General features: G+C 39.9%; 5 protein-coding genes and 1 long non-coding RNA gene across 9 annotated transcripts in view; 4 read left to right on the top strand and 2 right to left on the bottom strand.

Moving 5' to 3' along the window:
- Positions 1-977, top strand: part of LOC113006876 (uncharacterized) — a 3241-nt gene extending 2264 nt beyond the window's left edge. The window contains exon 3 of the long non-coding RNA XR_003269818.1: positions 67-977. This is a non-coding gene — a long non-coding RNA (uncharacterized LOC113006876). The remainder of the gene's footprint in view (positions 1-66) is intronic.
- A 26520-nt stretch (positions 978-27497) lies between these two features.
- On the top strand, positions 27498-32655 carry LOC113006349 (bifunctional protein GlmU-like). Its single transcript, XM_026142267.1, has 3 exons — positions 27498-27610; positions 31546-31737; positions 31826-32655. Exons 1-3 carry the CDS (start codon positions 27608-27610, stop codon positions 32084-32086), a joined length of 456 nt encoding a protein of 151 aa, XP_025998052.1. The 5' UTR covers positions 27498-27607; the 3' UTR covers positions 32087-32655.
- Positions 32656-48872: 16217 nt separating this feature from the next.
- On the top strand, positions 48873-92988 carry xrn2 (5'-3' exoribonuclease 2). Its single transcript, XM_026143308.1, has 31 exons — positions 48873-48966; positions 49594-49721; positions 49971-50082; positions 50227-50338; positions 50971-51029; positions 51137-51226; positions 51388-51460; positions 52187-52237; positions 52401-52558; positions 53156-53230; positions 53752-53885; positions 55041-55098; positions 55314-55421; positions 55550-55594; positions 56168-56299; positions 56924-56968; positions 58774-58868; positions 61695-61830; positions 67426-67533; positions 68225-68314; positions 68428-68500; positions 68878-68961; positions 69495-69592; positions 71624-71703; positions 71833-71889; positions 73229-73297; positions 74408-74536; positions 77310-77428; positions 88165-88225; positions 90828-91035; positions 92610-92988. The coding sequence occupies exons 1-31, from the start codon at positions 48892-48894 to the stop codon at positions 92670-92672; spliced, it is 2925 nt and encodes a 974-aa protein (XP_025999093.1). The 5' UTR covers positions 48873-48891; the 3' UTR covers positions 92673-92988.
- Positions 92989-93048: 60 nt separating this feature from the next.
- Positions 93049-95613, bottom strand: nkx2.4b (NK2 homeobox 4b). The gene is made up of 2 exons (XM_026143291.1): positions 94921-95613; positions 93049-94423 (listed from the first exon to the last, which is right to left on the bottom strand). The coding sequence occupies exons 1-2, from the start codon at positions 95417-95419 to the stop codon at positions 93762-93764; spliced, it is 1161 nt and encodes a 386-aa protein (XP_025999076.1). The 5' UTR covers positions 95420-95613; the 3' UTR covers positions 93049-93761.
- Positions 95614-111215: 15602 nt separating this feature from the next.
- Positions 111216-138338, top strand: pax1b (paired box 1b). 4 transcript variants are annotated; one of them, XM_026143301.1, is made up of 7 exons: positions 111228-111278; positions 127670-127752; positions 127994-128267; positions 129934-130518; positions 134181-134329; positions 135480-135747; positions 137979-138338. In XM_026143301.1, exons 3-7 carry the CDS (start codon positions 128264-128266, stop codon positions 138041-138043), a joined length of 1071 nt encoding a protein of 356 aa, XP_025999086.1. In that variant the 5' UTR covers positions 111228-111278; positions 127670-127752; positions 127994-128263; the 3' UTR covers positions 138044-138338. The 4 variants fall into 4 exon arrangements, with proteins under 4 accessions (XP_025999087.1, XP_025999084.1, XP_025999086.1 ...); XM_026143300.1 differs by having other exon boundaries at positions 111244-111278; positions 127667-127752; XM_026143302.1 differs by lacking the exon at positions 127670-127752 and having other exon boundaries at positions 111216-111278; positions 127991-128267.
- Positions 116675-118526, bottom strand: nkx2.2b (NK2 homeobox 2b). The gene is made up of 2 exons (XM_026143303.1): positions 118110-118526; positions 116675-117668 (listed from the first exon to the last, which is right to left on the bottom strand). Exons 1-2 carry the CDS (start codon positions 118324-118326, stop codon positions 117121-117123), a joined length of 765 nt encoding a protein of 254 aa, XP_025999088.1. The 5' UTR covers positions 118327-118526; the 3' UTR covers positions 116675-117120.
- Positions 138339-144179: the final 5841 nt, after the last annotated feature.

Genomic DNA, 144179 nt, shown 5'->3' with positions numbered 1-144179 from the left:
TGGTTTTGCTTATTCAGTTGTAAATGTGACACTGTAGTTTCTTTTCAAAGTCTGTGCTTCCTGCAGAGCACTGATCAGCCTCCACCTTGCCTGGGCATGCCAGCACCCGGGCATCTAGTTAGGCGCTCAGGTGGGAACGGCAGGAACAGTGCGTGCCGAGGCGACATGAAGATGCAGAGGTGCCTGACGAGACCGTCCCCGCAGTATTAACAATCCACATAACGGCACACGGCGGCACCTCCGAGTTCTGAGAAAGCTTTTGGTGTGATCATTAGAGAGTGGAGGGGAGAGAAAGGCATCTCCCTGAGGTTTGCCACAATACAACAACCACACCGGGTCTGTGGAAGGAGTGTCTGCTCCAGCAGGCAGCTAATGAAGGCTGAGAGGACCTGTGGCAGCTCGGTAATTGAACCTTTGGGACATTCTCTCACTCTTCATCAGCATTCTGCTCTCCTGAAGTTACACTCAGTTTCATGCTGCTGCTGCTTGGGGACTGTTTAATGTGGCATTGTGTTGTTGTTTTTTTTTCGGGGGGATGGGATCATCTTGATTTTGTTGACTGAATTTGAAGTGTAGTCAGACCGGTGATCATCAGCTCGATACCATCTGTGACGGGAGTAGTGGTCACTTCACTTTGTCGGTATTTCTCTGCTAATGAAACCCTGACTGAGCAGCAGGTTGGCTCTAAAAATGCCCGTTTATCACAGAAATAATATATCCACTCTTAGTAATGAAATAATTATATCATTTACAAACCCACATTTTCATATTTGTTTTATACTTTTCAATCCCATATCTCATTAGTGTGTAAAATGCTAGTCTTTTATTCTGTTATTTATTGAGTTTACATTTGTTTAAAGTGTCCACATGCAGCACACAATAAAGCTGCAGAAAGAAGGATGAAGTAAAGGAACACTAAAGACTATTTTTTCCCAGTTTAATGTGAAGCCAACTGCAAGCAATAGCTTCACACTCACCATACCAACATGCTTCCTACTGTAAAACATACATCCTCTTTAAATTGTAAGGTTTTATGATTGAAAATTACCAGGTGATCTGATCAGAAGGTCTGAAAATGTAGATGAGCTACAAACCACAGCATGTTACACTGCGTTATTTTTTATTTAAGCAAAACTATTCCAAAATGCAGAAACTGTGAAAAAAAGAAGTTCCTTCTTTCTGCATCCATTGGAATTAAGAGGGAAAGCAGCAACCAGGTGCTGCCAGTCAGATGCACTTGATTAACTGATCATCAGGTCGTGTGAGCACCTCTATGAACATTTTTCCAGTTTGCACATCTGGAGCTTTCAAGTGTGTTAACAGAATACTGTGGAGGAAAGACAGAAAGAACCAAATGTTGCTGCCCGTGAATCTGGCTAGGGTTATTCTCATTCTACAGTGAAAACTGAGAGATTATTCACACATGGGAAACATTCAAGGCAGTGGACATCCGACCAAAATAAGGACATGGTCAGACCATGTAATGCTCAGAGAAACTTCAGAAAACCAAAAAGGACTTCTCAGCATCTACAGGCTTCAGTTATCATAATAAATAATAATAAAAAAAGTTCATTGCAGCAAATGAGAAAAATACTGATCGATTATGGCTTGTTTGGAAGGGTTGCCAGAAGAAGGCATTTTCTCTCAAATAAGTACCTGGTTGTATGTTGTATGTGAACAAAGCACCAGACTTCAGCACAAATACCCCATAAAATCTGTCAGCACGGTGGTGGAAGTGTGATGATTTGGCTTTGTTCTGCAACCACAGGACCTGGGCATCCTGCATTTATAAATTTGACCATGAACAACTCTGTACACTTAAGTATTCTAGAGTCAAACATGAGGCTGTCTGTTGGACAGCTGAAGCTTGGTTGAAACTGGGTCATGCAGCAGCACAGTGATCCCAATCACTGCAGCAAATCTAGCTGCAATGATCCTGTTACGGTCCAGACCTCAATCCTACTGAAATGCTGTGGTGGGACCTTCAGAGAGCTGTGCATGAATGAGTGAGCCAACATTCCTCCTCAGCGATGTGAGAGGTTCTGTCATTTTTTTAAATGTACCAATTTCATGACTGTGGGCTCTGATCTATGGGTCTGATTTTGGGGGGATTAATGTATTGCGACATGTAAAGATGGACTTTTTCACCATGAATAGGTGTGAACAAACGTGTGACTAAACGTGGATCCGGTTGAGATGAAATCAGCCACAGTGCCGTGACTTTCTGGCATCATTCGAGACAGAAACAGACAAGCTGGGCGACGTCTACCATGTCTGTCCCACAGATGGCCCGGCCCCGCTCTCCCTCTGTCTGCAGGGCTGGACCGGCGCTCTGCTGGACGCCGTGACTGTGCCAAATCATCTCAAGAAAAAAAAAAACCTTTTCCTCCAGCAACTCCCTGGCAAAAACCCTCGCCTCGCTCATCTCATCTGACTGCTTCTGTAAATAAATAACAACAACAAAATAGCAACAAGAGGGTGACACCCGGCAGAACTCGTTTCGCCATATGGGACCTGCTAGTTGTCAGCGTTTGGCGAGGTGCAGGGGTCACAGATGGCTGCACAGCCCCCGCACCCTTCCACATTTTTCCAGGCTGCTGTGCTTTTAGGTCGTCCTCGATCATCAAACCGGCCTTTTTTCCCCAACTAATTTTTTGATTGTTGACACAGGCTCAGATGGGTAAAACACAATAGCAAACAATTACCAAAGGGAGCTGAATTAAAGGGGGACGTATTATGAGACGGGTGGCGGATGACTCACTTTGCATTAGGCTTTGAAGACGGTCCCTCGCGGCCTGCGTCGAGCGCGCCGGCATTAAAAGCCTGTGCATCTTGGCACCTTGCTCAATAGAAAAGCAGGCGGTTGATCTGGGCTGCATTAGTGCTGGGCCTTTGTTCTCCCGAAGGGCTGTCAAATGGAGAGACGGCTCCCTGAGACATTTTATAGATACATTCCCCTCAAAGGCAGCTGAGCACCGGCAGGATGAAGCAGGCTCAGAGTATTAAGGCTGCAAATATTCCATTTGTTCATTTGTAAACGATGAATGAAAATATGACTGACAGACAGCCCAGAGGTCATCGGAGAGGATTTGAAGTTCAGTTTCATTTTTATTATTGAGCTTCGTTGTTATTTTTTGTTGCCACTTTTTCTGATTAAATGCTTTCATGTGTGTCGTTCGAGGATCCAGCAGGCGAGCAAATTAATTTCTTATTACACCCCGAGCAACATGACAGAAGTGCTTTGGAGAGCTCTAAAAATTTCATCAGATTCAAGTTTTAGCTCAACAAATGTTTTGTTTTTTGTTATTATTTTTTTAGAAGTGAGCTGCTCTGAAAATCTCTGAAATATATATTTTTAGTGATCAGTCAATATCGCTCAGCATGTGCACACTCATCTCAACTTAAATATGTTTATTTTAAATTCACACACACAAATAAGTTGATAAATGTATAAGTCCTGTTGATTGATTTAAGTCGTGTTAACATGTGAACCAGACAAACAGGCCTCATTGTGTGTTTCCCAAGTGCTGTTACACAGAGCAAGGAATTTTAACATAGGTTTTCCAAATATTTGGGTTTTATTTTATTTTGCATACAGAAACACAAAAACTTAGAGGGTTCAAATTAATCTTTTATCCATTTTTTCCATTTATCTTGTTTTCGTTCTTCTGGCAGATGGCCGCCCCTTCCTGAGCCTGGTTCTGCTGGAGGTTTCTTCCTGTTAAAAGGGAGTTTTTCCTTCCCACTGTCACCAAAGTGCTTAAAGGGTCATATGATTGTTGGGTTTTTCTCTGTATATATTATTGCAGGGTCTACCTTACAATATAAAGCGCCTTGAGACGACTGTTGTTGTGATTTGGCGCCGGATAAATAAAATTGAGTTGAATCTTGTTGGATAACAGCCTGCAGTCTCACACGTGTCTCCTGAGCAATTCCAGCCCATTCTTCTTCTGAGAATCACTCGTGCTCCTTCAGATTTGATGGTCTTCTAGCATGGACCATGGTGTTCAGCTCACCCCACAGATTTTCAGTGGGATTGACGTCAGGGCTTTCTGCGGTCCAGTCAAGTGAGACGTGTGTTTTGGATCATTGTCGTGTTGGAAGACAAAGCACTAATTCAGATCCAATTTTGCTGCTGACTGCTCTGCACTGTTTTCTTTTAAAATCTTCACATATCCTTCTTTTGTCATGATTCCTTCCACCTTGACGAGATTCTCACTTCCAGATGCAATGAAGCATCCACACAGGATAATGCTCCCACTGCCGTGTTTCACTGTTCTTGGGTTTGTACATCTCTCCATTGTTTCTCCAAACATTAGCAGCTGCTTTGTAGACGCATCTCTATAGCTTTACTTCCAGAGTCCTCCTGCCTCTGCCAGACTTCTTCTGAACTGTTGTGGCTTTCTTTGAATTTCTTGATAATACTTCTCAGTCCATTTCCTGACACTTAGAAATGCTCTGATGATTTGGTATATCGATTTCCTGCTTTGTGAACAAGCCTGAACTGATTTCTTTTGTTTTAGTTTTCTCAAATGAAAGCTCAAACCTTTGATGAAGTTTTTATATTCTCTGTAAATATGAAGATAATCCTCAGATTTAACTTCATTTTAAAGCTTTGAGCATCACAGTGAAGTAAGTGTATTTTCAGATAGTTTTTTGTACTATTGGTTCTGTATCACGGCGAGGAGATGTCCCTAATATTGTAATCAGAGGATCTGTTTCATCACCCACCTGCTTTTCAAATTTTACAAGGAGCAGCTAATTAGAAGAAATTGTTTTAAAGGGGGAGGAGCTAAAACAGCTTGCCTCAGACAGAAGATGAACTAAGAAGATGCACCAACACTGCTCATTAATTTGGTTTTTGGGATATTCCTGAGAGCTTGAGGAAAAAATGCTCTAAACAGTCAGCTTTTAGATGGCTTTTTGATCTCAAACATAATGAACATCATTAAAATGGTCAGCCTAGACATAAAACTCTAGCCCCACCCACCTGCTAGTCAAACTTGGGTGGCAGCCAATCACAGAATGCCAATCAAGAAAGTTCAGAAGAATGACAAGAATAAGGATAAACTGATTAAAAAGATGATTTTGAACTGTAAATCATGTAAAACTGGTCTGGGAGACTTCAAGAATACAAGAATGAGCAGAATAGAGCAAATGTTGAGACAACAAAGTGCCTGTAATGAAGCCGGAGGAGTAGCAGCAGGTTAAGTCAGCTTGTGTAGTTTCACACCTTTTGTAGATCATACTGCCTTAATTGTTCCCAGCTGTTTTGCTGTCACTCACCTCTGAGTGTGTGTACAGTGACAGAGCTACTGCTTCTTGTCCTGTTTCCATTGTCTGTTTTGCCGTTGTACTTTATTTGGACATATAGATAATAAATCAAACCTTCATTTTTTTCTATTTAGTGCTTCACATGTACATTTGGGTTCTTTGTTTAAGGTCATTTGGTTTATCCACATTTAGGAGTGTTTGTTTATGCCAACTTTTGTCTTTTTTCCATAAAAAGGATAATCAATCTCTGGCTTCAGGTCCTTGATGCATACTGAACTATGTTAACCTTTGTAATATTTATCACACCTGGATTTTAAAAAGCAAAAAACTGACATCATTTACTGTTTTTACTTATAAGACTGCAGCATCTCTCCAGAACTGTTGTTCTGTAAGTAGAATAATCCTGCTGCTGCTGCTGAAGTCCCAACCGGGCTCCTGCTGCCGCCCTCGAGCCCCGGAGAAGATCAGGTGGTCAGGCCCTGTGGACGGTTACCTGGCAGCCGGCGCAGCGGGGGAGGCTGAAGGTCCCCAAACACAGCAGCACTCAGCCTCCTCCCACTGATCCTCCTCGCTGCATCAGCTCCATCTGCGGCCACAGTCGCACTCAAGGAGATTATGTTTCATCTACAGACTGTCGGAGCACTTTGCTTCACACATGAACACAATAATAAATTAAATAGTAAATTCAGAGCATGCCAGATGTGGTGAGAAAACATGCATCTTTATATTTTTACCTGGAATAGGAGTATGATAAGAGTGTGGGTAATGCAGGATTACTTAGTAGTGATTTGATGTCAATAATGATAAGTGATTGGTCTGGGTGAAAGAGTTGGGTGAAGACCGAGAACTTTTTTCAGGAAATTTAAATTAAGTTTGTTATTGTTCTTTTATCTTTCTTGGCACTTTACAGTCACTAAACTACTTTGCTTTTATAGGAAGACTAACTACAATGCAGCAAGGTGGTTTGAGATAGCGACCTGCTATAAGGTCTACTCTAAAATTAAACAAAGCTGTTATTTTTATACTGTCAATTGCAGAAATGATGTAAAACATTTGTCTTATAAATGTCAGCTTATTTATTTGTTCCATCTTTATGAAGGCTGAAGTGTCTTTTAGCTGCTTGAAAAGTTACCAGATATTAACTTGAGACAGTGATTGTTGCAGAGCAGCTGAATTTCACACCAAAACCAGAAGTAGCCGTGAAGAAGCGATCTGACAATCACCGCAATCGGTATCACTTTGCCCTGTATGCATTTTAGCTGGATGACTGTTTTGCATCTGCAGAACGTGAAACAAACTGTAACACAAGTTGTAACTATTCCAGCCTCAACAGTGAGCTTTTTCTAAACCATACTTTTATTGTTTAAAGATACGGTCACACTGGGAAAAACAGCGATTGGAGACCTCTGCATGACAAAAGTTGCTGCAACCTCATTGCCTTTAAAATAGCTGCTTCGAAGTATCAGGTTTGTTTCGAGACAGCAATAAAACACCAAGAAGAGGGATTCAGACTCTATCAGGTTGTGATTGAATGACGTCAGACTCCTAATTACAGGCAATCTGTTTATGATAATATATATGTTATGCACAAAAATACAGATTGACTGCTTACATTCAGAGTCCAGGCAGAACCTTACAGATGTGAAACAGAAATTCCTCCACAAATAGCAATGTAGTTGCTGCAGGATGGCGATTTAGCTTGGAAACGACACGTACTCTCAACATCCTTGCTTTTACATAGGAGTATAACCAGAATGCAACCAGCTGAGGCGTGTCTCCTCCTGCAAACTTACTCATCTGCACACTCTGTCAGATTAGAGGGTGATTATTTGCAATTGTTCCCCAATCTGTCTGAGAGTGATTGCAGTTATCCAGAGTCAGACTACGACTGTTTGGAGACAGGTTGCTTCCCATCGGGTGAAAAAGGTCACCCAGAAGTAGTTAAGGGTGCTGCTCCACGCTTCACCTCAGGGCGACCAGTTAACTTCTGCAACTACGTGCAATCAGCCACTGATTGTGGAAAAATTTCGTGCAATCACCAAGAAGCCACCAATTATTCCAATTTTAACTTAAGTGAGACTGAGCCAGTCACTACAGATGCGTCAGTGCATCTGGAATTGGAATCTTAACAAGGTGGTAGGAATCATGAGGAAAGATAGATATGTGAAGACATTTTGCCCAATACCCTTCCAGACTCTAAACCCCCTAAAATTAGACATTCTTCAATTAATGTGCAGGGATATAAATCAGAGACCAGTGTGTTGAAAAACTCCTACACAGGAACACAAACCTATACTTTAAAAGTTGTCTCTATTTCATAAAGAGCTATAAGACTGTGTTGGGTGATGCCTTCAGGGAATAAGTGGTTTTTCTGCTTGTTTGTTGTACAAAAGTACAGTGTCGAAGGCTGTGAAAGTTATCATTAGTTTCCCTTTCTAGATGAAGTAGTGCAAAGAACAACATGGCTACAGCCTCAGTGGTTCAGCCCACTGCTGCCTCTGAGGATTCAGGAGTCAGATTTGCTCGTGGCTGATATTTTGCTCCATCCAGCAGCTTTTAAGCCCTGCTGTCATCCAGGAGCAGATAGAGACGCCTCCAAACCCCCGGACGCTGCGACTGTTCACCTCCGATAGCCTCCTCGAGCCACATAACTAAATAAAAACAGCACTCCTCTCCTTCTTTTACCCCCTCCTCCCTGAGTCCCTTCCCTTTTCTTTCATTTCAACTGAAGCAGTGTCTGTCTGTCATTTGGGGTGGGGGGCCAAAAGAAAATGGACTTCTGTGTGCTTGCTAGCAGCAACAGCTTTTTTTTTTTTAATCCTAGCCCCAAGCCGTACTGTGCACTGAAGCAAGCTATTACATGGCAACAATTAAGAGGCTGGAGCGCAGCACCTGGTCCTCCCCATTCGCTGGCCTTCAGTGGCAGCTGACTATACAGTTCCCCCTGCCAGGTGGTTCCACTCCAATCACATTAGCTAGTCACTGTAGGGTTAATAAAGAGCCTGCTAGCCCTCCCTCCACCCTCTCTGCTTCTTTTCTGCAGCGAATCTGGAGACGGAGCATTTTAAAACTCGTTAGAATTAAGATCCCTCCACAAGCGCTGGATAATTAAAGCAAAGGCAGGACGAGCTCCTTGGAATCCAGGGCTAATGTTTCAGGAGGGTGGGGAGCAGGAGGGGGGTGGCAGGGGTCCCCTATCCGCTTAGTAGTCCATTTGTACAAAGAGCAGAGGATCATAATAGACCTTTTCATGGATAGACAAAACAGATGGAGGCCAATTGAAATGAGACAGGCAGGGAGACTGTACGTATCTGCCCGGATACTGGAGATGTGGAGGGATTCAACAAAACAAGCGGTGAGCCAGCAGCAGCGGCGAGCGGCAGCTTTTGTTCGTCCCCGCCGTCAGAAGCGTTATCACAGTAAAAACAGCCTGAAAACCAAAACCTGCAAATAAAAGGAGTTTGGGCCAAATGTGTCAGGCTCGCAATCAATAGTCATTTGTAAGCGCAGAAAGCAGATGTATGCAGTGACATTTAATGCAGCTCGGCCTCCTTTCAGCAGGATGTTAATGGTGCTTCTCTCTGCTGACCTCCTGTTGCTTTGTTGTTCTTCTAGATTTTGTTATTTTGGGGGGAAAAAAGTTTTATCCCATGAAATTCATCTTGTGCACTCGAGGATGTCTCCATTAAAAGAAAAAGAAATAAAGGCTTAAGTAACAAGTGGAAAACTGTTGTCATTTTAGCTCAAATTACCATCTACTTAAAATATCTTGGAGTGTTTTTAACAATTTCATATGCAACATAAAGTAATTTTAGCCTTAAGTCAGCCAATGTGAAATATTTAAACCCAAAATGAAAAAGCAGCAACAGAAAATCTCCCAGCATCATTTACAGCAAGCAGGGTTACTGCATAATTGTCAAATCAGCTTTTTTATTGATTAATATTAAGATATTAAAAAATGCAGTAATAAAAAGCATACAATGTTGACTAGATGCAGAAATATGTTGACACACATTTAAAATTTGCAAGTAAACACATTTTATGACCTATTTTTTAATCCAATGAACTTCTTAAAACAACATTTTCTTTTCTTTTAAAGGTCCACTAATCAACATCACTGTTACTTCTGTCAGTGTTTGCTCATTTTTAATGCTTATCACTTGGAAAGCTGCTGATTTTTCTGTATAAAATTAATAAAAGTAATCAATTTTTAAAAAAAATCAATCACGACAAATGTAATCCAGCAAGACAGAAGTAAGCAACACGTGTAAAGTTCTTATTTGAACTTGTAACACCACCATTATATTATAAAGTATAAATGTAAAGCCTAATCTGACAAACACAAATGAACATATAGCAATAAGGTGTGATGGCAGGTATTTTTTTTTTAATCAAGGTTTTATTATTACATGCGTTAATATTAAAAATCACATATTGTATATTTAATGGAAATGCCCTTATTGTGACGGGACTCATGTACAAACAGTGCCCTTCTCCTTTGGACACTGGAGCTTTCCTTTATTCTGCAGCTTTTCAGAATAAAGGAAAACTCTGATTGATCTTAGTTATTATTATCATCTAGTCTGTGTATTTTTTTCATATATTAAAAGAGTTTTGTGAAATTTAATAGGTACGAAACTGTAAATCGGCAGTATGTGACAGCTGGACTTTGTCATGTGTGAAAGTCTCTTAGCACAGAAATAAGTTTTGCCATTTCGTGTTTGGATTTAAAGCTTTAAAACATATTTATAACATATTTCAGCATATTTTTTATCTGATATGTAAAAAGCGCAGAGGGTAATTTAAAAAGCAGTCACTCAGATTCTGCAGTGTTCAAAATAAGAAATGATCGGTAAAAGCGCCCATTTCTACCGGCTGCAGAGTTCCATTTGTTTTTTGTTTGCTTCTGTTTCATCGACAGAATAAAAACCCTCTTTAGAAACCCTGATGCTACATGTCTGAGTCCTCTCTGAATGTAACTCTGCTGTATTTCATGTCTGCCTCCCTCAGAGGCATCACTAGACACATCAAAGCCCCGAGGCTGAACTGGAGATGGAAGGAGGCGAGGAAGGGGGGAGGAGGAGGGAGGGAGGGAAGCAGTGCAGGATGCCCACACTTTAATCTTCTTTATCCGCTGATGTGAAGACAGACCGTCCCAAATTCCATTTATAAGAGAAATACTGATGCAAAAAGGCTGAGCGTGTCTTTATACCAGAGTGAACAAATTGGGATGCAAATGCGCAGCCTTTGAACTGTGTAAAGTGGCATAATGGGATGATCCATAAATTATTAATCAGTGTTGGTTTAGAGCTGAGCCCAGAGGATGGCTGACATCACCGCTGCACAAACCCAACAAAGATTATGAAATAAAATAAGTAAAACCTCTGGTGTAGACTATGAAAAAAGGTTGCTTAAAATATTGTTGTGTCCTTATCTTTCAAAGTAAGGCGCCTTGAGGCAGCTGTTGTTGTGAGTTGGCGCTATATAAATTAAGCAGAATTACACTGAACTGAAGATGGACAGATTAAAAAAAGACTTATCTTTAACACGTCTTTTCTTTACTGATTTATGCGTAAAGTTAATGTTTAAGGGTTTGGTGAAACGGTTTTTATTTGAAGGAGTTGCTCATTAATACAAATCTCTAATCTGCCAATCACATGGCAGCAACTCATTTAGGCATGTAGACATGGTGAAGATGACGTGCTGAAGTTCAAAAGGAATAGCAGGGGAAAAGGGTGATTTAAGAACGTGGTGTGGTTGTTGTTGCCAGACAGGCTGCGCTCGTCTACCAGAGTTTTCCCGGATAACCATCTCTAGGGTGTAACTCCATCTCTCTGAGAAATGTTGATGTCAGAGGTCAGAGGAGATGGGCCAGACTATTTCAAGCTGATAGGAAGGCAACCTTAGCTCGAATAAACACTCGTTACAACCAAGGTGTGAAGAAGAGCATCTTTGAATGCACAACACATGGAGCCCCGAAGCTTCTTAGCTAAGAGGGTGCCACTCCTGTCAGCTAAGAACAGGAAACTGAGGCTAGAATTCCCAAGAGAATAAGACTGGAAAAACATTGCTGGGTCTGAAGAGTCTTGATTTCTGGTGCAACCTTCAGATGGTAGAATCAGAATCTGGCATAGACAACATGAAAGGGTTGATCCATCCTGCCTTGCATCACCGGTTCAGGCTGGTGGTGTAATGGTGTGGGGAGAGCCCTTAGTATCATCTGAGCATTGTTTACTTGATCAATAAGGAGTGAAATCTCTGAGCAATGTTTCCAGCACTTTGATGAATCTGTGCCATGAAGAATTAAAGCAGGTCTGAAGACAAAAAGGGAGGGTCCATCCCAAGATGTACCTAATAAAGGAAGGCACAGGAATTCTACTAGTTGACCTTGACATGAGTGAATTTGTGAATCACAATGAATCACATTTCAGTTTATTGCCCTTTTGAGTTGCAAACATATGTTACAGCCCAACTCTGCAGGTGGCTGGATGTATGTGGAGGAGTGTCAAGCTGTGATGCGTCCCGAGTGTGGGAAAGTGTGGACGCTGCTATTTAGTTGGCTTTATGCCAAGTAGTGTTGCTTTAGTTGGCAAAGAGGAACTGCTGTCAACAAGATCAAAGTGGATTATCTTTGACAGCACAAATCTGAAAGCCTGAATTTAGAGGAAAAGGTTTCAATTAGACTCTTTGGTATCCAGGAGCACTGAAATATTTTTTTAAACTAAAACGTTTGCTGAAAATAATCTGAATAAAATTAACATTTTTGGCTCTGTATCATTTTGAGAGGATGGTAAAGAACAGACTTCCTGAGAGAATTATCATCATGAAAGTGGAAAAAGATCCAGATAATTCAGTCACATTTAGCTTCTCAGAGAATAGGGCTTCCGAACTTTATGCTGACCTTAGAGGATAGGTATGGTGTCAGTCTGTCAGTCAGTATGCTGTCCTTTTATTGTGTACCTAAAATAGTTCCTGTATATAGATGTGTCTGTTTAATTAAACTGAAATCAGAAATCCCAATTGTCTCATAAAACTGCCACTTAGGATGATTGCTTGCTAAAACAGATGCATTTCCTGCCCGTCAGCCTTAACACAAAGAAACTGTCTCCAGGTTTCAATAATCTGCTTCTACCTGCCTTCAGAGCACACGGGCCTCTCACATTGTTTGGGAAGCTGGATTAGCAACGCTCTGAGTGACTCTGCATTATTGTGTTGCGTTGTGGAACTCCAACACCGCCTTTCCATGGGGGATCCACGCCACATGCTGTCCAGGCTAGCACGCTAGCTAGCGGGCAGGAGAGCCAGTGTCAAGGCTGATAGGCTGGCAGGCTGCTGGGTCTCAGAGCCAAAGCACACTGCAAAAAATCACCCAGGACTTTAGCAGGATTACATCCAAGCAGTCGCATAATTCTCACTGATGTTTCAGTAAGAAGGCAAAGTTTATTCATATAGCACTTTTCAAGAACAAAAGCTACAAAGGGTATTACAACGTTTTTTCTTCCACTACTGTGATAATTTCCACACACACCAACTCAGCCATTAATCTTAAAAACTTTCTTTTTCCAGGCAGTGGCCCTAAGCCACCTGTGGCAGAGCTGAAGAATTTACTTAGGAGTGACCAGGATTACTAATGTTAGAAATGAATAAATCAGAAGGACAGCTCAGACTGAGATGGTTTGGAGATATGCAGAGGAGGGATAATTAATATACTGAACAACTGATGTTGAATATGGAGCTGCCCGGCAGGAGGAAAAAAGGAAGACTGCAGGGGAGGTTCAGGGATGCAGTAAAAGAGGATATGCAGAGGGTTGGTGTGACCAAGGAGGATGCTAAGAGGGTGAGATGGAGGCAGATGATACGCTGTGATGACCCCTAAAATGAGCATCTAAAAGAAGAAGAGTTAAAAAAAAAACAGTGCTTAAATGTCTTTTCGTGTACACTGATTTCAGGTTTGTTTTCATAAGACCAGACCCATTTGGTGTTTTTATTTTGAAGGAATTTTACTGGTAATAGAGAAAAGACCTCAGATAAACAAAGGAAAGCAAATAGTTTTTGTTTGCTTATTTAGTATTGTTCCCGTTGGTGATATTGTGAAACATCATAAAGTTGCTTTTTATAGTTTATGTTTTCAGTTAATAGCCCAGCTCATAAGCTGTCAATATAAAGATATGAATATACTTCTCACATTATAAAACTGAAGCTGAAGTAGACTATATGGACACGAACAGCAGGCCACCTTCATATTACACCTACAGGAGTTCCTTGGCCAAGGAAACCCATGAAATGAAGCTCCCGGCTGAGAGTTTTCCTGCTGATTTTAATGCCAGAGGAGGTTTGGAGCTCTGCGGATTTTTAAACACTTCGGGCCTCAGCACAGCCCCACTCTGTAACTTTATGTGGTCTGCCATTTTGGGACTGTTGCTGTGGTTCCTAAACGATACCACTGTGCAGTAATATCCCTTACAGCTGATCATGGACTATCTAAACAGGATGAAATTTCATGAACTGAATTGCTGCAATGGTAGCGACCTTTTGAAACACCATACTCATTTTTTGTCATGCTTAACAAGCAGTAATATGCTTTTATAATAATATTATTTTTTTTAAAATTGCAACTAAAAGTAAATGTTTAATTTTTATAGCGTACTAAAAGCCAAATCACTTTAAAAATAAAATAAATTAAAAAGGGGTTCCTAAAACTTCACATGCTTGCACTTTTTAGATAAACTGTAAAAAGCACAACAACAACCTGCTCTCCAACCACAGCTTCAGAGATCGAGGTCTTCCACAAGCTTGAGAAAAAGGAATGTTTTCAGCTCAGATTTAAAGACACTCACAGCTGATGCTTGTCTGAGGTCTCTTGAGGGATCAATCCAGAATCTTGTTGAAACAACAGCAAAGAGGGAGTGTATGGATGCAGTATATCTGCCACATATGAAGGTGGGAGACCGTTTAAGGCTTTAAACAGAAAAAGTGGCATTTTATCCCAGATTCTGTAATGCACAGAGAGCCAATGCAGATTAATGGGGGCGATTGTGGCTCAAGAGTTGGGAGTTCACCTTGTAATCGGAAGGTTGCCGGTTCGAGCCCCGGCTTGGACAGTCTCGGTCGTTGTGTCCTTGGGCAAGACACTTCACCCGTTGCCTACTGGTGGTGGTCTGAGGGCCCGGTGGCGCCAGTGTCCGGCAGCCTCGCCTCTGTCAGTTCGCCCCAGGGTGGCTGTGGCTACAATGTAGCTTGCCATCACCAGTGTGTGGATGACTGAATGTAGTGTAAAGCGCTTTGGGGTCCATAGGGACTAAGTAAAGCGCTATACAAATACAGGCCATTTACCATTAATGTAATCTCTGTTTTTTGTCACAGTCTGTAATCTGGCTGCAGCATTTTGGACTGACTGTAACAAACAACAGATGACTGACTAACTCCAGCATGCAGTGCATTACAGTAGTCTGGCTTAGATGTAACAAATGCATGCATAACCTTTTCCAGATCTGATGGTGTAAAACAGATTTTAGTCTGGAGATTGTTAAACCACAGTGTTGATTTGTTTGTTGAGTTTCAGAATTGTTTTATAGATTATCCAAAGGCTTTAAAACCTCTGTTTCAATAAAAGGAGTTAAAGAGCCCAAGTTATCCTTCAGCCTCTCAGTGGACAGCCAAACAATATGACCTTCTTACAGTTAAAGGAGTGCAAAAAGGACTCCTTTAACTGTAATATTTTATTTGTTGGCACCTTTCTCAAGGTCAGCTTAGAACACAAATTCACAACCAGAACTGTATTTAAAGAGGTTTGAAATCTAGGAATAATATGATTGTAAAACCTATAAAACAAACAGAGTGTAGGGAAAGCTCACCCCTGGGGTGTAAGGATAGGTCTGAAAGATATGGGAGTGCCAAGTTACTGAAGCTGGATGAGAATGGGTATAACATGGTCAGCAGATCCAGGAGGGTTCTGTATCATTTGGCGTCATTTAAGGGGTTCTTTTGAGCCTGTTACAAGTTCAAACAGGAGGTGATGTGCTGTGATGCATAGGTGGAAGTTGGATGAATATGAAATATTTTTTATGTGGAAGATAAAAGAAAGAGCACTGACCAAGGTGACTTCCAAAACATCCGGTTTTCATATCCAAAATGTTGTTCCTTAAGCATGCTCATTGTGGAACAGTGATTTCCAATATTCAAAGGTCCATACAGTTGTAAATCATCTGCATAGCAGCAAAAAGACGTGTTATATTGATGAATAATTTGACCCAAAAGGACCATGAAAAAGAAACAAAAAATAACAGGCCCCAAAATAGACCCCTGTGGAACTCCAGGTTTCATACCTGCATTAATGTGAGGCATTAGCAATCAGAGTTTGTACCACAGGGTTGTCTTTCCTTTCTGAGATATTTCCTTTCCACAGACTAACTTTGAGGTTTCCTTTTCCTTCAAGCAAACACTTTTCTTCTCATCTTCTGGAGCTCAGTACTCAGTTCAGTGCCATTTTCTGATTCTTCACACAGCTTTATGGCTGATGGCGTGACTTTAGCTGTCCAACATTTTTTGCAGTGTGTGTTGTGGTGGCCAGACTCGGAGCAGCTGGTCAGTTAGCAGGCCACATCAGCGTCAGGCCGCCTCACTGATAATGGGATTAGCTTAAGCCAGGCAGCAGGGAAAGCAGAGAAGGATGGAGGGGGGGGGGGGCTCGGATGGAGGACAATCGACAATTTCAAATCGTCTGTTTGTGCGCTTTGAAATTCATTGTCACTTTTAAAAATGTATCTTTTTTCTTCTTTTCTTTTATATGGTCTTAGTTGCTAATCTCAAGCCTTATTGAATACATGATGTTTATTTTGTATATTATGGTCCCAATTAGTGTCATAATGCAGGATAAAGCAGGGTATGCATACAGTGTCTTTACCTTTCTAAGTTACTCCTGACTTGCTACATAAGGTTTCATAGCACTCGTCTTGAGGCTTTGAAACCACACTGTGATATCATGGTGTTACATTGAAGGTTTAGAACATAACCTTGTTCATCCTCTTTTTCAGTGTAAATGGGACGATCTTTTGCAAAATTAACATCCTGTTATATTAAATCACCCTGAAACCTTCAAACGGAGACCATTAACTCATCGTTGAGTGTGAATCAAGTAAAGAGAAGAGACTTTTCTCATTGACTTCTATGCAGTCTGACTTTTTTTTGCAACCATAGGAGTCATACCAGTCTTATTTTTTCCTGTTAAAACAAATTTCTTCAGTTAATCTGTCTTGAACAGGGAGTTAAAACAAACAAACAAACAAACTTGTAGCATCCAGCAGTTAATTTTTTTTAAAAGTCATAACCTTTCCATGTTCTCTATAATCGTTCTCTCTGCACTTGGCTAATGAACATATACAATCTGGCAGAAACATGTTAAAAGCAACACTTTGTCTCTCAAGTCAAGCCAGTATGAGCTTCTGAGAGGGATATTTTTTGCAGTGCTTGCTCTCTGCCCTTCAGCTCACCTGCAGTGGAGGGCGGTTGAACCACACTGGGCTCTAATAGGCTCACAGCAGCTCCATTATCATAGTCAATCTTGTGCTGTGCTGGCCACAAGCTTTAATGGCTTGGGCCTTTGCCGAGGATAGCGTTAATAGTAGCATCAATACGAAGAGCAATTTTGGTGTGATAGAAAGCCCTGAAGTCGGCGTATTACTTCCTCCCGAACCACCACCGCTACTACCACCAGCAGCAAGAAGCACTACCACATAATTTCACCCTAAAAGCCCCCAGTGCTCCTGCTGAGGGCTGGAGAGGATTGTAGAGGGATTGATCTGTGAGAGTAGATGGATGTGTGAAAGCCTACAGAGGCGTCTATTGATTTCAGGAGGCGTGGAGGATGAATCCAATGATAACAAAAGGTCACCGCTCCTTAATCTCGGTCTTTAATCAGAACAGAGGTCCGTCCAGCAGCTACTGGTCCTCTTCAAAAGAATGTGGAACCTCCTGAAAAATGGGGGTTGGGAGGTTGGGGAATGATTTTTCAGAGGTGTGAGGCCAATAAATTCACAAGGATGGGGGAGAAAGCTGCACACTCGAAATGACAAAGACAGTGCAGATATCAAGTGGAAGAAAGGAAACTGCAGTTTCCATCCTTTTTAAGTAAACAAAAAAGTTATTGCATGGTCAAAAATGCTGTCATCATCAAAAGTAGGGTCTAAATCAATGTTTTACTAATGGTCCATCTTTTAAGAATTGTGTCCATGTGCTTTGGACTTCATATCTAAGGTTTGTTTTTCTTTTACTGTCTATAAATGTCATCAAACTCCAAAAGATTGCAGATAAAAATCAGCCTGTATGTGACATGATGGATACTTTGACATGGGTGACCAGAAGTTCCACAATAATGGTATCTCTGCCCCAGCCTCAAAGTGGTTTGATTGAAATCTGGTGCTTTTTATGTCACATTTTTGGAGCCCTTATAAAAGGGTGTTTTTTTGGGGTTTTGTTTTTTTAAAGGCCAGGCCTTAATATTAAAAAGTACAATTTCAACAGCACATCTCAGTTTTTCAACTTGATTAAGAAATTCTGTTGTAGTAAATGAAAGAAATCTGTCAGAATATCTTTGTTCTTCAATTGTACGAAATAAATGTGTAAAATCAGAAGGTGGTAAAAAAAAAACAGGAACGTTTCTGTCATTTAATTGTTTCTTTTTTACTGAATTGCTTTGGTGTAGCATAAAAGGCCATGGGAAAGGTCAGTGGGAAAAATGATAAAACTGATGAATAGACAGAGAAGTTAAATGTTCAAAAGTTCGGATCGGATCGACTCGACATGGTTATATATTTGCTTCGATGTCCACCTTTGTTGTAGCGTTCATGTCTCATACGCCGTGGGCAACCCGTTCTCACTCCCAAAGCGTAACATTTTACGCTAGGTGACAAATCGTCACCATATTACGTTTTCGGCTACCCACCACGTTCCTAAATGACGACCTCGGAAAAAAGAGGAAATATGAGAACCGTCTGGACTGAACCTACACATGTTCGCTCTTATTCTTCAAATCGCTTAGAAACACGCTATTTAACATCATTAAAGTCCTGGTTAAGGTCAGGAATAAGGTTATGGTCAGGGCTAGGGATAAGGTTAGGTTTAGGGCTGGAATACAGGGCTGGAACGTCTACTCCCGCGGGAGCGTCATTGCACTGGATTCCAGCCATAACCCGCCGCGTACCATAAGAACGCCGAAGGTCTCCTTTCGCGTTCCTCAGGAACGCCGCGGGACGTGACAAAACGTCGACATGTTACGCCTCGGGAGTGAGAACGCTCTGCCGTGGGACGCACAGACATATTGCTATGACGACAAGCACGCAAACAAAGTACTACTGAGTTGTTCAGTCAATCCTAGTCGTGTCAATCCGTGGCGAGTCGACCTGAGTAGGTACTATTGGAAAAGCAGCTAAAGATTATGTCTTCCTTCACATTTTTCCAGTGCCATCCAGTGGGCCAGATTGGAGCTTTGCCAGGCCTATTCTAGCCTCCAGGGCTTATGTTTGACACCCCATCCCTTATAACATCATAGACTTGAAAAACAAAGTTAAATTAGTGTTTTTTTTTTAATTCTGTGGGGCAAGATTTTCTTCTTCTATGACAAACTATGAGCACCATAAATCATACTTTGAACAGTAATACCAGTTTCATTATATATGATGCAGAGGAACAGAAACCAGCTTTGGTACCCTGGATGTTTCTTTCTATTTTCTAATATTTTACTAAAAAAAAATTAAAATAGTGTTATTTTGGCAAACTTTCTTGGTTTATATCATCATATAGGGACTCCTCAAAACAAGTTAAATATAAAAGATCTCCTTTTATCTACATTTGTCTTCTAGCCATAATTCTGTGTGTATTACAGTCATTTTCTAACACTCGGAAATTTGGAGCCCTGGGTGATTGTCTGATAATATTTACTGTGAATTAAAAAGGGGGCATATTTACATTTAACTAACTCTACAGCTTCAGAGTCTGTAAGAAGGAACAAATAGTAGTATAAAGGCTTCTTGCATGGCTTCTTTATATGTGATATTGTAGCTGATTTAAGGCTGTTCGTGTGGGAACGTTTCTCAGCCTTGACTCATTTCATAAGGAATGATCCAGCAGCTCACATAAGACCATAAAAATGGTTAGTTTCAAATAATGCCAGGCAAAAATCCCATTCACATCAAATAAAATCAACCCTGCTAACAGTTCCTTATGTTTGAGACTGTCCACACTTAAAAATATTGAAGTTTTGAAAAAGACATCACTTTGTAAATGTTCTTACTTTACAGAGTCAAATTATCTCTGTGGTCTAATGTTTAAATTGATACTGGTTTAACTTTCTGAGTCTGTGTGCGTTTAGATGTTTTTGTCTGAGCTCCCATTCAGCAGCATGTTGGAATGACATGTACGAACATGTTTGAGCTGCAGGCAGCTGTGTGTGTCAGGTATCACTTGGGAAATGTGTGTATGTGTGAAGTAATTACAGCCACTGTGCAGCACAGTGTGCTACTGACTGTGTGTGTGTTACCATGACTGAACAGCATCTGCAGACATATGTAAGTCCTTAGATATACGTGCATGTTTAAGTATGTGTGTCTCTTCTTGTATTTAAGTGTATGCACTGGGGTCTGTTTTTTATTCGTATAGCCTAATATTAAAAAACTTTAGCACAAAGAGCATTAACATCTGTTCAGACTATCAGTTCAGACAAAAAAAATAGACAGAAATGATCTTAAAAAAGGCTGAATACCAGCACAGACAGAAATATTCTCTACTAATGCTGAATTTAACATTTCCATCTGTCTGCGTTTAAGAGAAACATAAATATATCACTCTGTGTACTTACTAAGGCTACGTCCACACTAATCAGTTTTCGTTTGAAAGCGCATTGTTTTGGCCTCCCTTCCACACTGAGGCTACGTCCACAGGTACCCGGGTATTTTTGAAAACGCAGATTTTTCTATGCGTTTGCGCCTTTCGTCCACACGTAAACGGCGTTTTCGGTCACTGAAAACGGAGATTTTTAAAAACTCCTCCCAGGGTGGATATTTTTGAAAACTCAGTTTTTGCGTTTACGTGTGGACGAAAAAAATGGAGAAAACACAGCGTCAAAGGTGTGCGCCTTTTTTGACGTCACACTGTGCGCCAGGTTATTGTTTCGGTGAATGAATTTCTACAATGGCAGACTTACACAAAATACCATTACTGTTAATTTTACTCTCTGCAGTGTTTAAATGCTTACATATACACACAGTTACTGTCCCTCCACACATAGGACTCAGTTCTGCTTCTATGCGCCATCTTTGTTTACTCTTTCCCACCCAGGCTGACTTCTGATGGGCCAACATTTCTACACGGATAGGAATATCGTGCCACCTGCTGCTTTGGCATGTTCCTAGCAGCGTTTTCCTTCGTTTTTGGCTTTTACGTGTCGACTGGGTTTTTAAAAAAACGGAAAATCTCTGTTTTCAAAAATACCCGTGTACGTGTGGACGTAGCCAGAGATGGTGTTTTCCTCAAGGAAAAACGTGTTTTGAAAACGTGCTCGAAAACGCATACATTTCAAAACGAAGCCGCCCCGTCGCAGTGTCGACACTCGAAAACGTAGACTTTCTAAAACGACGACGCATTTTAGTCATGTGATGCAGTCATGTGACCAATTAAACAAAGATAGCGGTGTGCATTATACAGCAGTTGTTTTGATTGCTCTCAATTTTGACAGCCCTAAAAAAGATGAATATCAGTCTGTACATGCTCCAGATAGCTATTCTTTAAATTATTTAATTCTCACTCGCTTTTGCGTATGCGCAGGACTAGAACATAAGCGTTTTGGGCCGTTTCTATGTGGACGCACAACTCTGTGAAAACGACTGAAAACACTAGTGTACGCGGAGCATTTTCAGACAAAAACGCCATTTTCAAATCTATCCGGGCTAGTGTGGATGTAGCCTTAATGCCTCATTACTTTGCTTTTACACACACTGATGGTAAAATTCTGGTTCTTGTGAGTTGCCTTCAAGCTTAATTTTGCTTGAATATATATTCTGAAGGTTTAAGGTTGTTAAACTTGGCTTGTTGGCTAATTGCAAAGTTAAACACATCAATAAATGGTATTCATCTTTCCATATCCCAGTGCAGCCCTCAATGAATTTGACTGCTGATGTGCAGTAATATGAGTTACTTATTGTACATCTCACCTTCAGCACTGTTTTATGTAAGATGGCGACCTCTCTGACTCTGTGATAGGGTGACAGCAGAGCAGCGTTTGACCTTGAAATTATTGGACTGCTCCTTTTAATTAGAGAATTGGGATGCAATGTGACATCATGGTAAAAAGTTAACGACTGAGGACGAACTGTGCCAGTATGAGCTGAATTAACAAGAAGCAGCAGGGGGGACCAAGTGTGGCCAAAAGCTCTAATGAGCTCGTTGAATAAACTCCAACATCATTAAGGGCGTCTGCGTCTGTGTGTGTCTGTGTGTGTGTGTTTGGAGGGGAAATATGTTTCTCTGACCTTTGGAGCTTCACACATGTTCTGGCTTGGTATGATGGCAAAATGTGAAATAGTATAAGGAAGAAATGAACTTTATTTTTGTGTGATCATAGAAAGAAACTGTCCTGTTTTCTCATGACTGTCAGCGGCTTGTATGTTGTTGAGATTCTTCAAAGAGTTCTGAAAATGTGACAGCAGTTGAATTTTAACCTGATGGTCTTTACCATGATGTTGTGTTTCTGTTGATTTATTTTGTAATCTATGGTCTCTTTACACTGTGGTGACTTTTACTTCCTGTCTTGGTTCCTGTGCTGATCACATGCTTCATGCTGTGGTGTGTCACCACCAGCCAGAAGTGGGCTTCATGCTTTAACTCCATTAAATCGACACTGTTGATATGTCATAACTACAAACTCTTCTGAAACGCTACGGTGTTCTTGATTGATGACAGTGACGGGCCTGATTAGTTCCTTTGTCTGACACAGAATGCATCAAAATTAAGTTAGACATGTATAGACTGCGTTGCAGGCTCTGCATAAACCCAGAAGTCCAAATTAAACTTTTGATTGATCATAATTTTCAAATAAACATGATTTTTCCCCAATAAGACCTAACCTTAGCGACTGAACTCGTAAAATTGTCAGAAAAAGGTTGACTGAGGTCGTTATAGAGGGAAAATGTTTGCAGGCACAGTTATATCCCCCTGCTGGTCATTAGACAGAATGAAGCTTTAACCTCCTAAGACCCGAACTCTTCCATGGCATGCATTTTTAATTTCTCTTTGATATTTGGGCTGATTGGGTCCCAATGAATGTAAAAACAAAGAATTACCAGATTTTTTTTTTACCCTATTTTTGTTTTTATGAAAAACGAGAGCCACATATGAGGATATTCGTTTAAAATTTTGATAGAACAGTAGCAGTATAATGTCCTCGTAAGTGGATATCAGGCCCTTGTAGAGCAAAATTGAGTATTTTGGTCTAAATAACCCAAAATGTGATGTCCACATATGTGGACGCCAGGTCCTAGGCGGTTAAGGCACTTTTGCATTGGCTTCATTTTTCCTGATTCAGAATTATGTTCAACTTGTATACTTCCAATGGTGAAAGCAAATGACTGCGTATCCTTGAGCCTGGTTCTGTTGGAGACAACTTCCAGTTAAAAGGGAGTTTTTTATTCCCACTGTCTCCAAGTGATCCTCATAGGGGACCATCTCATTTTTGATGTTCTCTCTCTTATATATAATAATAGTGAGATAATAATAGAGAGTGTCTTGAGATGATGCTTTTTTTGAACGGTTGCTGAATATAAAATCATTTTATTGAACTGAATCAGGTTTACAGTCGATGGAATGACAGTATGATGGTATCTGGACTGAAGCACTGCACAGAACATGTTTATGATATTATGATGAACACAGAGTTTTACCTTCATTAGTAGGCTGAGCTGCAGCAGGGGCTGCTGGGAGTTTGACAGCTCTGTGGTGTGTTTGTGTGTGTGTGTGGTGGGCAAAGTGGTTAAGGCTGAGGCAGCAGGGGCTGCTGGGAGCTGCTGGTGCTGTGGAACGATGCCTGAGCCGTCAGTAGCGCTCCTCCACTTCTTCTGCATCGGACACAAGCTGACCCCCACCCCCCAGCACACACCCTCGTTACACACACACACTCTCTACATACACACACAGGCCAGGCCAGCCGTGCCTTTGTCTGCCGTGTCCACATGCATCTGTCATGCATGGCAGCGTTGTCAGTGACAGTCTGCCATTGTTGCCCTAAACCTCCTCCATTCACCCCCTCCTTCAGCAGGAGACGCAGCCTCAGTTTGGGGTAATTGCTGGTCCTAATTAGTTCACACACACGGACACACACAGACACACACATACACACTCCTGTAAACACACACATATTTGCCAAAAATACTGATTTAATGCCCAAATCCTATTAAAGGGAAGCTTCGGCAAAACAATGAAAAGGTGAGTTTTGTGAAGCTCCATTGTTGCTCTCTAAAGAGAAGGTTTATCTCTTAATTCTGTGTCTAAGAGTGCAGTTGTGAAAAGCACAAACAGCCACCGAACCGGCAGCTATTCAGACTTTTGCTCTAAAGAGGGCAGTGCATGATTCAAATAAACAAAGCAGCAGTTTGAAGGAATTTTTGCTGATCTTTTCTGAAGAAATACCAACACTGGTCTTTGTTTTAACGATAAAACCCAGTCTGTAGAGATGTTTGCAGTTTGGTTCACTAGTGCAGTTTAAAACTTTGTTATCAAAGCTGATAAAAAGGCCTGATGGGTTTAGCTACTCATACACTGCTGGGTAGCTTCAGCTATAATACCACAACATCCTGCATTTGTCAGTTTATATTATAAAATCTGCAAAATAGGAAGTACAGGTTTGATATAAGTGGTATCTATCTATCTATCTATCTATCTATCTATCTATCTATCTATCTATCTATCTATAAAGCTACTTTTGACTGATTTTGCATCATATGCTGAACAAGTGAATAAAGTAAAGGGGAGAAATGACTCCACAGATTGTCCTGCTCTGACCTCATACTCATTATGTTGCTCTGTATGCTGCAGGTTGTTGCCATGGACGCTGTAACCTGATAGTAATCACGCCCTCGCAGGGGGAATTTACATGTGAGCACCTCTACTTGAAATAATCGCCCGAGCGTGGCCTCATTGGCTCCCAGGGGTCCCGACACAGCCCTGATTTAATCTGCTCATTATTACACGGAAAATTCAGACAAAATACATCCGTGGATTTATCCCTGTGATTTGCATTCTCCCCCCCTTTTTTGAAAAATACACAGTTCGTGTGTTTGTAATCTCGTAATCACTGTGTGCAGTTTGAGAGCTAGAAAATCATTGTGGAGGTATTTCAGTTGCTATAGTTTGATCAGCTCTGGTCATCCCTGCTCAAATATTAATAAAAGTGTTTTTCACTTGTCTTCTGTTGCTCTTTTGCTCCTTTTGTGGCTTTTTAATAAAGATCAACAGAATCTGAGCTTTCTTTCGCCCCAGATTGCTCTTTTTGACACATTTCCACTAAATCAGATCCATAACACATTCAGCTGAGTCTCAAAGATCTTTTTTCAGTTCCAGTTCATATCCTTTTTTGGGGTCACTCTTTGTTTGCCCCTCGTCTCTCGCACAATGTGCCTCGTTTTGTCTGGCTGTAATTTTTGAAAGGCAACACTTCAGCTCCTAAAGTCTGGCTTTTACTGACAGCCTGTGAATAAAGCAGATCCTGGTGTCATGGCCTCGGAGGTTTTCTGTGAACGTCTTTGTGTTTCTGTTTTCTTGTTACTTCCGCCACGAGGTTGTGTTTTTTGTAGTGCTGCTTGTGTGTTGCTCTGTCTGTAAACACGATAGAAGTGTTCTGAATAAATGGGGTGTAGAAAAGGGCCACAGTAACAGTCCATGAAAATTTGCCTTACATTCACCATCTTCAAGGTCAACTTTGACTTTGATTTATTGGTAGAAAACTAGCAAAAAGCTTTATAACTCAGAAAGTGTGCTGTGCTGTGTGCTAAACAAAGTACATATGTACTATATCCACATGAATATAAATGTTGTTGTAGTGTGTAAAGTCATGAGTTCTATTTCTTGAGTATTTGATTCCTATTTTATTTTACTTTAAAGTCTATCCTAGTCACGGTGTTTTGGTTCCTGTTTAACTTTATTATTGTTCACATGATAATAAAGTTTTGTGTGTTTCCCTCGCGCACCGCTCCACACGCTGTTCTTCTGTGCTCCCCTGTGTCTTTGGTCGGTCATTTCCTCTTTTACTTAGGAAGTTTTCACTTATGTCTTAATTTGAGTTTTGCGTCCTCCGTCTCTGATTGTCTTCACTTGTGATGATTACGTGTATCCATCCGTGTCAGCGGTGTTAATTTGTGGGCTGTGTATAGTCTTGTCCTCCCTTTGTTAAGGAATACGTCCTCTAGTTGGCTTCCCGTACTTTTTGTATATACCCTTTCATACAAATTCTGGTAACCCTGAGTATAAGACACAACTTGCCTAGCACGACCAAATACAGGGACAGAATCAAAACTGTCATGAAGTTTGCACATTTTATCATTATGTGCTCCAGCAAACAGTCAGTCAGGACACACACGTTAAAATAAAATTGCATAGAGCCTAATAGGATCAGTGAGGATTAAACTCTGATCTCATTTTTCTTTAAAAAATCTGTCACCAGTTTAAATTGCCCAGCAGCATCCTTCATCCAGTCTGTTGTAGAAAGCTCAGCTAGCAGCTGCAGTTACACCTACACTGAGTATTGCCTTGAGCATCTCCACACATGCCGCTTTTATAAAGAAAAACAATATTTATGTGTGTCTTTTCAGTGCAAAGAGTTAAAGGTATTCAGATTATCCTGTGTCTGCAGCAATGTGGGAGTCTCTGTGGAGTCATTTCACAAACTCCAGCGCCATCTAGAGGTACAGACGAGAAAGTTCCACATATAAGATTTCTAAACAGAGAGAGTTCGGACATGCTCGGGTTTATGAGTGGAAAATAATAAAGTAAATAAAGGATTAAAAAAAACATACTCAAAGCAGATCATACAGCATGAAGTTAAATATATATATACTGACATATGACGCGTACAATATTTCTGTTTTATTTTTTAAATTTATTTTTTATTTTGGTCCACTCAAGATGTATAAATAGCCATGACTCTGATTCAGGTGTATTAATGTGGACAGGCTGATAACGAGACAGTGGAAAAATAAAAACAGAGTCAGAGTAATTACAGAAATATGAATATGTGGATTTTATTTTATTTTTAAAACCTGATGGGGTTTTTTTTAGTTACAATCACACACAGATGATGATGTTTTTCTGGTCTGCTTTTTAATTTTAAATTTAATAATAGTTTAATAATTAAGTTATTCTGCATATGCATGTTTATCAGGATGGCCAACGCTGGATTTTGTTTCTCCATCAAGAAAATGACACTATTAGTGCTGGGACTTTTTAATTCAGTGCAAAACACATTTATTAGACCACCTGTCATTAAAAGACAGCTTTACAAATATTTTACAGATCTGTCAAAAGCATTTTTAAAACAAGCACTCCCCCAAAACAAACCATGTGTCATTTATTAGGTAAATGAAAAATTGAAATCGTGTTTTTATACCCATATTTGAGCCACAGTCTCAGAAACCTAACATCCAACCACTAAAACTGGTTTTCTCATTAGGAATTCAAGTAATTAAATGTAATCTGGCATCTTAATGAAATAAATAATAATGTGTTTTATTTTTTTCTGCCTTTTTGTTAAACAGTAAATTTGAAAATCCATAGATAACAAAGATAATTATATTTGAGCATTAAAAATGCAATTTCGATTGCAGAGCTTTTGCGTACTGGTGAATTAACCATTAGAGAAATATAAAATCTTTTTTGGTACTTACCAATACTTTTTACAATTTAAATACAACTTAGGAAAGTTTTGGCATAGACCTCGTAATAAATTCGTTAAGCATTGCATAGCTTATATCTTATATTTTGAGTTCAGAATTGGGGTTTCTCTTTTATTGTGTGCATTTATTTATCTGTTTATTTTTGTTCTTTTAGCTTCTCTCATTTCATTTGCATCACCGTCATTATTTTCACCATGCAGAGCTTCATATTCTCCAGCAGGTGGCGGTCAAAGACAAGAAAAATAAAACCCTAACTCCACACTCAGCAGGAAGTGAGACGTTTGGAAGGTTTCTCTGGCTGCTGAGCATGCTCAGTTCAGTCCACAGCGTAATGGCCCTGCGTGTGTGTGGCTTTAAGTGTTTACCTGAACTTTAGTCCCTCAGGATCCTCAGCGCAGTGCAGAATGGTAAGTTTCTTCTACTTCATCACCTTTGGTTCCTTTTAAAACTGCAGATACATGTGAATTTCTTTAAATGTCCCCGACAGGTTTGTTTCTGTCTTCCTCCAAAAATATAAAGTTAAAAACAAAATTACACCAGCTCCTTATTTTGTAAAAGAAAAGATACTTGTCTACGTTATTTTGTGGCTCACACAGCAGCTGCAGACATTCAGCTCAGCCTAAAAACTTCTCATGACCCTCTGATGAGCCCTGCCAGCCACAGTCATAGTCCTAAGGTATAAAAACCAGACCCTGTTGGTCTTTTTTTGTTTGTGAACAACCAAGTGAAACGTTATCAGAACATACTCTGCCTCACTATTATCAAGGTATTTGATGATATTTATAACCTGGCTTTATGACTGCTGGCTCTCCTGGCTGTTTGGTACTCCTAGAAAAGATATGAGTTCAGTCAAGACCACTGTAGTCAAAAGATTTTTCTGTCTACCTGCACCAATGGAGATGCTGGGATGGCGGTGTGTTGCAAAGCGGCTTGCAAAATTGCAGCAAATGTGAGTGCGTCGCTCAACATTGTCACCATTTCAAACAAATGTAAAATTAATGTATATAAAGGATCATACTCACTATAAATCGCCTTGAGGCAATTATTCTTTTGATTTGGTGCTATATAAATACAATTTAAGTAAGTAGTAGGACATTACTATAATAGTCATTTCATTTGTTTTTATTGTGTTTTTATTTTAAGAATTTTATAACATTTATTTAAAAAATTGTTTTAAATTGTTCTAAAAGAGGCAGCTGTTCAGCTCTAAATCTGACTACGGGTAGAATTAGCTTTTTGCTTTTGTTTCTGTGAATGGAAGAAGTTTCCTCGTTTCTGTGAGGCTTTCCTCTCCTGTGCCAGAATCAGTTTATCAGCACGCTGCTGAGGCCAGTTCTGCTTTGTAGCCTTCTGAGAACTAAAGTTTTAAAACCAAATGTTACCCAGAAGTTAGAGTAATGTGTGTGAGAGGAAAATCACAACCTGTGAATCACTGGTATGTTTCTTACCCCTGTCATAGATGTCACACCGCTGACATTAGTGATTCCAAATTTAGGACCGGCAACTTGAAACCATAAAATATTAAGTCTGCGTACAGGGTCTGTTTTTTTTGTTTTGTTTTTTAACTGCTTACCACATGTAAAGATCCTGTCATTGATCTCTGCTGCAAAACCACATATAAAGTGATGCCAAAGTTTTACCGACTTTACATCAAAATGGAAGAAGCCACCGTGACGTCAGTCACCCACAGTCGTTTGTGAGCCAGAGGTGACTGAAGTAATGTGAGATGGTTGAGTGTTAAATTATCAGCTACAGTACACCCTAGCTAATTTACCATTTGGTAAGTTATCAGCTGTGTTTGTGCAGCACACATGTTCATAGGTTCTAAGTAATAAAAACTCCAATTTCAGACAGTTTCATTAAATTTGTTTTAAAAAGGCACAAAAACCACAAACATGGTGGAAAAGTCCAGTTCAGTGATACGATTAGTGAGACAGGTGAACTTTAAGCCTTGCCATTATTCGAATAAAAATAAATAAATAAACTTCCAGTAAAAAGTGTGTGAAGGAGACTTTTCATAGAGGCCAAAGTAGAATTTATATCAGGCTGTAAACATGTTTATTGCTACTGTAATGTTGGACATTTGAACATGGGAGGCTGGGATTGGCTCAGTTTTGGAGCGTCACGTAAAAATTAGATTTTTCAGTAAAAAAAAAAAAACTAAAACATTTTGTTAAAATTCAAAACAGAGGAAAAAAACAAGAGTGAAAGGTTATTCAGATAAATACACATAACAGTCTGAAAGCAGTTTATTAGAGTGTTTTTAATCTGCAGATTTGTGTTCAGGGACAGGACACATGGGCAAGCCAAGACCATAGTTTGAACGCCACATTGTAATTAATTTTTACATTTACAGTCAGAGCATGATTTCTACTCTTCTTTCAGGGTGGATTTATCTTAATTTTTACTTATTTTTGTATTCTGAAACAACCGGGGTTAAATCTCTGTGTGTGTGTGTGTGTGTGTGTGTGTGTGTGTGTGTGTGTGTGTGTGTGTGTGTGTGTGTGTGTGTGTGTGTGTGTGTGTGTGGAGATACTGGACACGAGTTATCTGAATATTTAGTGTTTTCTTTCTGGGGTAAACGGATCAGTGCACATCAACATTATATTTAGCAACATATCACATCTTTGTTTTGTTCAAAATGTATTTATGCCCACGAAACTCAAGTTTATTTATAAAGCACAAATAACCAGATAAAGTGCTGCACAAATATGTGGAAAATGTTATTACTAATAAGTCAGCCATTGTTTGCTTAAGATAAAATATGTAATTAATAAGTTTCAGCACACGCTTGATTAAAAGTCAACAGATATGTAATAGTCTATCTGTAAACTGCGATACAGCAACTCCCTGCTGGACTTTAACCTTTTATCAACCACCAGGTTACCATTGAACTGGTAGGGTTTTTGTAAGGTTCAAATCTAACCCATTCTAGCCATGCCCTTAACTTCCAAAATCCTTAAACAGTATTCTGATTGATGAGTTATTAAAAAAGAAAACCTCCCATAAAAATTTTGTGAAGGAGGAAACCATCCACAGAGGCCAAAGTAGAATTTTATAGCGTGCTGTAAACGTGTTTATTGCTACTGTAAAGTTGGACATTTTAACATGGGAGTTTGTGGGGCTTGACTCAGCTTTAGAGCATCAAGTGGACGATGATGCTCCAAAACGTAATGAAAAAAGTTTAACTAAAATTGAAAAGGCAGAAAATAAGTGGAAAAGTGATTCACGTGTATACATTTAACAATCTAATGACAGTTGATAAGAACGTTTTCCTTCCCCTGAAAGAGACGCCACAGAGACACTGAGACAACAAAGGTTAGCTTTAGGAAAATGTGCATTTAAAAAAAACCAAACATGCATATACCTGACATTTTACTCATGATTTGTTTTGTCTTTTTAATCACATATTTGTTTCTAAGTGATGTTGTTCTGTTTTCATGAATGTACATGTACAACATTTATAAAGAAACAGAACTGGTGGATGGATTGAGGCCTCTCCACATACGAGAGGTGCAGATGACAATATACATCGATTCATATGAATTCTGAAATATCTGTTTGAGAAGTATGAAGAAAACCATTTGAGAGCAGTGCCAGTGATGCAGACCCAGTTTTGTAGTCTGCTAATAAGAGTAGCATGATAAATGTTGAAAAGGCTAAAATAAATACTATAAAATGTAAAGCTGCTGTCACTCCACACATAAATACTGACATTTCAGTTGACTGAGTGGCTTCAACATTTTACAGCAGCTTGTCCTCAAACTGGAGTTTCTCCTGCTCTTAAAACAAAATCAAATCCTACCTTCTGTTAAAGCTCGAGACGGCTGCTTGTTCGCTGTCTGGCTCGTCAACATGTCGGGTAAATAAACGTAAAGTAATGTGATGTGTGCTCCACCTCCTCTGCCTGTTTTCTTAAAAAAGGCTCTTTGTAAAGCTGCTCCATTAATGTTGGCTGCACGTGACGCCCTCTTTCACCCCCGCAGAGGTCAGAGGTCAGCCTGGTGTTTGGATAAGCACACTGATCCTGTTAAAGATCTGAATGGACCACACACACACACACACACACACACACACACACACACACACACACACACACACACACACACACACACACACAGACCAACAAAAGAGATATTTTTTGTCCACTCTGGAATAACGCACAATTCTGTTGTTGTTGTTGTTTTTTAATCAATTTTTTATTCATTTATTTGAAGTCTGAGTTTGAGTTGTAGAACATAAATAAAACAGGACATGAGAAAAGACCTAATAAATTAATTCCCCTTTTTTTTAAATGAAGGAAGATGAAAACCACAGAAATAATTCTGTCTTTATCTCCCAGAGTTCAGCAGGAGCAGGATCGGCCCTCCAGGTCCATGCGATCAGGGTCCGCCCGGGTCAGGAGCTGCTGGGAACTCTGCAGGCTTTCGTGGAGGTGAAGCGTCTCCGAGCGCCGTTCATAGTCACGTGTGTTGGCAGCCTCACCAAGGCGACGCTGCGGCTGGCGAATGCCACGGCAACAAAAACAAACGAGGTAGTCGAGGCAGCGTGTTGGGTTGTATTTATAGAGCTCTGAGACACGTGGGCTCGTCATGATGTCAGCTTTTAAACTTTTCCTTCAGGTGGTGCACCTCAGTGGGCCCTTTGAGATCGTCTCCCTGGTGGGCACTCTTAACCCAGACGCCCACATTCACATCAGCCTCTCAGACTTCGAGGGCAAGACAGTGGGAGGTCATGTGCTGGGAGATCTGGAGGTGTTCACCACAGCTGAGGTGGTCATTGGTGAAGCGGTAGACCTGGAGTTCACCAGAGAGATGGATGAGCAAACGGGTTTCCCCGAGCTCGTGGTTCAACCACGACCACAGACCAACCAGTCAGCCTGAATGAAAATTACAGGAATCGTTCATCTTTACATTTAATATCTAGTCTGTGAATCTGAGAGATTAATTAAAAACTTATCAGCAATATTTGAGCCGCAGCATTTACACCTGCAGGGCAGCTAACAGAACATCGATCAGCTCCACACAACAATCGTCCCTCAAGAATCTGTCTGTACCCAACACATGACACATCGGACTTACATCATGTGCTTTTATGTAAATCCCAAAAGTTGATTCTATTCATCCGGATGTCCAGATAATTTACTTACCTGGATGATTGAGCATACATCAAGACAGGTCTTACGTAGGCTTTTCATTGTCCACAAAGCAAAACTGTGGGACTGGTGAAGCTTCATCATGAGCTATCCTTGAAGCTAACTCTGAGATTAACACTGTGCTGAGAAACTCAGTCAAAGCTTCATGTTGAACTAGAAGAATGTGACATTAACTAAACTTTCTTCCAAATCTAGCAGAAATAGTCTCAATAAATACTGACTGTTAAATTACTGCAAAGATGCAATGAGATGACTTTGTTGAAAGAGCACCATTAAAGGCTTAAATCCTGAACAATGCTTGAAAGGAATTTTTGCATTGTATATATCATTTAAGGTATTTTTGCAGGTTTTCATCTCAGTTTACTGGAGTTGATGGTGCACATATAAACAAGGTTAAAAGTTGATGTAAGTTAAACGAGTTTAAAGTTGTTGTTCTGCACAGAGATGGCTGAAGGGATCATTTGTAAAATACTCAGCAGGCATTTCAAAATTGTTTGTTTTGTGCTCAAATAATTTAAAAAAATGCAAACCCTAGCAGTTTGGTTAGCGTCGGGACAGAGGAGCGATCATTTCTCCTGCACGCTTGTGCTCTGCAGTCTTTACAGTAGCTGCTCCGCTTCCAGGAGAAAGAGGCGGGGCACATTAAAGTCGAGCTACAAAGGGTCCCCGCTGCAGCTTTGTGCTTTTGTTTGTCCGCGTCAGCGCAGCATGGTGGCCAAAAAAGCGTTGGTGGTCTGCCCCTGTGCCCCCGCCCCCAAGGGGGGCAGGGGGCCGTTTAACACATCCAACTAAAGCAGCTTTGTTTTCCTTCCTGACAAATGAGAAGGCGATGCAGGCGTGCAAAGCAGATGTTCTGGATTTAAAATATCACTTTTTGATCTCCATCCGTTCTTTCGTTGCTTGAAATCACATCTTAATGTGGCAGAGGTGATTAAACATCACCAGCGTTGTTTTATTCGCTCTCACGTACCCTCGCTGTGCGTCCACACAGAGATATGTTGCTGTTCTTCTTTAAAATGTCGCCGACTAACAAGTTTAGAAGTAAGAGTTGTTGTTTATTAATGTTTGTGTCTGGCATCCTGCTGTGAGGCACCAATTACTTTCTACTGTGAGTCTCTTGCTTGACCGAGAGATGGCTTTAATCTGTGCGCAGCTTCAGAGTTCAGGTTGCTGTGTTTGTGCCCACACTGCGGCTCGATGTGTCCCCATGCTGACCTTTTAAAAACACACAAACACGAGCATTTCAACACTGTTATTTTATGAATTCATAGTATTGAATGGGTTGCACCTGTAGAGCTTGAGTGAAGTCAATGTAAAAGATAAAGGTGCAACAATCCCTATACATATATAACTATTCATTAGGAGGGGGTGTTGAAGATGCATGGAACAGCCAGCAGGATAGGCTACTCTGTTTGAACTGTGGTTGGTTCCTTATCTGAGCTCCAGCTGTGGAGAAGACAGAAGTTTGATTATTGGAAGAAGTTCATCAACTGAAGGGAAGTCAAGTGTTAAACACAGTCCAAACTGTCCACTGTGGCCTCTGTCTGTGCTTCCTGAACTCTGTGGTAAACTGTTGCTTCACTGTCAGCATGCAGTTTGTTTCTATAGTGTCTGCATTGGCAGAATTCCCACACAAATCTCTCTTTTTGATACAGAAATTGACATCAGCATGGGAATATAAATCCCACTTCAGGCTTCAAGGTTCAAGGTTCTTTATTTGTCACATGCATAGTTATACAAGTATAACACACAGTGAAATGTAGCCTGACTATTTTACAGGATAGACAATATAAACATATTTAAAATTAAAGGAATTTGAAATGTACATTGTGCCTTGGTTTAGAGTGTTTGGAAGAGAGTCCTGTCTCAGTCAATTATAGATGATGTAAGAGGGCGGGTGTGTGTGTTTAGGGCACGGATGGCTTGGGGATAGAAGCTCCTCTTGAGTCTCTCTGTCCTTGCCTGGAAGATGCGGAACCTTCTACCAGATTGCAGAAGTTGGAACAGTTTGTTGCCAGGATGGGACGGGTCCTTCAGTATCTGCGCTGCTCTAGTCCGGCATCTCCTGGTGTAGGTGTCCTGAAGTGGGGGGAGAGCAATCCTGCAGCAGCGTTCTGCTGTACGGATCACTCTCTGGAGAGCTTTTTGGTCCTTCCTTTCAGGGAATTTGGGGAATGCTGCCAGATTTTAATCTACTGATTTGTTTTTTGATGGCTTTTGTCTTTAGACCTTGTGTCTGGGCAGTATTCTCCTAAAGTTTACAGAATGTGTTCAGATGATTGCTGTTTAGAATTTCAGTTTTAAAGACCGCCTGGCTTAACATGATTCACAATCCTTTTGTAAAAGCAAACATGTTTGGTAGCTGGTGGAAAGAATAGACTGATAGTAAAACTACCTCAGGTAACTAGTCACACACACACACCCCGCTCTACTCAGGTGAATCTCCTTGTACAGATGAAAAGCAATGCAGATGATAGTATCTGCTCTCTTTTTCTCATTAGAGGATTCTCCTCCCTGTTGCCTTTTGTCCCTCTACTTGTGTTATCCATCAGTAATGAGCCCAATAAAAACAGGGGACTCTGGTGTTGTTAAGCCGCCCCCTCTTCGCCTCACTTCTAACGAGACCAACCCTGGTCATTTGTAAGTCGGCTGCAAAACAGACTCCTGTTTGAGGAAACAAGAGAAGCCGTGGTGGCGGTCGCAGGCCTATGGCACAAGCAGACATCCCCCTCCCCGGGAAGCTGGTGCTGATCAGCCGGCTTTCGGCTTTTATGTGGCAGTCAAAGATCTTCCAGGCTAATGACACGCAGCTCTGTTTGAATGTCACAGCATGAGGCGGAGGGCTGGACAAATCCCACACACAGATCAAAACATCCGAGCTGCTGCTGTCACCGCTAAGGGAAGCTGACACAAGTTGCTAGTGTGTTTCCAATGTACAAATGTTTTGCTGTTTTTCATATTTTTGTGGCTCAGAAAGTCAAAAACAGTGTATCCAAATGAGAAAGGTTTTCTGAAGAGGTAAAAGAAGAGCACAAAACTAAGTGTCAAGAAAACAGTGCAAGGAAAACTCAATTACAGTCCTGCACGTAACAATACAATCAGTACTGAAGTGTTCTCGAGATGGAGAGATGCAGTTCAGACCTTTTGCTGGATGAAGTCTGATAAAAGCAAAACAGAAATAAAAATGGAAAGAGGAAAAAAGCAAGGATGGAGGACTAGTTCAGACTGATACATTTTTTAAGAAAATATTAAAATAATTTGGATCTAATATCTGAGTGTTTAGCTCTTCCAATGCTAAAGTACAGACATAGCTGTTGTTTTCAACCTGGACGCTGTTCAGCCTTATCAAAGCTCACAGGATGACTTTGGATGGATGTACTTGGACATTATTAAACATGCAACAAACTCTCTGAATCATTTGTGTTTTCATTTCAGTTGAGTTTTTCCTGTTTTAAAATGTTCAATTTTACTTAAGTTTTCATTAGTTTCAGTGTAAGTTTCTTTTGTTCAATTCCCCATCCTGACACTAAAACTGTTCACACAGCAAAATAAGCCCATGTGAGTGAGTGGTAGGCTCTGAGGACTCTTTGATGATGATAACTGCAGTTCATGCCCTTTTCTCTCTGCGGTCTTTAAACTTGATCAGACAGGCTTCAGTCACATCCAGGCAGCTTATTAATGAAAAACCAAATCAATAACGCCAAATCCTCCTCAGGATTTGAACCTGAGAGCTCTTAGGCCTTAGAGTTTTGGGGCATAAAACGGTGCTGTTGCAGACTTTCACCACCAGGAGGCAGCACGAGTCAAGATGAGACGCAGGTTGCAGTAGGTGCGCTCTTCAAGAGAATCTTCAGTCAGAACCATTTACAGCATGAACCAAGTAAGACCTACTGTCAGACGCCTCACTCTGGGAAGTGGCTTCAGTTTTCCAGCTTCACTGTTATAAAGTCTGCTTTTCAACAAAACACTGAGAAGTCCACAAAGCTGAGCAGATGCAGTTATGGAGCCAGAGTCCGCAAGGCTTTGACTCTTGAGAGTGATCATCTCAAGTCAGGGGTGTATATTGTATCACATTCTTTCAGTTTGAGTGTTTTTTACCTGCTCTTGGGTTAAATTGAAGCATAGCATGTACGTAATTCATGGATGGCATGTATGTAACAGGACCCACTTTCTATGGCTTAGCCACTCTTAGCTGGTGAGGAAACAAGCTCATCACTGACATATATGTTCATTTAATATTTGTGACCCAAACTTATGTCATAAAGTTATTTTTTTCTGTACTGATAATGTAGTGCACGAAACATTGTGGACAACCCAGTGAAACTGTTCTTGTGTTTTTGTTTGTTTGGTGGCACTCCTGTGGAAAACCAGACAGTTGAAAAAAACAATATAAAAAAATGCCTGTGATGTCACCCACTGATATTGTTGGTGTCATTGCTAGCATTTTGGTCCCAGCTTTTTTTAATTGTTGTTGTTTGTTCTTTTAATGACCTGCAAAAGAAGCCATATTATTTGTCAGAACACTCCTTTAAAATACTCCGAAAGGCTCCAACAGCACAAACACAACTGAAAAGTCCAGTTCGGTGATATTTAAACACATTTAATGTTTCCATTAGAGGAACTGCAGTCTAGCCTGCTCTCCAGATATACGGCTTTAGGGCTAAATCCTACCAACCTATTTGGTACAAAACAAATGAAATGACACAAATCGGCTGCTTAAAGGTTAGAAGACATGACAAGACATTTGTTAGGGCAGAACATAAAGCTCAGATCCTTCAGTGTGTGGAGATCTTCTATTTGTGCCATTTGCTTTCCTGTTGTCCACTGGGTGGTGGGCAGCATCAGTGACAGAGAGGCCAACAGGCTCAACAAACTGATCCACAATGCAGGAAAAGTAGAATAGAATAGAATAATCCTTTAATTGTCCAACTGGGAAATGTAGTTGTAACAGCAGCAAAAAAAATACAAATACAAACAGAACAGAACACAGGACAAAGAACAGAAACACACAAACTTTTTACATACTTACATCATGGACAAGTTACCAAAACAGTACTGTACAGTTATTATAACTGAAGTACAGATAAGTGGCAAACCCAGGTCATAGTGTGCAAACAGAGCAGGATACTGAAAAATGTTTTAATAGTTAAGAATATTTAGAATAACTAGAAAAGTAAGTTAGGTAAATGACATTTTGGCCTAAGTGTCCTTTACCGTTTTTGTGATACTTTACTCAGTGTTGCGTTAAATGCTGTTTTTGTAGGAGTAACAAACTGTCTCTGGCTTTGTTACTATCACCTACTATCCATCTGTGAGCATGTATGAAGGTTTTTCCACAGCTGACCAGGCAAACAAAAGAACCAGAGCCTTTACAACGTACTACTGGTAATTTTTTCTTCACAAAAAAAAGAAAGAAAATCATTCGTTTATTACAAATCAAACTAAAAATAAAGGTTGGTTCTTTGTCCTTTTCAGGAAACATGGGCTCTTCCACAGCTTTAATAAGATAAACGGGCACAATCAGCGTGAGCAGAATGGGCCCAAACGCTGGTATAAACAAATAATCAAATCATTTGATGCAGTTTATGGGAGCACTGCAGCTCAAGTGCCCTTCCTCAGACCTGTGTAGCTCTGTCTAATGGGATGTTGGTTGAATTGCTGCTAGCTCGAAATTGTCATTTTATGCCTGTTATTTCTAACAATACTAACAGATAAAGAGGAGAAAAGGACATCCATAGTGGCTGACTGTGCTGTTTTCAAGGCCAATGTGGTGAAAGTTTAAATGTCCCTGAAATAAATTTGATTTTACAATGCTAGGAAAAAAATCCCAGAAATATGAAATATGAAAACTGTCAGCTGTTTTAGATCCTGTGAGCAGCCCCAAACAAAGGGTCCCACTCAAAAGGGTTAATTCCCGTGCAATCGCACAAACCAGGTGAGCCCCGTCTCAGACACTGTAGGCTGAAAGGTTAACGCTCATGACAGCACAGCTAGAAAAAGACTGACCTAGTGTGGTGTGTCAGGAGAAAGCTTCTTCTTTCTATAAAGAGCATGACAGCATGGCTTGCTGTGTTCAGATCAGGGTCACTTGATCCAATGTTGATGATAAACTTTGCTAAAAAGGGATGTTTGTAGCTTAATTTAAAAGTATCCAAACTGGGGGCTAGTACCTCAGGAAGAGTCATTTAGGGTTAGCTGGATAAAGGCTTTGTGTATTCTTCCACCATGCTTTAAAACAACAATCAGTCAGGTGTGAACAAATCATACATGTTGGGAATGATCACAAAGCCAACCCTGCATGCATTTGCAACTAGTTTTCAAAACAGAGGACAGCTCTTCCCAAACTAGGCCAAAAACAGAGTGCTGCATTATTAAATCCCACGTGTGTTTGTATAGGTATCACGTGGACACATCTAAGACGTTAATCCTGGTACCAACACAGCCTTTATCTGGTCTTCTGCGGACCATATTTTACATGTTTCCCACGTTATCAGATTAGGATTTGGGCCTCTAAAAGAGATGGGAGATTCTCAAATAACTGAATTTATTTCTGGGCTTTATGTCATTTGCTGTGGATCCATTTGTTCTTTAAAAACTGGTGTAACTAAAAATAATAGAATTCCTTTGTTGTCACTCTCCTAAAATAAAAGTAATAAAATTAGATCTGCCGTGAAAAATAAAAAGTGTGAACATTCTTTCCACCTCAGGTGAAAAGACAACAAGAAAATGAGCCCAGAGGGCAACATCAGAGCCTTTTTGTTTGGATCCTCCAGCTGAAGTTGAACTTGTTTGTGTAACTGAAACTCAGTGAACAGATCAGCCCATCTGCAGCAGACAAGGGTTCCCTTTTGAAAATGTGCAGTGAACTTCCATTAACAATAATTGAGTCCCACTCCACTGAGTCACTAACAGAGGGAGGAGGGGGAGGAGGAGGGAGAGTGCACGTGTGTGTGTGTGTGTGTGTGTGTGTGTGTGTGTGTGTGTGTGTGTGTGTGTGTGTGTGTGTGTGTGTGTGTTGTTATTAAAATGCCTACCTCTCTAATGTGCAGGTAAGGACCCCTCACCGTTGCATCTCACCAGGCTTGCTGCCAGGGCCGTCTCTTGCTTTTAAGTGAGCGCCTTAATTGAGACAAATTTAGCTCAATTAAACCGCTTTACCTCTGCCAAGAGCGTTTCAGAGCGGCGGAGCAGCCTTTTCAATTAGCTGCCGTGAGTAAATTCACCACTGATCCTGTGACTGTTTGGGTGTGCGGACTGTGAGAGCGCTGGAGCCCGCCAGAGTCACAGACCCGCTGCTGCTGCTCCATCAACACGACCTGGGATGGCCATAATGGAGCTCAAGGACATTTTAACTCATTTAATAACACGAGTAAACAAACAGATATACAAAGGAATAAATAAACAAATACATTAGCAGATAAATGACCCAAAATTTTCAGAGTGGGGTTGTGCTGGCAGGCATTCGGAACCCCTCATTAACATGTGGGTTTTAAACCATGTTAGTGGGCTGGCGCTCACGCGGCACTGCTGCTCTGCTGACTGAAACATCTCAACTGGCATTAATTTCTTAACAGATATTAATGGTTCCCAAAGGATGAAATGCACTCACATATTCCTTTATAATAAACACTTATCAGTGTATTAAGTGGTATAATCAGACACTCAGTGGAAAGATTATGGGGCAAACCGTTAAACCACGCAGACCACCTGCACCCAAAGTCAAAATCAGGATGATGTAAGAAACTTTCAGCAGCAAGTGTCACACGACTGACTCTTGATCTTTCCCTGTGACCTTGTTTTGTCTTTCTTACAGTAAGGACATCACTCTGCAGGAGGGGGAGATATAGGAGAGGTGGAGGAAGATCTCAGCCTGGGCGTCTATTGTCTTGTGTATAGTCTGGAAGATGAGTGGATGACGGGGTGGGTGCAGTTTTCTCTGTGGTGGGGTCGGGTGGGCTGTCCCAGGTTCTGTGGGGCCAGGCGGCGCTGCCGAACTGGGCCCCAGTCCGGATGGGCCTGGGCCCCCTTTACCTGGCGGGTTGCAGAGTGTGGGGGTGCCTACTGGGGTCAGCGGGGGAGGGAGGGGTCACTTGCCCCTCCATTCCTTCCCTCCCCATCTCCAGCTGCCTCCCTCTTCCCGCTCCACCACAATCACCCACACATGCAGGGCCTTGGAGTAGGGGCCCTCCCCCCTTTGTCCCCTTCTGGCTGCCTGTGCCTGAATTTTATCCCACAACTTAGACATTCACATTACTCACACTCTCATAACACATACATACACATAGGACCTTGGGGGTGGGCACACTACACGGAATCCAATAGACCATCAGGGTGTACAACCTCACCCCTGGCGTCGTTGCCCACCTCTCAATTTTAAATACATGTAGACACTGAGGGCTATCAGGAGGGGCTATGCACTTACCTGCTGCTCTCTGGCAGGTAGCTCCATGTCCTCCTGGGTTTTAAATGCACCTTAGAACACACATGCATCAAAACTACATATGAGTGGGCGGAGGGAGGTTTGGAGTCTTCACACACCACTGTTCTCTGCAGCCTGCTGGAGCGGGGGGGCTAGGAGGAGGAGTTGGCCGTCCGATTGGGGTCTGGAATGTGGGGCCTCCCTGCTGCTGCCAAGTCAGGGCGGTCTGTGCACTGTGCACTGTCGATCTTACGTGCTGCACAATAATGTTTAATATTTAGTATTTAATGTTATATTCCCATATATCATCGTGATGTTGTTTATTGTATTGCTCTTTTTTTTCTCTTCTGCTTGTTGTCTCTTTTTTCTTTCTCAACAGGTGATCCAGGTGATTGATATATGTATTTTTTGTCTGCTTATTTTGTAGTTTTTTGTTTTTTGCCCTTTATCCCCGTCCCTCTTCCCTGCTGTTTTTCTTTCCCTCTTTCTTTCTCCCCTTTCTTTTCCCCAGTCAAATCTGTCCCGTATTTAGCAAGTGAAAATAAAATAAAATAAACAATAAAAGGTGAATCAAATAAACCATTACGGCAAGGCTGGGATGGTCCATTTGGTAAAGTAAATCCGTTGGGCACCTTTCTTCGCCTTTAGACAATAATTCTGATGGCAAAAGAGCCAAACGGGACAGGCAAAACAAAACAAAAAAACAGTAAGGACATCAGGGCGTTTTACGACGTGGACAAGTGTGACCAAACTGTGACAGAGAAACGGATTACAGGGGATACACACAGCTGGGTATCCCACAGGCCAGGGAAAGTCAGTCACAGTCAAATGCCTCCAGAGGATAAGATAGGTGCTGAGAAACCAGCTCAATGGTAGGCGTGAGATCCAGTCCACCCATAGATGGGATAATAAGCTGGCCACAGAAGGAGATAGACACTAAAGATGTCAACATTCACGACGCTGGAGGGTCACCGATTGGTTTGTGAAGTCCTGCTGTGAAGATGAAGTTCTTACCTTTCTAAAATCTGAAGTCACGAGTGTGGGGTGAATCTGACTGGCAAACCGAGGGACGCCACGCACATCAATCATGGGTTGGTAGCCAATGAATATACAGTAATTATCCTCCTCTCTGAGTCCAGTGAGCATCATGTTTTACTCTCTGTGATCTGAAACTTGTAATTTGACCCATAAACTCAGGAAATTTTTACCGAGGTCATAGAAGACTGCTTTCTATGGAAGCCTGTTTCCGCCACTTAGAAAACAGAAGAAGGATACATAACTCGAAATTTCGAATTATTTTCTCAAAATTTCGACTTATTAACTCAAAATTTTGAGAAAAGCAATTCGAAATTTCGAGTTAGCGCTGCCAATCAGTAATCTATGTGAATGATGTCATTTCCTTGTTACCCGGAAGCTGAAGCCCTCAGGTACAAATGCTACAGCTAAGCTACCGGTATTACATCCAGTCATGAATGCACGGATTGCTGAGTACTTTCAGCGTGGCTTCAAAAATGATGAAATCCTTGTGTTATTAGCTAAATCAAATGGCGTTACTATCGGCAAACGTACTCGCGAAAGCGCCAATGTGTTGCGATCCGGTTTTGAGTGCGCGTTACTCTGCGCCATATGCTTCCGGGTAACAAGAAAGTGACCTCATTCACGTAGATTACTGATTGGCAGCGCTAACTCGAAATTTCGATTTATTAACTCGAAATTATGAGAAAAGTAACTCGAAATTTCGAGTTTCGTTTTTAGAAATTTCGAGTTATGGATACTTGTTTTTTGGGGGGGGGTGGCTTGTTACGTATGTTCCCCGCATTCATTTTTCCGGCCCTCCCTTCTTCGTTTTTTAAAGTAAATACTAACCTCTAAATCTCAAATCCAGTTTCTTCCTTTTCCTGTTCAGAAACATCAGGACCAGATCATCATCGCTTCATGTCAACTTCATTTGTGTTGTTTGTTTTACAGTGTACGATGGCCCCTAATGGAACGGTTACGAGCAGGGTCTAACCTGAGGAAAGCAGGCTGTGCCTTTGTTGATGTGTTGTGAGTTCTAAATCTATTTGTGGGGCGGAGCCAAGAGGAAGCAGGCTTTAACAGAAGTTCAGATTTGTATATCTCAAAGGTAGCAGGGATGGGAATGATGTAGTCTAGCCTCTTTGATTCCTTTAAAATTCTGGTGGATGTATTTTTAAATAACTGGAGACGGACTTTTGGCTGTTTATGACAATCTTCACTATAAAAATAATGAAACCTTTCCATGCGGTACAAGAACTCAAACGTTCTTCCCACCAATGAGCGTAACAGGCAAAAAAATGAGTAAAAATTCCGCTAAAAGAGGAGGAAATAAGATGCAGAAAGCTGCCTGTGAGCGCTTCAGAGGAGAGGAACAACGGAAACCCGGCAGGTCTTTATTCCTGCAGCACAATGGGCAGAAACAGACTCAAAGAGGCTCCGATATGAAGAAGTGTGCGAGCCACGGAGGACACATCACAACCTTGGAGACACAAATTGCTCCGTTGTACGATGTGAATTCCTGCTGAGCTTTTCATGAGTAGGCTAAAGGATCAGCTAATCAAAGGCGCACTAACATGTTTAGCCAGTGTCTTTGTTAGACCAAAGCTACAGTACAAATAGACCTTCTTTTTTTTTATCGTGCCTTTATTAAGCTTCTGTTTATCAGATCATATCTCATGTGTGCAGTGCTCCCTGTGCTTGAGTGTGAAAGTGTGAATTTAACACATGAAAACACAAATCAGCTTCTGGATCAGACTCTGAAAGCAGAGGCTGAAGGAGATAAAATGACATTTGAATACGTACGTAGGACCTACAGCGACCTGGTGTGAAGTTCATGCTCAGACACTGCTGATTGTGACGTGTGCCTCAGACTCTGAGTGTGGATAGTTCCAGTCTAAACGAGCAGAGGTCTTGTGTGGTGTGATCTTTAGCTGTTTGTATTTTGTCTTTGAAGTGATTGTTCTAAAATAAAGTCTGTGCTTAAGGTGTTAACACAGCTTCAGAAATCATTTTAGGCTTTGGTAATGAACCGAGGTGCCAGCAGGGAGTTGTGGAAAAAACACCGACACCTGGTCTGAAAACCACACAAAGTACTGTGAACAGTTTTTAGTGTCTTTGTTTTTGTGTGTTCGTCTGGTTTTCTGAATCTTCTTTATCCATTTTCAACCTAAAAGTGGTTCTTCTATGATTCTGTATTTATTCTGTCTTAAAAATTACTTTTATACCTCTTTTTAACCTCCTTGTGTCTTTTTGAGATCTTGTAATAGCCCTTTGTGTTCCAATCTCTGTTTTCTTTGATTTTATTTTCATCATTTTGCATTTTCCTTTCATTCTCCATCTCCTTGAGTGATATTTTTTGCCTTTATTGGTGATTTCTTCGTATTTGTCTATTTTTAAACATGAACTATTGGATATTTGGATTCATATGTACACCTCCATCAGAAGTCCACAACTCCAGTGCTGGTGTGGAAATGATTTTGTGATCTGTTTGCATCTCTTTGCTCTTTTTGTGTCTCTTTTTAGTTACTTTGCATCTCTCTGAAGTCTTGTGTAGCTCAGGGCCCCTTTAAAGTCTCTTGTGTTTTGGTAATTTTGTAAGTAGACATCCTTTTACATCCTCTGTTTGCAGTGATTTTACATCTTTATTCCTCTATTCATCTCTTTTTAGTTGCTTTGCTTCCTGTGTTTTCTTTTTCTGTCTCTTTGAAACTGTTTGTGGTATATTTCAGTAGTTTATCTTTCCTCTTTTTGATAATTTACTTCATTTTTTAGCAAAAAATTTAAACCACCACATCTGACAGGAGCTCTGGACCTGGGGAGCTCTGGTGAGAACAGTATTTTACACCAAATACATCAATAGGGCTTGTCTAAACATATGAATGAAATTAGTCTCAAAGTTGGTTTGAATTCATCCTTCAAGTTTTTCGTGTTAGCTGCCTCTAGCCCAGTTTATATATGTACCATGTAGCATTATAATAATGTAATGTCATAGTCAAAAGTTAAAGAATGAAATTGAAACATACACAAACATATACAAACATGCGTTTGTTTGGCAAAAGGACACACATTCTTCACTCGAGTGCAGCTGCAGATACTTGTGTTGGAAAAGCTCTGAAGCACTGAAGTACTGTTCCAACTTTACCTAAATAAAACAAAAGTACAGGCTCTGAAATGTATTCAGCTTATAGAAGTAAGACGTAGCTCTTTGAAGGACATTTTACTTTTAATCATCAGCTGTTTTTGTGCAAAATTAACCGACAACTGTGATTTTCTCTCATATTTTTTGTTAAAAGTTTGTGTCTCTGTCACAAACATCTCTTTGATTTGTACTCGCGTTCCTTGCAAATGTTAAAGTGCGTCTCTTGACCTGACTTTCTCCCCTCACCCCCAGCCAGTCGCGGCCCCTCGCTGAGCCTGGTTCTCCTGGGGATTTCTTCCTGTTAAAAGGGAGTTTTTCCTTCTCACTGTCACCAAGTGCTTACTCATAGGGGATCAACTGTTTGCATTACTGTATGATGTTCACCTTACAATAACCTGCACCAAATAACAATAACTTGTTCACTGTTGTTGTGATTTGGTGCTATACAAATAAAATAAAATTGAATTAAATAGAAACACACTTGTCTGAATGAGGCTCAAACTGTCTCAGATGAGAACTGCCAAACAGGTATTTTTCCAACTTTCATTAATCTGCCATAAACTTGTTCTCACAAAGTTTTATTTAATTTCACACATTTTCTGTTCCCACTGATGAACTTCACTCATTTCAGTTCAGTCAGTTTAATAGCTGTACTGGGAAATTTAATTTGCAGATATGCTCTCATGAAATCCATCAACAATATAAAAAGAAGAAAAACATTACATAACAAATACAGAAAATTAAATCCACATCCAAAAAACTCATAAGATATAATCCTCAGTAAAATTTTAAAAAAAGGCACAGCTATCACAAATTGATTAAAAAAAAACAAAATAAAACACTATTGCATAGAAAATAAAGGAGTTTTTTGTCCTGCCACATTTTACTCTTCGTGTTCAGTATCTGCAGCCTGAAGCAAACAGTTCAAGTTCTCTGTGCAGGGGTTCGGTCTGGTTCATCACATCAGCGCCTGTCTTTTGCACCTCCTCCTGCTCATAAACAGCAGATAGTGAGATCTGTGGGGCTTTGCTCGAGTTTATCCTGTCCTCGGTTCTAGCATTTCCAAAGCAGTTGGATGGAGAATATTAAAACAGAGTGATACTTATAGCTGCCCTCTCTTTAAAACAGTATCTTGATGAGTGCCTTCACGTGACGCGTTTAGGGGACATCTGCAATCTAGCTTACACTCTTCCTGTGACAGCAATGCATAAAAGCCCATCTGGCCTCAGGTTACAGAACACACCTGCTATTTACAGCTACAACTAAAACGGATGCAGGATTGTTTTTGCTTCGTTTCTGTTGCTTAAATTAGTTGCAGCTGAGATTTTTAGAAGTGGTTCATAACATAATTTCCCACTGCCTTGTTGTTTACTCTCTTATTTACCATTTTGATTAGGTGGAAGTACAGTTGTGAATATTCAGTGGAGTTTTTCCCACTGCACTCTTGGCTTATAATAAGCTAATTTCCTTCACTGGCATCCATAAAACTGTTTTGACTGTACAGTTTTATAGCTCTTAATGACTGCATTTGGAGATGTAGAATAAGTTATACAGTAGAATTTTTTATTTTAATATGATGTAGAAAAGAAAAAAAAGATGTTGAACAAAGGTAAATAATTATATGTGGACTTTTTACCTTTCTACCTAACATGTGATCTCTCCAGCCTGGTCGCTCACCCTGGATCTCCTCCCTGTGTCTCAAAAGTTTAAATTAGTCCAGATTGGATCAGACGTTTTCGTGTCCCAGACCTCCTCTGTCAGACTCTCTGAGATTTAGCAGCAGCTGTTCCTCTAGAACAGCTGGAATAAGACAAAGTAAAGCTGAACCCTACTGTGAAGCTCCAAAAGAAAAGACTGGAAAAAATAATTATATATGCCCTTTTTAAAAAAAACATGCATTAGGATATAGAATCGGTACTGCTGAACCTGTAGTATAAACACCTTGATTAAATTTACTGTCCATGGACACATACAGGTTTTTAAATCAAGTCGAATTTCGTCTAGATGTGATATCCAGATAACCCGGGCTGGTGATGATGGTAATGATCCACCAAGTGAGGGCGCTCTCCCTCTTTCAGTCGCCTGCATGCGTGTGGAATACCAATCCAGAGAACCCCCTGAACAATCAGCTCACAGAGAGATGAGATAAAGACTGAACCTTCACGTTTCCATTTTTTCCAGCTCTTCGAATGAAACATGTTTTTTTAACTTCTGAAATGCTTAAACTAAAACTTCTGCTGTGAGATTGTTTTGATAAACCAAAATTCCCACTTTATCTCAACAGAAAAACTTTATGGAAATCAGTCAAAGCCCAGAATGAGCGACCATTTTTCCATGAATTCAGCAACTCATCGTGTGCAGGTGCCGGAATGTATTCTTGTGTCATACTCCCGAGCTGCACCTCCGTGCGCTTTCACATCTGCCATTTGCATCAGATTTCACTTTATCTTCTCCATTTCTCTCCACAAACACTAAAACGACACCTCTGTCCTATTACCTGCAGCTCCAGCGTAAATGTTTATGGAAATGGCTCGTCGGAGCAGGCCAAGTGTTTTCCATCAGCGGCTCTTTGCAGTAATAATACTGCAGTGTTGATGTCAGACCCGCCTTGCCTGAAGAGGGGAGGCTAATGGCCCCTTTCCCCTGCTGCATGAACCAGCGAAGAGAGGAGGGAGGGAAAAAAATCTAATTCACCTTAAATGTGCTGCTGCAGAGCTGGGAAGCGAGAGGGCATCTGTTCAGAGAGTCCCCATTAAAGGAACATCATGTAAGATCAACCACAACGCAATTAGGGAATATGGACACGAGTGAGAGTCTGCGAGGATCACACCTCTCACACACCTGTTGGCTTTCGGTGGTTTCTTCAAAGCACTGTTTTCATTTCAGTCCCCACTTTTAACATGAAAACTCAACTATAGAAGTGATTATTATTATTATGATGATGATTATGATGATGATGATGCTTATTATTATTATCATTATTATTATTATTATGTAATATTTTATTTAAACAAAAACACTGAGTGACAGAGCACATACCCCTGTAGTACATGTTTATAACAATATTAAAATTAAAATTCATAATATGTGTTGTTTATTTGTCATTTTCTGTGTGCTAAAAAAGTTTTAAAGTAAATTATTAATTCATTGACTGCATTAGACAACTTTAGAAAATATGAACGCCCCGTCCCTCTTCTCAGCTGTTTCTCTTTCCCTCTTTCTTTCTCCCCTTCTTTCCCCCAGTCAAGTCTGTCCCGTATTCAGTAAGTGAAAATAAAATAAACAATAAAAGGTGAATCAAATGGACCATTACGGCAAGGCTGGGATGGTCAATTTGCTAAAGTAAATCCGTTGGGCATCTTTCTTTGCCTTTAGACAATAATTCTGATGGCAAAAGAGCCAAACGGGACAGGCAAAAAAAAAAGAAAAAAAGAAAAAAAAAAAAGAAAATATGAACGCTGACAAGTTCAGAGACTTTCTCAGGAAGCAAAGATCGTTCAGCAGTTGATTTATACTCATTTATACTCATGTTAATTTAACAATACCTGCATATTAATATCCCTAATAACAAAAATAAAGTATTAAGGAGGAAATATAGATCCCAGTCAGTTTTCAACATTATATTCCGCTTACATAAGTGGTGACTATAGTCCAGAAATAAATATTTATTTTATTAATTCATTAATTTACAATCCTGGTGGATCAGTTGTTTCCATTATCAGGACCGTTGGATGCCTGCAGTACCGTCTCCGACCTATGGGGTCGCTGTGGAGTTGCGAGACACTTCAGGATGCTCCGGAAATATTCGACATAAACCGGAAAAGGTACACAATGGCTACGGCCAGCAGCATGTAGCCAACGCATCGACAGTTAAGATCTTGTTTTAATTAAGCTGTTTTAATCATTGCCTACTTGTTCGTATTTTAACCGTTGAAATAGAAACGACTGTTTACCGGAGATGGGAGTTCCGGCGTTTTTCCGTTGGCTCAGCCGAAAATATCCATCAATTATTGTGCACTGTGTTGAGGAAAAGGTGAGTGGTTAGCTTTGAAAGCTAGCAGCCTGTCCGAGGAACATTATCGGGAAGCTTTTTAACACTCTTCTCGCGCATTTGACTGCGTTTTAATCGCTGCACACAGCGGGTGAAGTTACTACGGCAATGCGAAATGTTTTGGCGAGAGTGGGGACGATAAATCAAAGCTCGTGCAGTCTGTTTACTTACACGTGACACTGTAAATAACATTGCTGCTGTGTGAATGTTTGAAACCCACGCGGAACTTTAACCTGACAGCAAACACAGAAAGTGTTTGGATTCGTTGTTTTTGTATTGTTAAAATTAACAATAGCTATAATTACTTTACTGGTCTGCTGTTAAACAGTACTGTGCAAATGTTTTGAGCCACTCCTCGTTTCTTTATGATTCACAAGAGCTATTTGCCATAAACATTGCATACAAAAGTAAAAAACTGTCTACAGCATACATATCCTGCGTAATCACAAAGCTTTCTGAAATCTGTGCTGTAACCTGACATACATGTCTGTAGAAATGTCACTAGGTTCTGTGTGAGTGCAGCTCACAACAGCTGAAGATGTATTTTTGTCCGGAGTTGCAGCTCTGATGCAAAAAAGGTTATTTTTTTGTTTCCTTTCATGTTAACAGGGGAAGGAGTGTAATGGAGTTCGTATTCCTGTTGATACAACGAAGCCAAACCCCAATGAGGTGGAATTTGACAATTTGTACTTGGACATGAATGGGATCATTCACCCCTGCACGCATCCAGAAGACAAGTAGGAACCGTTCTCAGTTTAATCTGGACATAAAAGACCGATCTTCTGTATTTACAGCTCAGTTCATTTCTGATATAACAGAAACCTACTCCCTGTGAGGTTTTTGTTTCCAGTGTGATTTATTTGGAAGTCAATAATTTCATTGAAACAGTCTTTTTCTAAATTTGAAATATTTATACAAATTTATACATATATAAAAGTTCATAAATGAAGCCATACCAAGTCTTCACTTTGTCTCTTCCTCCACAGACCGGCTCCAAAAAACGAGGATGAAATGATGGTCGCGATCTTCGAGTACATTGACCGCCTGTTTAACATCGTGCGGCCGAGGAGAGTTCTCTACATGGCCATCGACGGAGTGGTAAGCTGCTGCCGTTAACAGAAACGTGCAGTTTTTTTCACTGATGAGCATTCACAAGTGTTACTGTGTGTGAAGTAAACTTGTTTTCAGTGTTACGCCGATCTGACAGTAGCTTTGATGTAAACTAAAGTTAACTCTGCCCAGGCTCCACGTGCCAAAATGAATCAGCAGCGCTCTCGGCGGTTTCGTGCCTCCAAAGAAGGGGTCGAGTTGGTGGAGGAGAAGAGTCGCGTGAGAGAGGAGGTCATCCAGAAAGGTGTTTTATTTGCCTCTTTGACTGCTGGACTGAAAATACGGGCAATATATTTTAATGTGATATTCAAAACACTGTAATGTTAACTGCGTCAAATTTGATGCATGGAGTTTTTGAGGGCTGTGCATCATCTGTGTGTATTTTTTTTCCCAAAAAAACCTAAATTAACTGATTTTTAAACAATAAATTGCAAAAAAAAATGGCAGATGTACCAAATATGATAAAAATTAAACTTGCATATGCAAATTGATTGATTTTTTCTTTTTTTAAGTATGAAATGATTTATTAAACACTCCAGTTGAAAAATATTTTTGGACATTTATAAAACAAATGTGTATTTAATATATTCCTGGTGATTTTCTCTTGGAGGAAGATTGAAACTCTCAAAAAGAGTTTGAAGCATTACATCTGGAAAAAAAACAACATCCTGGTTTTTTGTTTGTTTGTTTTTAAACCCGATTGGATCAATTTCAGCTCAGTGTAAAAAATCTGCTGATTTTTTTTTTTTTTTTTTTTTCCCCTCTGATTCTTTCTCTGTCCAGCTTGGATAGGGAATGCAGCCACATGGGGGTAACTCCGCCCTCTAGTTTCTTCTCAGTATAATATTGAGATTTTTTTTTTTTTTCCGTCTACAGGAGGTTATCTTCCTCCGGAGGAGATTAAAGAAAGGTTTGACAGCAACTGTATCACCCCAGTAAGTTTACTCCATCCAGTGAAATCTTGCCTAACTTTTATTTACTTGTAACAACGTAGTTACAGGATTTGTACTTGAATGGATGATTCAGTGACTTTTCTCTGCAGGGAACAGAGTTCATGGACAACCTGGCACACTGTCTGCGATATTATGTGGCCGAAAGACTCACCAACGATCCAGGATGGAAGAATATTGTTGTGAGTCTAATTTATGGCCAGATGTTACCTGCCCACAACTATTTCTTTTATAAAATAAAATGACTCAGTTTAATCATCCTTACGTTCCTCTTTTTTTGTAGTTTTCAGCTCTTGGTATTTTGCATTTTCAGGCACTAATCTTCAGTTTCTCTGTTATCCAGGTCTTCCTGTCTGATGCCAGCGTCCCAGGTGAAGGTGAACACAAGATTATGGACTTCATCAGGAGACAGAGAGGTACATGCATTAACACTCAGAGCAATTCCAATGATTTAATTAAAGGGACCTTTTATGATTATTTCACCTCCATATTTTTATGGTTGGCTTTAATGAAGAAGCTTTGCAATACTTAACGTTCAAAATAATCTTCGTCTTTCACTGGGTCTTGGTGTAGTGCCTCAGTGTTTTAGGTCCTTAAGCCAACTTTGTTCTGATTGGCTGTCGCTCCCAAACTGAAGGTTTGTGCCTGAGATGACCATATTAAGTATGTCTCATCTCGTCAGCAGCAGGATAGATTGGAGCAGTCTGAAGCTGAGCTTTGACATATGTTGACCTCATTGTTTGAATCCTTGAAGCCATTTTTTATGTAAGACCGTGTTTGTGATAGAAGAAATGAAAAAAGCACAGTAATTCCCCTTGAATGCAGCTGCACTGCAGAATGGTAAATGGAAAAAACGAAAATATGGGAGGCTTCTGATGTGAAGTACTCTGAACTGTAGTGACAGATTCACAGTTCAAAGTTAAAGTGCTGTTGATTATCAGGTTGACTCTTCTATCTTGAAGTCAAATTTGATAGGTGACCTTTGATGACCAAACATCAAGTACAAGCCTTCACCCCCCCCCCCCCCCCCCCCCCCCCCACACACACACACACACACACACACACACACACACACACACACACACACACACACACTCTGTCTGATCTTCTGTTGACTCGATGTTTATGGTCGACTCTTGCAGCTCAGCCCAACCATGACCCCAACACGCATCACTGCCTGTGTGGAGCTGACGGTAAGCCTTCAGATCCGCCCTCTTAAAGTCAGGATAAGTGCTCTTAATAGAAGCCATTTACCTCCTCTGACCCAGCATATTCAAGAGATCTTGTGTTGCTGTCTGAATGACTAATTTATATTTTAACCAAGTAGTTTGACCATGTGTTTTCGTTGCATGTCAGCTGACCTGATCATGCTGGGCCTGGCCACTCACGAGCCAAACTTCACGATCATCAGAGAGGAGTTTAAACCCAACAAACCGCGACCTTGCGGTCTCTGCGGACAGACTGGCCACGAGATCAAGGACTGTCAGGGGATGCCCAGAGAGAAGCAGGGGCAGGTGAGGAACACGACTCTGAAGTTTACGTCCCTGTTAGCACTGCTGTCTGAAAAAACAAAGCTTTAAAGCGTAGTTTGAAGATCCACGATTTGAGTGAAAGTCTTTGACTGGAACATTTGTTTGTGCACATTGCAAAATGAGCTGTGAATTTTTTTTTCAGTGTAGGAGCTGTTTAAATGGGCCATGTTTGTTGTCCTACAGGAATTTTAACTGGAACCACCTCTCAACCATGTTTGTGGTGCTTTTTGGAGCATTTTAGGAAAATTACCTGATAGTTGTACTATCGCGCTGACCTAGAAGTTTGTGGTTTGGTTTTGCTGAATGAAGTTTTAACATTTTATCAATCTGTTATTATGCAATTAGCATGTTTCTGTATCTTTGTTACGCCTGCACAGTTTACAGGTGGAGCTTTCTAACCAAGCCAGCTAGTGTTACATAATAACTTAGGACTCCACCTCTTGTCTAAATATGGTCAATTCTGGCTCAAAAAATACTGCTGAAAAATAATTGATGTTTGATGTCCCATTGCTGACATTTGCCATTTAAAGTGCGCAGTATACACTCTGTCAGCGGACTGAACCTATGTCTGTTTTACAGCATGATGAGTTTGCAAACACGATGCCGTCGGCTGAGCAGGAGTTCATATTCATCAGACTGTGTGTTCTGCGGGAGGTCAGTCACTCAAACTCACTTTGATCAGCTTTCTTTCTTTTTAGTTGTTTATTTTAGGGTCAAAATCTCACCTTTTGTTCACAAACATGAAATCGATCTAGAACGATCAAATTTGTGCAATCCAACTGGAAGGGTTCAATGAGTTTTACAGAAATAAAACGCAGTGGGTTGCCTTTGTGGTGCTTAAAATGATGGTTCCTAACCTCGGGCACCTCTGAAACTATTTTGAGGAAGAGTAAGAATATGAAATAATGTTTTGAGAGTTCGTTACATGTGTTTAATATATTCTGTTCAGTGTTCAGGTCAGCTTCGCTGTAAGATTTCAGCCTTACCTTGAACATTTCCTTTGAATCATCAGCTTTTCTTTTTTTCTCAGAAGTAATCAAAGACAGACTGCAGAGGAATGTTCTGCCTCTATCTGTTATGGACAGCATTTGAACATGAAAGCAGGAGCTGAAGTGTTGCTTCAATGATAAAATGACCTTCTCAATCATCTCCATTAATTCTCATGTTTTCTTTAGTACCTGGCTAGAGAGCTGACCATGGCCAGTCTGCCTTTTCCCTTCGACTTTGAGAGGAGTGTAGATGACTGGGTCTTTATGTGTTTCTTTGTTGGAAATGACTTCCTACCACATCTTCCGTCCTTAGAAATCAGGTGAGCATCAGTTCATCGTCCTAAAACTGCTTTATACAGTCCTTTCATCAGGGACTATCAATCTGAAACACGCTGTTTAAATGTGGTGTCAATTCAGGAAGTGGTAACAGGGGTGTCTGCAGTGAAAGGTTATTCAAGAACTTATTATGAAGCGCTGTCATAAGTTTACTTTAATAATACCCAGAATGTACATACAGTTACTCACCATGATGTAAAAAGGGGAATCAGAGAAAACAGTAGGGTAATATTTAATGATTGGGTTACAAATAAGCCACAAATTCACAGAAAAATGGGGGAAAAAACACCAACAACAAAAAAATGTCCAAAAAAGAAACATAATGAACAAAACTCAAATGAAACAAAACACATAAATATAAAAAACCCCAAAATGAAGAAAATGAAAGAAAACAAAGTAAAATGCACATGTTTGAGGAGTAAAACTACTTTTCATTTGTTATTCATGGGACAAGGCCACAGCAGGTAGCTTTTCTATTTATTTATTTATTTATTTTTTAAATCTGTCCTTTCTGACTCTACCCCAAAAAGGCATTTCTGTCTCCTCCCAGACTTTACTCGGGTGAATAGATTTTTATGTATTTATTCCTGAGCTTATTAGAATCCATCCATGTTTTTTCACTTAATAAATAAATAAATAAAACATTTCAAATAAATATAAAAAATCAAGTGATTTAAATAATAGATTTGGTGAAATAAATAAAAATGTAATAATAATTACATTTAATAATAATTATTTAATAAATTTAAATATATAAATGTAAACAATTAAAATGAATATAATTAAATTTAACAAATGTCCTGGAGAGAGTATTTATGTATTTATTTTTTTATTATTGGCTCTAATTACAAAGCCACAAGTTCATCTCATAGCTAATCAACTGTCAGAAATGTTATATTAAGTGCTGTATCCACTGTAACGCTATTATTATTTTCTTTATTGTGTTTTTCACACTCGTATAGTTTTCAAGCTTTTTGTGCTGTTATTTGTTTGTGCAATATACAGAAGGTGTTTGTTTTTTTCTGTTGTATAAAAAAAGATTTGAGATTTGTATGTTCAGTCTTCCATCCCTATTAATGAAATAAAAGTTGAGGAGTTTGTTTGCATCTGTGGTTCATGGTTTTGTTTGTTTCCCCCAGAGAGGGAGCGATAGATCGACTGGTCAGGATCTACAAAGATGTTGTTCACAAAACTGGAGTGAGTGTCATCATTTATCTGAGCTCTGCAGGCAGCAGTGTCCAGGGTTTTTCTATTTGTTTGGTGTTTTTTTTTGTTTTGTTTTTTTTTTTCAAATGTTTTAACCAACGCTGGAAGAAAAATGATATCATTGTTATATATAGATATAGGTATCATTGTTTTTGAACAATTGCACTTAATGTGTAGAGTCACCCTGTGCATACGTGCTTCTGCAGGGCTACCTGACACAGAACGGATACGTCAACCTGGAGCGAGTTGAGATGATCATGCAGGCTGTGGGCGTTGCTGAGGACAACATCTTCAAGAAACGCAAAGAGGATGAGGTGATTTTCACAACTTTCTCTCCTCAGATTTAGTCTTTTAGACCTGAGATGAAGACGAGGAAATGTTCGAGTATTTCTGCTCTTTATGAATCTATTTTATCGTTCACGATGTCATCTTCTTTCTTTAGGAAAACTTTAAGAGAAGAAACAAAGAGAAAAGAAAAAGAATGAAAGTGAGTATGATGAAAATGATGCTGATATTTTGGCTTTATAGTTTAAATTTACTATATAGGATCTTTGTTGTGCCATAAAGTAAACTTTTCAGGTGTTTCTGCTGCTAAAGTTTAGCCTTTATTTTCAATGCAGAGTCACCTCCGAAGGGGCAGAAAACCTAATGTGTCATTTTCTGCCTAATCAGCAGATATCACTTAAAAATACTTTTCTAGTTCGAGTTGAACTCAGATGGAGAAGTTTATATCAGTCTCATTTTCATGGTTACTAAAGACACTATAAAGCTATAAACACAGCATGCAATTAAAATGAAGCTGATTTAATCGGTGTGATTCGACTTCACCCAAAAACAAAGCCTAGAGTAGAAGTCAAAGTGTGACAGTGTTTCTGTTTTACTTATGGCATGCCACGTTTCTGATCAGTCATCGAGAGCCTGCTGCTCTTAGCATTTCCACTCATCCTGATGTTCCCTAAAACTATTTGAAACTACACATGCTGTTTTATTTTTGAGTTCTCATAGTTGCATTCTTACAGTTATGGGCTTGAGTTGAGATATTCTGTCCATGTTTCTGCAGGCGGAGCAGCAGGGCCCGGCCTACCTGACCACGGGTCAGTTTGCCCCTCATGCCCTGGGGAGAAGAGACCGACCCGAGGCTGTCCAGAATGCTCGGCACCAGGCCTGTGACATGAGGATGCAGTCAAACATGGTAAAGCTGGGTGTTTCTATCAGATTGGTTTTGTTTTGTGTAAAATCTTTAAGTACTGATGGTCAGTTTGTCAAAACTCTTACTGATTCTTGCGTAATGTTGTCGTGATCTGTCATTCTGAGATTTTTCTCAGCAATATGAGTTACCACCGAGCTGGACCAGCAATCCATACTTGGTGTGGTCATATCCAGCATTGTGTTTTTCATAGAGGTCCGTTACACTCAGTATTGGTTTTGTTGGGCACAATCAGACCTCAGGTCTGTGCCATTTATACCAACACTGAGGGCGCGAGTACTCTTTGCATTACTCTGAGTGATGGGTGTCGCCACTCAGACCAAACCACCACATGTGTGCTCGTGTAGCAGGAGAAGAAGTCAAGACGGAAGTTTCTTCAACCCGTGCAAGGCTACAACGAGTGAGAGGTGCGCAATAGGCCAAAATAACACCAAAAATGCAGCCAGTAAATATGACGTCACTCCTGCTGTGTGGCACCATTTGCGAGGTCGAGAATTGCAGGAATAACGGACCCATAAGTCATGTGATTATTGTATCCTGTACTGTTTTGTTTGAAACCTGACATTTTATTGCAATGAGCCATGGAGTCCTTTTCCTTTCTCCCCTCAGAGTGCTGCTCAATCCTTGAAGGCCATGATGAAGAATGGAGGCAATGTAAGTTGGCAGTTGTATATCACTGTGTTAACATTGACTCGCTGCGTTAGTTTTCAGCACAATGCCTTTTGTTCTTGGACTCGAGCTGTGCAGGATTTATGCTTCCAAATAATCATTATTTCCTTTATACTGAGCCTCAGTGGAGCCCCCTCTGTTCATCCTCTTTTGAAACAATCGTCTTTGCGCTTCTCCACGCCCAACTTTCTTCTGATTGGTTGCCCCTCTTAAGTGGAATATAAGTGGGAGGTCACACTGAGAGTTGTGTGCCTAAGTTGACCACAATATGAGTTGTGATTTTTTTTTTTTTTTTTTTTTTTTTTTTTTTTTTTTTGGTGCTGGTTTTTGTGTTCAGCATCGTTTTAAAGTGTGTCAAGTCATAAATAACCAACAGGAAACCAAACCACTGACATGCGGGAGACTTTGTGTCCTCACCATTTCGATCCCCTGAATAATCTCTTAGTCTCTTCACAATCTTCTCTCCTCCTCTTCTTCTCAAGTGTGTGTCTGTTTACACCTCCAGGGGCTGGAAAACACCCAGTTAAGGACTCGGGGGATTTTAATTCTGCTGTTTAGGTTATTGGGGAAAAAGGCTTTTTTTTTTTTTTTTTTTTTTTTCCCTGTAGAGATTCTTCTATCAGCAAAATATAAAAATTAATTTGATTTAAATGCTGCTCTATCAGTCAGTTTGTGCGTTTCTTCTCTGCCATCATTTATATTTGGAGAAAATGGCAGCCTGTTTTAAAAAAAAAAACAAAAAAACAAAAACAAAAACAGAACTGAACAAAACGCCAGCGTCTGTATTCTAAAGTGTCTCCCAAGTTGGTAAATTTCCTGCCGTCGTGCAGCGTTAAATTTTATCGGCTGTCAATAGGCGACCATACATTAGCACATGAATGAAAAGAGTACAAAGGCTTCAAGGGGCAAAAAAAAGGAAAGCTTGTAGCTAAGGCAGCGGATTCAGTGTCCTTCAAACACAGACAATACACATGTATATGCAGGAGCAGCTTTACCTGACGTGAATGCATATAGTCGACTCATTGTGAGCAGAAAGGTGTTATAATGCTCAGCATTTACTATATATCTATAGATAGATAGATAGATAGATAGATAGATAGGCAGTTTTTATATACCCTTTTTTAAAACGATTAACCAATAATCACGTTTCATTTGAACTACAGGAAATATTGATCAGTTCAATCTTCTCCTTTTTAAAGATTTTGTTGCTTCTCTTGGTCGAATAATACATTTTAAAACTGATGCAAATGTACTACTATACTAGTACTTGGATAAGAGATTTTTAAAAGTATTACATTAGTGACCTGAGAATCTGTTCTCTTCAAATGAAAGAGTAATATTACCAACTTAGACCTGTGTAACTAAAACAGACATGGTCCAGGAATTATTTTTGTTTTGAGTTATATTAAAATGCAAAGCAATCACTTTAGATTGTATCAGATAACGAGAATGAACGCCGACTGCGGTGGAGCACAGCTCAGTGACCATAAAGCTTGTTCAGGAAATTTTAAAATATTCTGCTATTTCCAGCGACACACCGGTTTAATGAAACTGTTTCTTTGGGGAGAATTTAAAGATTTCCGTCTGCACAGGCAGAACTGTTAAAGCTCAATGCAAACACTACAACACTGCTGCTGTGTGAAAGGAAAGACCGCTAACCTGTTGTGTTTGAAAGTGCTTCTGCTCATGCTCAAGTAGTCCAGTCAGGGTTTTAATGTTCTGTGTGTGTGTGTGTGTGTGTGTGTGTGTGTGTTTTTGTGTGTTTTTTGGGGTTTAATCACCCTCGGTAGTCGTCTGCAGGTCCCAGTGACAGTGCAGACAGCAGGGGAGTGAAGAGGAAAGCTGATGACAGCGATAGCGAGCCGGAGCCTGAAGACAACGTCAGGTAAATCCTTACAAACTAGGTGGGTGGGCTCACAGCAAAGGGTGGGATTACTGTGTTTTAATCTAAAGTGAATACAGAATCTCCCCCAATTTCTTATATTTGCTAACCCGCATTAATTTCATTTTTAGAATTAATAAGCCTACAAATAAATTGTTCCCCTTTAAACGATTCAAGCAAACAAACTTCTCACGTGCACCATATCATCTTGTTCTCTTCTGTAACTACTTCATGTTTTCATTATATCCATAAACTCATGTTCCTGTAGTTTGTTCATCACAGGTATGCAACATGCAGAGGTGTACACTATCTTCTAGATAGACTTCTTCATCCTACCTGTATATGCAATAAACATTTACAGCAGGATGTTAGCTTGTGCATACATTATCTTCCTATAAATATCTTCGTCATCCATCATTTGATCCGAAGTCTTATTTAGTCTTAAATCTTAGTGCAGACAGATTCCAGACTGACGGTTTAATTTCAGGATATCTTTTCCCCCGTTTCTCCTCTTTGGCTCTATTAATCATGACAGCGCTCTTATGCTCTGCTCATTTTCCACATCATAAGCAAAGCATATATGAAGGAGCTGCTGGAGACCACTGCAAAGAGGACTAAAGACCACAAAATCATCTGCATACATAATGTGGTTCACTAGAAAGCTGCTATTCATCCACCCACTTTCAGCTTCTTTGATAAGTCATCAACATATAGATTAAAAAGAACCGAGGATACAGCTCCAGTAAGCCTGAACACTCGTGATGAACACTTATGGTGTATTTGGGCACCCCTCTTTTGACTCAACACACTTTTTCCCCCCTGTATTTATTTACAATTAGGAATGTGCACACAGGTCAGTGAATGTTTGGCTTTAAAGCCAAAGTGGTTGTCAGTGGAATTAATAAAGATATTTATTTAAAGCTTGGCATAATTTAAACTTCAGCTGTAGGCCTGTCAAGACTCCCTGTCTTACTGGGTTTATTCTTTTTTTATGATTAAAGAAACCCAACAGCACATAGAAATGTCATTTTAATCATTTTAATAACTCATACAACTTTGTAAGCAAGACATTTTTTAGTTTAAGTTAATTATAAGTAAAGTTAATCACAATAAATTAATTTTGGTGTGAAAACAAGGTTTCATAACACAACTTTCACTGACTTCTCAGGTACAAACTCTCAAAGTGCCCACACCAAAGAGCTATGCTTGAATTAAACCTGCTTTTACAAACCGCCACGACCCGAATAATACTCTGCAAGTAACAAAGCTGGCGTGTCAGACAAGCTGCTCATTGGCTCCTTTCTCAGCACATTTAGCGTCTCTGCTGGGCTCACACGGTGACCAGAAAATAGGCAAAACAAAATTATTTGTTTATGAGGTCAGTCATTTATTTCATCATTATTGTAAATCGGCTGTGTCTGTCGAGTTTTCTTGAAGCTGTTTATAACTGGAAGCTCCTTCATAACCACAAATAACCTGTAATTTGAATGCCCAGGGAACCGCGTGCGTGCAGTTAATAAAACACCTTAAAAATAAATCTGTGCAGATGAACTTCAGTCAGCAAAGGTCGCTTTAACAAACAGAAGAGGAGAGACGTGCTCATTAATGCCACCGAGCTGCACCACAAGCTCTTTAACTCTCTGCCATCTCCGCTGCGCGCACACACACACATATTAGTACGCACATTTGTACACACACTCCCTGCTCTGCTGAACAGCTCCCACTTCCCCTCTGCACGTGATTAATATGGAAAGCAGGAGCGTTCGAGTAAATTCCTCTGTGACGCACTCGTCAGAGCTGCTAAATCCATCGGGCTAAATTGGTATTCATGGAGGCTTTTCTCTCAGGAGTCGGCAGCTTCCCGCAGGCCGCTCCGAGGAGCCGCCGCGCAGATGCCGGACGACCCTGATTATGTGTGCAGAACGGCATCGCCGCCCCAAATCTACCGCGAAGTCATAGCCGTTGAACTGTTCCAGCTGGTTTTTCAGCCTATAGATGAGCCATTTATTTGAATATGTTGTTCAGATTTACCTAAACTGTAAAGATTTGGTCATGTCAGCCAATAATCAACAATGGATTTGCAATTCTTGGCCATTGGCAGTATTTGTACCAGTGGAGTTGATTTCCCATATTCCCATCTTTATTACTAACTGAGATATCAAGCTTTTGTGTGGTCATCAGTACAGGTGGGGGCAGTCTAAAAAAAATTAGACATTGTGAAGTTGTTGGAGGTGGTGGGGTTCAGACAGATGTTACTGATGTTGAATGAAAGCATGTTAGTGGAAGTCTGGAGCTGTGCGCAAATTAATCCACATTTTAACCCCCAAAATGTTGCATTGGGCAGAATTCCCTCAAATGAGATTTTATTTAAAGGTCAGTGTTGGGAAGGTGGGTGTTGATACCTAATTAACTACTCCAAAGGTCATCTCCTGGCCTTTTGGACAGTCCACTGGTAAATATGAAATTTGACTGGCTGTGGTAGTTGACACTGTTCTGATGTATGGAAGATGGAAGAAAAACAAGCAAAACAAAATGCAGAGCACTTACCATCAACTTCCCCGTGCCACATTTTCTGGCTGTACTACTACTAGCTAAGACTGATTTGTGCACGCACGCTGACAGAGATACTTGTTAATTATTATTCATTTGAATTCTTAAGGAGACTGATGACTAAATTACTTAATAATAACCCCACAGTGTGGTTTCCAGTAAGATGACTTAAATCTCAGTGTTTGGACCTGTGTGTAATGTCTTTCTTGGTTAGTGCTGTTGGTTAAGAAGTTAGTTCAATCTTCTGAGTGAGTGTGACCACCCCTTTGTGTCCTGCAGGTTGTGGGAGGAAGGCTGGAAGCAGAGGTACTACAAGAACAAGTTTGACGTGGACGCGACAGATGAGGATTTCAGGCGGAAGGTGGTCCAGTCGTACGTGGAGGGTCTCTGCTGGGTACTGCGCTACTATTACCAGGTAACTGAAGTCACACGGTGGGTTCAGTACTGTGTACAAACGAGCATGTCTTCAGCAGCGATGTGTTCTTTTTTTTTTCCCGTGTTTTTCTTTTCCTGCTGAGAAACATATTCTCACTGGTTTATAAAGCCTTTACTTCACCCAGATGCTAGCTTTAGAAACCGTTTAATAGTTTTCTTTGAACTTTGAACCCCGAGCTTTCATTACATACCACGATCCAAGCTAAATTTCCACCTTTACAAATGGAGAGGCAGGTGTATTTAATCGTTTTTTTTTTTTGATGAATTTATGCACAACATCAACCTTTCTGATCCTGTTCCTGAGTTACAGAATCAAATTATGTTAAGTTCCCAAATATTGCTGGTAAGGTTAAGAGTTTATTTTTCAGAGCAGTGCTTCTCTCCTTGAACTTCCACATACTCGTCTTTCAGCAGTTCTTTTTCTCTTTTTTTGTAACATTTTTTTAGTTAAGGTCTTATTTATACATGTGTAAAAAGATTAATCACATGAAGTTCTTGCTAACAAAAGTTAACGATAGCTTTCGTAAAATTAAATCAAGAGTGTGGCTGCCACAAGGTGAATTCTAACTTTTGGATATTTTAGCTTTCATGTAGACACTGAGGGGAAAAATTTAAGGTGAATGATGCACAGAGTAGAACTTTGTGCTAACAGTGCAAACAAAGACTGAGAAAATCACTAAAGTTTTTGAGGGGAAGCTAAAGGATAAGGATGCTTATTTTTCTTTTTCTTGTCATTTCGCGACCAGAACCTGTGTTTGACACAGAAACCTCACATTCTCTGTAAAGGTGAACCTGTAAGGTACATCGACTGAGTAACATGAATAAAGCCATTTATAGAATAGAATATAAAGCTTTGTCATTGTGTTCAGCATACAGTGAGAGTCTCTGTCCTGCTCGATGCATCAGGGTTAAGTATCGCTCATTAGTTTCTGAAGCATTTGATCATTCCGGATTTTGTTGCTGTTTGCTGAAACCTGAGTTACGGGAAATGGGTGGATCTGACTGAGAAGAGCACTACATGTTGATACTTGCTTTTCCTCTGCTGTATCCTCGATTTTACTTTAAATACACAAAATGAATTCACGTATACTTTAAACTAGCAGCTGAGAGCGTCAGCTAACCAGAAGGGACTTTGCTGAAGTCATAAACAAAGTGTGCAGGAGGGACACTTTCCTGTAGATCTGGATACAACAGGAGTTGTTCATGCAGTGAAAGGAGTTGCCCCCTGCTGGACATTAAAGATAAGTTGCTTTCATTTTTCACCACAAGCTTGTAGAGGTAGTGGGAGAGGCAGCCTAGTTGTGTGAAGTCTTCTCCAGGTCTATGTGGAAACGAGCTTCATGCCCTGTGAAACGTCCATTGATGGTAAAACCTGGTTGTTCAGTATATTCAGGTGTTCACATGACATAATTATTTAGGAAACTAACATTGCTAAGCCTTGATGTAAGCAACTGATAAAACTGCCTTCACTTGCTTGTATTGTTGCTGCTAGGCATGTGCTTAACTTAATTTGATGTTCTTCTCACTGTGATGTTCCTGTCACTCTAAATCCGGGTGTATCTGGGCTTATTAGACCACATGACCTGGGTTCAGTCTTTATGCTTCCTAAAAGATTTGAACCTGTTTAACAATTAGCTTCACTGATAGCTGGTTTTCTTAAGGGTACACGTGTTTAGTCCCAACACCGTGAGGCCTATTCATATTCATATGTGGAAATGCTCTTACTTTTAGTAATACAGCCGTGAGTGCTTCTGATTTATTTTTAGTCTATTTGATTTCACCAAACTGTTAAGTGATCTCTGATAACAATTTCTTTTCTAACCATGTTTCTTCCTCAAGGAAGAGCATTTGTCCTTCCAAAGTTTTAATAGTGTGTTGGAGAGCCTAAAGCTCAGTCTTCAGACTGGTCTGACTGCTCTGTTTCATTTCTTTAACTACTTGTGGTCTTGTGTGAAGTCAGAGAGAGGATATCCTTAATGTGGTTCAAACCTTTTGTTTATACGGAGCAGCCAGTGAGAAGAAGTTAGTTTAAGGGAGGGGAGGCTAAACTGATTGGAACAATAAGAATAAGGACTATTCTGAACTGTGAATTATGCAAAGCTACTCTAGTAGAGTCCAAGAATCAAAATATGGAAATGAGTAGAATCAGATCAGAACCACTTGCTTGTTGTTTTTGAAGATGATTTGCATTTGAATAGGACTCGGAGGAAAAATGTTGTGTGATGATTGAAAACATGAAAATAAAAGATCGCTACAGCTTGATCTTTAATCCTGCCTGACCACACACCTGATAGGAAGTAAACCAAAACCTTAATGAGGAGTCGGTACACTTACTGTTGCTGAACAAACATGTCTGACACAGAAATGCGAACTTTACTTCCCACAACTCACCTCTGAGGTAACAAGGTCCTCTGATAAATCCTCCTCACAAGTGAATTAACCCAGGGACTGATATGTGTTTCGTTGCATTTAGATGAAGCCTTCCGACATGAATGACTCTCACTTTTATTATTATTTACTATGTTTTTATTTTAGTTTTACTTATTTACACGAAATAAACTCGTGCTCATCTAACACTGAGATCTGCTGCTGTTGTTTGCAGTGTGATTATACACGAATCATTGTAGTGTTGTAAAATATTGATCTTTATGTTGAAATGAAATAATCAGCTGGGGTCCCTCTCCAGGAGAGCCAGGGCGCTGAGCCGGGGGGGATTTGTCCTGGCTGATTGTGCTCTCCTCGTATGCACACTCTGTCGACTCCACACGCTCGCCAATCCAAAGCCCGTCTCAGGGGGCCGCTCTGAGTGAATTCATTAGCGGGCCCTCGACGGACGGAGACGTGTCTGCTCTTCGCTGCCACACATTCACGTTTCTCCTCACCACTGACTGAGTTAAGATCACGCACACCTCACCAAGTGATCGGGGAAGACAGAGCTCAGTTTATCCCCGTTCTGTCTCTGCTTTTCATCATAAGGGCAAAAAACTAATTTTTTTTTTTCCTCCAGTAATCTGTTGGATGTACAGAAAAGGTCTCCTCTGCCAATAATTCATTTCTTTACAACCGAATGGCCGCAAATGACAGTTTTCCAACTAGCAGGCTGTTCTCTAATGGCAGTTTGAATGTTCATGCTTTGTTGACACTGGTGATTTGCCTTTTTAGTATTTTTATTGTAATTTGCGGCGGTGCATGCAGATGTTAATGGGCTCTATAGCATTACAGGACTGACAGGCAATTTTGAAGGGCAAAGTTGTCGGGGTAAAAGTCAACGGAGGGAGAAACCTGTGTCCAAAAATGTTATTTTATTTCAGGCTGAATGGAAACTGAGCTTTATTTCTTCAGTTTAAAGAAGGTTGAGCTGTTTCCTGATTTCTCTACATTTCATGGCTGATGGACCCGAGTGTTCCCAGCATTGTGACAAAAAACAAACCATATGAAAGTTATCTAATGAGCGCATATTGAAAAATAAATATAAGCAGAATGTTTGTGGTGAGCCCTGACACATTTCAAATCTCTTTAAGGATTTAATGTTGCTCATCAGTGGTGATAATTATACAGGGCGAGTTTTGTTGTTCTTATAACTTTAAATGGAGATGATCAATTTAAAATGTTTGTTTAAAAACTTTGGCAATCACTGGGGTAATATTACTGTAATCTTAAGTCATCTGTCATTTTTCTTCAGTATTTTTATTGGGTTTTGTTTAAGAAATAACAAAAAACTTGAGCAGCTGGATAGTAACTGGATCCTAAGTCAATCAATTCAGACGTACTTTCATACTCGCTTCGTTAAACATGCACAGATTATGAACCAATGAAATATCAAATTTTAAAATGGTTACATGAATAAATGTCCCACATTTTTACAGATGTCTGCTTTCCAGTTTCAGAAACAAATCATACATCGCTCAATGTGGATGTTAATAACCAGTGAACAAATGATATTTTGTGGATATTTCAGTGCCTCCCAAATAATTTTAGTGAAATGTCATAAAATAGTTTTCTTTTCAACATGTGGATTTTAAATCAGTAAATTCAGTTTATTTAAAAAAAAAGATCTGTTAATGCATTTTTGATTATTTGACTCACTAATGTGAACACAGTGTGAATAAATCACCCATTTATATATTTAAACTGAAAGGTCTGTGTATGTTGAATCTGTGGCTCCTTCATGTACTTAATAACATATTGAGGTAACAACTTTCACTCCCTGTTGTCAGGACAGTAAGTGTGTGTGTGTGTGTGTGTATGTGTGTATGTATGTGTGTATGTGTGTGTGTGTGTGTGTATGTGTGTATATGTATATATATATTTCCCCCCCCCCCCCTTGTTGCTGCAGTTCGTGATCTTTGACCCTGCCAGCCTCTGCCACAAATGAACCGAGTCCTTGAGACAAAACATTTTGCCATATTACCATAAATGATCTGTGCGATCGTCCGAATGTGGCGATCAGAGCCTCCTCTGCCTTTTATCATGGTAAAAGGACCGTATTATCATTTGAATGACCACCTTTAATAATAGAGTGCTAGGCTTTAAAGCTGAGATTGGCTGAGATGCGAGGATTGGTGGATTTACCGGAGGACCTCGTTTTCTCAAAGGTGGATTGTGGGAAGTGAAGGTTGTTCTTTGGTGCGAGGCATGTTTGCTCAGGAAGGATAAGTGGTCCAACTGCATGGTGACGACTTTTTTTTTTTCTTCCCCCAGAGCTTTTTTTCTTCTTTGTCAGCAAACATTTCTGAAACACAGAACAGAGGAAGGTGATTACATTTTAGATGCAAGAGCCTCTCAGCAGGTGTGGGAGAGATTTATTTATTTTCTTTCCCTCAGAGGCATCATGGTTTGAACTACAGTCTAGTTTTAGTTTTTTTTCCCCCTCATTCTTGTTGTTTAACCATCAAGCCAAAAAAAAAAAAAAAAAAAACTAAAAAAAAATAATCTGGCATGTCTGAAAGTGTAGAAAGTTTGAATAAAAAGCAAAAGCTGCCTAAGGATTCAGTGAAAGGTTTAAAATGTCAGCACTGCCACCTTAGACTGGTCAGATTGGATTTTAAGCTTAGTGCTGCTAAAGAAAAAGGGCAGAGAAAAGCTTTCTGCTTCCATTTCGAAGTTGCTTTTAATTTCTTTTTCCCCCTCATCTGGGTGCTTGAGTTGATATCGTGCCAAACGAGCTAATGCTGAATGAACAACAATAAACTAACACCAATGATTAAACTGAGCAGAAAATGAGTCACCAGATTTTATGAGAGTTATGCCTAATGTGAGTGACTGAAATGTGTTGATTTTTGGATTTTTTCCTGTATTTTTATTATTGTAAAGTGAACATAAAGCAAATTTATTATCCAGGTAAGGGATAAAGCCACTAAGAACTCCACTGGTGAGATGTGGATCCTTCTTCATATTTGTGAATAACTTCCATGTGTGCACCAGCATCACACTTAATTACTTTATATGTAATTACATACATTTAATTACTTTATATGCAACAAGCTTCTTTTTTCAGTCAAACATTGGCCCCATTAACTGATCTTAAGCTCAGAGCTAAGTTGTTGATTGGAATTGTTTACTCGTTGATTTGCAGGGCTGTGCTTCTTGGAAGTGGTACTTCCCGTTCCACTACGCACCGTTCGCCTCTGACTTCAAAGACATCAAAGACATGTTCTCAGACTTTGAGAAGGACACCAAACCAGTAAGAATGGATTTATTTCTCTCCTCCTCATTCTCAATCTTTCTCTCTGTGACTTTTCAGTGAGAAATGTTGTTTTTCCTGCAGTGAAATCTGAAAGTGTGTTGAATCAGTCATGTTCCTTTAAACTAAAGGCTGCTATAGCTTGTTGCTTGTAAAGCCACTGATAGCAGCTCAAGTTATTAAAGAAATTCACTAAAACACCGTAAAAGTTCACCTCAGTTGACCTGTTGGTCTTCCCTAAGTATTAAGCTGGCGTTATGAAATGAAAGTTAAAACATAACACAATGAACAACAGTAGAACAAGGAAAACACATCAAAGGTTTAAACTGAGAAAATCTATAATTATACAACCAATACCAGTTCCTTTTGAATTTGATAGGTCTTAAAAAAGTTGGGAGATGTAACAAAAGAGTGGAAAAAAAGGAAGTCGTATTAAGAAAGTGCTGGAATAATTCAATTATCTCATCATCTGCTGAATGTAATATAACGTTCACTCTGGCGGGAACTTTGTGTGGAACAGACAAGGCAAAAACAAACAAACTTAAATCCAACTTGATCAACTGATCATGTCAAAGCAATGCAAGACACACCAGCGCACAACTGTGAATCATACGGCAGCATCGCACACTACAGCGTCCGATCTTCAGGGTTTAATCAACAGACATGACTGTTTGGTGGGTGTTTTGTGCAGTTCAAGCCACTGGAGCAGCTGATGGGAGTGTTTCCTGCCGCCAGCGGTAACTTCCTGCCACCAACATGGAGGAACCTCATGAGCAGTCCGGTAAGTTTCAGGCATGAAACGGCTCAGCAGTATTGCTGCTCTCTGATCTTTTTAGTTGTGGTAGTTGTGCCAGTGTCTTTTTGAGTTTTACTAAATCGCTTCCTTTGATGCAGGATTCCTCGATCATCGACTTTTACCCCGATGACTTTGCCATTGATCTAAACGGCAAGAAATACGCCTGGCAGGGTGAGTCTGTGACATTTAAATAATGTGGACAGAGAGATTTATTACAGCTGTTTTTGTTTAATCTTTATTGTTAATAAATGGAAATATATTTTTAAGCCAACGTTTCATTCGACACACTTTTTTATTTGATATTAACTATGCGGCTCATTTTGGTATGAAGGGCTCAAATTCCCTGTGCAAACAGCAGAAACTTAAAAAATGTTTCAGTGCGGGAATATAGAGGCTTTGACTTCAGAATAAAAGTTTTAAAAAGGAGAAGATATAACCTGAGTACACATTAAAAACTGATTTAGAGAATGTAATACTGTACTATTACATGATTACACTATTTATTACTGTAAGTGCACTTGTTTTATATCATGGTGCTACTTTCATAGGTGTTGCCTTGTTGCCTTTTGTGGATGAACGTCGGCTGAGGGCGGCTTTGGCTGATGTTTACCCCGACCTCACTCCTGAGGAAAGTGAGTAAAAGCCCATTGTATCAAATGTAACATCTGGATTTCTCTTTCGGTGAACTTTACCTTCTGTGATAAAGGTGTTTGATGTAAAACTCACTTTATGTTTGTAATTCTGACATTATCACCATAATGCAGTAACAAAGCACTCCAATAGCTGGGGTTGGCTGTAGTGTCAAAATGTTAAAGGGTTGCAGTGCTGCCATCTCTGCTCCTCTCCATGTTTGGATAAAGGGTTAAAGGGTCTAAAGAACTGTGTTATAGTCAGACAGGTGCGTTTTATGTATTTGCATATATATGCAGATATTATTTTTTTCAGTCATCATCCCCACAACGTACAGTTTGCAGTAGAACCCATATTCACCTTTCTTATCATTGTTCTGACATAAATGTGGTCATTTATCTCTTTATTTTTCTGTTTTCTAATCATGGGCTTCTCTCCCGTTTACACTCAGACCTGTGTGAGCAGGGTAGCAGTTTGTGAACACTTGTTTTTTCTCTCCTTTCTGACCACACCTGCTTTCTGTGCTCTGTTTCAGAGAGGAGAAACAGCCTGGGAAGTGACGTGTTGTTTCTGGGGAAGTCTCACCCACTCTTTGACTTCATCCATGAACTGTATCGCACAGAATCTAACGAGGTAAGAAACCCGACGCCGTCAGTAAGCATTCACTTCAGTCAAATCAATCAATCAAAACTTTATTTATTTACCTCTTTTCATACAATAAAGATTCAACTCAAAGTGCTGTACACATTAAAAACGGAAAATAAACAAAAATACACACATGCATCTCCTTGACTACACCCTCTCATCACCCCTCCATCCCTGCAGCATGACCTATACATGGATATAGACACCCAGACATCATACAGAAACACTGGAGCTAAAAAAAATAAATAAATGAAAGCTAAACATAAAGGCAGGTAATGTGAAAGAATAGAGACATAATTATAATAAAAGAGGAAACGTGAACAAATAATGCAGTGAAAATGTGTCAGTAAATAAATGAAAAGTTAAATAAAATAAATTAATAAAAAACCTTAACTTTAACTTCAATTCAAAGGAAACTCTTAGCTCAGTGTTATCGTGACACACACACACACAACCCTGTTCAGCTATCTTAGTGAGGACCTTCATTGACATAATGGTTTTCCTAGCCCCTTACCCTAACCATTAAAAATGAAAATGAATGCCTAACCCTAAACCTAACCATAACCCAATTGTAACTCTGACACTAAAACCACATTTTGAGCCTCAAAGAGGCCTTTAAACTTGTGAGGACGGGTGAGTGTGTCAGTCACAGGGATCAGATACAGTATATGCGAAGAGGACCATGGAGGAAGAGGAGCAGATAAGTTCAACAGCAATTTCACGGCCCCTAGGACCGTGCAATAAAAACTTCTATGAAAGTCAACTAAATGAAACTTTTTTTTGCAGATTTCGGTCCTCACAAAGATAGCTAGACAGGAACACACACAGAGTCAGCTGGTTTGCGTCTGTAATAACAGTCTTCTTCTTCTGCGACTCAAACTTTGATATGCTGCCGCGTCACTGTGCTGCAGATGTGCGTTGAAGCTGTGCAGGTGTCGCCCGCTTTGAGTTTAGTCTCACTGATTATGCATTTGCAAACCGAAGCAATCGATGCGTAGACTTGCTGGGTAAATACTTCTTAATGAGTGCATCTGAACAGTCAAGCAAGCTTCTGTGTGCTTTGCTTTCAGCGATGAAATGAATTTGATGCGAAGGAAAATTAGTTCATCTAGAGGATTCAGAGTTTCAGAGGCCTCGCAGTCTGACTGAAAGAATAATGCAGGTTTTATTTATCGCTGCGTTCCACGAGAGAAAAGCCTTCACCTCAGAGGACCCTCTTCTCCTGCAGTTACATGAACTTGAACTTTTACGTAGCCCGTCTAGACGACAGGTACAGATTTGATAAATAAATAAAACTGTCAGATGAGGATGAGATGAACTACTGAAAAACATTTGACAAAAACCTCCTGTGCAGACATGCAGTTTATAAGGAAAAATCTTCCCACCTGACCATCGCAGTTTTGGCCACAAAAATTCCTTTTTTTTTTTCTTTTTCTTTTTCTTTTTCTTTTTTTTTTTTTTTTTTTTTTTTTTTTGAGGGTCCATTTTAAAATTCCATTATCTATAAAACTACTTCAAGTAGGTCCTTCACATTTTTAGGGTAAATTTCTGGTACTATGGCTTTGAGTGTGGACTCAAGTCAACATAGAATGTGGATATTTGGATGTGTGATCTCTAACGGCAGATTTGGAGACCCGTAGAAAGCAGTTTTTCAGGTAGAGGACTGACGTTTTATTTGCTGCTGCTCATATACAAGGCAGGTGACACTAGTTTAGAATATGTGTAATGTATTCACAGAGTCATAGTACCAGATATTTACCCTCAAGAATTTATTTGGAGCTCAAATATTTTCTAGATGATGGTATTTTAAAACAACTTCTTTAAAAAGATGCTATAGAATTTTTGCTAGCAGGACAAACACAACTTGAAGTAATTGTCTGCGCTTTAGATGGTTTAGTTTTTTTTTTTCTTCTTTTATGTCCATGACCTAAGAAGATCAGAGGAAGCATAATAATAGAGTGTTGCTGCATTAAACCATCATTTGTTTGTGGATACAAACTGCAGCTTTATCTCCATCAGGACACTGAGATCCCTGCAGAGCTGTGCCATGGAATCCAAGGTAGACTAAATCTCGATGACGACCCTATTCTACCAGATAAGTAAGGAACACCGACTTTATTTTCATTTCTCTGCCTCTTGTGCCATGTTGCCACCGCTCTAAGCCAACGGAAGACGAGCTGGGTAAATGTGACATCTGCCTCATGTATTTGTTTGTGGTTATCCTGCAGTACGGTGAGGTCGCCTGTTCCAATGCTGCGAGATATTTCACAGAACACTGCAATCGGGTAAGTCAACACAAACATTTTTTGTAGCATTGATATTTACTGTACATGTTGGGAAGACTCATTGGATTTAACTTAAAATTCCACCAACAATGACGATGATGTCAAGTATGGCTGGAGGCGAACAAAGAACAGGAAACGCCTTTACAATTGCAGTAAAATGTTCAGATTTGTGTAATTTTTTTTTTTACATATTTCTTGGTGAAAGTTCACACATGAGGTGTCTTTAATTATTCATGGTCATGTCGTTTTTTTTCCTGTTTAATCCCTTTGTATAAAAATTCCACTACTATACTTATAAAAAGCAAAAACCTTCCCTGATTTGAATTTGGCTGATGTCCGCTTCAGGCTTGTCTGCTTGTGCCCTTCTGGACTGTATCAGACATTCCTGCTGTTTTTATTTTTCTTTCTTTTCTCCACTTCCCTCTCTGAAAGTCCAATTCTGCATCTGCAGTGCATGCCGATCTTTATGGTATCAAAGCCACAACCCTTTAATTAAGTTTTACTGAAAAAAGGGAAGTCATATTGAGACAAATGGAGTAAACATGTGCAGCATAGGAATAGAGCAAATATTTGTCTATTACAATGCATTGGAATTGGGCATCCCTGATAATCTGATACGTAAAAAGGAAGGTCCTGGTCTCACTGCTGACTTTCTGACCTTATGCATTTCCTTTGGGCTTCAACACCACTGACTCGTCCACTGAAAACTGCCATTTGGAGTCAAAGTTGGAGGCCAGATTCTCATCAGCAGTGGTGAAATCTTTTGGAAACAAGAGTTGATATCTGTTGTCTACAAGTAGCCCAAATTGGATGACCTGAAAAATTTAGATGAGAAAATATTTTATTTTTTAAAAATCTGTTTTGAGTTGAATCCCAACTTTAACACAGATGTCGCACAAAAAAACATGACAAACTGTTGCATCCACTTCCAAAAATAAGCTAAAAAAGCTGATTCTGATGGACGTTATGACAGACCATCCCAGATTAGTCTTTTTTTTTCTTATCGCTTTTATTACAAGCTTCACTGACGTCGTCATGTTTCCATTGGTGCTCAAAGCTGTTTGACAGCACATAGTTTTGAGCTGTGTACGCACCATCCCCCCTTTCATTACTGTAATATGAGCCATTCTTCAAGGATGAAAAGACATTTGGGCACGTGTTGAAAATGACTGAGCGAAGGAGGTTAAGAAGAAAATGACAACATTTGAACCATCATGGTCTCAGGATCTCTGTGTTGAGGCGCAGATTTATTTTGCTTCTCTGAAATTCTTGCTTTAAAGTATGAGCTAATGGAACTCTTGTTGTGGTCAGTTGCAAATGATTTTCATTTTCTTTCCAGAGTGAAGTTCAAGGATCCCCAGTATCCAGATGGCTTTGTGTTCAAGGCAGTCCTCCTGCCTGGAGCAAAGTGAGGATTTTTCTGCATTTATCTCATGAATTCCTGGTTGAACATTAAAGGCTTTATTCATTTCAGGTGCAGAAATAGTTTTTTCATTTGCCCTTGTAATTCCTAAAGAATACAGCATTCATATATTTTTCTTATTGTAACAATTCCATGAAAAGACCAAGTACGCGTTGATTCATTTCTCAATAGGTTGTGAATGTCTGATTTGTCTCAGGCTCTCAGCATCCTTTAGGTCCGTTTGTTCCTAGAAATTATATAAATCGTTACAACATGTTGTGGCTCTGTTTGCAGAAAGGCAGTTAGTTTATGGAAAAAAGATTTCAGAGCACCGTTAATATATAACCGTAAAAAAAAACTTCCAAGTTGGGTTTATGATGTGAATCCCCAGTTTCAAGGCTTATTCAGTACAGAATTGGCCTAGTCAGTGTCTTCATATTAAAGGAAGCTCCTGGAAGAAAGCGGGCAGATGTTAACACTGCAGAAAACGATGGAGAAAAGACACAATGATGTTGCAGGACTCGACTGTGCAAGTGCTTTGAGACCTTTGACACTGGGCACCGGAGCTGATCTTGCTCAATCAGCGTATACCAGAGTGATGCAGGAAGTCAGAGTCAGGAAGAACACAGAGGCTGTTTTAAAAAGTAAAAAAAAAAAAAAAAACCTTTGCAGACTAAATCCTCCACTACTGAAGTTCTCCGGCATGACTTGAAACTGTGAAAATGAGAGAGCAACACTGTGTCACAGACACAGATTCATCCACTTTTGTCAACAAGAGCAGTAAAAAAGTGTATTTTCAGCTGTGACAGAGGCGGTAAACTCAGGTGGAGTAAAGGAGAAAAAAAATGGGTTTTTTTGTTTCTGGAAAATACAGAACTGCACTAAGATCACAATCACAAAGTTTGTGGGTAAAAATACAAGACCTTCATCAAATACGAGTCCTCCTACAATTCACTGGCAGTATTTCAGTGGTGTTGAGACCTGGATTATTATTTTTTTTCTAAAAAGGCGTCACTGATAGATTTGAGGGTTTCAGGTAAACACGATGGCACCCTTCCCCCTCTCATATATGTCAATAAAAGGAAACCTTTTTCACATCATAATACTGTCTTTCAGGATTCCCAGTAAGGTTCTGAAACCCGAGGACTGGGTGAGAGGCAATGGGCAATCTTGGAGGCCTCAGCTGGGTTTCAACCCAAACAGGCAGCAGGCTCACCTGGACCAGTCTGGCTTCAGGGCTCTGGGGTATGTTCATATTTACATTTTTAATATAATCAATGTTAAAACCAGTAAAAAAAAAAAAAAGTAGAACATTCCTGTTTTCCTGAATTTCGAGTGAAAATGGTTCAGACTCTTTCCATTCTCGCATTCACCTCAGTCAGGCAAATCAGGACTGCTGTTGGGTCGTTTGTTCACACTTCCTAACAGGCCCCGGTTAGTCCAGAAATCGGTAGGTGTGAGGACAACAGTTGTACAGTGCTGCATTCCTTATTCATATATGATGAGAATCTCAGTCAGGATAATGGAGGCCCTCTACACTCCAAGGATACATCTCCCCAGACCACAGACCCACTGCCAAACTGGTCATTCTGGGGGATGTTGCGGCTGGTATAATGTTCACAATGGCATCTCCCGGCTTTTTCACACGTGTTACGTGTGTTCATTGTGAACTTGCTCTCATTTACAAAGAGAATGGGGCAGTAGTGGTGGACCTGTCCGTTATGCTACCCTCAGGGAGTCTGTTCCTGGCCGCCATGTTGCAGGGCTCTTCCTGTTCCTCCGTACAGAGACGAGCAAGATATAGTCCTGCTCTCCTGATATTTCCTTCCCACTTTTGAGACTGTGCTGAGAGACACAGCAAACCTGGAGCTGGACTGTCTGTGCGACCTGAATGAGCCTGAATTCTCCCAGCACTGATGAGGACATTAGCAAAAAGCAAATTGGAGAAAAATGGGTCAGGAGAGATGAGGAGAGAGCAATGGTTTAGCTGGAGTTACAGGTTTTGTATTATACTGTGATGACAGGGTTTTTGTTTTGTTTTTTTACAAGCAGTGCATAACCATATCTCTGTTACAGAGTATTTTTCCATGCTTTTATTTTGAACAGCAAACAGTGATGCCTTTTTAATAGAACTTTGCATCCTGAAACTTTTTTCATGGGTCATCGGTGGTTTGATCAACTTCGGTAAATACACCTGTCTCTGAAGCTCCTCGCTCTGTGTGATGAGATCATTTTAAAGCATCCAAGTCTGTCTGCCGTGACTCAGTACAGTAGTTTTAAGTATTTTTAAAAACAAAGATGTATTTAAATGTTTACTGCCTCCCCCCCACAGTGGCCCCCATTAACCAGCCATCCTTGATTATGATCTAAGCTCTCTTCTCCACACATTGATATTATCATTAAGGAAATGTGAATAATTGAACATCTGGCACGGCCCGACTGTGGGAATTAATTATGCACAGATTTGAAGAAACATAATATATTCCTTTTTCCCCCCCCCCCTTTTTTTCCCCCTGCTAAAGTAAGTCATTAATTCAGTGATTCAGGCCGTTATGTGCCTTGATGGCACCACACGGGCAGGTGCTCACAGGATGGCGAGCAGGAAAACCTGAAGGAAATGAATTTTTTTTATTGCTTTGATTTTTAAATTGTGCAGTTATGGGTGTGTGTTCAGTTTAGGAAGAGGTCAGAGGTCATATGACATTTCTGGTAGGACACAGGCTCTTGTGTGGAAAAAGGCCGGGCAGAATAGTTCACTGAATCATTTAACCCTTATGTGTTAAGTGCTTTGGTTTGGTTTGTTTTTTGCCTTTTTGTGGATGTGCAGGGAGTAAAGATAATTTTACCACCATGAGACGACATTGTCCATCCAGCTATCAACCAGTCAATCAATCAGTCAATCCTGCTTTTAATGCCTTTCATGCTTCCTTGTGTTTTCCTTTTTCCTGTGATCCTGAAATTGTTCCCCCTCCAACATTGGGGATGATTCCTGAATCATTTTCAGGGTTTTAAGGTATCAGCTTATTACAGTATGAAGTGATGGCATGTGCCTGATTCTACATTGCCTTATTGATTAATTGATCAGTCAACTCATTTTCTTTTTTAAACAGTTAAAGGAACAGTAGGTTTGCAAAATACAACAACAACCTCACCAAATGCCACAACTGTCACACTGACTCATCAAAACTGGACAACAGAAAACTGGGGGGGGGAAAAAGTTGCCTGGTCTGATGAGTCTCGATTTCTCCTGCCACATTCAGATAGGGACATCAGAATTTGGCATAAACAGCATGAAAGCATGGGTCCATCCTGCCTGGTATCAACAGGGCAGACTGCTGCTGGTGTAATGGTATGAGGAATTTATTGGTACAGCAAAGCCGGGCCCCTTAGTACAAAAGCATTTAAATGCCCAGCCTGAATCTGTGTTGTTGCTCAGCATGTTCATCCCTTTATGACCAGATGAATGAATCGGTCACCAGATCTCAGGTCGATAGAGCACCTTTGGGATGCGTTGGAACAGCAGATTGATATCATGGATGTGCAGCCGACAGATGTTCAGTAACTGTTCGATGCTGTCATTTTAATATGGACCAAAACCTCTGAGCAACGTTTTCGGCACCTTGTTGAATCTGTGCCACAAAGAACTAAGATGGTTCTGACAGCAAAAGGGGATCCAACCTGGTACTATGAAAAGTGTGCCCAGGTAGGGTGGAAAGTTTAAAAGTAATTCAATGTTACTCTGGCATTTGCTCTTCTCTTCTATCTTCTATCCTGCATTTAAATAAAAAAACCGTGTTATCAAACATAATTGATGAGTAATGCTAAGACTAAAAAGCTGAAACCAGCAATCTTCTTCCTTTGTTTTATATTCAGCATATTCAGACCATTTTTACCCACTTCAGTCTCCAGACACTGCCCAGACATTAGGGTTAATACCGGGTGTATGTAAAGGTTACAATGGAACTTTCTTTATTTCTAAATTAGTTTTTAACATCATAGCTTCTTCTTCTCTCTTCAGCCACAATCTGAACAGAAGCCAACAAGGTGGAGGACAATACAGCAGCACTCCACCGCCAAGCAGCTACAACCAAGGAGGCTACCGACCTTCACACAGCGGTGGCCACCAGTCTTTTCAACGTAAGACACACACACAAACACACACTGATGTAATGCAAGGCCTTATTTTTGCCCTACTCAGTGTTTAACCGAACATAAAAAAAGAATCCACAATGAATTTTACAGAAACAAGGGTTGGCGCATTAGCAACCCCACCAGCAAACATCCATTTAACTTTGTCTCACAGTTTTTGTCAAAGCCTCACAAGTTTGAAAACCGCAGCCCTAACCTTAAGCCCCCTGAATCATCTTTAAAGCCCCCTCGAATGGCCACTATCTTAAAAAAAAAATATCCTCAATATGAAGATGGAACATTTCTGGTTCATAAATAGTTCACAAAATTCAGTTTGATTCAGAATGATGTATTTAAGGCTGTTTGCATCAATATAAAAGCAAATAAAATTATAGATGAACGTTTAATTAAAATTTATTCCATACCGGGGAGCCAAATAGACTCTCATTTTATAATTTAACAATCCAAGGCCTCAAAAAAGCAACTGTGTAGGCAGACGAAAGAGCCAGTCCTGCAGTAAGAGTCCTCTTTTAAGTAAAACACAGTGTGAGATGCATTACACTCAAGACTCTTAACGTGTTCATGGATTGGGGACATGCTGTTTCATAGTCCAGCACTTCTGCTTCGTCCTGTCCTATCCTGTTACCATTAATTTGATCTTCTTAAAAAAATAATAATTACAATATTTTAGACTTAGAAATAAAGACAAAAATCTTCATGGCACTTTTTTTCTTTATTAAAATTCTCGAAAAATCCAAAGCATCCTGGAAAGTTTGGTCAAATGTGACTTTACCAAAGGAATAAAGTGATTTTAGTAATTTAAAAGTGACCTTTGAGCATTTAAAAAATTTCAGTCTTTATTTTCATTTTTTAGATTAATTTTAGATTTTGGATTCATTCTGATTAAGAAAGTGCAAATATTTTTCAAATGTAGTTTTTTAAAAACGTTTCTTTATCCCTTCTCTACACAAATAAACAACAGTTTTCTAATCTAAAAATTAAAAGTATGTACATCTGAGTTTACCACACTGAGAGTAAATCTGACAACACACTCAGATCAAAGTTTGGTCAAAAGTAAGTGGACCTCATCAAACTGCTGCTGTAAGGTCACTGATGAGCGTTTGAAATTGGGTGAATTGTTGAGTTTGCTGCTGTAACCTTGAGCTCAAAAAATCGATTGAGATGTTTTGCTTTAATGCACCCCCCACCAACAGTACCTGCTCCATTAAATTCAGTAAACCTTCTTTTGGCGTTCCTCTCTGGAATGCTCTTTTTCTTTGCACATTCCGACGGCCTTGCTTTTCATGACAGAGCGTAAAGCTTTCATCACGAGGCTTTGACATTCACCTGTTATTCTAAACATTTTTATCCCTTTAGCAGAGACGAAGAAAAGCTAAAATATTCAGCAAAAGGTAAAATGCCTCTTCAGGTGGATCTCAAAGAACTGTAGTCATGTTAAAAAGGAAGTGTGACCTCTTTAAGTTGTAAGATTTTACATATCCAGTCTGTTAAATATATCATACGTCTCATCTGTAGACCTTAGATGAACAACAGCACATGACAGAAGCAGTGTGTTTGAATCTTAGCAGAGTGATCTGAACAAAAAACAAGACTTATGGTCTGTCCTTTGGCCTGCAAATACCTCACAGCAGCTGTCAGCACAGAGGTGTTGATTCGGGCACCTTGCAGTCATTGAGGCGACTTTGAACTCCTCTGTATACCAAAGTATTTTAGAGTCAAATGTGAGGCCATCTGCCTGACAGCTGAAGCTTGGTCAGAACTAGGTCGAGCACTAAGTGTTTCTACAAGCTGCTTAATCATGGGGTGGAATTCGTCTTTCACAGACTGCTTCTGCATTTTGGTTTAGTTGTTAAGTGAAAAACAGTGTTAATCTGATGATGTATTGATGATCTTTGTTATGAATTTTGATACATTAAACCATAGAAGTGGAAGAAGTTGTACTTTCTTTTTCCCATTATTATCCATTTTATGCCAGGCACGATTGGCTGTGATATTTTCTAGGTCAGCTGGTGGTTGGTTCTTTCTTTGGTTTTGAGCCTTCTTTAAGTAACTTTTTCTTCTTCAAGTAACGTCTCTGACTATCTTTGATCGCCATCATTATAAATGGTTGTCCCTCAAAGTGGATTAAATGTGTGTATGAAGCCATTTTGAATTTCTTTTTTCAACTGGCAGAAGAAGGCGGCGACTGCTGCAGTGAACCATTCATGTCACGATTATTTAAGCAATTTATTGGTTATTTGTACCAAATGGCACAAAAAGGAGGAAGATGCATCTTTTCTAGGTTGTTTTTGAGCGAATCAGCTGTGAATAAAAAAAGTAATTGATCTTAAAAATGACGTCTTAATTTTCCACCGATGGACTGATGTAGTTACTGACTAATCAGGTCACATCTGGAACGGACACCGTTGCCATTTCACTCTGAGGAAATTGGGCGCTGCAGCTGCCAAACGGAGACACAAATAATTGTGTTATATGATTATGTTCATCACATGCAGTTGAACAGCTCGTCACATATGGAGGCAGAATCCGTCTCCCAGCTCCTAATCACGGTCTGTGCTCGGCCTCGGCCCTGGCCCCACGGTCCTCTGCCAGCTCTCCTCCAGTTTGACTTTGATGTGCCAATTTGCAAGTAGATGAATAATCTCATCTGCCCACTGATGGCGTGCGGGGGAGTCTCGGCTATTCTGGTGGCACTTGATGCAAATGGGGGGCTTTTGGCTCCTCCGGATTGCGGCAGCACCTCCCTTGGCCTCTGCTGCTCGTTCTTAGTGTTAAACTTGCCAATTAGCAGCCCGGGATGTTCACCACCCCCAGCTCTATATTTGTCCTATCATTCACAGAGAAATTATTTTAATAAAAGGGAATCATTTTAAATCCTGCTCGTCCGGTTCTGGTGACACAGGATGATTTTTATTGTATCAGCTTGAAGTACCTGAAATAGAAATATGTCATTGACAAAGGTAGCATTTATATTTTATTCGATTTTCTTTTTCCTCCTGAAGTTTTAAAGCTTTTCTGTGCTCAGTTTTGATTTAATGCGGGTGTGTTAATCTCGGTTTCACTAAAGACCAATCTGCAAATGTACTGCTCATTTTAAAAAAAAAAAAGGGTGAAAAAAAGTTAATGGCACACTCAATCATGGTATCACACAGAGTCAGCTAAACTTCAGGGGGGTATCGATATGTCACGTTATGAAACACAAACCATTGTGAATTTATTTCACCTTCTTTGGCCCCATTGCAGTGAAATTCTGTGTCCTGCTCACTGCTGGTGGTGTGACACGGTATCTGCAGCCCAAGCAGGTTGCACAGGGACTCCAGCTTCTCCAGGATGGGGGTGCATCCTTAAATGCTATTTGTGAAGGTTTGCTGTGTCTGTCAGCACAGCCTCAAGAATATGAGGAGATACTAGGAAAGTGGGCATTACATGATGAGAGCTGGACAGGGCTGTAGGAGAGCATCAACCCAGCAGGAGGACCAATATCTGCTCCTTTGTGGAAGGAGGAGCAGAGGAACACTGTCAGAGCTCTACAAAATGACTTCCAGCATGTTTCTGACAAAACTGTCAGAGTCAGACTCCTTGAGTGAGGCACCAGGGCCTCACATCCTTTAGTGGGACCGACACCCGGAGCCCAGCACCGTGGAGCTCAATTGGCATTTGCTCAAGAACACCAGAAAAGGGCAGATTCACCGATGGCGCCTAGAGCCGGTTCACACCGAGCACATGTCACAAATGCCACACTGTCTGCAGACGTTTTGATATCTGTGGTAATGCGTCAGATTGACCCCGTCCCTGACCGCAGAGATCTAAGTTGCAACACCGAATTGCCAGAGTTCATTCTTGAAGGACTTTGACACGATTTCATATGTGTGCCAATGTGTAGCTGATATTCTTTGAAAACAGAGGTTGACTGACTGTGAGTGGATAGACGATCTTCTGGTTATGTTCCATTTAGATGTTTTCAGTCCCTTGCCTCAGGTGAAATTGGCTGCCTTCAGTGTTAGCTCACCTTTTGTGCTATTCTGTGTTGACTGGCTTGCTTATATCTAGACCTGCAACGTTTATTGAGCGCCTGAAGTGATTCCAGCATAAAATGTGCTCTGAGTTTCATCTCAAAATAAGATTTGTATATAAAGCGTGGATTTTTTTTTCTTTCATAAGAGGTGATTAAATTATTTGTTCATCTCTTCTGATTCTTTTTAACTTTTATGGTAAAAACTGAACATGGTCCAGTTCTAATATCAGCGACTCGTGGAATGTGATTATCCACACAAGTAGGCCTTATTCTGCAGCAGGAGGCCAGAGGCTTGCTTTTGTCCTGGTAACGCTTTCTCAGGACCAATCCTCTGCTCGCCCAGTAATCACTGCAGGCTTTGCTGGGCTTTTGTGTGGTGGCTTTGCTTGGTTGCTGATTAGTGTTGTGGGAGACCGGGGGCCGATAATGAGACTGTCGAGTGGCTCCGCTGGACACTGGCCCCCTCTGATAAAAGCATCCGGGAGGCTCCAGTGCCATTGGGTGTGTGATGCGCTCTGAAGAGGGTTGAAACCAAAGTTAACTTGCCCCTTTGACGACGTGGCTACCTCCTGTGGTGATGTGTCAACACACAGCCTCTGAAACATGCTTCTGGGCTTTGTGTGCCACAGCCAAACCAGCTGGTGTTTAATAACCAGCCAGGGGAGTCTCTGCTGGTGGCCATTATTGTCTTGACATGCAGTGACACCAAATTTTAACCAGAGCAGCAAAGTAACTGTTTGATCCAGCAGCCACAGTGGCCGATAAGCCTCCCAAAGTCCACTTCAGAGTAGCAGCTACACATAATGGCTGCTCACACAGGCTGGTGGATCGACTTTAATAACATAAAGTCATTGGATTTTATGTGGCCTCGAGTATTTTTGTTCTTTATGTTTCTCTAAAGGTTTTCGAGTTGTGGTGGAGAACATTTTTATGTAAACAAAATTATTATTATTATTATTATTATTATTATTATTATTAATGAAGATTAGCTTTATGTCCACTTTAAAGTAAACTCTGTAACCTCAGAAATGGCCCAGATGCTAAATTGTCATTAAGGTTATTGTCAGGTGAATTCTGTGGTACATGTGATAGATGGCAACTTCATACTGATGGTTTGAGACCTGATGGTAATGAAGAACTCTCTGAACTTGCATTGTTTCTAATGGCCAGCTGGGGCGACTCCTGTGGCTGGGAAAAGACTCAAGGTAGTCTATTGGGAAAATAGCCCCAGGCTTTTTTAAATCACCATTACACTTTCGATGTCTGCAAATCCACTATGGTCTGCTTGGGTCCCAGTGACGTAATTTGCCATCTGGTGGTTAGCATGAGAGTTCATCATGACGTTCATGTTCTTGCCTGTTTTTTGTGACCACATGAAGCTCCCAGGCTTCTGACTTCAAGCAGACTTTAAAGACATATAACAAGAACGACTGCTCAGCCGTCCAGAGTCAGAACCTGCCCCCCGTGATGGAAACGGCTGTTTTTCTCAAAAATACATTTACTCCTTATTGAGTAAGTTATTCCTTGTAAGCACGAACTATAATAAAAAAGAACCCACTGAGGTTGCAGAGGCTGTGTGACATAGCCAGAGCAACCGGTGGTACAATCGTGACACAAAAAGAAGGACTTAAAACAAACTAGTGAAAATCACATATCCTAAACAGACAAAATAAAAAAACAGATCATTTGAAGTTCATCTACTCATGTAGTAGTAAGCTAATGGTATGATTGCAGTTCTGGCTGGATTTTAACCAGAGCGTCACAAATCTGCTTGAAACTGTCAGTAACAAGTTTTACTCAAATTTTTCTACCAGTTATTTTGGGCTTGACAAATTAGTGCAGATTTTGGTGGATAATGTATGATTTACATATTTAAATATAACATTTTGTGGCATCTTTCCTTGACGTATTGGTGAATGTATAAATTACCAGGTCCTCGTGATTCTGCATGTATGTCTGTCCCAGTAAAATGCTCTTATTCTGATTCCAGCCATGTCGCAGTCATTTGTCTTTTTTTCTTCTGAAATTACCTCTCGGTTTGTGGAGCAGCAGCAGGAGCAGGTCGCTAAAGTTTTGTCCAACTAATAGAAAAGTTACTGTCCTCCTTCTGGGATCTGAGTCAACTAGTCGCTGAACTAATTGAAGCGGTGTGGAGAGAGACGTTTGGTTGTTTAGCGCGCTTGTAATCCCTGCATTAATACAGTGGACGCAGCGCGTTTTAAGGATTTAAAGCGTAATCCTTTGTTGGCTTTTGTCCGGCACAGACTGGAAGTCTATACACTTTCAGATCATTGTTAATTAAGGAGATTGACAGGTGTCCACTTGTAATTCTCTCTTTTGAATCATCGCTGGTGATGGGGGGGGAGGCCAGAGGGTTGTGGAGTTATAATTGGAGCCCAACTGGGTGGTCCACTTAAAGTTTGTTGGTGGAGGAGATAATCAAACATGAAAACTGAATGACAAAAACAAAATAAGAATGTGTCAGCAGCAGTCTGCCTGCTTGCTGCTAATTGTGTGTTTTACTGCTTTTTGCTGTGGTCAGCAGAGAACGGCTGCAGGATTTCCCACTTGCCTTTAGTTGATCAGGTGATTCTGATTAATTTGTTTGTTTTTTATCTGCATCAGTTGGCTGGAGATCTTATCAGCATCCCAAACTCAGGATTTCTATCTGATTGCCAGACGTCCCCCAGTATTGTCAGGCAGGTTTTATTTATTCTACTAATCCAACAGGAAGTTTTCAGTGGCCGATTATTGTCCTGTTGTGATCCTAAAGTGGGTACTAACATGTCTGGAGTTCAAATTAGTGTCATTTTAAACATTTGAGGTGCTTTGAAGTTAAAATTTAAACACAATAATTAAAACTAGCAAAAAGAGTCTGGTTTGGTGCTGCTCAGAGCTTTGCAGACCCACATCTATATGTTGGAAAAATATGTGCAGAAGATGGTAACGCCAGCTACTCGCATGTAGCTTTGCCCCAGTGCAGTGTCATAATCTTTTTTGCAATGTTTGATTTTTGAGTGTTTTCCTCTTTGTCTTTATAGAATAGAATAGAATTCAACTTTATTGTCATTGCACATGCACAGGTACAGGGCAACGAAATGCAGTTTGCATCCATCCAGAAGTGCTTTAGTGATATAGATATATTACAATATATATTAGCAATAATATAGATATGTGAGTATATTACAGAAATGGGTCTATTATGGTATGTTATAATGTACACGGTATGAAGTATGTTGTGAATATTCTATAACTATAAGTATGTACAGGCTGTAGTGAGTACAAGCTATGTACAGGATATGAACAGGATATAAATATGAAAAACTATACAGAATATGAAATAAATAACTTTACAGAATCTGGGATATACAGCTATACAGAAATGGGAACTATGCAAGTTGTAAACAGTTGTAGGATTAAAGATTATCGAATGTACAGAATGATTATTTACACAGAGCTATACAGTAGTGCAGTTAAGATAAGTGAGGGTGTAGATAGTTTCTACAGAGGCTATATAAAGTGCTAGTGGTTGTGAGTGGTGGTTCAGTCCATGTTATTATTGTGTTTGAGGGTACAGTTGTCCATTGTGGGTGTGTGTATGTTCAGTCCATGAGTTTAACGTGGGTCAGATGTCAGGAGGCAGAGTTCAGGAGTCTGACAGCTGTGGGGAAGAAGCTGTTCCGGTACCTGGTGGTCTTAGTCCGGAGGCTCCTGTGGCGCCTCTCAGAGGGCAGGAGGGTGAAGAGTCCATGTGATGGGTGACTGGGGTCTTTGATGATTTTCCCAGCCCTTTTCAGACACCGCTTCCTGTAGATGTCTTTTATGGCAGGAAGTGGTGCTCCGGCGATGCGCTGGGCAGTTTTCACGACCCTCTGCAACGCCTTCCGGTCCGAGGCAGAGCAGTTCCCGTACCAGACTGTTATACAGTTGGTCAGGATGCTCTCGATGGTGCAGCGATAGGAGTTCACCAGGATGTCTGAGGACAGGTGGTTCTTCCTCAGAGTCCTCAAGAAGAAGAGGCGCTGGTGAGCCTTCTTGACCAGCTTGGAGCAGTTGGTCGTCCAGGTGAGATCCTCGGAGATGTGGACTCCCAGGAACTTGAAGCTGCTCACACGCTCCACAGCCGTCCCCTTAATGTGGATGGGTGGATGTGGGTCAGCATTCCTCCTGTAGTCCACGATGAGCTCCTTGGTCTTCTCGGTGTTAAGCAGCAGGTTGTTTCTGTCGCACCACTCAGCCAGACGATCCACCTCCTCCCTGTAGGCGGCCTCATCGTTGTCACTGATGAGGCCAATCACCGTGGTGTCATCTGCAAACTTAATGATGGTGTTGGAACCATCAGCAGGTCTGCAGTCGTGGGTGAAGAGGGAGTAGAGGAAAGGGCTCATCACACAGCCTTGTGGTACACCGGTGTTCATTGTGATGGTAGATGAGCAGCGGTTATCCAGCCGGACATGTTGGGGGCGGTTGGTCAGGAAGTCGAGTAACCATTTGCAGATGAGGGAACTGATACCCAGGTCTGTCAGTTTCCTGATGAGTTGTGAGGGGTGGATTGTATTGAATGCTGATCTCCGCTGATTCACTTCTCCTGTATTTTTCAAGCCAACCTTTGAACCAATGACCGTGTCAATACTTTGAGGCTACATTCTCTTGGCTTTTTGAAGCCTCTCCATTGGCCTTATTCCCATAATTCCTCACTCTGTTTAGCCAAAGAGCTACAGAAACTGATGCTAATGTCCACGTAAGATTTTAAGTTAATCTCTCCATCACACTGTGATTGACTCGGCGGTGTTTTAAACTACATGCTGATGTCAGCATGTTAGTGTGGTCACAGTGACGGCACTATTGAATGCTGACATTGGCTAATTAGCATTAAAACTAAACCTATAGAAGATATTGGAGAGAATGCCTTCTGCTTATGAGACCTTATGACTGGACTTGGTCTTTCAGGTCATCTGAAAATTGAGGTCGACTTGTCATGTGGTTTGTATTGCTGAAAACTAATTTTAATAGGTTCACTTTTCCTTCATCTTTTTCGGTTGTCTTTGTTTACATCTTATATGTGTATAAAAGTGTGTTTGTTGGATGGTGTGACTCTGCGTCTGTATGCTGGAACATGTCTACTTAATGTGTGGTTTGAATCTAACTGTGAAGCCCTTTGTAAATGTGTTTACAAGTTGTTGTTGTTATGAATATTATTATTGCTATTGTTATCACTGTTATGTCGTAAACCAGAGAAACCTATTACTGTCTAGTTTGTTATATGTAACTTGTACCAAGAAGTGTAAAGAGGACTAAAGGAAAACAGTTTAAGACATAGTTGCCATCACACATTTTATTTCCTTTTAAATTAGCCTCAATAAAGCCCAAAAATGAAATGTACTGCTGTTAGGGGATAAACTGCATCACTTTCATAGCTCTGAGTGTTTCAGGGGTTCTACAGAGAAAACATGCACCAAAAATGTCAGGGTCCACCAACATCCTCCTCCAACAGATCCTCACTTTGCTCCTGGGATGTGTGAAGTATTACCAGTAGCTCAGGTTTTTGTCACCCACCAATGAGGTTTTAGCCAAATTCATATCAACAACGTTGTATCAAACCCATACGATTTTAAGTTTTAGCATCATTTATTCAAATGCAGTAGGTATTTTGTGCTGATTGCATGCTCAGAAAAACAGGAAGGCTTCTTTCAAACAAGGTTAACACAGGTTCGCCGTCTTTACGATGGAGACTGAGCATGTCAAATTATTAATGCAGGTGTTCGGTCTCATCACTGAGCCTGTTTATGAACAAATATTAATGCCCCCACTCTCATCTAATACCCACACTCTTCCACCCAGACACTCCTGCGAACTCATCCCAGTCCATAATTTTTTTTCTTTACTCCGACTTTAAAGCTTCCAGGTTTGTAAACGTGAGCCTCTGGGTCCTTTTTCACAGCACCCTTCACCCACCCCGGGGCTGAGCCACTCAGCAGGCCTGCCCCTATAAACAAACAGCCCCACGGCTCGCAGCTGGCCATCGCCTTGGCAACAGTGAATCTGGAAGAAGCCGTTCCCTTTTTTTAAATTTTTTTTTTAAAAGTGTGTCTTTGTGAAGGGCTTGCAGCGATGGAACCAGGGTACTTGAGGCGTCGACAATGCTGCCGGCTGAATGCTTATTTCATTTTCTGAACAAAAAATGCAAATGTGGTGCTCCCACTCCCTCCTCGCATGCGTCTCCCCGCTCCACTCTTCCAGAGCCCAGTGTGATTCGACGTTTGTAAAATCCTAATTTTATCATGGCAACTGATTCGTTCTGTGTGCAGGGCAGAAATGAAGGCGTTGGTGTTTTTTTTTTTTTTCTTTTTTTGGTTAAATTCTGTTTCTTTATTTTGTTTTTTTAATCTCTGGGGATTAAGCAGGCATCAGGCGGGTTAATTAGTATCCACGTTTAATGTCAAAGCCTTCTGCGTTTGGCTTTTAAACAGTCAAACTGAAGGATTCTCTCAGGTTTCATAAGAGTTTAACTCAGTGAAAGTCGCCCGTTGATGTGAATCTGACACATTTTATCATTTAAACTGAATCACAAAAGCACACCAAACACCACCTCCTCGCTGCTTAGTTGTACGTTGAGTTAAAGGCCTTCAGATGCAGCTCACTGAAGCTCCGTGCTTCTTAAAAAGATTTGAGCAGAACCACTCACAAGCACGTCTTTTGTTCCCTGCAGATTCCAGGCAGAACAGTCTGATGGGAGCGCCTCCCTCCTTCCACCAGCCCCAGTTTCCAAGGTGAGTGTGCTCTTTGTGAACCTGCATTAACTGGTTTTCGTGGGAAGTAAAGTTCACACTTAACATGCTAACTTTACCTGTGTCGATGGATACGAGCAGCTTTTTGTGGTGGTTTGTCCTGGACTTTGTCCTCCACTCGTCTCTAATGCTCCTCAGATTTGTGTGTTTTATTGGTGTGAGTCATGTGTGAATTAAACATGTCCAGGCCTGTGTGGTCTCTACATTTCCAGCCTTTCCGCTCTGCCTTCCCTCCGTTGGGGGGCTCCGTCCGAATTAAGATTTTTTTCTTGTCGCTCTAAAACAAATTTCTCTCGAGGAGGTTTGTGCAACTTAATGAGGCATCACTAATGCTGTTGGCGACCGCGGCGTTTCCCTGCGCCTCAGCCTGGCCCGCACAGACTGGCTATTGATTCTGGCTCCAGACCTCTCCAAAGTCCTAATCAGGTTCTCTCGTTCAACTTTTCAGGCCTATTGTGGCTCCGTGTCACCTCAGGTCAGTAGTTATTAGCGGCGACTGAAAACAGTTTCTTTAACTACTCAGGACAGGACCAAATGAAATGCAGGAGGAACTTGGAGAGAGGGGATTATGGATTCCAGCGCTCGGTTAAGTCCGCCGCTGGCCAGAGTGTGACATGGTTCAGTAATGAGGGATGGGGCTGCCGCTCTGTTTCTGCTCTCTTCATTGTTCGTCAGAAGAGACTTTAATATCGCCGCTGGATCGGCACATTGTCCGGTGGTCGTTTGGAGGGCCGCAGCGTACTGGCTCTGCACTCGGTCCCGCGGACGCAGCGCGGCCGCCTCAATTCAGGAGTGAGGGCGACTCGGGCCATATGGGAATATGGTTCATTTCATGTGCATCGATGCTAAGTCGTCTCTGAGGAGAGGCCGTTTTGACTCTTTGACAGCTCGATCCCTCGGTAAACTCGAGTCGATGGGGATTTTAAGGAGGCCACTTCAAAGCAGAATTGAAAACTGACTTTTTGGATCAGTCGGGTGGAAATTCTCCAAACATGAATTAATCTTAACTTCTTAAGTTTATGAAGTTGTTCAAAGCCAAATTATTTTTTTCTCCTTATTTTAATGAATAAAAGATTCAGACTGCTGCAAAGAATAAACAGGTTGTCCTTTTGTGGTTTTCATTTATTGCTTTAATCAAACAATGTGCAGATAAAACAGGTTCTCGATCAGTAAGTGAAAAATGGACTTAAATGTCCTGCTTCTCGTCTTTTTGTCTGCAGGTTCACACAAATACACGTTTACTAATAAAAGGTTTTAAACTGTTCAGAAGGTTTTGTCAGAATTTGAAGCCCACAGCGATGCTGCTTTTACTCCCTCCACACTTTTGTAAATTGTAAAGCCACTGCATCATTCAGCTATTTATGGAACAGGACGGCTCGGCGCTCTGATTCAGGAGGCCAAACCAGCAGGAAATTAGAGTCCGTGTTAACCCAGTGCACATACAGCGGTGACTGATTTTAGACTGCTGTAATTAGTGAGCGTAAGTGGACGGCTATCAGCCGAACAACTGAAAATAAGTCGTAATAATTCTGTGGATTCTTTTTTAATTTAACTCGTGATTTTAGGCTGTTTTGTTAATATGATATAAAACCCAGTGGTTGAAGCTCATGTAAAAAAAATAAAAAAAAAAAATTCTTAAAAGTACTTTAAACACAGCACATCTTGAGTGTAAATACTATAATAAAATAGTATATTTTCGTTTATGTCTATCACACAACTTTGGTCGTAAATTTAATTTAATGTGGTATTAAAGGGTATTTAAATATTACGTTTACTGCTTTTTTGTTATGTAAAAACAAAAAACATAATGTGTTTAAAAGCCCCAAGAAAGGAAAGAAAACAATGAAAATGAGTGTTTAATTCGTTATGATTGCTTATTCTTGTCTAGTTAATGAGTTCAAATTCTTTTGTGTGACTTTACTATAATATTGAAGTTTGGGCTATTTAATATACAGGAAAATGTTACAAATGTTCCGCTGAAGGTGCCGAAAAAGAACAATTTCTGCTATGAAACTTGATTAATGAAGATCTTACAAATAAGGAAGTGGAGTGTTTGTTCACTGTATTCAAAAAGTTTTAAGAAAAACTCATTATTATTATTATTGTCATTATTATTGTTGTTATTATTATATTCTTTCCTTTTTGTCCAAATTAGGAAAAAAAAACTGTCTTATTAAACAAAAATGATATAAAATGTGTTAATAGGGATACACTGATCATGATATTGGTGATTTTTAAATTGTGATTAAATGTCATCTTCTCATGCCAAACATTCTGTTTATTTTAGTTTGACTCTTCATTATAACAAAAAACTGAACAATTGAAAGTTTTCCATCTCTTTCACGTCATTTTCAAAACTTTTTAAACTTTTAAAATTCCGAATGTAATTAAACCGTCAGGTGAATATTTCTGCCTTCCAACACTGGCTAGAGGCAGATATTTGGTTTATCGGTGCATCTGTGTTTTTAAAGGAGTCCTTATTGTTACCTGTGGGAAAGTATTTCTACATTTCTAACCTCAGGTGTCTCTTACTCATTGTGTTGGAGTTTTTAAAGTTTGACGTGCAGATTTGACGTGTCTCCAGGCAGCAGCAGCAGCAGTACAGGGGCGGGGGTCACGGCTGGGATCGGGCCATGCAGACGCAGCAGTCGGCGTATCAGCAAAACTGGAACCGTGGCGGAGGCTCGGGGCCGGGCAGCTACCAGCAGCAGCAGCAGCAGCAGCAGCAGCACTACGATCGCCGTAGAGACGACTGGCACGATCGCGGAGATAACCGGGGGCAGCACCATCAGGTAAATGCGACGTTTCCACGCACACCAATTTGTTTACGACAAGTGGAGGGCAGGGCTAAAACTTCCATCTTCACTTGATTTTGGCTTGTTTTTATTTGGTAATGTTAAAGTGAGGCTTAAACTGTTTCTGGGCAGATCTGTGAAGCAGATGCAGAAGAAAGAGTCTGATTGGTTGTTGCTCAGTTGCTTCAGATTGAAATCAGGAATCTTTTTGCTGTTTGGGTCTGTTTTTTGTTTTTGTTTTTTTTGTTTTTTTTGTTTATTTTTTAAGGGTTTTTTTGTAAAATATTTAATTATAATTTGTATAACACTTTTAAGTATTTTAATTTTAATTATATATTTTTGAATTTTGAAATACTTCATATTACTGTTGGAGGTGTTTTTGTGCCTGATTCAGTGTTTTGAAAGAAAGTACTGTGTGAACTGTAAAACCCAGAAACACTCAAATATCAGCAGACAAAACATAAAAACTCAATACGAATTTATGAAAAGCTGAAACTTAAAGAATTAAGAAATTATCAAAATGCTTAATTTTATAGAGTGAAATTATTTTTTTCTAGAAATATTAATCATTCGGATTAACTGATCAGAATTTAACCAAATCAGAAATTTCAGAATTTCTGTTTTGGTAACTTTTGATTCTTATCAGACAATAAAAGTTTCTTTCTGAAGCATTTTAAGTGAACACTTAAGCAACTCTTCTCTGATTGGCCAACAGAGTTTGATAGAAATTCTAACCGGAAACTTTAAATAGTTTCAGTAAAGAGTTGTTTTTACAGTATAATAGTTTTATACATGTCAGCACGCTTTTATTCTGAAAGGAAAGCATGGAGACTGCAGAGTTTTCTGGCGTTCTTTTAAAACTAGAGCCAGAGAAAGTTCAGTGTGTAAAATTTGGAAAAGTAAAGAGAATTTTTTTGGCTCAGTTTATCTGTGGGTCTGATGTGTTAAAATATCAGATCACACACATTCCAACAAGTGTGCTGCGTTTTACTGAAAGTTATGGATTTATTTTTGTTATTTTTTTTAAACAGGAAGACTTTATTTATTTTATTTACTTTATTTATGTGTTAATCTAAATTATTTCCTCAGTTAAAAATTATTTCAGTGAGATTTCATTTGATTTTAGCGTTTAGTAAAACAAGAAAAAATGTGACAGATTGTTTAAATTCTTAAGCTTGTGGCCAAGACTTGCACTGCTCGTGCTAAATGGGTGGACTAATTAAGAATAAAACCCTCAGTGTCATCTTGTCTTTATATCAATATAACTTTAAAAAAAATCTGACCATCCACCATGTAGACTGTTTTAATACAAACAAAAAACAATTAAATTTTTACAGAGAAAATCTTTGTATTAACCAGTTTTTATGTTGTTCTATTATATGCTATACTTTTATTGTGAAGCACTTTGGGATATTTACCAGTGAAAAGTGTTCTGTGAATACATTTTACTTACTTAAATCTTTTAATACTGTTTTAATAGTGTTGTGCTTGTTAAAGTTATTCCTTTGACTTGATGCATATTTATTGTTGTAAAGCTGTAATCTTATTTTAAACCTCTGTCTCTATTTCAGGGCTACAGCTCCGGCAGAGGTTACCCTCTCCCTCCTCCATCCAGAAGATACAACTGGAACTAAACTCTTAATGATGTTGGGATTTTATGGAATGGGGAACTGTTTTTAGGGGAACAATGTCAACATCTAGCTTTTTTTTTTTTTGTCCACATTTCATATTATTGTCTTGTACAAGGATTTTTTTTCCTTTATTGTAATTCTTTGGGGGAAAAAAGTGTGTTATGTAATCTCTGATTTTTATGATGAAGCCTCTTAAACTTGTAAAATACAAGTGAGTGAAGGACAAAGTGTCCCGCTGTGATTATTTTTGAGAGGAACCTCTCCAACTTGGCTCATGTATTTCAAAAGTGAAAATAAATTCTTCTCAGTGATGTTGGTATATTTGTCTGAGCAGAAATCCCTTTTTTCACGAGTTAAAAATAATAAATAAACCCATTTAAATTTAGTTTGAATATTGAAGTCACTTATTTAAAAAAAAAAAAAAAACATAACTGACCTATGGTAGATTTTTGGTGAATATTTTGGGATATTTAAAGGTGGACATTTGATAGAAATCCGTTCCATGTCCAAGTAAATGCTGTCCTGTTGGTAATTAGAGCTGTATTGATGGAAATGCGTTAGAAAAATAAAAAGGTCCAAAATGAAAATATGATTTATTCAATACTGTAAACAAACGAAAATCAGCTTTAACAAAGGATCTCTGATGACTTGCCTCAGTTCGGTTTTTGTCTTTATGAGCTGCTTCTATTGCTCCACTTTGTTGAACCTGCAATAATTTAATTTGTTCTGGAAATGAAAAAAAAAAAAAACGTGAGAGGCGCCGGAAGCTGTGCCTCATCCTGAAGCTCCTTAAATTAAAGTTTCTCTGTGTTCAGTCTCAGTCACGTCTGGCAAATACAAAAAGAAGAGAGAGAAAAGACTTAAATGTTTCGTTTAGAAACGGGAAAAGAAAACGCGCCATCATCAAGAGTCAGCGCGAGCCCGAGGCTCGAATTTACAGTTTGAGTTGTGCACTTTTTATTGCTCAAAGCCGCCTTTGAGTCACTGCGTGTGCAGAAGGAGCCGAACCTTTACGCACGGAAGGAAAACAAAAAGATTGGCGCGTGTCCTGCAGAAAACTCCACTCGGAATGATGCCCTCCTCTCGGCATCACTACCAAGTTCTGCCGTACAGTAAGTTGGAGCCGATCATGCTGTTGGTGTACTCAATAAGCGCCGCGTCCGTCTGCGTCATGTTGATCTGCCCGTGCAGTCCCAGCGGCGGGCTGGGGGACAAATCCTCCAGCTCCTCAGTGGAGGACAGCTGGTTCACCTGCGGCTGCTGCGCGCTCTCCGCCATGGCATCCCCCACGCTGCTCTGCCTGTTCCCGCTGTGGTTCGACCCACTCGAGTCGGTCCGGCAGCCCTTAGAGTTCTTGGAGAGGACCGGGGACACAGACGAAGCCCTGCGTGTTGCTCCGCACAAGCCGCCGCCACCGCCTCCTCCACCGCCTTCCTGCTGGAGCTGTTGCGCGGCCTTGTCCTTGGCCTGCCGCTTCAGCTTATAGCGGTGGTTCTGGAACCAGATCTTCACCTGGTTCGGGGTGAGGTGGATGAGTCCGGCCAGGTGCTCTCTCTCCGGGGCAGACAGGTACTTCTGCTGCTTAAAGCGTCGCTCCAGCTCATACACCTGCGCCTGCGAGAAGAGCACGCGTCGCTTCCTGCGCGGTGCCGCGTGCAGCGTCACCATAGACTTGGCGGTGGAGTCCATCCCGGCCAGACTGCCCACCATCCCGGGCATATTCATCCCCGCGGAGGGGCCCATGAATCTGGAAACTTTGAGAAATCACAATCAGAGTTTGGCTTTAAAAACAAAGAATAATAATAATTAACTAAACTAGTTTAGAGAGGAAAAGTGAAAACGGTAGAAAAAATTTAAAATGTTAAATTACCCCAAAGTCTTCTGTAAAAATAGGAAAAGTTTGTTGTTGTTCTTCTTCTTCAATAATGAATCATATTGTAAGATTTTAATCTTTTAAACCAGACCGACAGGTGCGAGAGTCTAATAGGATAAATCAGTGAGTTAACTTTAAAAGATCAAACATGTTGACGTTAATTTAAAGACATTAAAATGCAGTTAATCCGGATTCAATTAGTTTAGGAGCAACAAACAAACGTTTCATAAAACATAAATCTTTTTAAATCCTTCATATCGTTTGGAAGAGGAAGCCGGATTATTGTAACATGTCTAATAATCATAATAAAGTGACTTAACTCTAACAATCGCTTCAGTCTAACTCAGGCTCGTCTCTCCGGGCCGGGGACGCTCTTACTTGTCGGGTATCGGGGCTCCGGGTTGCTGTACCACGCCGCCGCTGCCGCCCCTCCGCCTCTCACCGTCTCCTGGTAGGACGGCAGGTCTCCGACGTTCCCGATGCCGCCGTTGCAGAACCCTCCGACGGCTCCGGAGAACTGCGGTACCCCGTGGGGCACGTGGTAGGGCCCGCCGGGAGCCAGAGCGGCTGCTGCTGCTGCGCTGGCCGAGCCTGATGAAGAGGAGGAGGAGGAGGATGAAGAAGAGGACGAGGACAGGTGGTGGTGGTGGTGATGATGGTGATGGTGGTGGAGGTGAGGCGGCTGCTGCTGATGGTGCGCCTGCTGCTGATGCTGCATACCGGGCTGCGAGACCTGCGGCTGCCGGTAGGCTCCCAGCGGGGATCCGAGGCTCCCCGCTGCGGGGTCCATCACTCCGAACCTGCGGTAGCTGTCCTCCATCGGGCTCAAGATGTCTGTGACTGAGAAGGGAGTGGAGTGCTTTGGGCTCAAGGACATGGTGCGGCCACCCCGTGCCCTCCTGCTGTGTGCGGCTGGATGTGCTCGGTTCTCTCTGGCGGCTCTCTGCCTGCGTCCCCCTCCCTCCCACCGGCTTCTTGCTTCTTCTGTGTCGCTGGGAAAAAGTCCAGCTGATCGGCAGCAGGAGGAGACCAGTTGCCCTTATCCCGCTGGACCCACATGGAGGGGCGGAGCGACGCGGACACAGCAGCCAACAATGGTAATTGACATTAGAGGTAAGCAGAGAAAATGGTTCAGACCTGCTGCTGCTGCGGATTCTGTTTCCGAGGCTGGATAGAGTCAAAGCCCAAATTCCTCCAAACATCAAAATCATCACCTGATTTACCACGGCACATATTTACCCGGAGAAGAAGAAGAAAAAGAGCGGCCACCTGTCAGAGTTCTCACAGCGGCTTTCCTTCAGATCGCTCTTTATTGGAACTGAATTTGATGTTTTTTCATTTAAAGTGACCATAAATGTGCCCCATCCCCCACACCCCACCCCTCAACGTGTGACACCTGCAGTTCTTTCGCGGTTTTCTTCTGTTATTGCGCGCGAGCAACAGTGCGCAGGTCTATTATCTCAGTTTCATCTTCCAGTTACGCGCGAGTGGATCTGAGAGTCTGTGACACTTCCACGCGCGGTTACCGCTTCGTGTTCAAACCACAGCTTTAATCTGACTGCGAGTTTAATCTGCGGGTATTTTAATCCCGTGTATTTCCCGCTCTCTACATGAATTTTGCGCACGAGCTAATCTGCTCCCTTTGCTCACTCTGCGCGTTACAAAAGTTCACAAAAATAAACCGAGCTAAACTTTTGTTTCTGGATTATTTTTTTTTATGTGTAACTTCTCCTATAAACGAATATTAAGAAGCTATTAAATCAACCAAAATCATAATTATTCAGACTGTATTTATTGTCAAGTGTTTATGATGTAAAAATCTTTGTTTCACTGTCTTTAATCAAATAGTCTTTGCATGTAAATAATTTATCCAATTATTGTTTTATTTGCTCAATTTGCAGGTTTACTTGTTTACCCTTTTTTATGGCATAATACATCCCAATGAAAGTTTCAAAGAGTTTAAGATTAAATATTTAAGATTAGAAATATCAATGAGAGAAATGAGACTACAGAGAAGCTTTTGCCGCTTTTTGTAATTAGGAAAAACACGAACATGAAATGGAGCTACATGCGTGTGAGCCGAAGAAGAAGAAATGACCCAAATAAAAAAAAAAAAATAATATATATATATATATATATATATATATATATATATATATCCAGATTAATGCTTTGGATGATTTTCAATTCTTTTTCCAGTAGAAGTGAGACTGAAGCTGAAGCTCTGACCTTCATTTTAATTCTACTTTTTCTCGTCAGAGCTGCGAGGATATCCAGACTTTTCTCCTGATCTTAAACCTCTTTAATGTTCTCACTGACCGAAAACAATCCACCTTTAAACGTGCACCTTCGGCCATCCTGTAAACAGTCCGAGGAGCCAATCACCTGCTGACCTGCAGCACTACGTCACGCCACGTCCTCTTTGGAGTTTTCACAGATCGAGGCTTCCCCGTTGCAGGAGGGATCGGGAAACAGCCGGGCCAGGACCGAGGCCGGGATCCGGAGCTTCCTCCGGGCTCAGAACTACTGCTGGCGGTAAGTGAGGTAACCCGGCGGGTGCAGAAGCACCGGAACCACCTGAAACAAGGTTCTACTTTGAGGAGTTGGAGCTCTGCAGTGGCCTGATGGTTTCTACAGATGTTTCCAGCCCCTGTAACGTTTTATAACGAGAGACGTTATCGCTATAACTATTATTGATGAGTTATAGTGCTCTAATATGACATCACTACAGTAAAGTTATGTGTTAATGTATTTATGCATTGATACAATTGCAGGCACTTAGTGATCTAATGCCCCTTTAATGACTTTAGGGGGGGAAAAACTATCACACCATCTTAATAATAGTTAAAACTTGTCACATACAGACCTTGAGTGCTTTGGCTGGTCACATATAATTAATCTGTTTTAGGTTTTACTCACTTTATTATTTCCTAAAACAGTTTTGGTTTTTTGGTTTTTAATCTTTGGTTGTTTTTTTCATCGCTGAAGCTCTGAATATGTCTGAGACCTTTTATGATGCGTTTAAGGTCAACTTGGTACAATCAGATTCTTATGGTCCAGGCTCCTTTCCTGTCCGATATAATCACTGCAGTGTTGTAGTTTTAGTGACTCTGAGCCACTTTAATGATCTTCAAGTGAAAAAAGAGAAAAAATAAAAGGCTTTAAAATATTACATGCTAATATTTTAAAATGTTTATATCATTGCAGGTGTCTGACTTTTTTGTCTCGCTATTTACTTAATTTTACATGACCTAACATGTATTTCCTGGGATTTCACCAAAGCATTCGGGCCTCTGAGCTCTACTTATTCTACTCATAGTGTATCCCGCCTGATTTTGTGGGCATTGACTTTATGGTCTCTTCAGAGACACTTTCATTACTCCCGCATGGACTTTAATTGTGTCTGTGGCTGCTTATGATGTGTTTAAGCATGTGATACGTGTATGTCTGTTAGATATTTTAAAATCCTCCAATTACTTGTTGTTAGATATATAATCATTGCAGTATGTGCAGACTCTTGGTGAGTCTACTTTAATTACTTTATATGAAAACCTTTTCTTTTAAATACAAAATTAAATTAATAGTAATAGTTTACGCCCTATGAGTCTACATACCCCGTGATGTTGTAGTAAAATTACGAGCCTCTGGTACTGAGGTTTCTCATAATGTGTCCAATTTGGTGTTTCTTGGCTTTAATATTTCCTAAGAGGCTTTGTATAAGTATATTCCCAGAGGGACTTTTAATGTGTCCAAGGATATTTGTGATATGTTTAAGGTGAAAACATTTCATGCAAATTCCCAGAAAGGTCAGCCTCTAACATCGCCATACTCATGTTCTCTAATGTAAGATTTACAATGAGTTTATTTTTAATTCATTATGGCTCAAAAGTTTTTTCAGTCTTTAAACTGAATTCCTTTTATAGTGAGTGTTACAAGTAATTATACTGATGGGGTCATTTCCAAATAATAGGGACCATTATTTACTTGTTTAGTGATTCTATGCTATCTCAGTGACATAGCAAATTTTAAAAGCAGCGTTTCTTTAACTCTTTAGCATAAGATGGGAAGTGTGATATAATTATTATACAACAGGCCTCCGGTGCTCTTTGTATGTACAGTGGATCTATTTTATTGTTTATTGATGTAATCTTCACCCAAAAAGGCCTTTTGAAAATGTTATATGATAATATTCCCACGGGGACTTTGAATGCATCAATATAAAGCATTTAAATGCACTGAGAGGTCATCTAGTGTCACAGTACTCATGTTCTCTGCTCTATTATTTAGATTCCAGCTAATGTAGGTTTATTCCTTTAAATGAAATTCCTACAGGGACTTAAATGATGTATATATTACCAGTGATGCAGATCAGTTTATTACCAATAAAAGGGTCCCCGTGTGGCACTCTAACATTGAAATCCCTGCAGTGCTGTGCAGAGATCTATTGTATCTTTGCTGCTGTTAAGTGATTTTTATGGTGAGTTAATTAAACTGTAAGGTGTTTGTTACACGTAACTAATTAATTGGGTATTCACTTCTTTATTCTGCTAAATAATGTTTTAAACAACGATCCTATAATATTTCTTTTGGCTTTTAAAACAGCAATTTATCTGTAATAATCCACATGATTTATTATCTGTGTAGTTAAAACTAAATGTTCATTGTTTTCTCACATTCATGCTTGGAATAAAAAAATACCAGACTTTGAAAACAGATGAAATCCTGCATTAAATAAATGTAAGTCTGTGAAGGTAAAATATAAAACGTAAGAAGTGAGTTTGATTTATTATGCACAGCGTTTTGAAAGGACACAGATGAATCTGAGCGGTCGTCAGATGATTAATGCTGTAAAAAAAAAAGTGCTTCACAAATTTTGCTTCATTTTGTTGTGAAATGTGGGATAATTACAGTCATTTAAATAAAACCACAGTCGAGGTTTTCAGGGGGAAATCTCTCATCGGCGACGACAGGCCCCAGTCAGATGCCTTTTTCAGAACAATGTGTTGGGTTTTACTGTGTAAAAAATGTCACCTATTACCATAAAGTAATGTTTGAAATGTGAGATCCTGCTTAATATTAATGAACATTTTTTAATGTAAATTAAAAATATCTTTGACAAAAAAAGTAAAAATGTAAAATACAACAAATTCTTCCACACTGTGTTGTATGTATTTCATGTTTTCTTTTGTTTTGTTTTTAGAGAGGATTTCCATGAGGTTTGTGTTCTTTTAGAAGAAGTTTCCCTTTTCTTTCTTTAAACTCCTGCGATGTCATCACAGAGAACCATCTCTGTCTAAGCTCCTGATTTATAATCACTCCACAGTTATGTCACGAATGTGGTTTAATCCTTTATTTTCTGTCGTTTTTAGAGTACAGGGAGGTTTGTGGTTCTCTAAAGGACGTTAACGAGCTTTTTTAAATAAGAGTTTGTTCAAGGTCAGAAAATGTTGAAAAGTAATGAAATTCCATTTTTAGCACGCTGAAAGTCAAATACAAAGATTTTGGTTTAGTGAATGAATTCCACAAAAGCGATTGCTTTTTTAGTGTCAGTCTACTAAGTGATTAATCCAGTAATCATTAATGCTTTAGCATCCTGCTTGTTTTATGGATGCGTAATTAGATTATGAAGCTGGCAGGTGCAGTGGGGGGGGGGTGGGGGCAGCTGGGGCCCCTCAGTGATCTTACTCACAGCACGGATTCATTTATCTCCATTTAAAAAAAGTAACTGTCAGCTACTTCTCCTGTTTTGATTGATCTGCTCTTTTAATTATCATAATCATCACAAGGAATTATCATAAGGAATCATAAGGAATTTCAGAACTATGTGAATATTTAAAGCATATATTCTCTTATCTCCTGTTTTTACTTTAGTTCTAATATTTGAAATTAAAATGAATACAAACGTACATTATTTTTAATATTCCTGTTTTTGTAAAACGTTAATCTTTTGCTGTGTACCAGGAGTTAAATCATTTTTTAACTGCTTAGCACAGAGATTGTCCTCAGACATTGCATTTAACTTTCTTTTTGTTTCTCAGGTAACTGTAAAATGTCTTTACTTACTTAATTTTAAACGAGTAAATAAGGTTTACGTACCTTAGCCATGCTTTTTGTCTGCATACTGAGGAGCTGCGTGTAGTAGTGCATACTTGTTTCATTTACTAATCTGTACTTTCCTCAAACATACACCACCTGCTATGGAAAATGCAAAGACTGGTGTGAATGTTTATTTTCCAACTTTGTGAAATGGATGAACTCGATAACACAATTACAGTTAACGAAATAAATTCATATTTCTCTTTTGCAATTTTGAAAAAATATAATTTAGTAACAATTGACTTTCTTTTCAAATGTGTTTGCTAATCCAGTTTAATTACATATAAATATCTAGGAAACACAGTGGGTTTAAACATACAAAGATATGTTAACAAACTTTTAATAAACTACGAGCAACTACTTTTATTTTTATAAAAATGTAAAATAACTGATGACCCTTTTATTGTTTTTTTCTTTGATGTTTTTAAGTGAACTGTATTCATACCACGGTGGAAAGTGCTTTTAAGCCCAAATAAAATCATCATGACCTGAAATAAAGCATAATTACCGGTCCCACATTGTAACGCTTATAATTTTGCCCCCTGCTACGGGTGGTTTGCTGTTAAATGAAAGTAACTATGCACTTTATCAGCCATCGCGCTGATTGGCTGAATTCAGATTAATGTACAAAGCAGCCCGAGACACCGTCTGGTGAGCATGGCTGCAGGATTGTCTGTGTTTGAGGGTAACAGATCACTAATCACTTAAATATTTTTAATTTATTACAGCTTCTAAATGTTTTCAAAACATCACAAATGATAACCAATCTTATGTCACTCTGGTTGCAAAAAGTAAGCAGTAAAAGTGAGAACCTGACCTCTGGTTGCAATACTTTTAAGAGGTGTGTATATTCATATTTCCTCAAATTTGTTGCACAAAAGAACAAGAATGCAAAGATGTGTTGGGCTTCTTTACCAGGAAAAGGTTGATATTCAAGCATAGCACCCTATCAGTCGCAAAAACTGCAGCTTCTCTAATCTCCACTTGAGGCCGACTCCAGAAGTGAGTCAATCCACATAGATTCCTATTTTAAAATGGTATAATTTAATCCTAATTAAATTTTTCATGACATTAAAAACAAAACAAAACAAAACAAAACCCCACCACATCCATTTGGATTTTGTTAAGGCTAAAAAGTTGTAGCTGCTTTAGTCTATTTGTGTGCAAATTTTTTATTGTAGGGTCTTTACCTTACAATTTAAAACACCCTGAGACAACTGTTGTTGTGATTTGGTTCTATATAAATAAAACTGAATAAATTTGAATTGAACTGTAGTTGCTGCCACTTTCACAGTCCTAATATCCAGTACTCAGAGCCTCTGAACTCAACTGCAACTCTGTGCTGCTGGAGAATTTTACTGGAACTGGGTGACAAAGAATATGCTTATGTGTGAAGTACAGACCTCCAGTATGCTTTTGTTAATGAATCCTAAATGTATTAGTCTGTTATTTAGCACTTATTAGCAGGTATCTGTCTGTGCATGCAGCTTGCCAACCTTAGCCTGCTAGTACTAGCTGACTACTTATCACTCCACCCCTCTCGTCCAAATATGCACCTTCCAGATTCCAGAAAGCAAAACAAACAAACACACAACTGAAAAAATGTTTACAGACCCCACAAATGAATTATCTGTGTGGCCACGTTTGGCCATCTTTAATATACAGTCTGATGTTGTTGAAAAATGTGAATGGTTACTTTTTTAAAAACTTTTAACTGTTTGATAAATTTGAACTTGTCCTACAGACACCGACCTCCTCTACAGCCACTTGTACAACAGTAATGAAGCAACAGATAAACAATTAAATAGCAGAAAAAAAGTTAGATAAATAAATACATTTAAAAAGGACATTTTATATGGATTAATCAAGACTTATAACTCACGGTATAATTACAGGAAGTCTGAGCAATTAAGTACCAGAATCTTTCTGTAATTTTACACATTTATTTTAATAAATGATGATAAATAATGACAATAAAGTACTTGATTCTTCTATTCTATAATAGTCCAAAGGGACTTGCTGACAGACTTCTTTCATTTACCACAGCAGTAACCCTCACCTTGGTAGAAGAGACGGTGAGGGGGTCGGGAAATTCAAATCTTTTTGCTCAAGGACTCTTAGTTATCCACCTTCAATATAGAATTAAAGAAAAATTATACTGGTTTGTAAAGCTGGGAGACTGTATATGTGCGTGTTTGTTTGAGAGAGGAAAATGGGGCTAAACAGAATACATTTATTTGATTTTAAAACCACAATCTGGAACATTTAAATAAACCAAACACAAACTTGTGAAGACCTTTTTGTGTCATGGGGAAGTTTTTCTGAGGTTGGAGGTTATGCTGGGTTTCACAGACAGATTTTGGTTTGCAGTTTAGATTTTATTCCTGCTGTGTTTAATCTGTGCTTCTCATTAGCCTTGATGGCACAGTGAATAGAATAAACAACTACAGGTCCATGTGGAACCAGTTCTGCCTGCAGTCTGATCTGATGTATGAAATAAAAAGGCAGAAAAACGATAAACAGACTGCACACAAAGAAGTCAGATCTGCTGGCAGAAACACATTTACTTCTTTCTTTCCTTTCAAAGACTCCATCTTCTGATTTACATCAGTCTGAATCTGTTTCTCTGTGAAGAAGTGCCCCTGACCTCAGTCAGATCTCTGAATAAGAAGCAATAAATAAAAAAATGACTTTATTTTCATCTAATTCAACAAGCTAATAAACAACCATCAATTTAATCAGTGTTAGATGTGAACTGCAAGCCTAAAACTTAACTGCAAAAGAAATTTCATGATTTTACTTGATTATTTCATCAAATTAAGCAACTTTTCATAACCACAATATGACAAGCGTTTTAAAAATATGACACTGTTTTAAATTCAGGCACAAAAGACGCCCCGGTGAGGTTTTTAGGTGGAGATCAGAGTTTGTGTTAAAATATGAGCCTTTATCGTCACACCAGCAGTTATAGACACGTAGTTAAGACCGTTAAATGATAAAGATGTCCACTATGACTTCGAAATGACCAATCCATCCACCCCGACCTCCTCATTAGGTTGAATTTGCTCTTCCATCACTACTTTAACCCTGACTTGTTTCTGTTCTTCATGGGCCAATGTGGGCACAAGCTGAGGAGGATCACACTTATCAGCAAACATCTGCAGAAACAACTTTCTCCAAACATTTCAGCGATGTTGTGCCAAAAACCGGGTTGTTCGTATTTGTATTAGAATATTCAAATATTTGTACGTATGTATTCGTATTTGCACCTGTTAAAAATAGAACAAAACTGAAATCACATCACATGACCATTATTGTAGACCGCGGCTCCTGAGCGAGTAGGCAGTAGTAGCATGCTAAACAGCAAAACAGCTGGAAAGAGCAACAATGTGGTTTCTTTTAACTGATTTGCTCCTCATCCTTCTGTCTCTTAAACTGATAAGTCTGGCTTTGTTAAAGGCAACCCTGACAGTTAAAAGGATAAAAACTGTAGTACCTCTAATGGCCACTTGGGAGCAGTTCTAAAAATGAGTCAGACCCATAAACTCTCATGTTAAAATGCCCAACTTTACACGTTTACAGCCTGATGCAAAAACATTTTGGCTTCTATAGAACGTTTTCCCCCTTCATGACCCCTCTGAACAGGGTTATTACTTTTATTTTATTTTTTGGAACTGATCCACTTGGATACTTGAGTTAGGGTTGTGGACACACTGATTAAAATGTGTCCCAGCACAGGTTGGAGTCTGCTAGGCCTCATCCACCTTTCATTTTGAGCACTTGCTGTGTGGTGCATACTATCCCAGAAGTTTGTGTCTCAGGTTTTGTATCTAGTGTGTTATTACTCTAGTATTTAGCTGGTATTTGTGTCTGTGCATCACAAATGAAGCTTGTTTCGGTCAATCTCTTATTCACATGGATCATCCCAGCCAACGGAGCTATGGGTTTGATTTGGCACATTTTACACCAGGTGCCCTTTTGTACCCAATATCCAACCCACTGTGGGATTTGTGTCTGCTTGAGGGATCTTTGTTGTGTTGGGTGACTGTGTTACCCACTACACCAGAGCCACTGGCTCTGAAGAAGCAACATGGAGGCAGCCAAACTGCTAATGATGTACAGCAAGTTCTAGGTGCTGTTAGGCTTCATGCCAGTGCCTTTTGGTGTATTTTTCATGATAGTATATGAAATAATTATCTAATCTCCTTTGATTTGTAAGTTGGCTCACTTAAACAAAAATGATCAGTCTCTAATTTTTATCGTAGTCTAATTTTTATGGAGAGAAACAGAACATCAACTAAAAATCCAGAAACACGTTACATAAAAGTTATAAATGGATCTGCATGTCATGGAAATAAATGTTTGATCCTCAAGAAAAAATATGACTTAGTACTTGGTAGTGAAACTCTTGTTGGCAAGCACAGTGATAGGACATTTCTGGTAGTTGGTCACCAGGTTTGCTCACATCTGAGGAGGGACTTTGGCCCACTCCTTACAGAAACTCTCGAAATCCTTCTGCTCGTAAATCAAAGCTTCAGCTCCCCCCGAGGATTTTCTGTAGGACTGAGGTCAGGTGCGGTGGCTGTAGCTCAGGTTGTAGAGCAGATCATCTACTGATCGGAAGGTTGGTGGTTCGATTCCTGGCTTCCCCTAGTCTGCATGCCAAATACCCTAACCCCAAATTGCTCTCCGATGCATCCATCGGAGTGTGAATGGTAGTTAGAAGGCACTAAGAAAAAAAATGAGTGAAAGCACAAGTTGTGTAAAGTGCTTTGAGTGCTCAGAGTAGAAAAGCGCTATAAAAGAACTGGTCCACTTACCATAGGTCTGGAGGCTGGCCAGACCACTTCATGACCTTAATGTGATTCTTCTTTAGGCACTACTTTGTTGCCTTGGTGGTATGTTTTGGGTCATTGTCACACTGGAAGACCCATCCAAGACCCATCTTCACTGTTCTGGCTGAGGGAAGGAGGTCCTTTTTTGCAATTTAAAACGATAACAAAATAACACTGAAAACCAATAAAAACCCTGAAAACCATACATTTCACACCTGAGCCTCAACTCTCGCGGCCCGGTACCAAACGACTCACGGACCGGTACCGGTCCGAGGCCTGGGGGTTGGGGCCCCTGCTCTATATGGCCCCACAATGCACAATGTGGTGAAGTTGTCCTGTACCCTTATCAGCAAAACATCCCCAAAGCATAATGTTTCCACCTTCATCCTTGACTATGGGGATGGTGTTCTTCGAGTCATACTCAGCATTTATCTTCCCGCAAACACAGCGGGTTGAATCGATGCCAAATAGCCCAATTTTGGTTCTATCTGACCACAGAACTTTCACCCGAGCCTTCTCTGAATCATTTAGATGTTCACTGGGAAACTGAAGACAGGCCTGTACAGCACCTGCTTGAGCAGAGGACCTTTGGCATTAAAGCATAGCGTTAGCAATGGTGTTCTTGGTAAGTGTGGTTCCAACTGCATTCAAATCATTTCATTTTGGGCTGATCCACTACCTCATTGGTCTTTTATATTTCTTCCATTTCCAAATAATCGCACCAACAGTTGTCATCTTCTCTCAAAGCTTTTTGCTGATGGTCTTGAAGCCCAATCACAGCCTTGTGCAGGTCTACAATCTTGTCCCTGACACATCTTTGGTCTTGTTCATGGTGGTGGAGAGGTTGGAATAGAAGAAAGTGAGCCTATGAAACACGTGTGCTTCATATAATTGTTTGATTGATGGTAATCTGTGTGCCTGATTTGTACACTACTGTGGAAGCCAGAATTCTGGACAGGTTGTTGGGTGTCAAATACTTCTTTTCTTCCGTGAAATGCAAATCATAATTGATCTAATATGTTTTTGCTATATTCTTTCTTTCTACATAAAATTACTATAAAAGTTAGATACTATTCATTCTGTTCACAGTGAGCTGTATTATTACATTGATGATATGTCTTGCTGTGGGTGGTACAGATCTTAAAAGGGGTTTTTAGTTTTGTTCGGAGAATTCTCAAATATAATTTGAGAATGTCTCAAATTTTATTTGAGGGATGCACAGACGTCTTTTGGCTCCTGCCATGTTGGTTTTTTGGTCTATATTTGAATGAGATGATGGAGTGCTAAGTTATAAGCTGCATGATAAACTGTGTAGGTGCAGTCACAGAAGAAGAAAGCTACAAAGAAACAAAATACTAGAATTTTATTCATACAACCCACTGATTCACATTTCTTTCCTCCTTGTTAAGCAAATATCATTTCTCTTTTATTTCTCTGTTTTTCTCCAGACCTGGTCCCCCAGAGCGGCTCTGAGCCAAACCACCTCATGTCTCTGACCGAGGCTAGAGGTGGGGGGGAGGAGGAGGTGGAGGAGGAGACACTTAACTACAACCTCTATTTGTATGAATCCTTTTCCCCCTTCCCTCTTTACATTTCCTGCCTCATCGTGTCCTTTTATTTCCCCTCTGCAGACTCCAGGTTCTCTGCCTTCCTCTCTGTCCCTCTCCCCTCAGTTTAATCCTCGGCTCTCCGGAGGAGCATTAGGGCAAGCAGCTGGGGCCCCCTGAACGCCTCTTGAAAAGGCAGCCCACTCTAACCAGGAGGGCGAGGAGGGAGGTGGAGGTGGGGTGGAGGGGCTGTTTCAGACCACCTGGCTCCTGAGACAGAAAAATCCACCGGCCGATAACTCCACACTGAGAGGAGAAGGAGGACTTGACGGCACAATGTCTGGACTCACGCTCTTTCTTTCTTTTCTGGAATTAAGTCTCAAAGCTGATGTTGCTCTGCGGTCGATGAAAATATTAGACAAAAAAATGTGTTAGTCTTTCTTTAAATCCAGTCTTTTGGTTCTATTAGAAATGTACCGAGACTATTCGATGGCAATGTTTTCAGTTTCAACAGGATGCCTTCAGTGTTCACTCCTTTATTTTGTGCGGGATATTATTTAAATTAAAATACTTTTTGATCCATATTTTGTTGCTTTATTGTGTCATGAAAACCTTACATATAATAAGCACTGAGAAAACACATAAAAACAGAGATGTAAACCTTCCGAACTCATGGATAGAAACGACTGGCGAACAGATATTAAACGTGTTTTTACGTCACGCCTGCCGAGATGTTTTTTCTTTTATCACACTCACACATTTCAGGCTGTTACCATGAGAGGAAAAAAAACGCTTCATCTTGACCTGTGGTTACAGTGCACAGAGAAAGGTCAGAGGTCACGTGTTCAGAAGTGGTCTTCAGAAATCATGCAGTGTGCCTGTGTGCAGGGTGATGCAGGTCAAGGCGCCATCTCTGCACCACTTGGCAGTTAAAGACGCATTAAGAAACATGAGAAACATGGAAAACTCACGTGTGTGTGTGTGTGTGTGTGTGTGTGTGTGTGTGTGTGTGTGTGTGTGTGTGTGTGTGTGTGTGTGTGTGTGCGTGTGTGCGTGTGTGCGTGTGTGTGTGTGTGTGCGCGTGTGCGCGTGTGTGTGCGTGTGTGTGCGTGCGTGCGTGCGTATGCGTATGCGTCATCTTTGTAAGGACCTGAGTGAATTTTTGCATTTGGTTGTCACTGCGGTACAGAAGGGCTGATTGAGGCTTCAGGTCTAATCAGGTTTTGTTTTTTCTCCTTTTTTAATATTTATATATTCATATCACACATATCATTAATACTTATTAGCACTTATTACTCCCCTTATTGCTCCCTATTTCCCAAGAAGCCAACGGTACTTTTCTTTCACTTTGCACTTATTTTTAGTTATCGTGGTCACATCGACTGATAACCAAACTCTGGATCCTTACTTTGTGTTTGCTCCTTATTGCGCTTTATGGTGCAGATCTCCCAATCCTGTCTGGTTTGATGTTACCCACACATGTTTCCAGTGTCGTAGGCTATATTCATTTGCTTTTATTTAAACTGGAGCGTTTCTGTGTGCAGTTTGCACTTTCTCCACGTGCCTTCATAGTTTTCCTGCAGGCCGCCAGCTTCCCCCAACCACCAGGTATGTTAGGTTAAGTGTGTGTAGAGTAAAGGCTGTATACATTTTTGGTTAAATATGGCTTGGAATTAGGGTTTAAGCTTTTATAGTTAAATACAGTAGAATTATCTGTCTTATTTTAGCAAGAGGAATCTACAGGAAAGGAGTTCACATGTTAAACTGGCCTGCCTCCAGTCCAGACCTGCCAACATTTGGAGCTTTATGACAAGATAAAGAGGACAGCTCTATCAAACAAGAATAAAGAATCAGCTTCCAAAAGTACAACAAAAGGCTGATTTAGAGAGGAGAGTCTGTTGATAAAGAAGGTGATATAAGACAGTAGTATGCATGCACATGTTCCTGCTTTGATTGTCCTTGTGCTTTTTTTTTTTAATGTTTATTTATAAGATTTTAAGTTCGAGTTACATAAAATCACACCAGACAAAGGACATAAGATTCAAAAACAATAACATTCAAGCACAGAAAAAAAGAAAACCAAAAACAAATAAACAACAAAAAAAACCCAAACAGGAAAACAGGAAACAAAAGACGGAAAATACAGCGGTTAGCCAGTACAAATCAAAAGTTCCAAAGAAATACCAGTGTCCAAAGAAGATGATCTTTTGTGTGAGGTTAGACAGGGCAACAGAGAGTTCACCAAGTCCAGAAGATGTGGGGAACAAGTCCAGGAAGGAATCAGGGCCCGGCAGAAGTGCAGTTTCACACAAACACAAAGTGCAGTCAAATGGGTTAAAGTTTATGTTGAATCCCTGTTAATATGATTGAGAAAAGGGCCCCAGATGTCGCCAAACTTAAAATGAGTGTCAGCCAGGCCATAATGAACCTCTTCAATATACAAACATGCAATCATCTCATGTAGCCAAACCCTAAACAATGGAGGAGATGGCTCCAAGAACAAGTCTTTTAGCTACAATCATGCCAAACATTAAGGCCTTCTGAAGAGGACGTCTGAGTGCCACTGAGGTCAGGGAGCAGCCTGGCACTGCAAGTGCACCATTTTGTGCTATTTTTTTTAAATTAAATATTTGGTCTAAAGGATTTAATATGAGAATTTCTATTTCCAGTTTTCAGTTTGTTTTAAAAAGTTTTGAAATTTCCAAGATCAGCATTTTCAGTGGCAGATGTTTGTTTCTTTTTTGCTGGATTTGTGAAAAAATAAAACTTTGTTTTGATTAATTCCTCAAATGCTACATATAAAAAACTGCAGAGGAAGTAAATCATTCAAAATTATGTTTCAAAAACAGATACAAATGTCCAGCTTCAACGTTTTGAAGGTTTAGAGAGTTTTCACATCACTCAATTCTGCTTTTATTTGCATTTTAAGTTTGTGCTTTGTACTGTATTTTAGCTTTTTTTTAAATGTCTGTAACTCAGGGCAGGACCCAAGGATGTGTCTGAGGTACTGCACCGTCCTGCTGGTAGTATGTTCACGGGAAAGTGGCTCAGGAATGGATTATGTCAGTGAGCGTCCTCACAAAGATAGAAGTACAAAAAGTGTGTGAGAGTGTGGGAGAGAGAAGAGGGCTCTGCTGAGACTCCAGAGCGCCATCAGGAGGTCTTTTAATGCAAATAAATCTGTCTACTGAACAGATGACTTTAAACAGTCTCTGATGTACTTAAAATTCACAATTCTGTTTGGAAATCCAGGCAGATAGAATATCTTAAAAATGTATTTAATAGAAAACTTCAGATTGCATCACCAGGAAGATGCCTCAGCGTGCACAGACTGTCACAGACTACCCTTCACTCCTGGCTTTGTTGAAAGTCAAGCTTTGAGCAAGTACTGCAGACCAGAAATAACTTCAGTGTGTCAGTGTGTAATACAGCCAGTGAGACGAAAGAATGTGCAGTCAGATGTCATTCATCTCAACACTTTGAATTTATGTCTCCTTGCATCTCCTTTTATATGCACAATCGAATTATTTATTTTTTTATGTTTGGACTTTAACATGTTTTATGTGTTGTTAGAGTATAAAAATATTAATTAGTATGACAATGTCATTATTTTGGTGAATAAACAACCAGCACCACTTATTACTGGTATCCTGACTTTGACTCCCATCCGTGTGGACCTGACTTCACATAGACACATGGACACAGCAGGCTGCTCTGGTAGGCACATTAACTCAAATTAAATATCAAAGTAAACAAAAGGAATAATGTGATGCTGCTGGGAGTTATAATTCAGGCTGGCAGCATTAGACTTCATTATTATCTGCTCGATTCACCGCTGTCTTGCTTTTTCTTTTCTTCTGTTTTCAATGACAGAAGCATAACTCCTCACTGTTTGTCATCAGGTTTGTTTAAAGAGGATCAAAAACGTCACTTTCAGTGAGAGTGAGTGGAGTCAGGTGAAGCTCCCCTGGTCTCAACTGTCCTTGCAAACCTTGCACGCAGCTACTGCTGCAGTTTATCGTTTGTCAGCTTTCTGGCGCCCCCTACTGGTCTATGACCCCCAGCAGTCGCCTGCCTCGCCTGGTGGTTGCTGTGCGGAGAAAAGATTTGTTGGGTTCTGTGAATGTGCACCTCCAGGCCAGAGGGGGACGATAAACAGTTATTATGGCATTGAAAATTATCGTTAACCTGCTGTGCTAGCTTGGTGTGTTTAATGTGGTGAAGTCCAGAGCACTGAAAGTCCTCCAGAGTCACTCAGGTCAGTGTTTTCCCTCTAAAGTTACATGTTTGTTCTCAGATAATAGAGTCAAATCTCCCCTGTGAAGGATATTAATCCAAAAATGCACTGAAATTAGTCGCACCTGGAGATATCTGCAAAGATATGTTCTCCAGATGTTTAGGAAAGGAGCTTCTTTTATTACCTCCTTTAGGATAGGAGCCACAGTAGGAGGATCCTTTATGAAAGCAGAGGAGAAATTCATCCATCCAAGAATTAATGGAGAAGAGAACTTGTAAGAAAAAAAAAAAACCTGTTACAAATTACTCAAGCAGATTTAGAACCGAAGGGTTTTCTTTTCTTTCTTTTTTATTGTATAAGGTGCAAATTGCTGTGATCACTTGTGTTTTTAAACCTGGTTAACCTAAAGTCTTATTAATACCTTAGAAGAAAACTTGTACAGAGAGGGGGGACAACTTGCCCTTATGGAAAGACATATTTTGAACAGGCTTCTGCTGCCACCTGCTGGCTGCGGGACGAGCAGCAACCCTGGTGTCTCGAAAAAATCAGCTGTCAATAAAAACCGGATAAATTGACTTCACCATAAATTAAACTATAATGCAAAGAAAGAAGAGAAAAGAAACATTAACCAGAGGTGTGAAGGATACACAAGATAAAACAGAACACAATAATTGCAGATCATTTCACATAATAGTTTAAAGTAGTTTTTGTTTAACTTATCATGTAACCAGACTGGTTACAGAGGAAATTTAGTGAGAGGAGAGAACAGAAAAATATTACTGAAATCAGCCAAATATACATGTATATAATTGAGTGGGAAAAAAGTTTTTTATCGGGTTAATGTTTATCACACAATGCATATGATCACTGATTCTGTTTACTCAGGCGTTTGAGGTAGTTTGGTGATTCCTTCCTTATTTTTGAGTAATGCAGTGCAGCGTTTATTGCTCTGCAGTCTCATTATAACAGATCTTTACGCCAATTTTGAAAGTGACTTATAAAAATGGAAATATTTTTAAAGCGGAGTTTGAAGTTATAAAAGTGTAGGTGAAAGGAAACCATTTAAAAATTCTTGGCTGGGTTATTATTATTTTCCTGTATATAATAGGGGGGGGGGGGGGGTCTTGATGGCTTTTAAATTATTATTTTTTTTATTGATTGATTAATAAATATTGTGGTTGATGGGTGTCCACATTTCTTTCTTACTTTTCCACATGTTAACCTTTCTTCATTAATCACAGTTTTATTGCATTTTTATTATTGTAGCTTTTCTGAACATTTTACATGCAAAAACCTCTAATTCTTTGTCTTGTTTTTGTGATGTTTTAATAAATTTTTTGATATTTCTCCTTTTGTGAATGCAAAATACAAACGTAGTTTATCTTTGTGTTATAAATAGTTAAGAGGTTTTAGAAAAAAACAAAGTGTAGTTTGGACACTAATTAAAATCATGTTCAGGATGAGTTTGTCTGATCAGCTGTGCCTCGCTGCTGTTTTTAAAAGTTCTGGGTGACGTTAGAGCTCAGTGCATCAGACGGTGCTGATTTTGGTCTTTTTGCTGGACTTCTTGTAAGTCACACGAACGCTGCACAAACTAACAAGCACACGGTCGCTGTTTAATGGGCTAAAAAAACCCTCCAGACTAGTCCTTTAAAGTCCGAGCGTGGGTTCCTCCCCCTCTTCTTCCTCTTCTTCTGCCCTTTTATAGCAGCAGGTGACACATTATAACTTTCTCAAAGCTTAACCAGCCAAACCCCCACCCCATGACATCATCCCTGTGAGATGAGCTGACCTCTGACAGACACACGCACACACACACACTCACAGGGGGGTTGGGTCTTTCTCTTCTTTGTCACAACACAGTAAATAGCTGGTTTTCTTGCTCTGAATGAAGTCGTCTGTTGCAGTAATCCTGTCAAAACAAAAATGTTCTGCCTTAAGACTCTAAAACCAGGGGGAAAAATCTGTTTCTTCTAATATTCAAATATGTTGTGTTTAGCTCTGATTGTAAAGCAAAAACTGGAATCCAAAACCACTACAGCCCATTAAACCAGTGTTTTGATGGTCTGTGGTGTGTAGAATAAGTTATAACATCTATAAAAAAAACTGTGAATGAATAAAGAGGAGTGTATGATTGGATTAAAGTTATTAGAGAATAAACTCACCACCTTACAGCCATCCACATTAAGGCGAGAAACCAGGTGCAATAGATGTTATTCCGTCACTGGGAAACATGACAAACTCAAGCAAATGTTTATTTAAACATCTGGCTTTTTGGAGATATGAAATACATTTCTTCACCACTTTACTCCAGATTCTATTTATCATTTGATCCAAACTTTGGTCAGAATCGGTAGTTCCCTCTCTTATAGGTTTTGTGGTAGACATGTTCCAAACTTTTTATGATTTGTTGTGTATGAATTAAAGATAACCTGTCGAAACAAATGTGCCTCAGCAGGTAAAGTGGGCTGTCTGCTGACTGGAAGGTCAGCGGTTTCTCCCTCAGCTCATCCAGCCTGTAGGCTGATGTGTCTCTGTGTTTATCAGACAGAAACAAGTGCACGTATGAATGTGTGAATGAGGCATGTTGTATAAAGTGCCCTGTGTACTTGGGCAGTAGAAAAGCTCTATGCAAGAACCAATCCTCTAACAATTTAACAGACTAGTAAAATAGAGTAAACTGAAGCACACACACACACAATTATTTCTCCAGTATCTATTTAAAATGTTCCAAAATTCACCAACTGCATAAATCAGCTTATTTCAGTGACTTTGATTAGTGGAAGTGGGTCTAGACCTTGATGAGCTGCAGCTGCCTGTGTCACGATGCAGGTGCTCAAAGTTTGCAAGGCTTTGCGAGGCACGCCCTCATACCAATAAAATGGGTCAATTGGCAGTGACTCTTCACGAGTCAGGGGACAGGGTAGAGGGGGACTACCCAAAGATTCACAAACTATGGGTAGTGACAAGAAATGACCTTCATCCAAATGCTGGCTGGGCTCTCCCTTTGTGATAATACAAGGAGTTCAGTTATTCAGTGGGTACTCAGGGTAGAGCCACTACTCCAGGAGTAGGAACTAGCTGAGGTGCTTGATATTCATGGATGGATATCTTGAAAAAAGCAAACGTATTTGAGTCTTTCATTATTTGCAAGATTAGCAATGTCCACTTAAAGTGCACTTTCCTACTCAACCACAAGACGGCGTCTTCATTTGAACTCCTGTAATCTGTAAGAAATATGTAGTGAGGCTTAAAATAAGGGGGAAGATAAAAGAGTACATGTTCTTACAGCTGGTCAGGATGGTGTGTTGCAAAAGCAGGGGAAAGATCTGCACACCATTTGTTTCCAGGTAATGCTGTAGCATCACTCTGTGTTCTTGGCTAGCTCCATGTTAGCAGTAGTGCAGTTGTTTCTGTCCTGGACGCAGTTTTCACGTCAGCATGAAGCTGCTGTTCTTTCATGCAGTGAAAATAAAAGTGATGTTCATATCTGATAACCGAGGAGCCTGAGTGATGTGACTACTGACTTTAGCACAGTAATGTGTTACGTTACTGCGTTACTGAAAAATGTAATGTGATTACACTAACATGCTACTTTGCAGTGCATTTCTTCCAGACAGCATCCATTCCATTTTAACCTCCTACTGCGGCGTTGTAGAGCACCGGTGTTTTTCCTGGTCAGGACGAGGTGACCATAAGCAAATCACATCTGCTGGCATATGTCGCTCTTTGGTGTCATTTGAGCCGGGCGTGCGCCTCAGTTTTATAACCTCGAGCAGGTTCTGGGTTGCAGGCACGAGTGTCAGATCGTGTTGGGGTTTTATAGTGCCATTTGAATGAAGTATCAGTGCAGAAGCTCAGAGTTTCATAGGTTAGACAGGGAGTGATGTCACAACAGTTTGAAATGATGAGATTTTCTGGGAAGAAATTTGAAAAAAAGAGTTTTTTTCTTCTTCCAGTTTAGACTTCTTCTCCTCTTTTACCAGGGCTCACGTGGAGCTTTTATCAGAGTGGTGACGCCTATTGTTCAGGGGAATGACAGAGAGTATGCATGCCCGCATACTGAACACTTGCTTATTGAATTATCTGTAAATCTCAGTGCCAAAGCATTCCTTTAAATTGAACCAGATCACGTTGGAAAATGAGCTGCTGGGGATTTTATTAATAAAAGAATTCAGCTGCATATCAGCTAAAATTGTGATGTTATTAAGGCTGAATTGTGACCTATAGATCCTGACCTGCTTTAGAGCAGCTTTTAAGTTGCTCATATACCCAAAGAAAGTGATTATTACTCATATTACCCGAGGCCAACCTCTGCAGGTCTTAAATGGCCCGCCGTGCAGAGATGGTCATGCAGCTTTAATTTCAAAGGACTAAACGAAGCCTCTGTGGGTCTCATGGTTTAGAGCTGAATGCTGTAATGATTGCAGCCTTTGCAGATTGTTTCACCGCGGGGATGAAAATGTTTATCTTTTTAAAAAATAAGATCATGCAAAGCTTAAGAAGAAAAAAAGGATAAGTCTTTTTCTTGCTTCCCTTTTGATTGTGTCGTGACCCATCACATTTATCTTGGGACCCCTTGGGGGGTCCTAATCCCCCAGTCTGGAAATCACTGCCTTAAAATACTCCTTATGATCCTCGGGCTGCTCTGATGTTTATGATTCACAAGTCCAAAAAATTGGGTCATTATAAAATCACCATCATCATTAAAACATGGAAAAGAGCAAAGTATATTAACCTGAATTATACATTTTCCGATATGTACCAAGGATTTTTTTTTAGTTTTAAAATAATTCAGGATTAATTTGGATACTTCAGGGTAATTTATATTTTAGAAAATGTTCCAGAAGGGCTGAAATTAGAATTTTTTTAAAAAACAAAACAGAACCCAACAACATGATTTGTCCTGCAGATAAATCACTGAAATGATCATTTAAAAAAAGTTTAAAATAATAAAATATATATATATATATATATATATATATATATATATTTTTTTTTTTTTTTTTTTTTTTTTTTAAATATGGGGGATTTTAGGACCAAATGGTCCAAAATGATTCATTTGTTTGCTGGGGCCCAGAAATGAGTCACCCAGGTTTCAGCCCATTCAGAAATAGGATTTTCTTTCTTTTTTTTCTTTTTTTTAAAGATAATTGAGGATTCGGATACTTCAGTGTAATTTGTATTTTCTAAAATGTTCCAGAAGGGCCGAAATGAGCATTTTTATAAAAAGAACCCTTGTCCTGCAGATAAATCACTGACTAATTTGTTTGCAGGGGGTCCGCAATTACTCATCTCGAATTCAGCAGCCCATGTAAAAAACAAACAAACAAACAAACAAAAAATCCTGTTCATCCTTTGAGATCTGAAGGATCCGCCCTACGGGGCCAGTACAGGCTGAAATCACACGACTCACCTCTGTTCAGATTTTTATTTACCGCCATAAATAACCAGTTTATTACACAGGGCAACATTATAAATAGATTTATGAAACACATACGAAAAACATCTCTCAGAAAAAAGTGACTTTGTTGTTGCAGCGAACACAACGTAAACGACATCAGAATAAATCGCACAAAAACTGCTAAAACATTTGCTGTGATCAGTTCTATCTTACAGGGGGCGGGGTAGTTTTAGACGGCTCGCGCGTCTGAGCGAGGTCACCAAAGACACCAAAGAAGATGAACATGTGTGAACTCGTTTCCTTGGTTACAAGAATTAAACGCTTTAAAATTTGTGCCAAACTCCTTTCAAAAAACACAGATTTCACTTCGAGGCCGAAGCGGTTTTTATGATATTCTGACAGGGCAGAAGGCCGGTTACGATCTCACGAAGAGGGCACGCACAAGTCTTACGCCGGGCTTCACCAGGCCCAATGGTACACGTGCGCCAGCTGCTGCACCCCTGGGAGCTGCTGCACCCCCGGATGCTGCTCCGGGCCGTATGCGGGGTGCAGCAGGGGGGAGTAGGCGCAGAGCGGCAGGCTCAGGCCGGACCTCAACGTCGCCTCCATCTCGCTGGCTGCAGCCCGGCCGCACGGCTTTCCGTCCCGCACCAGCACCGGGATGGCGACCCGGCGGGCCGACAGCAGCTGCAGCGCGTCCACGCTGTGCCCGGCGCGTGCGCGCTTCATCTTGTAGCGGTGGTTCTGGAACCAGATCTTCACCTGGTTCGGCGTGAGGCGGATCAGCCCGGCCAGATGTTCCCTCTCCGGGGCAGACAGGTAGCGCTGCTGTCGGAAGCGGCGCTCGAGCTCGAAGGTCTGCGCCTTGGAGAAGAGCACGCGCCGCTTCCTGCCGCGCGCCTTCTGCGCCCGAGCGCACCGCGCGTCCCGCTCTGCGTCTGGGGACTCATCCGTAGACAGCTCCGGGGATTTGGGATCGGCGCGAGGCTCCAAGGACAGCCCGTGCACTGCAGGGAGAGAGACAGTAAAGTAATCTGATTACTCTCTGAGACTCAGTGGCAGATTGATGGCGTGACTGGTTTGAGCTCAGGTGTGTTTTTACAAACAGAACCAGCAAAGCGACTTTAAGCTTCTTAAGTTCACTGGGAGAAAAAAAGTGAAGCGATCAAAAATGTCAGAAGCTGAATTACCGACACAGCAACACAGAAGCTGAACTCGAAGTTTAGCGGATCAGATAAAAAAAAAAACCCCGATCCAGTTACAAGTAGAAACGTAAATAAATAATCATTTAACGCAGTTTTTAGGAGGCTGTTTCACGATTATTTGACGGAAATATCCATATTTAAGCATATTTTCACATATTTTCGAGATTTGGAGCAGCAAGGGCGAGGGCGGTCAGTGTGAACGCGTGAACTTTTATAGTCATTAAAATCAAAGAAGTCTCTCACGTGAAAAGGGCAGGTTACCGGGTGTGCTGCTCCACGTGCCCAAACGCTCACCGGCGCGCTCACACAAGCCCCGGCCGCCTGACACCTCCGTGGAGGCCTCCTCGGTGTCGTCCTCCTCGGTCTCTTCGGTCCCGGACCCGCATCTCCCCGTCGAGTCGGGAAGGTCCAGGATGTCCCGCACGGAGAACCCCGTCTTTGCGTTGGCGCCAAACGGCATGGCGCGGGGAGGACGGGAGAGACGAGAAGAAGGGGAGAGTTCTGGGCTCGTATCCAGGAGGGTGAAGAGCTGCCGTTAAACAGGAGCAGGCAGCGGAGGGTTCGGGTCCATGAATGCCGTCAGAGGGGAGCCCGGAGCTGCACGGGCCGACCGGAGAGGGTTTAACAGCATGAGAAATACATGAGGGAAGACGTTCAGACAGTGTGGCACCGTCCTTTTAACGTGTGTGTGTGACGGTAAAAAGGACGGAGGCGGGTCCCGAGAGTCAAGTGGATGAGGGTGTGCAGAAAAAAAACGGAGCAGTGCATTAACAGAGACGTCGGAGCGTCAGGGAGGAGATGAATGATTAATGATGGAGGATTAGAAGGAAAGAAGCGACGCATTTACACATGTTAGCGCCACTGATCCGCTTCCTGTTTACCGCAGAAATAAAATCTCCAGTATTTCCATCAAAATGCGCTCATGGTGCCTGAACAGCAAACGGCAAGAAGAAAGACACAACAAAAATGTTTGAGGATAATTTATTTATTTATGCAGGACCATAAGTATCAACTCGGTAAACTGAAAAAATCCCTAAACCTTCTACATTAGAGCTATAAACAATCCATTATACCTAATAAAATATACAAAGCATCAAATAATTTATTCAAATAAAGAGATTAAAAATGTTTTTATATTGATTAAATTACATTTAGAAAAAAATATAGTCAGAATGACTACATTAATAACTTCTCTAATTTATTGATATTCATAGATTTAACCCTTGGCCACAAAATTATTCTTTTTAATATCGTATTGGGGTTTTTTTGTAAACAATGACTTTAATTTTAATAATATTGTTTATTTTTTTAAAAACCTGCCATTTTTTTACATTGTTAATTTGTAAATCATCATTTAAAAAAAAAAAGAAGAAGAATCTGTAATTTAATGCAAAGTTATGGCAGAAATGATATTCTGTGAATAAAATTTGAAACATTTTATTTATTTGACCTAAAAGTGTCCAAATCTGAGCAGATTGACTCAAAAACCTCAGAATGTGGTTTCTAAATTTTCTGGTGTTTAAAAGTTGAGCTGTCATCAGTCCACCACCTCAATTTCTTTCAATAAATGAATAAAAATAAAGTAAAAATCCACAACCACTTGTCTTCAAACTTGGTATTAAAAATCCAAATAACAAAGTAATTGCACTAAGAATAATTTTATGATGATTCCCTCAGAGCACCAGTCTGCACTGATAAAGGTCGGAGCATGTTTGTTGTTGGGATGAAGAGTCACAGTGTTGACTCACTCACTGATTGGCTCAGTGATTCAAACGCACTTGGGCTCATTGCTTCAGCTTGTTACTGTCTTATTGTTTAATTCTTGTAATCCGCTTTAATCCTCTCTGTGTTTTCTGCCTGAAGCCTGATCGATGCAATCGGTTTGAAGTTTCTACGATTTCTCCTTTTTGGTCTGCAGTTATGACTTTTTGATTGTCTGATATATTTTTCTGTTTATGACTTATTCTTCTGTGTTGCCCGGGTCCAGACTTTAGCGTGTTTTTGTGTCTTTTGTCGGAAGCTGTTTTAATCTACATCCGTTCACTTTTAATGAGAAGTCCTAATATTTTAATTTCAAATATCGTTGACTTTTAAACATGTTCAAAACAAAACGAGTCACACATATCGGTATTCTGAGATGGAAAAAGAATGACTATCTCACTGAAATCTAGAAGATGAGACCATATTTGCTCAGGGTTAGTTCTCAAGCTTAGACCAACTCTTCTAAACGGGGACAAAGTGGCTTACAACCTACTTATTTTCAAACTTTCTGAAGGAAAAATGTGTTAATATGAAACATCCTCCTCCTTTCTTCTGGCTCCTCTGTGGTTATCACATTGTGTGCATGACGGAGGTCACAGCACTGTATATGTGTGTGTGTGTGTGTCTGTAAAAATTAAGTTCCTAAAACACTCGAATGATTAGATTAGATTAGATTAGATAGAACTTTATTAATCCCTCGGGTGGGTTCCTCTGGGAAATTTGATACAATGAGATCCAAACTTGTATTTTATATCAAATAATATTATTATTAGTATAGAAAAGACCCTCCTGTATCAGCAGCATTGTTACACACTGAGTTTAGCAGCTTTCTAAATAGTTTTTCATGTTGCCTAAATACAGAAATGCACGTCTCTCTTCAACTCTACACCTGCGCCTTAAGTAGGACAACTGCCAAATTGTCTCTTGTAAATGAGACGCTGAGTCTCAGTCAGATTATTTGTATCAATAAAGGCATAAAAATAGCATCAACAGGGGGTATTTAGTTTCTTCTTTGTTGTGATGTTTCTGTGATCAGTCATAAAAAAAATGCAAAACTGGGACCAATTAAATGATTTTGAGTTTATTATGATTCATTAATGACCAGAAATGGAGTGTTACCGAAGACTCAAAGCTCTGAATGGCTCACAGTTGAGGTCAAAGCCGGTGAGGCGACAGTTCGAACATCTGCACCCACGGACTGCTGAAAATCTAAGACTAAAATTAATTTTTAACATAAGTTATCTTTATTTCTATTAGTCTCCTGATACCACATCATCTGCACTAAGAAAGCTGCTTATAATTATGATGAGGTGCAGCAATTAGACCGTTGGAGGTGCATTCTTGTGGATCATGTCTTTAGGGATAGAAATGTGCCAGTGTACGTGTTCATGTTGGATTTTGTTTGTATGAAATCATCTGTGTGCCGTCAGTGAAGTAAAGAAATGTTACAGAGATCGGCTGAGAGTCAAGTCCAGTGCAGAGATGGAGAGAAGCTCCGAGCCACCTCCATCTGCACAAGCAGAAATGCATAAACTATCATATGAGGGTTTTTTCATACTGACACGTGCTTAATTTTTTTATTCCATTCAAAAATACAGAATGAACTTTTTTTGGATGAGCAGTTTGAGAAATTATTATGAATAATTTAAAATATTTTCAGGGGTTCTTCAAGGAGATCTGAGAGATCTAGAGAAATAGAACCAAACAGTTTATTATTTTTCTAATTCAATCCAAACGAGTCAGTTTGGTGTGGACGGGGGCGTCATGGTAACTGTCAGGGATGATAAATTATGATAATGACATTACTGCATAGATGATAAATATTTTTAGAATAGTCCATTTTGTATGTTTCTGCACAGTTATAGCTGCATACTGTCATCACCTTCATGGACCTTTAATTTTTTATTTGTGAAAAAAGCCAATAAATTAAGTTATAAATGGATTTAAGGGACCTTTAAAAAATATTCTCTTGAGTAGAATTTCTTGAATGTGGCAAAAAAAAGTATTTCTTGTCTTATTGAGAATATTTTTTTGACCAGACTAATCAGATATTGTGACAGCCATAGGTTCAAGCATAAGAAATAGGTGAGTGTGACATGATCTCCAGTGTTATTAACCTTTATCTTAAACAGGAGGTTAAACTCCTGTGATTAAGAATCTTTTTGTGGGCTGCATTAATTTAGCGTGCAGGCGTAACCGGAGTTCCTAGGTCAAACCTGCACAAGCGCAGGAGAACAGGAGCAGGAGCAGGAGCAGTTTTCACCAAGTTATTCCCAGATTACCAAATCCTGTTATTATTAACTTATATTGAAATACAAGTAATTAAATACATTAAAATAATTAAACTGTCTAAACTTGAGTTTTATTAAACAACCAAAAGATGTCTGGTAGTAGAAGCTAAATTAAAAATGGCTCTCGGCTGCTTGGATCTGTGACCTCACTAAAGACTTTCCTGAGTGTTTGAATTCTTTTTTGTTTAACCCCACCTGATGGTCACTATTTAAAATATCATTTTCATTATGGTTAAGAAATCAATTTGAAGCCTTGAGTCTAGGTTTTGAGGGACAAAAATCCAAATTCCTCTCCATGAAAAACAGTTTTTAGTGCCTAAATATAACAGCAAACAAACAAAAAGAAAACAGTAAAAGTTGATCATTTTCTCCTTGCTGATATTCATGTGACGTGCATCACCACCACCACCTGCACAGCTTCTCAAAACAGACTTTGTAGCTCTGTGAAAGATCATTTCTCATTTTTTTCTGAAACCCAAACCAAAAGTAAGACCAAAAATAAAAGGCCAGTGAAAAAAATAAAATTAAAGTTCAAGTGGTGTAAAAGAAAACGTTCCTGATGGTGTTCTGGCTCATGAGCATGTCTTATGTGACCGCAGCCCTGCAGTGTCCCAATGTGCAGCTCATCATTTCCCATTGAGCACCTGACCCATTCATCCACCCCAACCTCCTGCCTCTGTAGACTTTGTGGACCATGGCTAATAGAGGGCACTGTCACTTGAACTGTCACTGAGGTTACACACTGGTGCATTAAGTGTGTAACCTCAGACTGTCTCAGTAATGGTGAGATGGGATCTCTGCGGGCACCGTGCCATCTTTAGAGGGGTCCATTGTTCTTATAGTGGCTGAAGATGTTTAATTCTGTGTTTCTCTGGCGGCTTTCCTTTAAGAATATCTGTTTGGATGAGTGAACCGAGGGAAGCCTGCGTAGCTTCTCGAAGCATCAGCTGAATCTTTGACCTGTCTGTTCGTGGTTATAATGCAGCTAATTGCTAGGTTTGGTTTTAGTGGCGATTTGGATCATTAAAAGCTTCAAATAAAAAAACACTTCCTGTTAATTAGCTGAAGGGTGCTTGGAGATTTAGTTGATAATTTCAGGTCCTTTATCATTAAAGAGTTAGTGCTTCAGAGTCTGTTTGATTTCTGGTTTATTAACATATCTGTGGATTCATTTCATTTAATGAGTGGGAGCAGGGCGGTGTGATCTCTTCACCACCGAGTCAGTCTATTTTTATTTGTCTATTCAGTTTTAAATGTAGTTTTTTGTTCATTTTACTCTCTGTTCCTTTTCAAAATGTGGGTGCCACAAGGTGAAGACGAGCATTTAGTCAATAAAATGTTAGAAGTAATTGATTCAAAAAATTCAGATGAAGAGAATATTGAAAAGCAAAGTCATAGTCAGGATTTGTAACCACAGTAATCTCACAAAGCGCTGTTTGCTTTTCATTTTTGAACTGATTTGTTTTTGTGTTTCAGGATGAAAATATTTTTTTCCCCCTTTTTAATAGGCCCGGAAAACCTACAGGTGTTAGTGGGAATTAATCCAAATCCTGCAAATTCCTCATAAATCCTTGTATTTTAATATGGCTAAAAACAAGTTGTAGCAGATAAATGAAGGATCAGATTGACGATTTAAAATGATGGAGGGTACCGTCCCAATCATTTCTGAAAGTTGTTAGTTTGATTGAGCGCTGGTCTTCAGTTTTTTTGAGTGTGAGATGTGTGACAAAGATATGAGCTGTGTGTGTGTGTGTGTGTGTGTGTGTGTGTGTGTGTGTGTGTGTGTGTGTGTGTGTGTGTGTGTGTGTGTAAATTCCTGCTGGGTGGTCGAATTCTGCAAACAAACACACGCCGAGCCCATGGCCACAAAGACCGCACAGCCTCCACATTTATCCCATTTATTCCCCCCGAACACTTTATAATGGACGGACACACACACACACACACACACACACACACACACACACACACACACACACACACACACACACACACACACACACACACACACACACACACACTCTTTTTCTGCTGGGAATACATGTGAGACTGCTGGGAGTTGTCATGGTATTCATCGTGCTCCCTTCAATAGACTCTCCTCTTTATTCATGACCACACACACACCCGGCAGTTTAACCCATTCCCGTGGTCAATATCTACAATTAGCCTCTGTTTATTTAAACTAAAAAATAAAATATTTAAATAAAAAAAAAAGATTAAAAATAATTTGCAGTAAAACTTGTAACCAAACTCATCTTAATGTGATAATAAAAGGAATTAAAATAATAATAAATGGATTGAAAAAAGGCAAAAAACTGGTAACAATCTGTTAAAATTAAAGAAATCAAAATGAAACATAAACAAAATCACAATAAAATACAAAACACACACATATGAATTAACATAAATAAATAAATACATAAAATACAATGAATTTGAATAAAATAACACTCACAGTAAAATTCAGTTTTAAAAAGAAAAGAAATGGCAATAAAACATGAAATGTTAAATCATAAAAAAAATAGAAATTGAGAGTGCAGTTTCTCGAACAGTGAATTAAGAAGTCGATATATAACTAAATAAAAATATATTTTTTATTTTTCTCATATGTCAGCTGGTAACACAATGGTTCAGGTTTTTCATTTTGTTTGTAAAATAATAAAACATAATTACCACATTTACAGTCTCCAAACAAACACATTGAATATTATATTTTTTTCCTCTTTAACGCCGAGAAATGTGACATAAAAGAGCAGCTGAGACACCAAACTGAAAGAATACATGGAAGCAGGGGGCTGAAAAGTTCTTTCTGATATGCTATAGATGCAGCTGCAGTGTAAAACTTTTCACACGCTGCACAGAGGTACTGGATGAACTGGTTCACTGAGGAGAAACCAGTAAAACACACATTGTGATATAGTTTTTAAACTGTTATTTATTTCTTATATTTATACATAATATTTATTTATTTATATTTTTAGATTTATCTGTTAATTAGCATCTGATTCAGAATTTAAAAAAAAAAAGTCCATAAGGGAGACGGTCACATTTAGCTTTTTTTGATACATTTTTTTTCTTCCTTTAGTTTCTTTCTTTCAAATTGTGGGTCGGCCCCTGATGGGACACAGTGCACTAATAAAAGGGATTAACATATGGAGTGCAGCACTGCTGAATGAGTGTGACTTTTTTGACTAAAGTTCACCCTGGATCCACCGTTCTTCATCCTATCATATTTTATGTCTTTTTTTCCTGATAAAGGCAAAATTTCTCATGGATATCAGAGACTTTAAGATAAGATAAGATAAAACTTTATTAATCCCTCGGGTGGGTTCCTCTGGGAAATTCGGTTTCCAAAAGCACAGCACCGACAGAAGTTACAGTTACAGAATATTATATATATATACACACACACACATATATAAATACAGAGACATATATAAATAAAATATACGAAGGGGATAAATAGAATAAATAGGAATAAAAATAAAAATACAAGTGAATTGCACATTTCAAGTATTGAGGTCTATTGCACCATTGACTATTAACAAAAGTTACACACCTGGAGAAAACATCAGATGCTCCCTAATACAAAAAGAACAAAAAGGTAAATTATAAATTGAGCTGCATTCATTTAAAAACCTGTAAAATGTAACATTTTAGAGAAGGAGAGAGTCCCAAAGTCCCTGCTGGAAGCTTTAAATGGATATCCAGTCCAATGCCGCACAATTATGAATTCAGACTGCCCCCTGCTGTCTCGGGAAGGACCTGCAGCTAGTGCCACTGAGGCTGGATATTAAAAATCCAGGACAAACAACACCCTCCCAGAGACTCAGAGATTCATTTCCTTCATAATACGATTAATTGAAGATCAGGGATCGATCTGAACCACAGAATATTTTCAATATGACAAATTCACGGCGTGGACCTCCTTACAGAGTTTAGTTCCTGTGTAACATAGGAAGTTTATATTGTGTTGATTTGTTGTGTGTTTTGCTTACAGTGAACTTACTAACACAAAAGGAACTCTTTAACTCCCCTAACTTTATTTGACACTTGATTAAATCTGGATTTGTGTAAGAGATCTGTTTGGTAGGATTATTATTATTACAGCAAACCATCAGTTTAAGAAATGTGTACAAATCCCAAATAGCAGACACACTTGGTTTGTAAAGGTTTGTAATGAGAAAAACCTGAATGCAAAATGAATGGACGAATCATTGTGAGCAGGGGGCGTCTTGTAGTTTCTGATTTTTTTAATTTTTTTTTAATTTTTTGTTAATTATGTGGCAAAACAAAACTGGCCAGTGAAGCCCTGCTGGGTGTTTAAATGTTCAGACAGTAACAGTGGATCTCGTCTCCAGTGAGGTGGGAGCGGAGCTGTAATGCAGGCAATCTTCCAAAAGGAGGCGCCGCTACATTAGAAACCAGAGTCAGTCAGGCAGTATTTAGCGTTTCTTACTGAGTGTGGCGGTTAATAGTCACAGATATGCTTTTAAAACTGTGGAATTTAAAATCCCAAGTGAACATTCAGATGTTGAGATTGTAACAGCTCAAAAGCAAGACGTATAATTTAAAACATGAATCATAAATAAAAGGGAAAAACAGATCAGTGGATGCTTTCAAATGAAGGGAATGAACTTGGTTCAGGAGCACCCTGGCTCCTAAACCAAAGATACAAAAGTCTGGTGTGAGTGAAATGTGCGGTGTAGATGAGGAAGAAAGTGGTAATTAAATATATCTGCGTACAAGAGGAAATAGAATATTTGAAATCTGAGAAACAATGATTTCAAGGCTCCTGTGCAGCCTGTGTACTAAAGCAGTGCCTGAAAAAGGTTTTTTCATATTTTACATTTCATATGTTATGACTGTTTTGCAAAGTACTTTGTAAAAGTTATAATCCTGCTTAAGTCCAAAAGCTAAAGTTTTCACATCAATCATACTTAAAGAACCCAAAGTAAAAGTACTGATCAGACAGAATATTATTGCATCAATATTACTGTATATCACTTTAATGCTAAGGTTGGAAATGATGCCAGCTGCCTATGCTGGCACCATAGACTGTATATAATAGATGGACGTGGTGTCACCGGCTGGTTTTTGGCCCTGCATTTTGAAGCCTAAAGATGGGTGTTTTAGCCACTGCTGTGCTGCATTCAATACAACCAGAAGTTGGCTTGTATCAATAAGAAGGTGCTAATGTGCTTCACAAAGCTGTACAGGTGCTGCACACAGACACAGATAGTCGCTAATTAGTGCGAAATAACAGTTTAATAAAACTCCGCAGGTCATAATATTAATCAGACAGCTGCAATAAAAATGCGCAGACATAGAGAGACTCCACTACGGTGGCTGCTTTTACATGCTCATTTACTGAGTGAAGGACAACCAGGCGACTGCAGCTACACGTGCCTGTGTCAGCTCACCTGCCAGTCAAAGCAACCACTGCAGTACCCACCAGGTTCTGATCAAATAAATAAAGAAAACTTTATACACTTTTTGTGAAAGGGGAACAATCTACAGAGGTCAGTTCTGTAAACACGTTTACTTCAGCTGTAAATTGGTGTTTTAATGAGGGAGTCTGTGAGGAATTACTCGTTTTTAGAGGCAACCTCAAGTGGGCATCAGGGGAACTGCAGGTTTTGTTAACTAGATGCTGGTTTAGTTTTGCAGGAGGATGACAGTTGGTACCAAACAACCTGTTCTTTGTTTTGTGTTTAATTACATTAATGGACTGATTTTGTGGAACAGCAGTCTAGCACTGCTGTGCACTTTGTGACTCGATGGGAATTTGACCTGCTGTGTTCAGTCACCCGTTTGGACTGCGTACATTACAGGTGGGTTTAATTTTGCAGTTGAATCAATGATCATAAATAAAAGTAAAAAAAAATTACAAGTTGTAATGAGCCTAGTTTTGTTGTTGTTGTTTATTTCTGGACTTTTAAAAAAAATTATTTGTGGTGCCTTATTATGTTATTATTTATCTGTCAGTTCTGTTTAACATGCACACACAGAGTGGCTTTGAACAAACTCTTTCCAGTGACGTCAGTTCGTTGTGTTGTGTCGTCCTTTAAGCAGATCCTTTGGCAGCTGCTGTCCTCTGAGTCTGTGGGGAAATAAACAGCTCAAGATGAGTTCAATGTCAACATGTGGACATAGGAGAAAAGAAATCCAGCTTTCAGAGCCCTTCAGGAACTCTCGTATTTCTGATGACAGCCTGCAAGCAGGAAATGAGGAGAAGGAAGAGGACAAGGAGGAGGTGGTGGTGGTTCAAATCTCTTCAGATCGCTGCAGGCTGCAGTCGGAGGGTTGGATGGTGGAGCAGTGAGACGTTGTGGACGGCAGCTGATGGGTGAGTTTGATACAGATTTAACCTGAAGGTGACTCTGAAGAAGAGAAAAGGGATTTATGTGAGATTTGGAGGAGATTTCATCTTTTCTGGAGTGTTTTATTGAAGAAAAGCTGCATTGTTGGTGCTTGACTATCTTTTAAAATGTGACACGGTGTAGCTATACCAGCAGCAAGTAAAGTGAACACAAAATAAGACGCCGAGGTGCTTTTAAACTAAAATGAGCTGATCTGTGTGCTACAGCCTCTTTAAACTGTTGTTGTGCATTAATAACACTTTCAATAAATATTAAAATATTAAAAAACAACTGTTAGTATGCATACACCTATAAAAGAATCCAGAGTAGACCGGAGATTATGCAGGGTAAAGGCAAGAATTATATTTGATAAAAAAAACAACATGAAACATAAGGAGCATGTTCTTCACTTCTTCACTGTTGATGAGAAATTCCCAAAGATGAGCTTTTTTTAAAGTAAGTTTATGAATTTATCACTCAGTGTTTGCAGAAACGTGTCTGAGCTTTAGTCTGCTGCAGTCAGTCAAATTAAACTCCTTCCTTCCTCATTTATCTAACCAGGAAAGCTGCAGGTGAAATGAAGAGCGCGTGCTAATGATGGGCAACAAGAACAATAAATATAAGGTTTAAAAAAATGCCTCTGACTGATAATAGATGTGCACAAACAGTGAGGACAAAGTGAGAGTCTAGACCCCAGTGAATGCACTTAAATGACTGTTACAGGACTGTCAGAGGAACATAAACGAAGTATTAAGAGGACAAACTGGTTCATTCAGCAGTGATTTAAATTCTCAAATAAATCATTTTTGCTGCCAACTTGCGAAAAGCTTTTTTGTCCTATTAACACCCAGAAATCTCCTCAAATGGAGCCAGAAAGTTTTAAGGCTGAATTTTAAGCTATAAGAAGATTCTTTTAGTACAGCAGATGAGCAGAAACAAACAGGAAGTGCAGCGCTGCACTAACACCACAGATGAATCCTCAGCTGAGCTGCATGTAGAGTTAGCAAGAAGATCTGATCTATAATTGAAGAGTGGATTTAATCTGTGCACACAAACACACATCAGCCTCATCAGCCAGTAAAATCTCAGCATCATTTAATGCGTTAAACATTCAGTCATTTAAATTAATCTAATCTACGTGTTTAGTATAAAAAAGCTGGAGATTGAGACAGAAGATCAGAAACAAATTACAAATTTGTCGTTTTTTCGGAGATAAACTTTAATAAAACGTGTATTGTTATGGATTTATTTTTTCCAAGTAGATAATCACATAAAGAAGCTTAAAAATGTTTGTTTTATTTCCATATTTTATAAGCGAATTAAACTAAAATATACTAAAAGTTTTAAATTAACGTTAACAACATGTATTAATGCCATGGATGACGTAATAAATGTAATCATTATTCTGGTTAAATAATCTTCAGTCATTTGTTTAATGTTTATCATTTAAATAACAGTTAAAATCTGATTTATGTTTAATCAGGAAAAACTAACACGGTCACACATTTAACGTCGTTTAACGGAGACGTTTATTTTGAGAACAGGGTTTATAACTTTCTTAAAATAATAATAAGATGTTTCCTGCGAAGCCTTTAAACCTGCTCCCGCTTTACACCCGAGCGGCTCGGTCACACCTCTCCCCCCGTGTTGCAGAGCAGAGCTACGGGGAGGTGAATCAGCTCGGCGGGGTGTTCGTGAACGGCCGCCCGCTGCCGAACCCGGTGCGCCTGCGGATCGTGGAGTTGGCGCAGCTCGGTATGCGGCCCTGCGACATCAGCCGCCAGCTGCGGGTCTCTCACGGCTGCGTTTCCAAGATCCTGGCTCGCTACAACGAGACCGGCTCCATCCTGCCGGGGGCCATCGGCGGCAGCAAGCCTCGGGTCACCACCCCCGCCGTGGTGAAGAGCATCCGGGACTACAAGCAGGGGGACCCGGGCATCTTCGCCTGGGAGATCCGGGACCGGCTGCTGTCCGACGGGGTGTGCGATAAGTACAACGTGCCCTCCGTCAGCTCCATCAGCCGCATCCTCAGGAATAAAATCGGGACTCTTTCTCAGCCGCGACCGTGCGACGGCATCAAGGCCCCGCTGCAGTACGGCCCTGTTTACCCGTACCCATCCTACAGCGGGCCCGGGGCCCCCTCCGGGACCAGAACCGGCAGCGGCACCGCTGGACACATCGGCCTGCCCCGGAGCTGGCACAACTTCCTGGGCATCAGGGCCTTCATGGAGCCGGGAGGTTGGTGGAGAGTCTTTATATTTCACACTTAACACTCAGTATAAAAATGTTAAAAATCGGGTTTATGCATTAAAACATTTAAATTTTGTTTAAAAGATGTGCTGGTTTATTCAAATAAATCAAACCAATTATTCTACTTATATCTTTAATACAGTAAAATTAATTATTTAAAAATTGATAAGGTTTGATTTTACATGATGAAAATTATTAAAATTTACCTTTTTAAATAATCTTATAATAATAATAATACGTTTGATTAGTATAATAATTAGCCTTCTGTTAATTTAAACCTTAAAAGTTTGAATCTAAACCTTAAAGTTCTCCCGACTTTAAATGAAAACATAACTTTAGTCCACTGTAGATTAAAATGAGTTTTTCTGTAAAATTAGTTTAAATCAAAAATACCATGGGGAAAATGAAATGAATTAACAAATAAAATGTCTTTAATGGGTGGGTGAGTGAATCAGCAGATTATTATTGTTATTACAAATAAGAAAAATGGGTTTATTTATTTCCTCACTGGATAATTCTTGTTCATTTAAATTGTCAACGTGAAACTGTGAAATATTCATTTCCAAAATCATCTTGTCTCTGAGAGTACATCTCAACAGATGAGAGGCACAGATTATAAGTTATTCATACACTGTGACCTCAGTGACCTTTTGATAAACTAACAAAGTCTAAAGACCATCATTCACTGCAATCTAATCGTGCTGTCGTGTTGTTCCTGTTTCACATGTTAAATATTAAACACTCGTATTTCTGGTTAAAAGTATCTGGTTTGGAATCAGCTGAATATAGATGAGGTGATATTTTTGTATTTTGTCAACAGTTACTGTCGAAGTTTGAGTTCAAGCGAACGATGGTTCAGTGGTTGACGCTGTCCCCTCACAGCAAGCCCAGGTCTGGTGTTTGAATTCAGTAGACTGGCCTTTCTGTGGCAAACTGTGATGTTTGTAGGCCGTGTGTTTGTTTTCTCTGGGCACTCGAGCTTTAGGGTTAACTGGTGATTCTACGTTGGCTGTAGGTGTGAACGTGAGCGTGATGGTTGTTTGCCTACCTGTCCGAGGCATAATCAGCCTGAAGTGGATGAGCACTTAAGAAATTACTAAATATAAAGATTTATTAAATAAAAAATAAACTATAATAAGTCTGTGAGCAGCTCATCGTCCTCCACATCTGATCTAGATCATTAATCTTCTTCAGCTCTGCTTTATTTTTCCTCACAGAAACGTCTCGATCCACAAAGCTCCTCTGTAACAGCACCCGCTCTGATTTATCTGGAAACGAATCAAAAATTACAGAATATTATTTACTGAGAGCTGTTTTCTACACATGTGTAGTTAAGGAAACAGCTCCCAGTAAAAACTTTTGATTAACTTTCTGACAGCGCTCATGGACGGGTGCTAAACTATGTGTAGCATATCCGACTTCATCCATCACTGACACTGGTCTTTGCACACTCCACCAACCTCATTAAATATGAGCCGGTGTTCAGTGAAAATGAAAACACTTCCTGTTTGTTCACAGTTCAAGACGTAATTATCAGCAGACACACGGACATTAAGCCAAGTAAATATTAGTTATATGAAGGCATATATGAAGATTTGAGTGCAACATGTTGTGGATGAGTTTCAGGTTAACGTCACTTTTATCTGTCAGGTTAACTCCTCAGTATTACTATCTAAAGATGTGGCTTTAGATGGGGCCACCGTGGCTCAGGGGGATGGGAAGCGCATCTGTAACTGGAAGGTTGCCGGTTTGATCCCCAGGCTCTCTGTCCTGGTCGTTGTGTCCTTGGGCAAGACACTTTACCCTACCTACTGGTGTTGGCCAGATGGCGTGATATGGCAGCCTCGCCTCTGTCAGTCTGCCCCAGGGCAGCTGTAGCTTGCTTCAACCAGTGAGAGTGAATGAATAGTGCCTTGAAAAGCACTTTATAAATCCAATCCATTATTATTAAGATGTGCAGCACGTACTGATTCAACACATGCGAGGCCCCGGAGATCATTTTGATATTTATTCATTCATTCAGTACTCACATATTATACAGACTGAACCCCCCCCCCCCCTCCCCCAAACAATTCATATAAGATCCATGCCTATTTTATAAATAATGACTGAACAGGCTCAGACTGAAGCCACGGTTCCCTGCCAAACAAACTAGCAACAATATTCTCACATGTAACCCTCAAAAATACAGTTTTGATGTGTATTCAGTTACGTCTGTGGTCCTTCTGTCTTAACCTTTGGATCGTGAGGCTTCATGCTTTCACATTATTTCTCTGAATGATTTTAAATCGGTGCCATTTAAAACAAACAAACAAACATTCGCAGTACGTTCACTCAGGGTGCGTCTAAACAATGTGATGCTCCTCAACAATCAAACTGTCGTGCTAAGTAAGTCCATCCTGTCGAATTCTGCGCAGCGCACATTTATCTTTAAAGCAACAAACTATTATACATTTAAATGTTTGCCTTACCACACCTAACACTGGACAAACAGAATGCAGTAAAAACTAAATTATTCCTTATTTTATTTTCTCCCTCCATCATGTGATTAGAGAAACACAAACTGACAAAAAGCCAGCCACTCTACGTCAGCAATGTCTGCATGCAAACCAGATCCAGGAGATATTACCAGAGAGTGGAGTCTGGAGTGCACGGAGGTTTCTGAGAGCGCTCGTCTGTTGGTTTAGTGTGCGTGTGATCCAGACAGTTTCCATGTTGCTGCGCAGGGCTCTGCAGGGTCAGACCATCTGCTGCAGCTCTTGTTGTTCTTCTGGAGGATGACGGTACTTCTTTATGACTCTGCCTGGATGTTTGGGCTTGTTGCTCTCCTGCAGAGTTTGAAGTTATTGTTTTTGGGTGAAAGGTACCACAGAAAAATGTTTTTAGCTGCTGAAGTTCTGCAGCCACAGAGGAATGAACTGCCTCAAATCCATCAGAGACGCTGTTAACCAAAGCGTTTGTCTGTACAGCACCTTTTCCCGCACCTTTTTCTTTTAAATTTTATATTTTTTCCCCACAGTTTCTTTTTATTTTGTTTCTGTTTCAGTAATATTTATCCTGTGCGTTCCTGGTGTTGCTCCAAAATTAAATAATGTGGAAATTAGAAAAATATTAACTGAAGCATTTTGTCGTGCATAAGAGTTTTGGTTAACAATTACAAAAAAGCCTTCGACTGCTGTCCTTCAACAAACCCTAATATGTGTTATTATTGCTAATCTTAACCTGAAGCAGGCCAGAAGTGGCTCCACTTCTTGTCTTCTTATTCCATCTTAAACTTTTTAATTCTATTATATTTTTATTTACTTCTTAAATTTACTCTGAGTGGACTAATTTAATCTTATTTTTTGATATGAGCCACTTTGCTTGTGCTTTCTCAAATATCCTTTGCCGGGCGGTTACCTATCACGTACTTTCAAAAACATTGACCTACATCAATATTTAATGTGTTGTTCCTCTAACAAGTTTATGAAATTTGATTTAATAGGTTTTGCACAAACGACTTTACTCTAGTCTGATGAACCAACAGATAACTGTTAGAACATCGGTTCTCAAGTTGTCCCACTGATCTCTGCTGAATCAGTTTGCAATGAAAAACATTAAGACTGTATAATTTTTTTATGAGCTATATCATTTTACATGTTTTTTTAAAGGTGTGCCTGGATCTGATGGACATCCAGCCAAAATGGAGGAATGGACCAGCGTTCCCAGCATGACCAGTATGAGCAGTAGATCGTTTCCGTCTGGAATCAATGGAGTCGAGAAACCCAACAACGAACTGGACATCAAATATCCACAGCAGGTAAGTAGCCTGAACATTACCTGCAAACAAAGTGTTTTTTTTGCACAAGGAACACTTTTAATTGCAGGAAGGTACAAATAAAATATGACTTTTATGTTTATTTTGGCAGTAAAACAGGAATAAATTCTGACTATGAAATTAAACTGGTCAACATGTCACAGGCTTTACATGAACTGGAAAATAAAAGTGTGATTTACAGCACACGAATGAATTTATTAAAGGCAGAATCCTTCTGTGTCTGAATTTTGCTTTACTTGCTGCTATTTTGCCATTTGCTTGTTCTGCTTTGATGATAGTTGTCAGTCCTGATTGTGAGGAGAGCCCTGATTGGCTACAATCCACCAGCCCCTCTCATGTTTTCCAGTATTTCGGGGAAAGTAGAAACAGCTGTTAAACTGAGACTTAGAAATACTCCAGTGGAAGTTTTGAAGAAGGAGCCTAAATTCTTGGATTTTCTTAAAAGGTTGTCTCAAGTGTCTTTAGCTCATTAATTTCATCTTTGTGTTAACCTCTAACAGCTGCTGATGTGCACAGAGCTTATAGAACAGCTGTTGTAATGTGGACGAATCAAAAGGGAGTATTTTACTATTTACTTTGGAACGAAAGGGAAAACAAGGACATTTAGAGAAAGAGTTATTTCTCTAAAAAAAATTGAAATTCTTATTCATGTATTTTTTTTTTTTTTACTCTTTTTTTGTAAATTAGGGAGATTTTCTGACTGTGCAATTTAAAAAAATCAGAACTGGAAGATCTTCAAAGGTCCTCCAGAAATCTCATTGGTTAAAAAAAGTAAAGCTTTAAAGGTGTTTGTGATCAGGGAGATATGCAGGACTATTTTTTTTAAAATAAACGTACATTTCAGCCTAATGGCTTTTCAAAAAACGAGTAGACCAGACTCACTTATGAGAAAACCTTTTAATATTTATTAAAGGGCAAAATGAATGTTTAAGCCATCATCGAGGTAATTTGAGAAAAAATGTCAGTGACAATATTTTTAAAGTAAGACCAGATCCAAGCATCAGTCGACAACAATAGTTAGTTGATGCAAAGCGTTGGCATGTGAATCATCCTGAAAGATAATGGATTGATCGGAATGTTACTTCAAAACAAGTGGGATTAAAACCTTCCCTTTTTTCCTTGTTTTCCTCAGTCTTCATCCGGCCTGCCGGGTTACCTCTCAGCTTGTGCATATTCTCCGCCGAACCAGTACTGTGTGTATGGAGGCCCTGCAACCAACTACATGAACTCTGGACACCACTGGCAGCCCCAGTCCTCCAGTCTGACTCCCAGTTTGAATTCCAGAATGACCCCCAGTCTGAGCCCTGGAATGACTCAGAGTCTGAGTCATGCCAGCTCAGCTGCACTACAGGAAGCTACAGATTTCCACTCCACGTCTTTCAAACTTTCACAGAGAGAAGGTGAGAGTGACTCAGACGTCGCCTTCGAGCCAGTTCTGTGTAGCACCACATCTGGTCCAGATGTTTTTACTGTTACTGATAAACTAGCAGACCCCCACTGCTGTGATGAAAAACAAGGGAATTTCTGAGACTAAATATTAATGACCTATTGGCTTTAATTTAAAGTGAAACCATTGTGCTTATTTCACTGTTTATGTTACACCGAGCCTTGTTCAAACCCCTCAGTTCATACGAAACAAGCTCTGATATCATACAGAGCTGAGAGTAGAAAAGAAAAGAAAAGCATAAAAAAATCATGTAGATAAGATAAAAGAGAACACATTAAAACCAAACAATATACCAATACAGTTTAAATGGGTACAGAGTCAAACAGTTTATAATCCCTAATTTAATTGACCACCAGGTAAAAGGCAGGGTATGCTCTAGAGAGGTCACCAGTCTGCCGCAGGGCTGCCAACCTTTTACTCTCACATTCACACATACAGGCAATTTTTAAAATCACCAGTTAATGTGATCTGCACATGTATTTGGACTGTGGGAGAAAGCCGAGGTACCCAGAGATAATCGATGCAACCATGGAAAAACCATGCAAACTTGTACTAATTCCAAAACAACAAAAACAGAAATCTTAACAAAATTGTTCAGTTGAATGGTCTCAGTGTCAGATCACCAGGCATTGGGGATATGTGGCAGTTAGCCATCATTGTGTTTTGCTCTGAAGAACAGTTTATGTTCATTTAGTACAAGTTATAGATCATTAGCTAATCATTAGCTCTATTAGTAAATTGTAAAAATAAGTGGACCTAGAACCAAACCTTGTGGGACGCTTTCCGTTATCGTTAACTGTTGCTGGTCAGACAAGTAATTCCTGAACAGTAACCGGCGCCATTTTAAAAGCTTGACACGCAAACCACGATCATCTGTGTGGCCCAAAAATCTGGCAGCCTGGTGTTTTTCTTATTCAAGCCTTTATCCAGAACCCAAGTAACAGCAAAACAATGCAGTGCATACACGACTTCATCTGGATTTATGAAACACATGCCACAGAGCATGCGTTTTACGTATAAGAGACGCTATACTCTTAGACAAACCGGCTAATTTGGAAATTGGCCTTTAGTTATTCCTTCTTTCCTAACTTATTTTAGGGCAATAATATGAATAGTTTCCCGAAGTGTGCTGTATTTTTTTGCCCCGCAGATTCCCAATTACTCTGCCAGCCCACTGTTGATATTCAGTAGTATTTCAGTTTTTTGTAGGATGGAAGCTAAAGAGAAAGTTGACTTTTGTGGCCTGGCTGAAAACTACAGATGTATAAAACTGTCTCTCTAAAAAGCCGCAGTGCTTCTATCCAGTGTTTGATTTTAATTAAGCCATTGAGCTATCTGTGAAGTTTCTTTAAAATGGCTTTCAAAATAGCAAAGAATAGAGAGGCGTGCGTGCAAGTCCATGCACAAACTATAATTCACTTTTGCAGTTGGTGAAGTTCTTTGTCAATTAATGAGAGTTTTGTGGTATTTTATTGCTTTCAATGTCCTACTTATGACTTCTGATGCTGCCGAACTGATGATAACACTTCGTTTTATCATCACCAGAGTATTTACTCTGCCCAGCTTGTACAATGAAAACTGACATTAAGAAAAAACGTGTTTTGTAAGGGGTAAATTTTAAGAAGAACTGCACCAAAACAAACAAACAGGCCAAATATTGAACACACAAGTGTTAGATGTGCCCCGATTCAGGTCAAATTATATGTGGGATAATCACTTCTATGTCTGCTACTGTGTGGATGCTAAAGGCTGTTGTGACCTGTGCTTTCAGTGGTAGAAGGAGTATATTTATCTTGCACGTGGACTTCAATGCTAGCTCTGTTGTCATGACAGTAACACCAAGTTACCCATGTAAATTGATACAAAACTAGATTACGTACATGAAATAGATCATCTTTTTATCCGTGCCAACAAATGCCTTTATGATTAGATTTCTAATTCCCTTAGGGAGAACTCTCTGACCAACAAGTGTCTATTAAAAATCCTTCAAATAATTGGGTTTCAAAGGGCTTCCTGGACTGATGGGCCACAAATAAAGTCGGAATCCTCGTTAGGCTGATACGACTGTGTGCATAGTTGATTAGAGAAGAGCTGTTTAATCTCGATAAAATAAACTGAATGCCGGTAAAAGAGAAACATGGTCACGATGTTGCTAATGGGTTATTTCTTGTGTTTCCTTTGCAGAGGAAGGGAAACTTCCCCTGAACAAACACCATCACTCTGCTCACAGATTATCTTCAGCCTCGTGACGATGTGGAGGAAACGCAGTGGGACTGGAGCGATGTTTAAATAGGGTCATGTTTTAGAAGATTAGTGGCAAACTGAGCTGTGACTGTGCTGGAACTACAAACCAATCTGTCCGAATCTGGACTTTTATTTAGTGATGAAAAGGTGAAGGAAGAAAACACGAAACCGACCAGAGAAAGTCCTAAAAAAAAAAAAGTTTTTAGCTTGAATAAAACGAATTTGTCTTCCATATAATTTGATGTTGTTGCCACAAAAGAGAATGTTTAAGCTGCATTTGAATTCTTGTAAAGTATTTTGGCAAAGCTGTATATATATTTTTCTATACATTTGCTTAATAAATATTTAATAATGCAACAAAAAATGCATCTGTGCTTATTTTAGCATTAGGAGGAAAATATTTTCAACATATTATATTAAAATGGATCAGATAAGAATCTTATCATTAGAAAACTGTAGTTATTAATTAGTGTTATTATCCAAATTGTTTTGTCTTTTTTTAAATGCATTAAATGAGTTTGGCTCTCCTGTAATTGAAGTTTAATGACACTATTTATGGGTACATAACAGGTAGATTTTGTTGTTTACCTTAAGCACAGCATATATTTAAGAGTACTTGATAATAAGTCTGTTCTTTTCCTGGCTTTGTCTTAAATATGGAATGTAGCCTGAGGTTACTCCATGTCATTTAGTTCTGTATTTAACATCAATAATTAACGAAATCTTCGTCTGTCTGTTTGAACATAACCAAACATACCTTCGTCTGACCCACCTGAGACATACCTGGCGTGTCTGAGAGCCTGAGTAAATTCCACACTTTTTATTTTTCAGTTAAAAGTTGTCACCTGTGTAGAATTTTCTGGCTCTGGGACAATAACAATATATCTTGTCTTTTCATCTTATCCCACAGTAACTGCTGCCTGCAGCAAATGTTTCATCGCTGAACAACCGTTGGACGACCTTTTTTTCTTCCTCTTGGTTGGTTTAGAAAAATAGCTTCACGGTGAAAGTTGTCCCGATGCATTTTATAGTTAATGGAAGTCTCTACAATAATTATTTCGTATTATCCTGCTAACAAAAGTGAACATTCTCAGTTAAACTTTTCAATGACCACATTATGGATTTATATTTCTGACACTGGGAAGCAGAGAGCTGACGTCTGAGAGCTGAGACATGCAACACAATAACATAGAATCTAATAGACATGAAGATCATAAACCCTTTTGTTTATGATTTTAAAACGAGATTTTGGTAATACTAGTCTGTGCACAACTGCAATATCCTTTTATCATTTTTAGCAGAACTGTATTTATGTGTATTTATAGTTTTATATTTGATATTTTTATTGTATTATGGCTATTAAACATGGCTGTCTCTTCACAAGTATTTACTGATCAAATGTTCTGTCATTCATATTTCATTTAAAAGATATATATTTAAATGAAATAAAAGATACAAAAACACATACATGTGATTTGACTGCAGTGTAAGGAAAGGTCTGACTGAACCACGAGCACACGCTGAAACGGCAGCAGCAGTGCTGCGGTTCTTTCTACGTACTGTGACCAGTTCTGAGATAACATCAGTGTCTCGGCCATGCATGCATGCACAGGCATGTTTCTATGTCTGTGCTCAGTGACACTAACCGAGCGCCACAATAAAACGTGCATAAACCAAAAAATATAAGAAATAACTCTAATATATAAAAAATTGTATTATTTCTTATATTTTGTAACTTTGTAATATATTGTTTTATTTAACCATGAGGATTTTTTTTTCAGAAACTCTCAAAAATCAAGCAGATGGAGAATCATTTACTGAAGTTTTCTGTACTTTACTTATTACTTTGAAGTGTTATTTGCTAAAATGATTAATCTGAGATTAAAAAGAGTTTTACTGTGGAAATAAACTATGGCACACACAAAGCACCGTCGTCTAACTGGAGGTATTTATTGGGGAATTGAGACTTTCTCCTTTCCAATGCTTCTAAAAACCTTATGAAAATAAAATAAAATGATGACTCGCCGTCATGAATAGGTGCCACATGCACATTTAAAGAGGATGCCACCAAAACAAAAGAGAACAGAAATCGTGCCTCTGTGCATGTTGACTCAGCAGGGAGAACATGAAATGAGAAAAGTTAAAGGAGAGTAAATATTTGAAAGCAATAAAGAATGCCTGGGACTCTCAGTGTATTATGTTTCATTCTATTTTGCATTCTCACCTGCTGCCTGAATTTTGTCGTTTTCCTCCATAAATTGATGCAAAAAGGGAAATGATAGAGAAAGTTGGAATGTTTGATGCTCAGAATTAATGGAAGCGTTTTTTCTTTATTCTTTTTTTAAACATGTGTGTCAGAGGAAAGGTGCAAATGGTGGGAAGTAATGTCCTACTGTCAGATGCTGCCGTGTTTGTTGTGTGTCATGTTTAGGTGTGTGTATGTAACTCACTGACCAACATGTAAGGATCCAGAGGCTCCTGAGCACTAAATTGTAATGAAATTACAATGGGTGATTTTTATGCACCTCAGCTATCAGTGAAACTCGATTTCTCATGTTTCATTTGCTTGACTCGCAAAAAAAACAAAAAACAAAACATTACTGATCTTTAACTGGTTCTAAAATTCTTTTTTGTTGAAAAAGCACAAACCTCCTAAATCAGGAAAGAAGTCCAGTTTCATTCTCGTGAGTTGCTGCTGCAGTCAGGAGAAGCTTCCTGCAGGTAAACAACAAAAAAAAGTAAGATGATCCATCAGCAAACAGCTCAAAGTAAACAGAGGCTGCCCATTAATACCTGAACAATCTGAGTCCCTCTGAGACCCAGGCTGACAGAGCAAACAGCGGCTCATTGTTTAAAACTCTTTAGGAAGCCTTTGAGTCATTTAGGAAGCAACTTGAGTCCCACTTGTCTTTTCCATTATCTGCTTTGAGCTGCTCATTGAGTCTGCAGCTTTCTGTCTGTGCAGGTGGGGCTGCTCACGATTTGTGTCTTCTCACACAGAAAACCAAAGCGTAAAAAAAAAATAGAGAAAAAAAGTAATTATGAAATGAAAATTATGTCCATTTATGGCTGGATTCATTTGCATTAAAGTAGGTGTATTGTTGTCTGTTAATCTGTCTTTTGTGCTTTAACTGTTCAAACCCTCCCTTTCGTGTATTGTGCGACATGCTTTCACCTTTTTGTTTCATTGTATTTCATACCCTTTGGTTACCTTTAACATGCCAAACATGTTGCACCGCAGTACGTGTTGCCTCATCTCTCTCACACCTACAGAACGGAGGCGCCACGAAGAAGAGAGGCAGCTCAGCATGAAACCGCTCTAAGCCGCCAAAATCACAAATCCAGGGCAGTAATTATACCAGAGATAGTTTATCCACCCACTGTTCTATTAAACACTTAATATCTTAACACTAGCATCCCCAGGCTTCTACCTTTCTACCTATAAAACCCGAGAGCAGTCAAATGGTGGAAGTGGAAGCTAAATTGGCTAAATTGACCGCGGAGTCATCATTTTGCGTTTCTACCTTTAAAAGCCGGAGAGCAGTCAGTCAAATGCTGGAGTCATTCATATGTATATTAGGTCGTTACCTAGAATTCCTAGGTAACGACCTAAGGTAACGACAAGGTACCACATGTGTACCTGTAGCAGTGAACACATCGCACAGTGGCCTGATTTTTTTTGCATCTGTGTACTTGGATTTTAGGTCGCAAGCCACCCAAAACTTGCTCCATGCACCACTCAGCAGGCCATTTGTAAATATGTGTACAAATGGTTGGTTTTTTGTACTGTTTTTATCAATAAATCTCAGCAACAAAGGACATACACCCATGTGTGTTGATTTCTCCCTAAGATGGCAAACTGAAACACTCCAAGTTGGTGACTTTTGGAGATTTGTTTCCCTGGATGATTGAGAATGCATCAAGATGAAACACAAAAGGAAGCTCACCGCTTTTAGCAGCTCCCCCACCCCCTCAATCACTCAGTGAGTGATTGAGGGGGTGGGGGAGTGGAGTGTTTCAGTGTTTCAGTTTGCCATCTTAGGGAGAAATCAACACATGTCCTTTGTATGTCCTTTGTTGCTGACATTTATTGATAAAAACAGTACAAAAAACCAACCATTTGTACACATATTTACAAATGGCCTGCTGAGTGGTGCATGGAGCATGTTCATTGGTTCATGGACCTCCCTGAACTAATGGCATTTACTGAAAATGTTGAAATATACTCACTCACTTTTTATCATTATTTGTAAATATGTGTACAAATGGTTGGTTTTTTGTACTGTTTTCATCAATAAATGTCAGCAACAAAGGACATACACCCATGTGTGTTGATTTCTCCCTAAGATGGCAAACTGAAACACTCCAAGTTGGTGACTTTTGGAGATTTGTTTCCCTGGATGATTGAGAATGCATCAAGATGAAACACAAAAGGAAGCTCACCGCTTTTGTTGCTGCCATAAATGCCATTAGTTCAGGGAGGTCCATGAACCAATGAACATGCTCCATGCACCACTCAGCAGGCCATTTGTAAATATGTGTACAAATGGTTGGTTTTTTGTACTGACATTTATTGATAAAAACAGTACAAAAAACCAACCATTTGTACACATATTTACAAATGGCCTGCTGAGTGGTGCATGGAGCAAGTTTTGGGTGGCTTGCGACCTAAAATCCAAGTACACAGATGCAAAAAAAATCAGGCCACTGTGTGATGTGTTCACTGCTACAGGTACACATGTGGTACCTTGTTGTTACCTTAGGTCGTTACCTAGAATTCCTAGGTAACGACCTAATATACATATGAATGACTCCAGCATTTGACTGACTGCTCTCCGGCTTTTAAAGGTAGAAACGCAAAATGATGACTCCGCAGGGGTCTAAGGTAGAAAACCAAAATGACTGCTCTCCGGGGGTCTAAGTGTTAAGCCCATTTAATGTTGCGAGCATTTCAGGTCACATTTGCACATGCAGCTTTGATGAACAGTACAGAAGTGTAAAAGACTCCCAGGAGTGTGTCCAGGTGAAACTTGAGTGTAAATAATGATTTCAATTGAAGATAGTGATCAGTAGATTATCAGCAGTGTTACTAGAAATCTTCAAAACTTCAAAGAGTGAGGGTCAGTTTGGAGGCAGAGGAGGATGTTTGAAGTACAATGTGATGATAAGACGTGTCTGTGTCATTTGGGCTGCAATTTTTAGAGTGTTTTAATTGTGTTAACATATTTTTGTGACTTAGGTCATGGTATAGAATTTGTTTTTGAGCCCAGGCTATAAAAACATCTTCCAAGAGACACATCAGACAATCAGAAATGTAATGGGTTAGGTTCAGGGAGCAGGGGTGATGAGGAAGTGTTGGGTGGGTAAAGAAATGTACAAGGACACATACTGTGGACAAAAACAGGGAGGGAAATTGGGTGACATATAAGAGGTATATATAAGAAAGGTGCACAGTGGACTATTTCTTGTGCAGAAGATGCAAACTGAAAGAGGCAGACTGCGAGAGGGTGGCAGGGGATAATGTAGCTTGGCAGCACTGGATGGTAGTTTGTAAAATGAGTTTGGAAATCAAGAAGAGCCAAGGAGTGAAAGTCGAAGCCAGAATTAAATGGCTGAAGTTGAAGAAGGAAGAATGTTGAATGATGAGTTCAGGGAGGAGTTGAGACAAGCTGGGTGGTGGACAGGGTGGTAGGGAAGAGTTATCACATGACTGGTGTGGTGAGGTAGACTGCCAAGAAGGTGTTTGGTGTATCCTCTTGGTGGTGGAAAGCGCAAATACAGGAAAAAATTCAAAGGAAGAGTTTAGCAAAAGCAGGGGCGTAATTTCCAGGGGGGTTAGGGGGGCTGTGACCCCCCCCCCCCCCCCCATAAATAATCAGACCCAGCCGATATAACCCCCCAAATAAAATTATGAATTATCTTGCAAAAGTAGGCTGTTGATTTTCTTTACTCATTTCAGTTATTACCAGCAAAATAGTTGCATGTTTGATCATCTGGGAATTTACCAAGAATTATTTATTTATTTAGACAGAGATCTTGAGATCCAGCTTGAAAGAATATGTATCATGGTCCGGGTGAGTGGCTTTGTGTTTTCCACTAGATTGGTCTCTGCATACAGGTGGAGCCTCAGCAACCCGTCCA

This window comes from Astatotilapia calliptera, chromosome 15, assembly GCF_900246225.1.
Source record: "Astatotilapia calliptera chromosome 15, fAstCal1.2, whole genome shotgun sequence".
Classification (NCBI taxonomy): domain Eukaryota; kingdom Metazoa; phylum Chordata; class Actinopteri; order Cichliformes; family Cichlidae; genus Astatotilapia; species Astatotilapia calliptera.
Note: the sequence above shows the minus strand (reverse complement) of the source record. Positions and strands in the feature narration are given on the sequence as shown.

Excerpts from the sequence above, each read along its gene's own strand:
- LOC113006349 (XM_026142267.1), top strand. Across the intron at positions 31,738-31,825 it reads CGGCAACAAAAACAAACGAG|GTGGTGCACCTCAGTGGGCC; the intron begins GTAGTCGAGGCA and ends CTTTTCCTTCAG.
- xrn2 (XM_026143308.1), top strand. The coding sequence starts at position 48,892 with ATGGGAGTTCCGGCGTTTTTCCGTTGGCTCAGCCGAAAATATCCATCA. Across the intron at positions 55,099-55,313 it reads ATGTTGTTCACAAAACTGGA|GGCTACCTGACACAGAACGG; the intron begins GTGAGTGTCATC and ends GTGCTTCTGCAG. Across the intron at positions 88,226-90,827 it reads CACCAGCCCCAGTTTCCAAG|GCAGCAGCAGCAGCAGTACA; the intron begins GTGAGTGTGCTC and ends ACGTGTCTCCAG.
- nkx2.4b (XM_026143291.1), bottom strand. The coding sequence starts at position 95,419 with ATGTCCTTGAGCCCAAAGCACTCCACTCCCTTCTCAGTCACAGACATC. Across the intron at positions 94,424-94,920 it reads GGAGCCCCGATACCCGACAA|TTTCCAGATTCATGGGCCCC; the intron begins GTAAGAGCGTCC and ends GATTTCTCAAAG.
- nkx2.2b (XM_026143303.1), bottom strand. The coding sequence starts at position 118,326 with ATGCCGTTTGGCGCCAACGCAAAGACGGGGTTCTCCGTGCGGGACATC. Across the intron at positions 117,669-118,109 it reads CGGTAACCTGCCCTTTTCAC|TGCACGGGCTGTCCTTGGAG; the intron begins GTGAGAGACTTC and ends CTCTCCCTGCAG.
- pax1b (XM_026143302.1), top strand. Across the intron at positions 130,519-134,180 it reads GGCCTTCATGGAGCCGGGAG|GTGTGCCTGGATCTGATGGA; the intron begins GTTGGTGGAGAG and ends GTTTTTTTAAAG. Across the intron at positions 134,330-135,479 it reads ACATCAAATATCCACAGCAG|TCTTCATCCGGCCTGCCGGG; the intron begins GTAAGTAGCCTG and ends TGTTTTCCTCAG.